Source organism: Cryptomeria japonica, chromosome 9 (genome assembly GCF_030272615.1).
Source record: "Cryptomeria japonica chromosome 9, Sugi_1.0, whole genome shotgun sequence".
Classification (NCBI taxonomy): domain Eukaryota; kingdom Viridiplantae; phylum Streptophyta; class Pinopsida; order Cupressales; family Cupressaceae; genus Cryptomeria; species Cryptomeria japonica.
The window spans coordinates 387,671,347-387,815,525 of NC_081413.1; the positions used below are offsets into that span (position 1 = coordinate 387,671,347).

At 37.9% G+C, this 144,179-nt stretch overlaps 1 protein-coding gene across 4 annotated transcripts; it reads right to left on the bottom strand.

Moving 5' to 3' along the window:
* Window positions 1-1,579: 1,579 nt before the first annotated feature.
* On the bottom strand, window positions 1,580-118,647 carry LOC131072834 (pentatricopeptide repeat-containing protein At3g59040). 4 transcript variants are annotated; one of them, XM_058009127.2, is made up of 7 exons: window positions 118,450-118,647; window positions 118,080-118,374; window positions 110,189-110,488; window positions 91,648-91,896; window positions 44,322-44,446; window positions 2,153-2,251; window positions 1,580-2,050 (listed from the first exon to the last, which is right to left on the bottom strand). In XM_058009127.2, exons 1-7 carry the CDS (start codon window positions 118,494-118,496, stop codon window positions 1,633-1,635), a joined length of 1,533 nt encoding a protein of 510 aa, XP_057865110.1. In that variant the 5' UTR covers window positions 118,497-118,647; the 3' UTR covers window positions 1,580-1,632. The 4 variants fall into 4 exon arrangements, with proteins under 4 accessions (XP_057865110.1, XP_057865102.1, XP_057865119.1 ...); XM_058009119.2 differs by having other exon boundaries at window positions 118,080-118,377; window positions 118,450-118,643; XM_058009136.2 differs by having other exon boundaries at window positions 110,189-110,479; window positions 118,450-118,639.
* Between the last annotated feature and the right edge of the window lie 25,532 nt (window positions 118,648-144,179).

Genomic DNA, 144,179 nt, shown 5'->3' on the forward strand with positions numbered 1-144,179 from the left:
GATTAAGATTATACTAAAGAAACAATAAAATTGGTAGATTGTACATTTCTGTCAAAGCTACTGCCCTTACTACAATTTGGCAAGGTTATAAAACTAACTTTTCTAAATTGGAAATAAGTTGCTTGGTTGATTGAGATGGTACTATAAGCATAATGAAATTAGTGGAAAGAAAGAGTTTGGTCAAAGGAAAAGGGACTCTGAATGAACTATTTTTATAGACATTCCTCCTCTAGAAGAGATGTTTCATGAAAGAAATGCTTCCAAGTATTGTTGTTCTCGCATCTAAAGAAGCCATGGGAACAACAAATATGAGTATAGCTTGACATAATGCTCTTCTCATAGTCTTTGGCATCTCAAGGCTATCATTTGATCCCTACATTTTCCTTGAGATCCAAGGATAATTGAGTGGTACAAAAATCTCTACCAAACTTCAACTTTCACTATCAAACATAATGCTCAACTTATGTTGGATTTAATGACAAATAGATCTTGGGAGGATTGGCAAAGAATACAGAGTGCAAACATAAAACATAAGTTTGCAAGTATTGTTTGTTGGAAGTAGTCTTTGAACCTTCAATTTCCTCTTGCATTTGGGATCTTTTATCTTAAGCACTCCTCCATTGGAATGACTAAAAAACATTCCTTTCACCCTCAATATATCCACTAGTACATAGAGCCTGAAAATTGCAAAACCAGCCCTCATCCCATACATACACTAGACACAATCCCTAGATGCAATTAAGATGAAACTATTGATGGTGGGCCACCTATCCTACAACTCCTTTAGATCTTAGATCCACAAGGAAATACTTCTCAACATAGTCATCAACCGAGGGTACTCGGAGATGTTAGAGGCTAGTACCCTTTTTTTTAAATAATTTAATGATTTCCAAAAAATATCATGACATAGAACTTTGAAAACAAGTACAATAAATCAGTCATATAACTATTTATGTCCCTCTCAAAAAGTTTACATTATCAGTAGATCCGATCACTATAACTTTGCATGGATTTTTGTATCATCCAAAACATCAACATGAAACATTATGTAGGCTTATTTTATTTATTTGCCTTCCTTTTTTTTCTTTTAATGCATTTTGCCAATTTCTGGTGGGGAGACTTTGGAGATGTGGGAGATGGCGGCCAAATGAACCCTATGCACTGAGACGTTTTTAGGGACGTCTTCGATATTGGACACATGTCTTAGTCTCTGAGATGCATCTCATGGTTACCATGGTTCTCAAGCACGAATATTCCCTTTGGGATCTTTATCTTGGATCATGTCTATAATATGTAGTTATCGGCAGATTCAGTATTCACCTTAGAAAATGGTATATACATGTGTACAAAGTTTCTCTTTTGCATTTTCAAGGCTTGTGATTATGGTTACTTCTCACCACAATAGTCCAGTTTAGTGCTTTTCCCTCACTATAGTTCCCTAGAATATCTGAGCTTTCTTTGTTGATATTTAATTCTGCTCTTAGGAAAGAATTTCTTCAATATAATTATGTCCTTTTATTTATTAGAAAACATGGAAAATCTTAAAAGAACACCTTACTTTGTATTACATGGAACATGATGAAAGAAAATGAGCAGTTTTTAATAAATGATGCACAAAAGAAGAAGATAATGTCATTCCTGAGAGCTTCCAACAAGATCCAGAGCTTCTTGTTTTTCTTCAAGGTTTTTAGCGAGTGAAAGAAGAATGTTTTTTGCTTTCCTATCAGGTTTATTTCCTGAAGCTACCATTTCTTTGAACCATACTACAGCACTCCCAAAGTCAATATTCTTACCATAAGCATCCATCAACGTAGTGAATATAGTTTGATTTGCTTTGATACCCTGTAATCGCATTTCATCATACTTCTTTGTCATTTCATCTAAATTATTGATTTTCGCATATCCTTTTATCAATATTCCATATGTAACAATATTTGGTACAATCCCGTCCCTTTTCAATCTAAGGAAGAACTTCTCTGCTCCCTCCATGTCAGAGGCATTGACATATGCAGATAAAAGAGTTGAATATGAACACAAGTCAGGATGGCATCTGTCAATCATTGTATCATTAATCAAGCTTAGACAGTTGATGGAAGAATTGAAAACAATTTAGTATGTTATTGATTGTACCACTTATTAAGAACATACGTACCTGTCTCGCATCATTCTTTTAAATACAGATTTAGCTCCATCGACTAATGCACACTTGGCATATGCATCCAACAAGACATTATAAGCTTTTCGTGTCGGTCTGCAAATTGAAAAGAAAATAATAAAATGCCCATTCATATGTACATGCATATTTGAAAACAATAAAGTGTAGATCCACGGTCCACCATGGCTAATGTCTTCATATATCTAAAATCCATGATTCTACTCATTTAAAAAAAATCAATGAAATATTTATTAGCATCCACTGCTAAACATTGAATTCTCGACACAGTTTACAAAATTTCTGTACACTGCCCCATCTTGCACCTGAGAAAATATTTGAAGTATAATAGCTTTCCTTCAATAATGATTCAAATGTTAAAATGTTTATTTAACCTAATTGAGGGTGGCTATTAAAGAAAATAAAAATAATAAATCAGAATAATAAGTGAAACCTTCACTGTTAGAAAACCACATACCCAATCTTGAGTTCTGATCCATATAGGATTAGAAACAATCATACTCTGCAAAAAATAAACTAGCAAACAACACATCCAACTCAAACAGAGAAACTGCAGGTACAGAGACAGGACCACCCCTTGCGATCCTGCTCCAATAGATGGTGGTTGCATATTTAACACTTATGGCCCTGCAGCTAACAAATTGCATATAGGTTCTGCCCTGTATGCCTGCACAGAGTTTCATGTCTATTCAATTCCATCATAGCTGGGGATCCTTTAGTGCATGAAAGAACAGAATTGGGTAATGTACCCTATTGTCTTGTAGCAAAGGAAGTATATGGGGTGCATATTCTATTGTTACTTGCATACTCCATTTAAGATTTTTGTAATCCACTCGATTGTTGATGTAACAAAGCTGGTGATTAGTTGACACTGCTAAAATGGTTTTACCCACACCAAGGTTTCCAAGATATAAAGATGTCTTTTTTTTGGATAAAAGGAAAAGAGTCTAAATATATTAATAATTATAGAAAATACATATAAACATAGTATCATGAAAGTTTGAGAAGCAAGCTACAGAACGAATACAAAATGTATGTAAAAAAACTACACCCGCCACCGGCAAGTAGAGCAAGTTATCCCTGCTAGACAACCTAAATACCCATGGATATTACCTGTTGGATATTGCTGCTGCTAGGATATGTTGTTGTCAATGATGTCAACATATTCCTATGTTTTGGTGTTGCAGAGAGTTGTTTGGGTTCACGTGATTGCATTGAGTTGATATGGTTGATTTATCTGTTTAATATGCTGGAATACTCCATTCCTTATTGGTTTCAATGATCCGGAAGTTTACTTGATCATATTATTTGATCCGGTTTGTAGTTCAGTTTTTATGTTCTGTGGTTGGCAGAGTTTGGTAATTGATCCGGTGAGCTCCGGTATAATCATATCTTTGGTTGCGGATTTGGGAAAATGTTTTGGATGTTTATGTGTATCTTCAGTTCAGATGGTTCATGATTTGGTGCTCTGCAAGCTATCTTTCTAGTCCAAATTGCTGTTGTTGAGTGTTCCTGTGAGTTAGCATATTGATCGATGAAGATTTGAATAAGTGGTGTTGGTGCAGCTTTAGCAGATGGTTCTAATGTGCTTGTTGATGTTTCCTGATCGTGTCCTATTTGTTTGTTGGTCCGCATTGATCCTTGTGCGCGTTCTTGGTGATTTTGTTGATCCGGTAATATTCTTCGTGTTATGCGGTATTCTTGGTGGTGTAGCATGTTGCGGTTGATCTTGGCGAGATTTCTGGTGGTGATGCATGTTTGGAGATTTGATTTAGGTCCATGCTATGTCATATATGTCATTGTATTGGTTCGGTGGTTGATTTATGTATCGTGAGATGTAATTTTGTAATTGAGGGTTGAGGGTTTTGGCCGACTTTGTAGTCAAGGTTGATGATTTGTATAAATAGGTGATATAGTCATGTAATTTAGGTGTCGATGTGGTGTTTGCACTATCAGAGAGTGGTGTATGTGCTTAGCAAAGATTGTTGCAGGGCAGACAAATGTGCTTAACTGGTACTTTCATCAGGCATAAGGAGATGCTCTATTTGCAGTTCATGTAATCCGGATTGTAGTCCAAATCTTATTGTAAGGTAGTGAACCTTCCCTAAGGGTTGGAGCCTTCTAGGTCATCTTATTTTCAGCAATGAGCTCTAGGCAGTCTACCTGAATGCATGTGCATTCCCCATTGTAATATTTACACATACCACTGCAAAGTATCATCTTATTGTGGGTAGGTTCCCACTGTGGTTTTTCCCTTAATCAAATTTTCCACGTCAAAATCTTAGTGTTGTGTGTCGGTGCTATTGTGTTTATCTTTATTCTTGCTGCAGTTGTTTAGATTTGAGATTGTGCTTAATTCCGCTAATCCGGTGGAAACTGATTCACCACCATCGGGAATAGAAACAAGCTGGAACGTGTTGGTATTTGTTTCATCATCTACCAACCATTAGGATAGGATACCCGAAGGCATTCTATCCTCTCCTGAAAAATCACTACTGATTCCAAGGTCTATATGTGCGAACAAGCGACTTTAGTGAAATAGCTTCTTGGGTAGTGCATGCTGAAAATCTCAAGGGGGACTTACGTTTAACAACTGTCTTGAACTGCTGGACTTAGATAGCAATTTTAAGCTCTCTTTTTTTGGGGGGGGTTTTCTGGGGTTTTGACTTTTAAAAGAAAGGAGAAAAGAGATAAGGTTCAAGAAGGCTAATCTAATCCTACGAACTCCAGAGACGGTATCAATTGGGTGCTCTCAAGAAACCAAACCTTGCTTCGCCACACTAGGGACAACTACACAAAGCCGGTGCAATCTTCGATGGATTGTGCTTATGATTAAGATGTTGGGATGCACAGAGGATGGGCTCAAACTAACTTTGCACGGTAAAATGGAAATCATCTATTCACCAAAAGTATGAGCAGAGATGCACCATCAATTGACACTTATCAAATCCTTCATTCAAATTAACAATGATGAAAGCAGATCTAAATTAATTTTAACTAAGTGTTGAGGAAATTGAAACCATACAAATCATTCAAACAATAGGGATTACAAAGCAGCGCACATGCAATATATTATCTGGAAATGACCTTACGCAACAATACATCAAAAACCTCACACTCTCCAAATGAGAGGAGGCAACCTTATATAGTTTTTCAAAATAAATGAATGGACGAGATTAAACAATGATCAAGGGCCAAGATTGAAAGTCATAAACACTAATTAGGGTTTCCCAAAACACCATCAATTCGAGTGAATAAGAAAGTGACACATGGCACAGCCGCTAATCTCACTGGGGTGAGCGCCTACTTTCCTCCTTCGTAGATTTGATGTACCTGGACGCAATGAGCTTGACCTCCTCCATGGTGACATTTGGCAAACTGCCAATCTGGAAGTTGATGATGTCCACATCATCGGTACAGGTAGCGAGGATGCTCTCCCACTCAACCGCTTGGGCAAGAAAATTTTCATCGATGAAGAGAAAATTTGCAATTTTCGAGAAATCGCCTTTGTCAATCATCCCTGAATCTTTGAAGAAGCTATAGACTGGATCCTGGCTCTCAGGTTTTCTACCTACAAATGTTTCTCCGTTATGCTTTCCTTCTTCCAGATCTCTGACGCCACATGGAATACCTTGCCCAGGATCTCTCTAACACTTTCCTCTATCTCAAAGCACTTGGTCTCGGATTTCTTCAGAACTTCAATCCGAGTGACCAGGGCATAGTACCATGTGTTGAGGTTGTACCTGTCTCCGGCCTGTATGATACCTGCATCCACTAGGCTTCTCTTCGACAAGCCTCGGATAACCTTCAGATGTGGGAGTATTTCATTCTGAATTTCATCCACATCCTCCCAATTGGTGGCTAGATCCTAGATACGATTGATCAGTGAAGAGGCTGACTCATGTGCCGATACTAAATTCTCTACCAATATGTCAGCACGCGCCGAAGCATTTGAAATCCACTCCTTTGCTTGAGTGTACGAGCCCTTCATATCTTCATAATCCTTCATCGATCCCTGCTGAAGAGGCTGTGGTAGAGTAATCGAGATCTCCTGGTTGAGTGGTCTGGTAAGATGGAGAATGTACTTTCTCCACTGCTGGTTCTCTTCTTCAACCTTCTTCCTCTTTTCTTTTTCATGGGCCAGACTTGCCTTCCGAGCATTGCAAGAGTCGTCAAAATAATGGACCTATTGGTCCTGGGTGTGCTTACCCAGCTCTATGGTGGTAATCTTGTAATCATCCGCGGCGACATTGTCCCTAGTCTTTCCTTCTTTGGGCACCGCATACTAGACTGTCCAGAACCCTGCACTGTCTCTCTGAATTAGAGAAAACTTTCTAGCGGGCTTGGGTGGTTTAGTTATAGTGGGCTCACTCACCCTCTCCAGAAATGCTGCAGTGACCTCTTCGGAACAGGCCTCCTTGGGGACCTTAGCCTTTATTCTTTCCCTCAGCCAATCCGGAATGGTTGATTGCTCTTATTCCAGTCAAACTCGTCATCTGCCTCTCCTGGGTTTGCTGGTATGCCATCCAGGAAGACTGTAGGCGCTTCAGCTTGCTCTCTGTCTAGACTTTGGATGGCCTCTTCCACTGCTTCCTTAACTGGATGAGAAGGCACTCTCACTTCATCGTCAATCATGCAGATGTTCATCTCTTGCTCCCCAATTGCATTCTGATCGGGCACAATGGAAGCGGCACTCAAGATGGAGTGGCCTTCGTTGGACTCCCTTCTTTCACCTACAACCCTTTTCCTTGTGACCTTTGTGGAGCTTCCAACCAACTCCTTCCTCTTTCGAGACCCAACACTTTCTGGATTTCGGGGACCACCGGCAAAGGTACAAGGATTGATGGACAGAGTATCATCTACTCCCATCAATTCGTAGGTCAAGGTCACACCTTTGGCCTTTAATTGCCTTGTCTTTTCAGGCATCCACCACCTCTAATACTCAACCACCAATTTCATGAGGTCTGCTAGATCTGACTTCTCCCCCTCTGTCCAATCTATTAAAACTAGGGGTTCATTTTTCATCTTTTCAAAGCCTGGCTGCTGAAGCTCTAGGCTTTCCTCCACTTGATCAGCAACTCTGAATACCTCTGTTGCTCTCACCATGATCAAAGGAATTCTCGACCAGAATCTCTTCCTGATCTCGAAGCTATCGGCTGCGTTAGCCCAATAATCTTCTAAATCGGCTCTGTGTTCATACATTGTCCCTTCGACCTTCTTTATCCTGTGGAATGGATCAAAATTCCTTCTCGCCTTGTACTGATAAAAGGGATACCAGGCTAGCTCCTTCTTAGCTATCGCAGTAGCTTGTGCCGATGGACATGTTTCCAGCCCATTACCAATTGTAAGAGAGGAAGTCCCTGCCTTCTTCTGTTTTTCCCTCTGAATTACCATATACTCTTCTAATTGCCTTACAACTTCGAGCAACACAACTCAATTGTTAGGGTAAGCTAGAAGCTTGTAGGGAGGCCCTGAGAATCCCTGAATTCGGAGGTAAGTGAACTTTGGATATTGGATATACCAATATCCGAACCGACTGATGAAGTCCATATACTCTTGAGAGAGTCTCTGGTGCAGCCCACATTGCAATGTCTGAGTGATGTGCATAAGGAAAGTATCATTCACTCTTTTGAAATGGAATTTCTCTTCCATGTGAGTTGGGGATAGCAATCATACACTGGAAACTGGTTCTCCTTGTTCCCTACTTCTCCTCTACACGTAAGACCTTTGTATCTGTAGGTCCTGGCCAAGGAATAAAACAGGTAGGAACTCATGAAGAAAGTCTTATTTGTCTCTAGGTTCCTCAACTGGCTATCTAGGTTGTCGCTGATCATCCCGGCCCAGTTTATCATTTTTACTCCATTGATTATTTCATTAATGAAATAATACATCCAGGGTTCGAATGGAGCTCCCTGAGGGTTTCCCATTATTCTATTGAGTAGGACAATCATGTCTCCAATGTCTTCCTTGAAGTATGCTCACACTAGGCTCTTCCTCTAAAGTTTGGAGGTGCCCTTCCTTGGCTTGTCTAGCCAGGAATGGTTAACTATGGCATCATATTCTTCCAGGTGGTCTTGATACAGACCGTTAGCTTCGTCCTTTGTCATATACATTGTGTTGTGATACTCTGGGATCCTGAAGGCTTCTCTGATGGCCTCATCACTGATGTTCGCCAATACCCTTCCATCAGGTGCAACAATGTCTTTACTGATGGGGTTGTAATGTTTGGCACATTTGACTACTAGTTCATTGCATTGCATGGTGGGGAGGAAGCCAGCAGCATGCACGATGCCACTCTTCATCATCTTTCGCACAATGGTGGTAGGCACAAGGTTGTCCAGACCAAACATTCACTTCTTAAATTCCCTCACATTGATGTGTCCGAGGTTGTTGTCGCTGACGTTCTTCCATTTTGAAGTCATCCTCAACTCTCGAGGACTCCCGAGGAGCATCTTTATCCACTTGAAATTTCATAATGTTTAGGACCTTCATCTTCTTCAAACTTTGGCGGACTTTTGGAGGTCTTCCTTGATGTTCTTCACTTGCATGGTGGAGAGTTAGAGGTCTCTATGTAGGGCTCTAGGCTCATATACCTCTAACATGGCGGAGTTTTAAGACTTCTCCTTCAAGCATAGCGGACCTTGGACAGTCCTCTAGCTTAGTCATGGTTAAAGTCAAGGTGGAGTTTTAGGTGGCATCTTCCCAAGACATGGTGGACTTTGGTGACTTCTCTACCTTGGGCGGACTTTGGTGACTCCTCTATCATCTCCTTGGATAGGGCGGAGTTTTAGTGTTACTTCCATCATGGCGGACTTCTTTGGAGGCCTCCCTAGGGCAGCGTTTTCATGAGGCTCTTCCTTCATGACTTAGCATCTTGGATGGAGTTTTAAGACTTCTCCGAGATCATCATCATTTTGCTAGGGTAGGGCGGACTTTAGAGGTGGCACCAAGGAGGGCGGAGTTTTGGGCTCCCTCTCTTTAGTCTTCTTGACCTATGGCGGACTTTGGAGACTCCTCTACATGGCGGGCTTTAGGCTATACCCCTTCATGGCGGACTTCTAGACCTCTCCTCATGGGCTCTTCCTTGGCTATCCTCCTTCCTTGGGCGGACTTCTAGAGGGTCTCATGGATAGGGCGGAGTTTAGACAAGGCTCCCACATGGTGGACTTTGGAGGGTTGACCTTCATGGCAGACTTTGGAGTGTTGGCCTTCAACATGGTAGGATGGGGCGGAGTTTCAAGACCTTTCCCAAGGCTTCTCCAAGGTATGGCGGACTTTGAGAACCCCTCTTCATGACTTATCCAAGACATGGCGGACTTCCTTGATGTGACCCCAAGGCATAGGGCGGAGTTTTATTGATGACTCTTTCACCTTCACACACCTTCCTTCTAAGGCGAATTTTTACTGAGGCTTCCATATGGCGGACTTTCCACACCTACCATGACATTCAACCTTATCCATTAGCCATACTTAGACAAAATGTTGGAAAATTTCAAAATTTCACATCTTAACCAAAATTAACCAAATTAACTTGAAATTTGAAATCTATATTTAGGCAAACCATTTGAAGCTATACAACCCCTAAAATATAGGGAACTAGCTTTTTAGGTCAAAACTTGGAATTTTTGGGTCCCGGTCGAAGCTGGTCAATGGTGCTAGTGCAAACCCTAGATTCCCATCCTGAAAAGGCAAAAAGCAAGTATCCCTAAAAAATAGGGAAAACTTTCTAAAAATAGCCATATCGGGGATTGGGCTGAAAATGCCAAAAATGAAACTTCCTAAAAAATAGGAAAAAGCAAAAAAGCGGACTTTCTAAAAATAGAAAGTTGTCCAAATTTGTCCAAATCAATTGCGATCTTCATACTCTGGCTTGTCTAAGCACTCTGGTGGTGTTTGTACTCTGGAATCACATGATTTGCAAAAACTAACTTTCAATCGTCAGGCCCTGAGCTGCTCAAAACTAGGCAAGGCTTGGTAGAATTGAAGCGGAAGGTCATAGGATACTAACAAAAATCCTAGGAAGCAAGAAAAGAGAGGGTCCCCATTTGCAATGGGGCGATGTGTGAAAAAGGTCACAACATTTGGCGACTCCACGAGAGGAATGTTCCTGAATATTCCTAGGATAAAACCCATTCTGAACTTTTTGAATCAAGAATTAATTACAACTAACTTACCGGCCGGCTCAGAAGGGCATTCAAAAAGGAAAGAAGAATCCTAAATTGTATCAAGATCTTTCATCCTTCAATTATAAGTGTGTGCGAAATGCATTCATTCCCGTCTCTTAAGATCATCATGACTCTTTGGTTCCATCATGGCAAGTCGCATAATTTTAAGTGCTTTGTCTTTACTCCAAAAGCATCCTTGGATAGAGCCTCGCTGTCAGCGAGCGTCCATAGCCCCGACGAGGTTATCTCTATAATCTCACGGAGATTGCTCTACTTCCGGCGATTTATACTTTGATTTGAGGGATACACCTATAGAGATTTCCACACACCCAACAGCCAAGTATTTTGATTTTCTTTCCTTTTCTTTCTTTTATTCTTTCTTGATATTCCTTTTCTTTTCTTTTCACATATTTCCACACTTTGGCTTGTAAGCAATTGAGCTTACCATGGGCTTGAGCATTATAGTGGCACTGAAGTAAGACTTTCAATGAATTTCCTTATGTTTTCTTGCCATAACTTCACTGTGGGAGATCAAAATGACTCGGAGGATTCTTTAAGTGTACAAGGTATAATGACTAAAAGACTCAGTGTCGAGAAACAATTGATGATTCCCTTTCTAGTCAAATGCTCATCCTAACTTTGAGATACTTTAGAAACAATTAATCTAAAATTCAGAAGCTCTTCACAAATATTTATCAAAGGAATATCCCAGATACAGCTTAGTGGGGTTGAACCAGTGTGTGCGTGTTAAGCAACACCACCTTCTTGCCAATGGGAATCCTCTTTTATTACTAAACTAAAGCACGCGGAAGCAAGCGAAAGCAAAACAACTAAGCTAACAAAAGCAAACTAGACTAAGGAGACGAAAACGAAAGCAAACTACCCTAAGAAAATAAAACCACGCCTAAACTAAAACACACAACCTAAGCAAAACTACTCTAACTATGTACAAACGAATTCCACCATGGAACTCAAGGCATGAAGTAATGTTTCATGAATTGCCCGTTAACGGGCAAAGGAATGTCATCACCTATAAAGGTCTTTAACCTGAAAGCGTTCTCTCCTAGTATCTTGGCAATTTGGTATGGTCCCTTCCATAAACAATCGAACTTGTCGTGATCTCCTTTCCGTTCATGGGGTTTATCCCAATACAGGACCAAATCTGAGATTCTGAAAGATTTCATGGTGGCTCGTCTATCAAACCATCTTTTGACTGTCCCTTGGTACTTGGCAAACTTCTCCAGGGCTTGATCTCTTTGTTCCTCCAGAAAAAGCAATTGGGAGAGACGAATTTGGACTCTCTCTTCTGGATCCAAAAATTCTTGCATGAACTCCAGAGTTGGGATTCTCAGTTGGATAGGGAAGACTAGATCCTGCCCGTAGACCAGATGGTATGGGGAAGTGCCCAAGGATTTCTTAGCTCTTGTTTTGTCTGCCCATAGAGCAAACCTCAACTGTGTATGCCAATCTTTCGGGTTCTTATCAAGCAGCTTCTTGATCACACCAAGCAGATTTTTGTTGGTTGATTCTGCCAACCCATTGCCCTGGGGGTAATAGTTTGAAGAGAATTTCAAAGTGATGCCATAATCAAATGCCCAGTTAGAAAACTTTAGAGAAGTGAAGGCGGAGCCATTATCGCACACTAGAGCATGAGGACATCCAAATATGGTGATAATGTTCTCTTCAAGGAACTTGATTACTGTATCCGTTGTACAATTCTTTAATGCCTAGGCTTCAAACCACCAGGTGCAATAATCGGTTGCTGTCAGAATGTATTTGTGTTGTGCTGATGACAGCGGATTTATTGCTCTAATAAAATCTAGCCCCCACATGGCGAATGGTTTTACCTCTGTGATTGGTTGCAACAACATTGCGGGGTTCTTCTCTCTGATGGCAGCAACTTGACAAATGTGGCATGTTTTTACATGTTCATAGGCATCCTTAAAAACAGTAGGCCAATAATATCCTGCCCTTAGGATCTGAAAAGCAGTTGCTTGACTCCCTTCATGGCCTGTTCCAAACTTAGAGTGGAAATGTTCTATTATTCTCTTGGCTTCATCATATCCAACACATCGAAGGTATATACCTTCATGATTCTTTCGGTAAAGTACTGATCCTTGGAGCATATAGCACTGGTACTTGAGTCTAAAGGCTCGTTTCTGTGCCGAATTCATGGAGGTGGGGTATCTGTGATCTATCAAATACGACATGATACCATAGTACCATTCCTTCTGAGAAACATCCGTCAAGACATATGTTTGTTGTATTAGCCCAGGTCCTTCAACTGCCATAGTTTATGTTAGGGCTTACCCTCGGACTAATTTCATTGGTTGTAATTCCACATCATACTCTTGGATGGTGGTGACCCACTGTCCTCGCCTTTCTCCTAGCTCGTTCTGCATCAACAGTGTCTTCACAGCAACATCAGGCACGATGGCGAAGATCTTACTCTTTAAAATATAGTGCCTAAACTTCTTAATAGCCTTTACTAGAGCATAGGCCTGCTTTTCAACACTTGAGTATCTTAACTCTGCATCTTTGAGGGGTGAGCTCATAAAGGCTATAGGACGTTCTTCCTTTTCTTCTATCCGCTGCGTGAGTATTGAGGCACACGAATGTTCAGATGCAAAGGAATACACGTAGAATGGCTTAGTGTAGTCTGGACTGACCAAAACCGGCGCATCAGCTATAGCCAGCTTGATTTCTTCAAATACTTTCTTTGATGACAGTGTCCATTCCATCTTTGCACCCTTTTTCAACATTTCATTTAAAGGCTTTACTATCTCGGCAAAACCGGTGATAAATTTTCTAACAAAATTAATCTTTCCGAAGAAAGACCTTAGCTCCTTTTGGCTAGATGGCAAATTGATCCTTGAAATAGCATCAATACACTCAGGATCAATTAATATACCCTTCTCTGTAATCAAGTGTCCTAACAGCTTGCCTTCGATGACCCCAAATATGCATTTCTTTGGATTTAAGGAAATCCCATACCTTCGGCATCTCTGGAATATCTTCCTCAGGTCTTTAACGTGACTCTCTCTTTCTTTTGAGAACACAGTAAGATCATCCATGTAGATGATTATACTCCTTCCAATCAGTTCTCTGAAGGCGATATCCATAGCCCTCTGGAATGTGGCTCCAGCGTTGATCAACCCAAAAGGCATCCTTTTGTAGGCAAATGTTCCCCATTTTGTGGTGAATGCAGTTTTCAATCTGTCTTCATACTCCACAAGTACTTGATTGTAACCTGAGTATCCGTCCAGAAAGGACATCATCTATGAACCATTCACAATTTGTAACACTTCATCGAGGGACAACAGGGGGTAATTATCTTTCTCAGAGGCTTTGTTCAAATTTTGGAAATCAACACAAAGTCTGATTTCCCCACTCTTCTTCCTGACTGGGACCAAGTTGGCGACCCACATTGAATGGCGTACTGGGAATATGATTCCCGTTGTTAACAACTTTTTAACTTCTTGGTGTATAAGAGGTTCCAGTAATGGGTTGACTGGCCTCTGGCGTTGCCGGAAAGGCCTACTATCCTGTTTGAGAGGGATTGTGTGGGTAATGATAGAAGTATCATAGGTCCTTAGGTCCTCATAACTCCATGCTATGATATCAGAAAATTCTTCTAAAGCTTGAATTATTCCCGCCCTTTCTTCTGGTGTACAGATTTTACCTATGTACACGTTTTTAGTATTGTCTTCAGTCCCCATATTGACTTTCTCGAATTGGTCACCATTAGTCTTTTGACCTTTTATTTCATTGATTTGGTCTTGATCATACATTCTTTCTAACTATATCATCCCTCTGGGGATAAAATTTGTTTTCAAGTTCAAAATGCCATCATCATCTAATTCTGCTTCTTCTTCCGTTTCCTCATCATCAATCATTTGTGCTGTAAATATGTCTGAGCTTGTTAAAAACTCTTGGATTTGACCATCATCTTCAAACACCTAAGAATTTGTAGTGTTCAACGAGCGTTGGGGACAGGGGGACGGGGGGATGCGGGGACGCGTTTTCGGGACGGCAGGGGGACGGCGGCGGGGGGGGTGGCGGGGTGGTGGTGCTGATATAGTTACACACATATATATATATATATATATATAGTACTTGAAAAACTAGTTTTGAAAAGATGTATGACAGTGTTACAGTATAAGAATTACATTTCAAATGAGACTATAGGAAATTTGAAATACTAAATCTAAATACCAAGATTTCTTCAATGCTAATTGTGTTGTTATATGGAGCCTAATCAGACTCCGAGGTTAAATTTTCCCTACTTCTATCGGTGCGGTTTCCCCCTATATTTTTCAATGACGGTTTGGGGGCAGCGCCCCCAAGTTGGGGTCAAGGGGCAGCGCCCCTTGCGCGTTCTCTGTCGCGATATACGGCGGGGTCGAGGGGCAACGCCCCGCGAGGCAAAAAATACTTTTATTATTTTCTAAAGGCGTCAGGTGTTATTTTTCTATTGGCCCACGTCCAATTAGGGTTACCCCTTAACCCCCCCAAAAGTCACATGTTTTTTAAAAACTGCTTTTTTTGGTTAGCTTTGACGTGGGAACGCGGGAGACGCCTGGGCATCTCCCCGTCCCTCGAGAGACGTCTGGGCGTCTCTCGAGAGACGGGGAGACACCCAGACGTCTCCCGTGGAGACGCCTAGACGTCTCCGCGTCCCGGCAGCGCTTGGGTGGCGGTGGTGGGACGGCGGGGGACGTCGCGTCCCCATCCCCCCGTCCCCGAGACGTTTCTGACGAGGGGACGTGTCCCCGTGGAACACTGAAAATTTGTGATGTTATCCGAGATTGAGGGGTTCAGTGACAATTCTATGGACAGATGATCCATGTTTCCTATGGTAAGGGGCTCCAGTGAACTGGCTGCTTGAGCTAACGTGTTCGCAATCTGGTTATCTGCTCGCCCTACTGACTAGATGTTGAAGGCATCAAAGCTTTCTAGGAGATCCCAAACCCTGTTACGATAATGGGATAACTTCTTATCATGGCAAGCATATTGCTTTCTCACTTGCTTGACCACTATCTCCGAATCACCGAAGGCTTGTACAATTTGAGCCCCCTTACTTATGGCGAACAATAATCCTTGAACTCGTGACTCATATTCAGCTACATTGTTTGTGCAAGGAAACTGGAGTCGACGAGCTATGAGAAACATCTCCCCATCAGAACTGGTTAACTTGAAACCGGCTCCTACCCCTTTCTTGGAATGGGATCCGTCAAATCTTAGGATCCATGCCAGTTCTTCATGTTGAGACCATACTAAAACTTGTTCTTCTCTTTCTTCCGGTGGAGGCGGTAGAGCTTGTATCTCCATGATATTTTCGTTAAGCTCTTCTAATATTTGGTTAACCTCACCTTCAACTTCTTGTCTGATTGTACAATAGGATGGTGAAACTTGTATTTCAAAGGTGTGCCTACGGCAGTCTTGCAGTTGATCCTCTTCCATATGTACCTCTATATTATGCTGAGGTTCATGCCTTTGACGGACTTGTCTACTCTCGGTATCACTTCCAGGGTCTGCAAACTGCTGGAGCATCTGATGCACTTCCTTGATTGCTTTGTGGCATTCTTTACAAGTGAATTCTGAATGAGATGTATCGTGAACCCGACACCAATTGGTCAGCAGTAGCTCATGAATCTTGCTTCTCATTTCTGCCCTTTGACATACATTTGTCCATATGAATTCCTTGAAACTCTCGAACAATTTTTTCTCTTTATCTTGATCGTCAATCAATGTGAAGTTGGATCTGTTTCCATCTGCTTCTCTTATGGAGGAGGCCTGTAGTGTCAAAACTTCGTTTAACCTAGGTGTATAGGACCCTAGGTCTGTTTCAAGAAACAATATTTTGTTATTTTCTCCATATTTCGTGATCATCAACCTAAGCCTTGGAGTACTATCAATTTTGATATGATTAGGAACCTCTTTCCATGGTAACCACATGTGGGATAAGTCAGTGGAAATGTATCCATTCAATCTTCTAGACCAATCCCTACTTAGCAACATGCCATATCCATCTGGGATGTCTACAACAAAGATATCAATACAACTTTGCACTCTTGGATCTGCTGCCAACTGCATGTGAATATTGTTGAGTTCTTCCATCACGGGTACCTCAATCTTATCCAGCTGTGTGACTTTCTTATTAGTCTTTGCCGGAACAAGTCCCAATTTCTGACAAACGGCAAGTGGCATTACATTGCTGGAGGCACCAGAGTCTACTAGGCAATTATGCAACATTTTGCCAAATATTCTTACTAACAACAAGAATGGAGCAGGTTCATCTTTGCCTTGGTAGAAAACTACTTGGTTCTTTTCTTGTTTCTCTTCCTGCTCTTTAAAGGGAAAATCTCCACTGTGTGAGTTCTGTGATGATTCCTTTGCCAGAATCTCTTCTTGGAATATGTTCGTGTCCATGAGTCCAGACCTCTTCTGGTGTGATGTTTTCTTGGTTTTCAATTGATGTATGTATCATGCCTACAAAATTTGGAGGTTGTTGTGGGACATCAGATGATACGACATTGGTATTAGCAGGAGTATTGACCATTCCTTTGTTTACTGCATTTGGCGGAGGGGTTCTTGGGGCTACAACTTCGGTAATATTGCCAAAGATTGTTTCCCTAATTTCATGAATTTTCGTCAATTCGATAAGAGGCAGGCTAACTTTTATTCTCTTAAATTCCTCTAATACAAATGCACTTAGCCTTTTCAAATCATCTTTGGGACCATCTCTTGCTTGAGTTTGAACTGGCTCTAGCTGGGGGACCGTTGGTCGCCTTTGGTTAACTTGAAGGGAATTGACAGGTTTTGATCCACTGGGTTGGACGTTCTGCTGGCAATATTCAGGAGAATCCCTAGGAGGTGTTGGTGCATTGGTGGCATTGGGATTTGGTGGGGTTTGAAAGTTGTTAGGAGGAATAGATGTAGTTAAGGGCTCATTGTATCAAGTATTCCTCTGGTATACATGGGGTTGGTTTCCAGACGTTTGTTGGAATGCTTGCACTTCCCTAGTGCCTTCTACCAAAACACTATCATGTAATGGGGGGAAGCTATAGCCATTGATTGTGGTTGGTTGATTTGATACCAATTGGACTTCAGGCTTGACTTGACCTTGTGGTGCTTCCATGGGGCTATTAGCAGATGCAGGTGGAAACCTTTGACTAGGCTGGTATGATGGGTTGTTCTGGAATGCGGTTGTGACATTTTCTATGACCAAAGCTTGGTCATATCTTGTTACAGTAACAATCTCTATCCAGTCGTTGATGCCTCTTCTGCTCCTGAATTCCTTCTCTGGAAAATGTCTGCCGCCACCTGGTATTCATGGCACTGTAACTCGAAATGTTGATCAGTATTATGCAACCTACACCATCCTGACAGTACAGCTTCTGCTAGGAATATTTTGTCTGCGGGACGATTGTCGGCAACAGGTTGGCTATCCAAGGGGTATGGCACAATACCATTGTTAGGCCCAGTATTCCAGGTTCTCTTTTGGGGAACCTAATTGTTATTCCGGAAATTCTGATTATTCATTCTCTTTGGAAATTTTGACCATCTCTTGGATATCCAAAGGAACCTTGTCCTTGATGATTCCCTTGATAATTCCTCTGCACTTGGTTGTTCTGTCCTTTCAAATAGGTTACCTCTGCTGACAGTTTCTTTACTTGATTGATTAGTTCCCTCATTTCTTCTTTCTCCTCTGAGGTTCGGCTTGAAGTTGTCGCATTTTGGAGATATATTGGCTGCAAAGGAGGTACTTGTGAGACGGGATTTCCGGGATGGAGGACCAAATGATTACTGGCTACGGGAATTGGGTTCATCATCGACGTATTCTGAGACAATGCTCTGTTGATATTCTGAATCTGTCCTTGTGCAGCGGGATTTCCTAGATAGTTCAAGGGTCCTGTAGCAGTACCTACTTCCAAATCATTGCTAACTAAAATAGCTAAAGCATATGCTTCCTTTAAATTGGTTGGGGGGGTGCCTTTTGTTTTTACAAACATGGAAGTGAGGTGATCCAATGCCGCATAGTAAACAGGCAGTGCGGCGGCATTATTCAAATTGTAGGGATCTCTTAACCTTGTATAAGCCTTGTGAAATCTATTATTGAAAGTGCTGATAGGCTCATGTTCTTGTCTTCTTATTTCCACAAACTGTCGATATAATTCAGATGGAGAAATCAGCGATCTGAATTTTTCTAAGAAGATATCTTTCATCTCTTGCCAATTATGGATGGAGTCAGCTAGCAGGTGAATATACCAATGAGAGGCTTCTTCATCAAAGGTGTAAGGAAACAACCTACAGGCCACATCTTCATGTTGGATATCTCTATTATGTAGGAGATCTTCAAAAATCTTGATATGCTCATCAGCTGAGCAACTTAAGTCACAACTATGAAACCTAGAACAGAAGTGCTCAGGACTCTTTGGCATTGCATTATAAGCTGTAAAAACCATAGGGGACGCATTGGTTGGATGCCACGCCATTGGGACGTTTGTTTGGGAAACTACTGGTTGAACTTGTTGAATAATTGGTGGATGGGATACTGGAGGCAGAGTGCTTGGGACTTGAGAGGAGGGGGTTTGGAATAATTTGGAAATGTCTTCCTACTCTGGCCTACCTTCTTCTGCTTGACTCTCTCCTTTCTCTGGTGAAACTTCTCTCTTTTGTCTAGATCTTGTGGGTCGTTCTAACTCCATGAATTCCTTTGATGAACTCTGTGCTGATTTGAGGATTCTCTGAAATTTATCCGGGGAGAAAGAACTTATGCGATCCAGCGTAGCGTCTATTCTTGCTGAGGCAGTGCAGGAGCAGATTCAGGAGCTGGATTAACTTCCTCCTGTTCTCTCTGATTTTGTGCGTCGATGTGTTTAGCAATCTCTTCTTCTTCTTCGAGGATGAAGCACATTCGACACCAGTCAGGATAATTTCTTTTCACAGACCAGGCCAAGCTATATAACTCAGTGATGATGTTTTCTTGTTCGTCGTTGAAACCCAAGTCTGGCTGTATAACTGGTTCAGGATCTCTTCCTGGTTCAGGAGGAATGATGGGCAGGCCCATTTCTTCTCATATTGGTGGAAGAAAATTGTCGGATTTCTTTAAGAACTTGCTTGTGAAGAGCAGAAATCCTTTGTTTTTCTAGATTCTCTTTGATCTCAGTCTCTATTAACTGACCCTTTTCTTCTTCCCTGGTAATAATGTGACTCACTTGTCTAAACTGAGAATGATTTACTTTTGATTTCCAAGCGAGTGTCCGTAACTGATTTGCAATGTACGATTGATTTAGTCCTTATTCAGGTTGTTCAAGAGGCAAATCGAATGGGAATTCATGCACCAATACCATGCTGCATCATATCTACTATCCAGAATAGGTAACTTTAGCCGTTCGGGGTTTGATAGTGATCAAGACCTCCTAATGCTTTTGTATGTTGCGTGTGGGAGGAGGGTTAAAAAGCTGCGAGCAACTTTTCGCAAATATGAATTCGAGTTTAGCTGGTCAAGACATGACGATGATCATGCCCTCCTTCTAGCACCATTTTATGTTGCGCTTGGGAGGAGGGTTAAAAAAGAGTCCTTAAAATTACTCCCCTAAGCATAAATTGATAAAATCTGGATATCAATTGTTCAACCCTCCTTCTAGCGCCATTTTATGTTGCGCTTGGGAGGAGGGTTAAAAAAAGTCCATAAAATTACTCCCCCAAGCATAAATTGATAGAATCTGGATATCAATTGTTCAGCCCTCCTTCTAGCGCCATTTTATGTTGGTGTCTGTTTTATCATCTACCAAACATTAGGATAGGATACCCGAAGGCATTCTATCCTCTCCTGAAAAATCACTACTGATTCCAAGTCTATATGTGCGAACAAGCGACTTTAGTGAAATAGCTTCTTGGGTAGTGTATGCTGAAAATCTCAAGGGGGACTTACGTTTAACAACTGTCTTGAACTGCTGGACTTAGATGGATTTATCAATTTTAAGCTCTCTTTTTTTGGGGGGGGTTTTCTGGGGTTTTGACTATTAAAAGAAAGGAGAAAAGAGATAAAGTACAAGAAGGCTAATCTAATGCTACGAACTCCAGAGGCGGTATCAATTGGGTGCTCTCAGGAAACCAAACATTGCTTCGCCACATTAGGGACAACTACACAAAGTCGGTACAATCTTCGATGGATTGTGCTTATGATTAAGATGTTGGGATGCACAGAGGATGAGCTCAGACTAACTTTGCACAGTAAAATGGAAATCATCCATTCACCAAAAGTATGAGCGGACATACACCATCAATTGACACTTATCAAATCCTTCATTCAAATTAACAACGATGAAAGCAAATCTAAATTAATTTTAACTAAGTGTTGAGGAAATTGAAACCATGCAAATCATTCAAACAATAGGGATTACAAAGCAGCGCACATGCAATATATTATCTGGAAATGACCTTATGCAACAATACATCAAAAACCTCACACTCTCCAAATGAGAGGAGGCAACCTTATATAGTTTTTCAAAATAAATGAATGGACAAGATTAAACAATGATCAAGGACCAAGATTGAAAGTCATAAACCCTATTTAGGGTTTCCCAAAACACCATCAGTTCGAGTGAATAAGAAAGTGACACATGGCACAGCTGCTAATCTCACTGGGGTGAGCGCCTACTTTCCTCCTTCGTAGATTCGATGTACCTGGATGCAATGAGCTTGACCTCCTCCATGGTGACATTTGGCAAACTGCCAATCTGGAAGTCGATGATGTCCACATCATCGGTACAGGTAGCGAGGATGCTCTCCCACTCAACCGCTTGGGCAAGAAAATTTTCATCGATGAAAAGAAAATTTGCAATTTTCAAGAGATCGCCTTTGTCAATCATCCCTGAATCCTTGAAGAAGCTAGACTGGATCCTGGCTCTCAGGTTTTTTGCCTGCAAATGTTTCTCCCTTATACTTTCCTTCTTCCAGATCTATGACGCCATATGGAATACCTTGCCCAGGATCTCTCTAACACTTTCCTCTGTCTCAAAGCACTTGGTCTCAGATTTCTTCAGAACTTCAATCCGAGTGACCAAGGCATAGTACCATGTGCTGAAGTAGTACCTGTCTCCGGCCTGTATGATACCTGCATCCACTAGGCTTCTCTTCGACAAGCCTCGGATAACCTTCAGATGTGGGAGTATTTCATTCTGAATTTCATCCACATCCTCCCAATTGGTGGCTAGATCCTAGATACGATTGATCAGTGAAGAGGCTAACTCATGTGCCGATACTAAATTCTCTACCAATATGTCAGCAGGCGCCGAAGCGTCTGAAATCCACTCCTTTGCTTGAGTGTACGAGCCCTTCATATCATCATAATCCTTCATCGATCCCTGCTGAAGAGGCTGTGGCGGAGTAACCGAGATCTCACGGTTTAGTGGTCTAGTAAGATGGAGAACGTACTTTCTCCACTGCTGGTTCTCTTCTTCAACCTTCTTCCTCTTTTCTTTTTCATGGGCTAGACTTGCCTTAAAATCGTTGCAAGAGTCGTCAAAATACTGGACCTCTTGGTCCTGGGTGCGCTTACCTGGCTCTATGGTGGTAATCTTGTAACCATCCGCGGCGACATTGTCCCTAGTCTTTCCTTCTTTGGGCACTGCTATCTAGACTGTCCTGAACCCTGCATTGTCTCTCTGAATTAGAGAAAAAAATTTGGCGGGCTTGGGTGGTTTAGTTATAGTGGGCTCATTCACCCTATCCAGAAATGTTGCAGTGACCTCTTCGAAACAAGCCTCCTTGGGGACCTTGGCCTTTATTCTTTCCCTCGGCCAATCCGGAATGGTTGATTGCTCTACAGTATTCCAGTCAAACTCTTCATCTGCCTCTCCTGGGTTTGCTGGTATGCCATCCAAGAATACTGTAGGCACTTCAGCTTGCTCTCTGTCTGGACTTTGGACGACCTCTTCCACTGCTTCCTTAACCGGATGAGAAGGCACTTTCACTTCATCGTCAATCATGCAGATGTTCATCTCTTGCTCCCCAATTGCATTCTGATCGGGCACAATGGAAGCGACACTCAGGATGGAGTGGCCCTCACTGGACTCCCTTCTTTCACCTACAACCCTTTTCCCTGTGACCTTTGTGGAGCTTCCAACCAACTCCTTCCTCTTTCAAGACCCCAACACTTTCTGAATTTCGGGCATCACCGGCAGAGGTACAAGGATTGATGGACACAGTATCATCTACTCCCATCAATTCATAGGTCAAGGTCACACCTTTGGCCTTTAATTGCCTTGACTTTTCAGATGTCCACCACCTCTAATACTCAACCACCAATCTCATGAGGTCTGCTAGATCTGACTTCTCCCGCTCTGTCCAATCTATTAAAACTAGGGGTTCATTTTTCATCTTTTCAAAGCCTGGCTGTTGAAGCTTTCCTCCACTTGATCGGCAACTTTGAATACCTCTGTTGCTCGCACTATGCTCAAAGGAATTCTCGACCAGAATCTCTTCTTGATCTCGAAGCTATCGGCTGCATTAGCCCCATAATCTTCTAGATTGGCTCTGTGTTCATGTGTTGTCCCGTCGACCTTCTTTATCCTGTGGAATGGATCAAAATTCCTTCTCGCCTTGTACTGATAAAAGGGATACCATGCTAGCTCCTTCTCAGCTGTCGCAGCAGCTTGTGCTGGTGGACATGTTTCCAACCCATTACCAATTGTAAGAGAAGAAGTCCCTGCCTTCTTTTGTTTTTCCCTCTAAATTACCATATACTCTTCTAATTGCCTTACAACTTCGAGGAACACAACTCGGTTGGTAGGGTAAGCTGGAAGCTTGTAGGGAGGCCTTGAGAATCCCTGAATTCGGAGGTAAGTGAACTTTGGATATTGGATGTACCAATATCCAAACCGACAGATGAAGTCCATAGACTCTTGAGAGAGTCTCAGGTGCAGCCCACCTTGCAATGTCCGAGTGATGTGCATAAGGAAAGTATCATTCACTCTTTTGAAATGGAATTTCTCTTCCATGTGGAGCTGGGGATAGCAATCATACACTAGAAACTGGTTCTCCTTGTTCCCTACTTCTCCACTACAAGTGAGACCTTTGGATCTGTAGGTCCTGGCCAAGGAATAAAACAGGTAGGAACTCATGAAGAAAGTCCTATTCGTCTCTAGGTTCCTCAGCTAGCTGTCTAGGTTGTCGCTGATCATCCTGGCCCAGTTTATCATTTTTACTCCATTGATTATTTCATTAATGAAATAATACAACATCCAAGGTTCGAACGGAGCTCCCTGAGGGTTTCGCATTATTCTATCGAGCAGGACGATCATGTCTCTAATGTCTTCCTTGAAGTATACTCGCACTAGGCTCTTCCTCTAAAGTTTGGAGGCGCTCTTCCTTGGCTTGTCTAGCCAAGAATGGTTAACTATGGCATCATAGTCCTCGAGGTGGTCCTGATACAGACCGTCAGCTTCGTCCTTTGTCATATACACTATGTTGTGATACTCTGGGATCCTGAAGGCTTCTTTGATGGCCTCATCAATGATGTTCGCCAGTACCCTTCCATCAGGTGCAACAATGTCTTTACTGATGGGGTTGTAATGTTTGGCACATTCGACTACTAGTTCATTGCATTGCATGGTGGGGAGGAAGCCAGCAGCATGCACGATGCCACTCTTCATCATCTTTCGCACAATGGTGGTAGGCACAAGGTTGTCCAGACCAAACATTCGCTTCTTAAATTCCCTCACATTGATGTGTCCGAGGTTGGTGTCCCTGACAGTCTTCCATTTTGAAGTCATCCTCGACTACGAAGGAGCATCTTTATCCACTTGAAATTTCATAATGTTTAGGATCTTCATCTTCTTCAAACTTTGGCGGACTTTTGGAGGTCTTCCTTGATGTTCTTCACTTGCATGGTGGAGATTTAGAGGTCTCTATGTAGGGCTCTAGGCTCATATACCTCTAACAAAGGCGGAGTTTTAAGACTTCTCCTTCAAGCATAGCAGACCTTGGACAGTCCTCTACCTTAGTCATGGTTAAGTCAAGGCGGAGTTTTAGGTGGCATCTTTCCAAGACATGGTGGACTTTGGTGACTCCTGTACCTTGGGCGGACTTTGGTGACTCCTGTATCATCTCCTTGCATAGGGCGGAGTTTTAGTGTTACTTCCATCATGTCAGACTTCTTTGGAGGCCTCCCTAGGGCGGCGTTTTCATGAGGCTCTTCCTTCATGACTTAGCATCTTGGGCGAAGTTTTAAGACTTCTCCGAGATCATCATCATTTTGCTAGGGTAGGGCGGACTTTAGAGGTGGCACCAAGGAGGGCGGAGTTTTGGGCTCCCTCTCCTTAGTCTTCTTGACCTATGGCGGACTTTGGAGACTCCTCTACATGGCAGGCTTGAGGCTATACCCCTTCATGACGGACTTCTAGACCTCTCCTCATGGGCTCTTCCTTGGCTATCCTCCTTCCTTGGGCGGACTTCTAGAGGGTCTCATGGATAGGGCAGAGTTTAGACAAGGCTCCCACATGGCGGACTTTGGAGGGTTGACCTTCATGGCGGACTTTGGAGTGTTGGCCTTCAACATGGTAGGATAGGGCGGAGTTTCAAGACCTTTCCCAAGGCTTCTCCAAGGTATGGCGGACTTTGAGAACCCCTCTTCATGACTTATCCAAGACATGGCGGACTTCCTTGATGTGACCCCAAGGCATAGGGCGAAGTTTTATTGATGACTCTTTCACCTTCACACACCTTCCTTCTAAGGCGAATTTTTGTTGAGGCTTCCGTATGGCGGACTTTCCACACCTGCCATGACATTCAACCTTATCCATTAGCCATACTTAGACAAAATTTTGGAAAATTTCAAAATTTCACATCTTAACCAGAATTAACCAGACTAACTTGAAATTTGAAATCAATATTTAGGCAAACCATTTGAAGCGATACAACCCCTAAAATGTAGGGAACTAGCTTTTTAGGTCAAAACTTGGAATTTTTGGGTCCCGGTCGAAGCTGGTCAATGGTGCTAGTGCAAACCCTAGATTCCCATCCTATAAAGGCAAAAAGAAGGTATCCCTAAAAAATAGGGAAAACTTTCTAAAAATAGCCATACTAGGGATCGGGCTGAAAATGCCAAAAATGAAACTTCCTAAAAAATAGGAAAAAGCAAAAAAGCAGACTTTCTAAAAATAGAAAGTTGTCCAAATTTGTCCAAATCAATTGCGATCTTCGTCCTCCGGTTTGTCTAAGCACTCTGGTGGTGTTTGTACTCTGGAATCACATGATTTGCAAAAACTAACTTTCAATCGTCAAGGCCTGAGATGCTCAAAACTAGGCAAGGCTTGGTAGAATTGAAGCGGAAGGTCATAGTATACTAACAAAAATCCTAGGAAGCAGGAAAAGAGAGGGTCCCCATTTGCAATGGGGCGATATGTGAAAAAGGTCACAATAGAACGAAAAGACCATATTTACGAAGACCTTTGAACAAACCCTAAATAGATTCGCCATTAATTGAAATCAATGACCTGAATCTCCTTATCGTCCTCCATTCCAATCCTTGAAGCCACTGAGGAAGCATCTAGAGCAAAAGGAAATCCTCCCAAATCTTCAACCTGACACAAACACTTGTGAGCCTTTTGACAATGAGCAGGATAATTACCCCCCCTATTCTTCAATATGAAGTGAACGAACAGCTGGAGGGTTAGGCACAGTTGGGGGGTGGGACATGTAGAATATGATTTATCAAGAAGAATATTGCATAAAACACTTTTTTTTGTAAGTGTTCAACAACCGGAAGGCCCAAAGTGTTTGCTGCATTTGAAATTTCCCTTTCAAATAACCTAAAATTTTGGACTGCATAACTGCATTTCATTGCATCATATAACGAAATAAAAGACCTCCTACTTTTGCGGTATCTGTGAGGAAATAATCCCCCAGTCAAGGCCTTGCCATTGTGAAGATCATAATTTTTAATGGCCTCGTCTAAAATCTGACCACTAATCTATTTATCTTTTACAAATTCCAGTGCAATATGAACAATGAAACCATAGGTTTGCAGAAGATCAAAGTACTTTGACTGAAAGATTGACAGAACTTGAGAAGGATATTAGAGATGTAGAGAAGAGTCTTGAAGTTGTTCCCCAACCAACACTAAAATAGCTTCCTCCACTGTATTGCAGTCCAACACAAAAATCTTTCCTAACTGCTCAGAATTAAAGATCCTACACACTGGGAACTCCCACTTTCGAATAGGAAATAGAGATGGGTGTTGCGGGGGTGGTACACCATTGGAAAAATCAAGGGCTTTCAAGATGGGAAAGGATAAAACATTCGAATGAATACCAAATGATTCTCACTGATCCCTTTAATAAAGGAGCCGCTAACAAGGACATGAAATGCAGCAATGGAATGTTGACCTCGAGGAAACTGATACTCACACAATGCAAATATAATTGAAAGTAAGGCAATAAATATGAAGTATGATTTTCATTTTTTTGCCAATGAGTTGATTTTGTTCTTGTTTGATTTAAGCAACAAAATTATAGTCATTTACACAACATTCTTATTCACTGCAATTCGAAATAAAATTCAGATCATGGTAGCAGATTAGTTTTAAATTTTTATCCAATTTTCACAAGGAAATCAAGAAATTGTACATCATACTGGTATCAGAGCAGTTTAAAGTTTTGCAGTGTATAAGTATGTCATGTCCCCTCTTTAGCTCTGTCTAGCAGAGACATGTGAGCCAGCTTATTTTGGGGTCTTGTAGGCTGACAGTGGTGGATAGAGACTCAGAGAAGATATTCAGCATTTGGGATTTGGTATTCTGGCAGTAGTGGACCAGTTTGGAGCAGTTCCTTAATTTTAGGAGGCATTTCCTTCTTTTGTGGAGGCTATTCCTACTATTTAGGAGGATTTGACAGTACCCAGGGTTGGGTTACCATGAGACTATTCCTTGGGTTCAGTTTTAGGAGATTTGGGTATGTTTCCTAGCTTCTAGGAGCATCCCTAGATTTTAGGGACAAGATTGCTCGAGGATCCATGATTTCCGACAACAGTCACAGACAGGTGGCAGGCTCCGTTTCAGACTTGTGGAGTCAGATGAGCATTATACGGCTCTTTGGGATATATTTTTAATATTTCCTAAGTTAGCGTCTTATTAATTAAATAAAGCTATTTATATAGCTATGTGGAGTAATAAGGGGATTTTGGCTTCTTCTGGTCAGGCAGGCATATGTGTTATAGCTCGTTGGAAAGGTCTTGAATTATTATAACTTATTTTCATCACCCGGAGACCTTCTGGCACCTTGAGTTTTGTTATTTGACAAAAGGGGTGTTTTTCCTATACATAAAGGCCTTTTAATTAAGAATATGCCATTATTTAATAAAGGTAAAAGCATATTCTCCCTTTAGGGTTCGAGTAGCTTTGAGAGGGAGATAAAAGGAGATGTTGGCTCATTATTTTATTATCTTTTTACATCTTCAAACTTGGCATTTGTGAATTTGCTCTGAGGAGCGATTTTTTGAGAACTGGGACGCAAACCCCAGGGCTTGGATATTGGGATGCAAACCCCAATAGAAGGTTTCAGCAGCTTCATTTGGTTTCAGACTTTGATTGGAGTGCAAGTTCAGCATTGGAAGAGCTTTGGCTTTGGACGTTGGGTATATTGCTTGGCACATGGGAGTTCCTTGGCTGCCTGGACATGACTGCAGCAGCCGTACGGCCTCCTTCCAGCTGGCACGTGGGTTGCTGATTGGTATTCATCAGCTATCTCTTTTCATTGTGCATGGATGGTCTTTCTTGCAGCCGGCAACATTGTTTTGGTTGGTAGATACTTTGCTGGCATATCATTTATGTATTTTGCCTGGTACGATTTGCAGCTATTCTGGATTGGCTGAATATTATATTATTGCACATTATTTTCCAGCCTATTTCATATTTGCTGCTGTTGTTATTCATTGTTTACCTATATCTGGAAAAATACAAACAAAAACAAAAGACACAACCTTTCTGCAACTTCTGTCTCTCTCTGAAAGATCATTTAATAAGCAGGAAGAATTTATTTTAAAACAAATAATTAAAAATTACAGCTTGTCAGCTTAAAAGATCCATCAGGGATCTTTCAGTGGTATCAGAGCCTTGATCTTGCCAGCCTGTTGGGTGAAGATCAGTAGTTTGATTTTATATTGAAGCTTGGTTGTAGACCAAATTGATCATCATGACAGGGTTGTCTAAGAATAAACAAACAGGGAAAAAATTTGAACAAACACCTTCAGGGAGTTCCAGACACTCAAGGGTACGACTTCATCAACTAGTACAAAGAGGAGGTCTCTTGCAAAGACATTGAATGATACAGTTATGAACAACTACGACAAGTATTGTTCCCTTCCGAAAAAGATACGTGACTGTTTTTCCTTCACACAATTCATGGGAATACCCGATGAAGATGACTTGATGCTTTCGAGTCCACGTCATCAACCAAGGAGGCAACATGAGTCATTTGAGAACCAGGGAAGCGGTGGAGGAGCAAAGGAAATGATGTCTGCAAATGAGATTGGCAGAAAATTAGTTGATGACTTTGATAGCCAAGCAGATTTGATTGGTGGAAAAAAAATCTCAGCATTAGGGAATAATTCATATGAGACTTCTACATCCTTGCAAGGTGTCTTACAGGTCGATTCCGTTGGAGAGTATAACAGTAGAAACAGCTCTGAAGGAATGAATGTTGGGTTACATGAAACAGATGCATTCTCTAGTGAATTAGTTGACTCTATTGTTGAGACCAATTCCATACATGAAGAAAAATCAGAGGTTAGCATGAATGAAACAACCCATCATAAATCAGATTTTGTGTACTTTGGGGCAGCAGATATAGAGCATTGCCAAAGGTTGAATGGAAATTGGTTAGATAGAGCTATGCAAGCAAAGATGCTTGCTACCCAAGCAAGACAGCACTTGCAAGAGTTCAAGGAAAGATGCAATCAACTTGATAATGCAAGAAGACAAAGAGAGTCATACATTAGATCGTTATTTCTTCCAAGGGAAGAATGTGTAGATGAAGAACTTACAAGGGAAAAGCTTCTTGAGGTAAGCCCACAAGAAGAGCATGTTACATTGTGTGAAGAAGAAAGGAGGTATGATTCAAGAAATTCAGTTTGGTCTAGTTTGCCTTATGAAGTCTATGACTTCCCTCTTTTAGAGAGCCCCTTGAAGACTCAAGACATTAATGCTGATATTTACACACTTGATGGACTAGCCACAAGTGACATATCCATTTGTGTGGAATGGAACATATTTCATTTCAAATTGGCTAATCATGCATCATCTACAATGAAAGGATAGTTGTTAAGGTCACATGAGGCATTTTATCTTAAAGAGCTTATTATGGAGTCCAAGAGATTGTCTACTAAGAAGATCTTGCATTTTGATAATGTTTGGTTTGTTTTGCATACTACACCTTGAGACAATTGGTAAGGAAAAGCATAGCAATCATGGAGGTGAAGGTATGGATTAGATTAAAGGCAGCTATGGAAGCTATAAATCCATGTTATTTGCAGCAGGGTACACTTCATTGGTCAACATTCATGAAAGGAGACCCTACCCTCAAGAACAATACAAGGAATGGCAATGAAGACACCTTGGGAAGGTTTGAACATAATTCTGATTTCCTAAATTGGGACATAAATATTTTGATTTCATATGGGCACAAATCCAAGAAGGATAGTGAAGACAACTATAGCATGGTTGACATTTATGAAAGGATAAATAAGCATGAGATTGTGGTGGGAACTTCTATTTGCCCACAATCTGATTTTATAATAGCAGTTAGAGAAGAACACAAATCAGTTTGTATGTTGATGTCTCACCTTTATGATGTTGACACTTTGCTTGAGTGTAAGGATGTCCTAGTCTCAAGTCTTGATATGTTACTTGATTGGGCTGCCAAGTGTATGCAAGTGTACTCTTGCATTGAAGTTTTCCAAGGTAATGGAAGAAAGGCTACAATCATTCCTAAGTCTATGATTAAGGACAGCAGCATCATCCTCTTTCAATTACATGAATTTGCAGCTCCTATTCATCGAGCAAGTAGTGAAATTGAATTTGCAAATGATGGTATACATGACACATTGGTTAAGCATGGTTATTTTGATGATGTCTCTCCCAAGAGGACTGGATTTGTTTATATCAAAACAACAGTATTAAATCAGTCTGAAGAAGTTTGTGACGTACACTACTCCATACATAATGAGGAGCAAGACTTATATTATGCTGAGTTTGTAGTTGATGTTGACAGCAGTACTTCAGTTGAGACAAGAAAAATCAATAACACACCGACAATAGGCATATCAGCAGTGAACAAAGAGCCAAGGAAGCTAATGGTTATTGTTGAAGATGTGGCAGCCAAGAGTGTGCAGGTACAATTCAGTGTTGAAGACTTCAAAGGAAACACAAGGAAAGGTAATAACAGTGAGCTAGCAGCCCATACTCATGTAGAAGACAATGTTATCGAGTCATCTAATGTTGGCATTCAATTTTGGGAAGATAGACATGGGACAAGTCAAGAGTTGGTGATGTTTGATGATTCAAAAGAAAGTATAAAGGAGGAGCCCAAAATTCTGATTAGAGACAACAGTTGTGTACATTCTCATTCTCGAGAGTTTGCCACCGTGATACATGGAATAACAGATGAAGGATATTCTATAAGTGAAAGCACTCAAAATGCTTGTGTTATTTTCAATAAAGAGGTACTTGTAAGAGTTGATGACATGACACAAATGCATGACAGTCATTCTGATTTTTATAACAGCAGTAAAATACCTTTTCTTTTTCAAGTTAATGCAAATTCTAAGCATGAAGAGATGAGTGCTAGAGATTCTACCATGGGTGTTACACAAGGTGCAATCATGTTGTGCGGTAAGCTTGATGATGCATCTCACCATGGGACTGATTTTATGCGCTTTGGAGCAGCTCAGATAGAACAGTCTGGAAGGTTGAATGAAGGGGGTCTAGAAAGAGCATGGCAGGTTAAGTTGTTTTTTGTCCAAACAAGGCAGCACTTACAACAAATCAAGGAGCGCCACAAACGTTTAAATCAGGCAAGACAACAAAGAGTTGCATATCTTCGATCACACTTTCTTTCAAGAAAAGAAGACTTAGAGATTGAGCATAAGCAAAGTAAGTATGTTGATTGCAAACCAATTTTAGAGGAGTCACATATTGCATCATTGGATTTTCATGATGATCACAAATTTGAAGGATATGCAATCATGGATGAGCACAGTGACTTTATGGATATCATTCGTAGTGGAACAGCCACCCAAGAAACAATTTTGTTTGGTGATAAGGGCATCTACAATTCTTCTTTGGATGTGTCACAAATTTCATGTGATATGGCAGCTATGTGTTTGTTGGTTGGTGATTCAATCTTCCTTGACTCTCCGGTAGTTAATGGCTGTCCTACTGCGATTTCCCATGCACTTGCAGATTTATCATGGTCTACATCAGCTCTTGAGTTGCATGGGAGTGTGAAGAGATATGACTACTTGATGGACATTGAGATCAGGATCGATATCTTCGGTTGGCATTGGTATAATAACATTTACAACCTCATTCATGATGCTGCTCTAAGTTATAACAATAGCTTATGGGGAGCTAAGAAGCTCAAACCTCGTTTTTACAGACCATATAGAGTATTCAGGCGAGTTGGAGAGGTTGCTTATGAGGTTGAGTTACCACCTGGCAGTAAAATTCATAATGTATTTCACGTGTCATGCCTGAAGAAGGCCCTGGGACAACATAGTACAGCATCACCTGATTTGCCTCCCATGGATGAGGAAGGTAAATTGACTCTGGTTCCTGAGGAGATTCTTGAGGTGAGGGAACGACGGCTGAGAAACCGGGTGATTCGGGAGTATTTGGTACGCTGGAGAGGTCTTCCCATAGAGGATGCCACTTGGGAGGATGAGTCTACTTTGCAGCATCCAGCTTTGCAGTTGCTTGTGGGCAAGTATCTCCGAGAGGGGAGGACTGTCATGTCCCCTCTTTAGCTCTGTTTAGCAGAGACATGTGAGTCAGCTTATTTTGGGGTCTTGTAGGCTGACAGTGGTGGATAGAGACTCAGAGAGGATACTCAGCGTTTGGGATTTGGTATTCTGGCAATAGTGGACCAGTTTGGAGCAGTTCCTTAATTTTAGGAGGCATTTCCTTCTTTTGTGGAGGCTATTCCTACTATTTAGGAGGATTTGACAGTACCCAAGGTTGGTTTACCATGAGACTATTCCTTGGGTTCAGTTTTAGGAGATTTGGGTATGTTTCCTAGCTTCTAGGAGCATCCCTAGATTTTAGTGACAAGATTGCTCGAGGATCCATGATTTCCGACAACAGTCACAGACAGGTGGTAGGCTCCGTTTCAGACTTGTGGAGTCAGATGAGCATTATACGGCTATTTGGGATATATTTTTAATATTTCCTAAGTTAGCGTCTTATTAATTAAATAAAGCTATTTATATAGCTAATTGGAGTAATAAGGGGATTTTGGCTTCTTCTGGTCAGGCAGGCATGTGTTATAGCTCGTTGGAAAGGTCTTGAATTATTATAACTTATTTTCATCATCCGGAGACCTTCTGGCACCTTGAGTTTTGTTATTTGATGAAAGGGGTGTTTTTCCTATACATAAAGGCCTTTTAATTAAGAATATGCCATTATTTAATAAAGGTAAAAGCATATTCTCCCTTTAGGGTTCGAGTAGCTTTGAGAGGGAGATAAAAGGAGATGTTGGCTCATTATTTTATTATCTTTTTACATCTTCAAACTTGGCATTTGTGAATTTGCTCTGAGGAGCGATTTTTTGAGAACTGGGACGCAAACCCCAGGGCTTGGATATTGGGACGCAAACCCCAATAGAAGGTTTCAGCAGCTTCATTTGGTTTCAGACTTTGATTGGAGTGCAAGTTTAGCATTGGAAGAGCTTTGGCTTTGGACATTGGGTATATTGCTTGGCACGTGGGAGTTCCTTGGCTACTTGGACGTGACTGCAGCAACTGTATGGCCTCCTTCCAGCTGGCACATGGGTTGCTGATTGGTATTCATCAGCCATCTCTTTTCATTGTGCGTGGATGGTCTTTCTTGCAGCCGGCAACATTGTTTTGGTTGGTAGATACTTTGCTGGCATATCATTTATGTATTTTGCCTGGTACGATTTGTAGCAATTCTGGATTGGCTGAATATTATATTATTGCACATTATTTTCCAGCCTATTTCATATTTGCTGCTGTTGTTATTCATTGTTTACCTATATCTGGAAAAATACAAACAAAAACAAAAGAGACAACCTTTCTGAACTTTTGTCTCTCTCTGAAGGATCATTTAATAAATAGGAAGAATTTATTTTAAAACAAATAATTAAAAATTACAGCCTGTCAACTTAAAAGATCCATCAGGGATCTTTCAAAGTAGTCAAACCATTTATTTACAACAAGGTCAAACAATGAATACAACAGATATTTACAAGGAAGTTGAATCATGAAGTGAGAAAGATGGCTGCAAAAGGCAAAACCGAACATGAAAACCTGAAAGAAAGAGACACTCATACATGATCCAGCAATAAGAAAACAAAGCCAAGCAACAATCAACAATCAATATGGTGATTTGTGCCGATGAAAAAGAATCTTGGAGTACAATAAGAGCATTTCCATCACCATTAATGGGAGAAAGAAAAAAGAAAATAATTGATGGACGAATAATAGAAGCCCAAACCTAATTAAGATAAAGCTAAGGTGAAAGACTTGGCCATTTTATTTCAGTGTTGGTTTTTTATGGACAAATAGATGCTAAAATGGTCAATGGTTAAAACAAATGACATGTACTTATGTGCACAAAGTTGTGAGGCACAAAAGATTTCTTCTGTATGCATCAAAATGGAGGGCCATGCTTTAGTTTAGTGGGAAGGTTCTGTAAGCTCTTTGAAATAGAAAAAGAGACCTTTGGTTGATTAAAAGCTTATGGAGAAACTGTGAGTTTTATTTTTATCAAACTTTTGGATCACACTCCATGATCTATCATCAGGATAAACAAATAATGATAAGCAGATAGCAGGAATAGCTCATTCAAAAGAGATGCCAGATAGAGAAGACGCAAAAACCAAAGATTAAAGAAAAGATGGGAAAAAAATCCAAATAGTAATCATGTAAATATTTGATACATTAATGAGCTTTTATAGATAATATAAGTTGTATGTGATTCAAGGATTAAAGAAAAGATGATGAAACAACCAGAAAAGTTAGGGGGACAACAGTTAAAGATTAAAAATGCCTAGGTAAAAAGTTATGCTGAGTGAGATATAGGTCAAGTACAAAAGTTAATGTGGCATAAAATATCAGAATGAAAGTGTAGAGAAGTTTACGATGGGATAGTGAAATGAAAATAAAAGAAATCAGATAAAGTCGGTGTGTTAAAATCATTGTGTAAGTCATAAAAAATGAAAAAGGAAAACAGGTAATGTAAGTAGGTCAAAAGGGATAAAAAGGGGTTAAGGAGGGGGATGTTCTAGGAAGATGGTAGGTATCAAAAGGAAGGAGAAGAGCCATCATATAAAGATAAAAGTGGGAACTAAACCTATGGTTGCTAATTGGGATCATTTCAAAGAACTGTTAAAAAAACATTTATCCCATTAGGCATATGACTGATCAACAAATTAAGTGGTAATATTTTAGAAAGGGTTATTGTTATGCAAATGGACTTGGAATTGACTGATTGGACATATTGAACAAATAACTTGGAGGTTTCCATTAAAACAGAAGAAGACAAGTCATGCTTCGCAATTGGCATGACCTTGATGAAGCATGTGTCAAAACAAACTACATTTAAAAACAAAGATGCGAGATGTTGGATATTCTTCAAAATAAAATCAGCCACCCAAACTCTACACAAAGTGTTAGTGTAAAGGAAAGAAAACTTTCATAGCTTTACATTTTCAGAAACGCCAAAATAACATTGTGTTGCTAGAGTTAAAAAAAGACATGATGCAAAATGTTGGAATGTGCATCTGGAATTGCATCCCAAGAACTACACCAATGGAGACTCCAAGAAGTCCATGGCAACTTTCATAAAAAGGAAAAATTTGGAGGTAAAAGGTAACTTGGGTGTAAATGAGTTGGAATGCACTACTATTGATGTGGCCAATAAGGGGCAAGAAAGATGAGCTTGTTGAATGACTCAGTTTAGATACTTGTGAATGGGTGAAAATGGGGTGGGGGTAGAAATCGAAGTAACCAACAATGTAATTTCAGATTTTGCATTGATTTAGATTATGTTGATGAGACGGAAGCAGATGGGATTCCACTTGACGCATCTTATATTTTAAAGTCCTAACTTGTTCTAGAAGGTGCAAGAGGGTAAACGAATACTGATAGCTCAAGGATGAAATTGGCCTAGTTAAAAGGTTTGGCCAGACCTAGACAAGGTTCAGTCCAAACTATATATTTTGGCCTGACCAGTTCAGGCCTATTTGTTTTTTCAGAAAAAATTCCAAAAATAGGAATATTGAGTTTCTAACCATCGAAGCTGTGATCTTATTTGGTATTTCAATTGCCTGCACCATGCATAGCAAAACAATTTCAGGAAATCAAATTTTCTTTCGAAGTATGCCATATAGTGTCAATAACATCATACATTTTTCACTACTGATATATTTTCTTGCATGGATTGAAGATTTCCCTGGAGATTTGTTTTACATCAGTTTGTGTAATGTCCCCTCCTTAGGCAGTTCTATTTTTAATACAATTAGCCTATCAGCAGGGTTACCATAGGCTAATACAGCGGATAGGGAGCCCTATCAGGGGTCATGTGGCGTTTTTGGAGGTTTGCGTGGCATTTCAAGAGCTCGGAGCTAGATCCTATTTTTTAGGAGGGGGTTCCTATTTTTTAGGAGAATACTAGTAGTTCGCCTATCGACTACTTGGAGCTTGTGGATGCTTGCAGGGGGCTTGATGAACCATTTTAGGTGTCTGGAGACAATTTCATATATTTTAGGAAACTGGGAGTTGGCTTGCTATTTTTAGACATCACCAAGAGACCAGGTGCACCATCAGTTTTCAATTGAAGAGGTCAAGTGGATGGTTTTAGAATAAAAATTAAAATATTGAAGTATTGACTTTAGTGTTTTAATTAAATAAAGTACTTTATTATAAAGTTACTTTATAACAATTTACTAAAGTAACTTAATAATAAGCGTTATCAAGTGATTTTATAACACTCAAATAAAGTGACTTTATAAAGTCAAAAATATTTGCCTAAATGGGACGCCTAAATGGAGAACGAATAAAGAAAATAAAAAGCAACTTATTAAAGTATTAAAGTTGCCAAATAAAACCCTAATTTGAGCACCCCAGTTGAGAAGGAAATAAAAAGAGAAAGGTGAATTCATTTTGCGACATGAGAAATTATTTTGGAGAATTCATCTTTGGTACTCCAAAGCTCTCAAAGCTAGGGTTCGGCAGGAATTGTTTGTAGGTGTGGAAGATCCTTCATAGATTTGGATGTTTGCAGGTGTGGAAGATCACCCAAGAGCATAATATACAGGCAATTTCACACAAAGGTTGCATTGGGCTTCATTTCAATCGATTATTTTTGTATGTTATTTTACAGGCTACAGGAGAGAACAAGATAATCATTTTCAGATTGCTTGGAGGGTAGATTTTGATAGGGTTTATATGTTGATATATACTTTTGGGGCCATTCTTTCTAGCCATACCATTTAGAACATAATGGGGCATTCTTTGATCATATTTCAACTAATCATCACATTGCAAGTAAGATGTTGGCTCTCTTGGAATGCTTCATTTCTAAGTTCTTTAGTGCAGTAGGCCGTACCAGTTAGTGTATGATTTTGGTAGACATTAATATCAGCAAACAAGTTTTATTAGAGGGCATTTTGATGTGGGCAGTGTTCCACGGGCATTGGGGACGGGGGGACGCAGGGACACGTTTTCGGGACGAGGGGACCAAGGGCCTAAGTTTGGGGACGGCGGGGGGATGGCAGCAAGGGGGTGGCAGGGTGGTGGTGCTGATATAGTTATACATATACATATAGTACTTGAAAAACTAGTTTTGAAAAGATGTATGACAGTATTACAGTATAAGAATTACATTTCAAATGAGACTATAGGAAATTTGAAATACTAAATCTAAATACCAAGATTTCTTCAATGCTAATTGTGTTGTTATATGGAGCCTAATCAGACTCGGAGGTTAAATTTTCCCTACTTCTATCGGCATGGTTTCCCCCTATATTTTTCAACGAGGGTTTGGGGGCAGCGCCCCCAAGTTGGGGTCAAGGGGCGGCGTCCCTTGCACCCCGCGAGGCCAAAAATACTTTTATTATTTTCTAAAGGCGTCGGGTGTTATTTTTCTATTGGCCCACGTCCAATTAGGGTGACAGGAGACATTTGGGCGTGACAAGAGACGTTTGGGCGTCTCCCGTCCCTCGAGCACGTCTCTCGAAGGATGGGGAGACGCCCAAACATCTCCCAACGAGACGTGGAGGCGTCTCCATGTCTCCTTGGGAGACGCAAAGACGTCTCCAGCGGCACTTGGGTGGTAGGGGACGTCCCGTCCCCATCCCCTCGTCCCGGAGACGTCCCCGTCTCCGAGACGCGACCAAAAAGGGGGGGACGCATCCCCGTGGAACACTGGCTGTGGGTGTTGCTCACCAAACCCTAGGTGTGCAATCAAAGGATTTGATTTGCTAGATTCTTTCCAAAGTACAACTGTAATTGCTGCTATTTGAAGACAGTCTTGTTGGTTGAAAATTTTGTACACCTAGGGGATGTGCAAAATTGTGGTTTCAGCCACAGTGTGTGAGTATGATACTCTCCTAATTTAGGGAAGGCTCCCCCTATCTACAAACTAAACTAATCTAATATGGGTGAGACAACAATCTTTCTTCTTTCAAGAAAAACTATATTTTTTTCTCTTCACAAAAAAGTAATAGCAATTGGAAATAAATAACAGCAGCAACTTATAAAGTAAAATGAGAGAGAGGAAATGAAGTTTTCTGAAAGAACAAAGACTTTCGTCACCCCCTTCGAGACGGGAAAACAATATCAAGTGCAAAGTCTTGAATATCTGAAATCCTATCTACCCTTTTAAAACAATCATTTTCAAGAACAAGTGCAAGGTACAGCAGCACAAAGTCTACAAATATAATGTGCTTCTAAGACTAAAATGAATATTATCACAAGCAAAAAGTCTCGTAATACTTCACAACTTCAAATTGCGAACTAAAACTAATTTCACCTTTGATATCTACAACACAAAGTCTGCAATTATTTGAGGTGAAGCTCTTTCCAGTAGCCTTCTACAATCTTAAGTAAGCACAAAGATATATCCAATCTTACACTTCTTCATATTACTCAGAAAATGACAATTTACAACTATAAAGCTCAAAGTCTTTATGAGCATAAAATCCTACAGAATTTACTTGCTTGCAAAAAGATAAGAAATACAATAGACTCCCTCAAGTATATATAAGAGAGGGAGTTTGAGAAAAAGGTGGGAGGATCCTAACCAACTTGAGAAATCCTCTCAACCACCATGACTTATTCCAACTACAGTCCTAATCTAACTCAACTTGTAGTTGTTTTAGATGTAATTACATTTTTACAAAAATGCAAGTGAAAGCAACACTTGCAATTACAAAATTTGTATTTACATGTAATTTATCAAAACAAAATGACAAATGCATAATTGAAACTATTATGTGTCCAAAGACACGGCTCTAACTACATCATCCTTTGTCTGTGATGATCTTCATGCTTCTTGAGGATGCTAGAACTTGAAGTATTTGGGATTAGTGAAGACATGTCGAACCAGAACGGGAATTTGCATCCTTAATGATCTTCATTTCCTTGGCCAACGAACTTCAATCTTATCTTCTTGCTTGGGGTAGTATTGGCTTTTTAGGAGGGAAGCTCTTTGCAAGGCTGAGGTAAGAAGCCTATCTCTATCTTGAAAGTATCCTATGCTCTCAATCATTCATATCACTTATCCATCTCCTTCTATGGCTCCGTCATGTTGTTGTTCTTTCTTTGTATCATCCTCCAATCTTGGAATTTGCTTGCAAAATAAGGCCCATGCCTTAATTTGTTGATTTGGTAGGTCGTGTGTACAAACAGGACTAACTTGGATGAGACAAAGGGGCTACAAAAGTGAGGTCAAAGCTCAATTTTCGATCTTGGGAGGCTGATTGCAAGTGTGAAAAAACAAGAGCGTTGACTTGCAATTTTGGAGAACAAACGTGCAACTTCATATGTGTTGACTTGCAATTTTGGAGAACAAACGTGCAACTTCATATGTGTAATGGGAAAATACAAGTTTGCACTTGTAATTGGATCCTAGAGACTCATTTTCAAGTGTTTTTTAGTGCATTTTGGACCAATTTCGGGTTTTGAAAGGCTAACTGCAAGTGCAATGTAGGGAAAAACCTTGGCACTTACACTTGTAATCAGTTCTTGAAAACCCGACTGCAAGTAAGCATTTTGATTGAGTATAAGCTTGCAATCTTGAGTATAAGACTTCATAATCTGTCTATGGGAATTTTGTGGAGGCAAGCAATGTTTTAAAACTTTTGAAATCACTTGCAATTGGGTCTTAGAGACCCGACTGCAAGTAATGAAAGTCATGGATAATGAACTTGCAATCACTCTTTCGAGACCCGAAATGAAACATGCGGGCATAATAAAGAAGAAACAACAACAATAGGCATTATTGGTAATTGCTTGTAATAGAGGCAATGTTCTTTTATGTAAAAAGTACTTGCAGCAGCAACATAAAAATCCGACCAAGGAGGGAAGGGCATCATCAAACTCAAATTTGCAAAAGCGTGGCAATGGTAGAGCAAAAATGGGGGATTCAATAAAGTTGCAGACCTTGCCAAGTGTTCTTCATGCCAAAAATCTCTCTAATAGGGGTTTGAATGAGCAAGAGCAAGTAAAAATCAGTTGCAAAACTGATTTTGGGTTTGGAAAGACTCTTTACAAGTTTAAAACAACTTGTAATTCCTCATTGCAAGCATTTCAGGTTTTTTTTTGGTTCATTACAAGTTGTTTTTTGAAAATAACTTGTAATGAAAGCTTTTAAAATCACTTTACAAGCTTGAAATATGACTTCAAGGCACATTCGGGTCTTAAAAGTCACTTTACAAGTTTGAAAAAAATGACTTAAAGGCCAATTTCGGGTTTTCAAGGACACATAACAAGTTAAAATAACTGGTAATTTCAATTACTTACAATCACCTCAAAAAGACCCCCACTTACACTTAAAGTGAAAAAAGAAACATGAAGTGAAATTTAAAACTTGTAATTGCATCTAAGAGTTCCTACTTGTAGTGACTTAACTTGTAATGACATCTAAAAGACCCCCACTTGCAGTGACTTTACTTGCAATGACATCAAAAAGACCCCCACTTGCAGTGATTGCTCTGAAACCCGAAATTGCATAGAAAATGGCCAAAAGTAACCAAAATTTTCACAAAGATGAAAGATAGACTCATGATTGATTTACCATCAAGAAATGTAGACTTTTCACCTTGAAAAGCGTGCCTTAGAGCCTTAAAATCACAAATTTCAAGCAAAAAGTCCTACATGCAGTGACTGCTTTGAAACCCAAAATTGCATAGAAAGCTAGGAAAATGAAGGCCAAAACTCACCAATTCTTGGACAACAATGGCAAACACACCCCCTAATGATTTGATACTAACAAATGTGAATTTTGCACCTCGCAAAACGTACCTTAGAGACAAAATTGACACATTTTGAGCAAAAATTTGTAGGGGTTGTCACATCTTTGAAAATTCAAAAATTAGGACAACAAGTCTAATTGGAAATAAAAATCAGAATTTTGAAAATATTGATCAGATGTTGGACACCTGAAAATGGTATGTTAGTTCTTGATTAATGCATGAAGTTTGCAGTTTATTGAGCAATTTGAATTCATTCTTGTTAGCAAATAATTCCCTTTCATTCAAGCATATATTTCAATCAAAGAATTCAGAAAACAAACAAAAAAAATGAGAACATTGTGAAAACTCAAAAACCTTGGAAAACTCAGTCAAATATTCCGCAAATGAATTTGAAAATTACAAAAAGGGGGTGGAATATTACAGCTTGACCTATTTATTGAGGTTAATAGTACTTAAGAAGCTCCTTCTACACTATCAGTCGTTGGTTCTTCTCCTTCAGGCATAGGTTCTTCTCTAAGCAAGAATGATGGCATGGTGGGTCTAAGAGAGGAAACTTGAGTTGAATGTTCATTTTCAGAGTGATTGAAATGTGTATCTCGTCCTTGATTCTGATTAGTTCTTGCATTGTTGCTGTTCATGCTTTGGATAGCTTGAAGGATCAGTTGATTTGTCCTTTCAAATTTTTCATTAGTTTGCTCCATGAATGTTCTTAGTTCATTTGCCACTTGTTCTGCCATAGCGGATTGGTCCCTTCTACGTTGATAAGTTTGCATTAACTGAATTTCCACAAGATGGCAGGATTATTGCTCTGATGCCACTGTGATGTCCCCTATAGAAACCCTCTTCCTTGGCTGATTGATGAAAAATTGAAGAAGATAGTTCCAGCATAAGCCGGCTAAGAAGACTGATATAATTTAGTTATATGAAGTCTGAAAATAAATCTCTTATATGCAAAATAAGTACACACATATATATATGATGATCCTCCAATATATTACTGTTCCGAATTTTATTCTTGACTATAGATAATATACCCAAACTGGATAGGTTGTGACCACACTATCATCTCGATCAGTCCTTATGTTATTGCTGTTCCTGCACATGCTTCTGTCCTTCTACGCTACTTGGATATGGGCTGGGCTTCGATCCTTATAATCTTGATAGCGAAGTCTGATTTCTGAATTTCTTCAGTGTTCAATCCGATAGCATTTCTGATTCTTTTCCTCCCCTTTGGAACAATGTCACTCAACCTAAGTACCTTGGGAATTCGAATGGATGCATCCCTCCATTACATCCTTAGATCGCATCTTTTGGTTAAGGATTAGTTAATCTTGTTTAGTTGGTATCTTTTCATGAACACGTGCTCCTTAGACAAATTGTGCCTTTTTATCCTTAATCGTATTCATTTATTAATCATTGCTAACCCGTCCTCCTTGGTTCTAATCGCATCTTATGAACATGAATCAAGTCTTAATCAATATCTCCGAACCATCTGTGATCAGTCTTCCATAGTGACAGTGTATTAGACAGCAAGACTTGTGTGATCGGATCTTCCTTGGGTCAATTACTGTTCAATTTTGTCTCTTACAGATTTCACAAAATTGGTTTTCTGATTGCAAGAATGGGAATATCACAGATAACTCAAACTTGAATCCAACTAGTTTGATAAGAAATAATCCTAGGTAAACCACAAGTTGATGCCTCAAAGTAATAAATGAACCCTAACCCTTAGCATCTCAAGTTACACCCACAACTAATGACCCAAGTGGCCTAACAAGGCAGGTTTAAAATGTAAATCAAATGAGCATATATGCACTAGCATTGCTCCTTAAACCTTCAATATAGAACACAAGGATGATTGCATAATGCAAAGACAAACCCCACCTCCTCTCCCCCACCTGCCCCACCTTATAAGCAGCTTCTTGAGTAAAATAAGGACACAATCTACTCCATGCTCCATAGCCACAGATCACTCAGATAAGCCAATATGGCATATATGTCCCAAAATTCAACTCAATCAACATTCAACCACTTAAAGCCAATGATAAGATCATATTGCAAGAGAAAAATCCAAAAGTAATGAATCCACCTTAAAATTCTAGACTCTAGACAACAGTTCATGAACAAATATGAGATCAACATAATATGATCCATGAAATCCATCTCAAACTCAACATAACCCTGTAGACCCTAGGTCCTCGACCTCAATTAAACCTCACTAAGGAGCCAATCTAGTCCTCCACAGAACATGGGAGCACACCCAAGAGCTATTAAGATCTGGCCTAAACCAAAAAGGGCTCAACAAGAGTAGAACCAATAATGTATCGATCAAAATCAATAAAAGTCACAACATCATTTCACCAGGTCTGAACCTAGCTGGGTTAAGAAGAATTCAAGCTCTGAAACCAAACATCATAAACTACACAAAGCAATTCCATGATAAGGCCATATAATCAGCAAGAAGCAACTCCATAAACATGTAGTCCATGTTATAAGAAGCATCCACAATCATATGTCAAAGCATCAATCTTATCACCTTGAACTTCTGTAATCTAAGAGTGTAATGCAAAAAATCCAACCAAATATAGGGGCACATAGACAAGCCCCATCTACCTAGAAGCAAGAATAAAAGTGCACCATCAGAAAACATAGTAGTAATGTGACATGTCCATAAGCCTAGAGTGTGATCTGCATTTAAAATTCTGTCATTTGTATAGGCCAGCTAATATTTTAATGTTCTTAAAAAGTGTACAGGATCTGATCGATAATAATCTGGCTTGCCCATGTTTTCAGGCTGCTGCTGTACATACTTTTTCAAATATGTGTGTGTTTGTATGTGTACATGTGTGTGTATGATGTGTTTACTGCCTGTAAAAACAAGCATCTTTATAGAAAGAACCCACTATATATAAACCTTTTTGGAAGTAGACAAATCAAAATAAAATGATAGAGCTCAACTAATAGCACTAACACCAAACTTGTGCAAAAATACAACAATCAATTTCACTATAGCCACTTATACATTGCACCGAGCTTCTTGATATTTAAAAGAGATAAACAGGAGAATGCTAGATTCTGCCAAGATGAAAGAAAGACTTCTAGGAAGGATAAAACATCCAGAAATTCAGGATTGATGCAAGGTTGCACCAACTATAATGGCTTACTGTTTTTACTTATTATAGTTTGGCATTGAAATCAAACACAGTTTAAATGGTTTGCATCATAATCTAATGTAGACAAGACATGGCTCAACATCATCCTCACCTGACACCAGCATCAACCATTTCATCAAAAACTGCTTGTGCTGACTCTTCTCTCCTTGCCTTTCCATATGCACTGATCAACTGTGTATAACTGACTACATCAGGTCGAAATCCAGCGTGTTGTAACTGCAAAACATTATTAATTCCTTGGACATCAATTATGTTCTATGTATTGAAAGAAAAAGAGAAAAGCATCATGGAAAAACGCTTAGGACCCACACTCATAAATCAGCTGTGTACTAAAATGTAGGCAACATAACTTACAGACTTTGTATGTAAGCATCTAAAAAAGAGAAAATAGCAGTCTCCCCAGTTTTAGAATCATAAACAACACTCACCAATTAACCCTATCCTCCAAATCCTGAAGAAGTTCTCATTCTAACTCACTTTTCTTAAATGGAAATAAACTTAGTGTATTAGTCTATAACTGAGAACTAAGGACTTAAGGACCCATTGCCCTGGAAATTGTTAGTTCAGGTAAACCTGTTAAGATGTCTCATGTATGCAGTCTTTTCTCTTCTGGAGTTTTAGTGTAGACTGCCAGATTAGTTAATATCCCTAGTTTTATTTTGATGTCAATTTTTACTAGTCCCAGTCTGTTGTATGCTTTTTCAATTATATTTTGAGGTAAAAAGCATTGTCATAGTAAGGTAAGCTTATGTAAATGCAATGTTAGTGAGAAGTTGATCCAATATTTGTGTATATAAAGGAATCTACAGCAACAAAAGACAGCCCCAACTTCAAATTTCAAGGCCAACATCAAGGTGTTCAAATTGGCATACATTACAGGCAATTACCCTAACTATATGTACTTTCAGTACATACATCAAAAGTGTGCCCTCATGCCCCCAAATCAGTGTATTTCTGTGCTTTCTTAAATATTCAAAAAATTATTTATACTGGTTTATACAAACAGAACACGTCCAAGCTTGTAATGTCCCCTTTCAGAATTTATCTTAATTTAGTCCTGAGAATTCTAACCTAAAGTGAGAGTTTTAATATATTAATGAACATAATTTTATCAAAACTGAATACATTTCATCATAATATTTAACTTAAAATTCTAAGAATAGTTTGGAACTTTGGAGGATAGAACTTATCTTGATAACTTTCTCTGATTTGTATATTTGCAAATTGAAATATATGCCTCAACGTTATACATTGCTGCTGCTCAACTGAGCCTTCAGATTAGAGTCATTATAAAATAGCTTCTTCACAACTTATGCTATAGTTCTCCCTTTCAACTTGATCTTCAAATGCTATGAAGTGACTATAAGTCTGCCATACGATTCTCTTCACAATGAAGTTCTTTATATCACCTTTGAAACTGTTATAAATCTGGTCACAAGTCTGATACAAAGAGATCCCCATTTTTTCCTAATAATCTGCTCATCCAAAATCATATATCCTTCTCCCCTTTTTCTTCTTTTAAAATTCACATACAATGATTGTTATATACCTTCATATTGCTTCTTAGAGACATCTCCTTTCAATAAGTAGTCACAACCTTTTTAAACAAGCACAACTCTTCATAGTGGATCACACCCTTTAATTCTGATTTGGTTTTTGGTCAACATAGACTAATCACTTTCTTTGCAAATCAAATCGCACCTTAAACACAACTTTAATTGCTGTATCATTAATAATTGCTTAACTTTCTTTTATGTCTGATTTCTCTTTCCTTAATAAGGTCGCTGTCTTGTATCATCGACCATCTTCAAAACCGAAACAATTAATACAACATTGATTGCTAAACCTCGTATCTTCTAATGAAGTTGCTGCATATGTTTACTTTGAAGTCACCATCTTAGAGATGAGTTTGCTACTGGCTTATGTGGGAGTCGTTCATAATAAAATAGTTGGAGATCGATTTTATTAGATGCTTTGTCGCTGTCTAATATAAACTCATTAATTCAGATCTTTTATTTGAAGATGTTTCCCTTAAAAGTCGCTGACTTTGGAATAACATAGTCATTGCCTTCTATATTGTTACTGACGTTAGTAGTTTATCTTCCAAATACTTCCTTGAAGTTCGTCTTAATTTATTATTAATAAACAAAAGTAAGCACTGCTTTGCTACACTTAGTGACTGCTTTCTTCGAAGTTACTTCCTTATTTGAAGCTTCTTTGCTTTCACGTAGATGTCTAAATAATATCTTTGTGTGGCTTTTCTTGGGCTGCTCTTAATGGGCTATATGGTTGCTGCTTGTGTCAACCATTATCTCTATTGTTTATGAATTGATCTTATTGCTACATCATACTGTATCACTGCTCTACCAATCACTGTTAGTGAATGCTTATACATAATCAATCTCTTAGTAATCACTATGCATTAACATGACCTCAATGCTTGTCTTGTAATATCAATATCGACCATTAATGATTCCATCAACTAATCTTCTGATCATTGCACGGGTTGTTTGTTTAATATAAACAAATCTTTTTAATTTGTCTTTGATATATTTGGTTTATCAATATGAGACAGCTTGAGGAAGATTCATGGCTTCCATAACACTTCACCATCAATACAAATCTTTCATTGGCTCCTTTACTTGAATCCACCCAAATAATAATACCAGCAATTGCTATCATAGATGCAGATCCAATAATAAAGTCATAACACTAACTCAATCATGGCTTCTTATTATAATGACGATTTGCCAATCTTACAATGAGCTTTGAACCACAATAATTAAACCACGACTTAAACAAATGTGAAGCCAAAATTGTAGAACACAGATTACTACTGAGAGGGAGGGGTGAATCAGTAGTAAATGAATCTGAAAACTTTAATCCAATTAAACACTTTTGTTAAATTACTTTTAATCTGAAAATTGAAATAAAAACACCAACTTAAGATCTGAAAGGAAACACCACATCAAGAAGACAATGCACAAGCGAATGCGTGGAAACCAAAGATGGGAAAACCATGGTGAGAAATGCTGCTAGGATCAACTGTCCTAATCCAGCCTCCCAGTTGAAATGTTTACAATGATTTCAAGGGCACCAACCCTATGGAGTCACCCGGCCTCTTTCTTAAGAGCACCAACTCTTACAAATGAGCACCAACTCAACAACTTAAAGGCACCAATCTTAATGAAAAATTACATATAGATGAGTTTCAGATTTCAACACAGTTCAGGAAGCATATAATCAACTAATCACAAAATGAACATCGTAAACTTCTGTTCTATGAACCAGTTCTACAATCAATCTACCAGTAAGTGCAGGTATTCTGTCTTCAAACTTCTAGAGGGACCCTGTTTACACTTTCTTCACACAACTTTAGCAACAAATTGTCATAAGCACCTCTGTATCAATAACTGAATCAATAAACAAACTGTTTAGATACTATATACCTCAGTTTATTAAACTTTCTTGGTAGCTTCACAATGATATCAATCAACCCAGCATCATTAGAGAAAAAGCTTTATTTGCTGAAAATGTTTCTTACCACCAATCACACGTACTACTGTGTATAATGCATATTTATAAACATTTTTTTTTTTGAGCAGTATGTCATCAAAAATAGTATCTCAACACCCAACTCCAGCGACTTATCACATCCTTTTAAAGATAACTTGTCAATGTCCATCGCTTGGGTAGTTTGGACAGTTTACAACTATCTTGGAGGTAGTTTTAACTACCTAGAGCTAAGTTGCCAGTTCGGGTTCGAGAACCCGATTTGCCGGGAGCTAAGTTGCCAGTTCGGGTTCGAGAACCCGATTTGCCGGTTTGGCAAAATTTTGGAAAGGGGTTTGGGTTTGTTTTGAGTTTGTTAGTAAAAAACAATGTAAAAATTATATATATATATGCAGCCTAGAAGCATGAATTAAGAATAGAATGCCACATAGCATCATATGAACAACAAAACCGCCATAACTTGTTAGATCTTGTATGTGATTTAAAGCTGAAGAAGTGTTGAATGTATACAAATCATATCAGACTACTGATGATCATGAAAGTGGAGTGGGAATAAGAAGCTAATCGCAATTTAGCTTATAGGAGAGGATTGGGACTCTAAATCTGTGTGGAGATCAGCTATTCTATTAAAATTATTGTGTATATCTCAGATTGTAAGGTCTGATACAAGTTCACAGGTTTCTGTATTCAGTGAGTCCAATTGCTCAAGTGTGTAACTGTAAATCATAAGTGAGCTCAAGAAACTAAATATTTCTATTGCTGTTCGTAAGCCGAGAATTGTAAATCAGAATTGTATTCTGCTGTAGTGATTGAGCACTGTGTTGACGTGGGAAAAGTACATGCTAATCTCTTGGTCAACACAGAATAGAACACTGAGATGATCCCATTCTCTCTTGAATAAGGAAGTTCCTAATGCTGCTAAGGACGATCATAAGGAGACAACCTCAAGATTTCTACGAGGGTAACTCAGCAGTGATGTGTTTGCTTGGTAAACACAAAGGGGACTTACGCTTGCCGTTAAGATAAGCTTCAGGAAAGGTTCTACAGGCTACTTCTAAGACTCTACAAGTCTCATATCCATCAAATTTTCGTTAACTATGATGCTGTTTTGAATACCCAGTTATAGATTTTTAAAATAAACAGAAAAAGATAAAGGGAGAGAAATTAAACTATTCTAACTAGAACAGAATCCTGAATAAATAGACGGAATTTTCAAATAACCAATTCCTGCTTTGCCAGTTTTAAACACAACTTTGTAGAGGCCGGTGCAATCTTCAAAGGATAACGTAAATTTTCAAACTACTAAATGCATATATTGAACTTCAAAACATTCATTCAACCTAACATTAAGTAATCGAACTAACTTTTGTAAATGTTCAGACTAACCATGCACAAAAATTAACAATCAGCTAATTTCTTATGGTATGAACTGAAAGTTCTATCAAATATCAACTCAAGGAAACCATTCATTAATAAAATGCATAACTGAAATAAAATATGGGAAGAACTAGAACCATGCACTCACATGAAAATCATACATAGGCCATTCTGCAAATGGTTTCTATATTAATTTTGACGAAGTTTATGCAACAATTCAAAGTCTTCTTACAAAAATAAGAGAAAATAGGTCCCCTTTTATAGACTTTCAAATATTAGATGAATGGCCAAGATTTAATCCAACAAATGGTCCAGATTCATCTACAAAATGTCCCCCCATACCTAGTAAAGATGCACCTTACTTCCCAACTAACTTATCAACTACCAACCATAAAGTTGTCCCAAAAAGTGAACTGCACGGAGCTCAAAAACAAGTACTTTTAGCAGTTGAGGAAATATCTAACTTTGGGGACTGCACTTTATCTTTTATGTTAACCCAAAATAGATATTTCCTTTTACAATATAAATTCTTTTTCATCATTAAGGAACTTTTCCCAGATATCTCTACCTACGGACCACTCTGCACAAACATACTCCTAGAACTTTATGCAGATGGCCCTTATCTCTGAAGCAGGAGGTGTAGGTGTGTTATCCATTTGAAAGCTAGTATCCGTACAATAATTTCCTACCCTTTGTACATGCAACTCCCAATCAGCTCTGTTGTCCTCATATCCTTGCATTGCTGAGTGCAACTTGCTAGCAAATACCATGTCATTCATGTTATATGGAGCCCCATCCTTTTTCAGCTGGCTTTTCCAGTGTATTTTCAATTCGTCAAACTTCATCTTCGGTCTCCAATCACCAACTAAACTTTGCAAAATCTGTGTGCAATTAGTTCTGATACGGGCCATGGTACTTTCACATTCCTCCCATTCATCATCGATGAGGCCCAAGATATCACTCTTCAATCCAAGAGACCGATACCAGCCTTTGAAGTATGGAATTCATGGGCTTAATGATCTGCTGGCCTGTAGAGATCTTGGGGAAAGTCCAAAATAAGGCCCTCATGACGAGAAGTGGCTTATTAACCACATCCTTTAATTTCCCGAGTTCTTTCTTAATGGAATGCATTGTTTGGATGGTATGATCTATGTCTTGCTTCAAGTAAATCACGTCCTAGAGTATCTAATTACCCATCTTTGTTACTTTTTCGAACCATTCCTGCATTACCTTGTCTAAGGTCCTCTCCTTTCATATCTGGTCATTGCTTTCTATGCTAGTGCCGCAAGAGGGACATAAGCTTCATCAACATGTTGCAACGGTTTAAGTAGGTGATCTATATATCCTTCGGCCTACTCTGCCTGAGCCTTGTGCATCTCCCTCTCCTCAGTTACGTTCTCTAACCATGTTAGCATTGTCTCAACAGAGTCTCCGAATTCTTCAAAATCCTGTTGCTTGGTTGCCTTTCCCATTGGGACTGATAGGATATTATAATCAACAAGTGTGATGTCTTCAACTGATTTGTTCTCTGGTGGGACAGCAAGATGCATTGTTCGATTCTGTTGAGCATCTTTGGTTATTTTTGAATAGGTCCTCAGTTTCTTTTTCTCCTTAACTTGAGGTTGTCCTACTCAGGAGAATAAATTCTCAAGGCTCATAGGTGACCTCACTGCCACTTTCTTTTCTGCCTAGGCCCGCAACCATACAGGAGGTACAGACTGTCCAGAAGTAACCACTACCCCTTTGCCTTACTCACCAAAAGTCGCAACTGAGATAAGAGTTGGTTCATAGCAACATCTCGTTCCTCCCCTCCAGTCGAGCTTTCTCCGACCTCAATAAATGCTGAGGTACCTCTGTTCCTAGTTGCTCTTCATCTCTAGTTGGGTCCTCCCCCTTGTCTTCCTCTTTATCTTCCTCCTTATTTTCTCCTTTATCCTTTAATTTAGTGGGCTGGATTTCTCCTTAATCTGATTTTCAGGATCTTCTAGATCGATTATTTGTATTTCTTGTTGCTGCAAATTGGACCCTTCTTGGTCTTCTCTCTCAATGATAGCTGAATCGGTTTGCAGCATAGGAAGGGTAGGCTGACGTTCCACATTGGTGGCATCTTCTGTTGCAGTAGAATCTTCTTGTGAAGTAGTGGCAGCAAATGGCCTCCTTATTGTTAGCTTCTCGCGAGCAAGGGCCTCAGGTGATTGGCTTTTCTTCTTTCGGGACATCTTGGACACCTTTGGCTCCTTGCTTGCCTTTTCCTTTTTCCTTTTCTTTTTAGGATCCTTTTCGCCTTCTTCTCCTTGTGTTGCGCTAGATGCCTCTTCTTCGTCCGATGATTGAGACTCGAGGTCGCCCATCAGATTATAAGTGAACTGTGCCCCATCACAAGTAAACTCCTCAAAGCATTGATGAATCCAGGCACTAGTGAATCTCCTAGGTCCTTCCATTATCACCTCCAAGTCAGTGACAAGATTCTATGACCAATTGGTTAAGGCAAGAGGGCAATCCTTACCGGCATCATAGACGATACTGTACACAATCTCAATGGTCATCTATTTGGTCTGGGACCCAGGCATATCAAAGCATCTGATCTGATACAAGCTAAGCTTGGAGCATTCTCTCCTACGGACCTCAAAATCGTCACTACAGCTGGCCCAATAATCTTCCACATTCATTTTGTGTCTGTAGTGCTAGCCATAAGCCCTTCGTCCCAATCCCATAGGATTGAAGCTTGTCCTACAGGGATGCTCTTGTAAGCAATATGTGGCCAATTCTTCAGCCAACTGCTCATCATGTGCAGGGGTTTTAAAATATACGTCATCGTCCCCAATTTTCATAGGGAATGAAACTCCTATGACTTTCTTATCTCTGAGGATCTTCCTTGTCGCATTTGCTTGCCTAGCGACTTCCACGAGAACTAGCTTGTCAATGGGTACTTGGGAAGTTGGTATGAGGAGCCCTTAAATCCTGAGATCCTCAAATAAGAGAACCTAGGAAACTAGATAAACCATGTTCTATAACGCCTCACCAATGTGATTGCCTACTTGGACAGCCTTTGTTGTAGTACCTCTAGCATAGTTTTAACCATCCGCATGGTGAAGGCGTAATTTACTTGCTCATATTGACCCACCACGTATGCCACATTATTCCTTTCCCTCTGGCTTATGTTGTAAAAATGGAGTTGAGGGTAGGAATCATACACTTCTTCTGATTGGGCCCATTCCCGATCTCGTCTAAGCGGATCAGTCCCAATAACCTGGAATGTCATGCAAACGTACACCACGTAGGAGGGCATGGTGAAATACCTCTTTTCTGCAAGCTTCACCAACTGCTCATGTATATTGTCACTGACTATCTGGGCCCAATCCAACCTGACTTGACCCCCAAACACCTCTTCAGCATAATAGAACATCCACTCCTCAAACTTACTGGAGTGGGGCAGCCCCATGACGCGGCTAAGAAGGGTCACCATATCCTCGTATTCTTCATTAAATTTGCTCTGGTAAGTCTTTTTGAGGATTTTGGAGTTGTGGGGTCTCTTTTCTCTGAACCAATTGTCATTCATCTTATTCTTGCACTTGATGGGATTTTGGTTATACATTGCATGTGCCTCTTCTATCTACACATCCTCATGAACGGGGATGCCAAAGACTTCTATGATGGCCTCAAGGGTGAAATCTGCTATTATCATATAGTTTACAAACACCGACCTATCTTTTGGCTTGTAGTGCTTGGCGCACTTCACGATTAACTCATAACTTTGGATGGCCTACAAAAACCCAGTAGCCCACGCTATCCCGCTTTCTACCATTTTCTTGGCCCTCCAGTTGGGATTGGGACAATACATCCTGTCCCTAAACTATCGGATGTTGATATGTCTGAAGTCTGTGTCTCCTACATTCTCCCACTTGCTTAGAACCTTGGAGTCCCACAACATTCCCTGATACTCATGTTTCATCTTGCCTAGCTTGCGGGGGTTCTCAACCTTAGACGTATGAGAGGTGCCTGATGCTTCGGGCCCTGGAACAATCAATTACTATGATATTGCTATCAGGGTTCAACTGTGTAGTTTTTGAGTCAAACTCATTGACTCAACTGTGTAGAATCAATTACTATGGGAGGCATCTACCCTGCACACTGGGACACGAATTACGACGAGACTTTAAATGAGCATATGGGGGTTAGCGGTGCCCAAAAATGACATTAGCAGTAAAATCATCAGCAATATGACATTATAACAGCACCATGGCAGATTTAAAATGGCAATGGAAAAAAGGTGTTGTTTGTTGTTTTGCATTCACAGAGTTTGTTGCAGAGTTTTAAGAAACTATGCCTGGTGCGTTTTTGCAAGTTAAAAAATGTTACAGCAAAGCCTGGGGAATTTTCGGTGTTTTGGCCCATTGAAACAAAATTTCACTTTACTTGTTGGTGTTGCTAATCCCGAAAATGTTGCCGGTTGGGTGTTTGCAAAGGTTGCTGTTTTAAATCTGATTGTGTTTGCCTGACTAGGGTCTAGCTTTGTTTTTTGGATGGATCCCTAAGAACATGCAAACCATATGTAATTTACCTGGCTAACCCTAGTTTTAAATATAAGATTCAATAATAGACATTAGACAAACTACTTATTAGCATTGCAACATAATCATAAGGACATACCCAGGGAGATTAACATATCTTATTTGCTGATTTAATCCTCTTCTGAATACTACATTCTTCTTTTGCTACTAAACTTCTCCTCTATTCTTACTGAGGTTTTGTGAAAGAGATTTATTCGGACGTTGCATGTTTTGAGCTTTTGTAGTGAGCCTAACCAAATCTGACTCAAAACCATTCACTTGCTGCCCTTGTAAATTTGTCAAACAGTTGACAAACCAAATCTGAACTTGCTGATTGAAACTTGTTTTGAGTTTTTCGAAGTTTTGAAAATACTTGAATTGTTGATTTGATCTTTTGGAATAGTATACTAAGTCTGAAATGATGTGCAACAACTAATAATGCAAGAATATTAATGAATTGGTGATGAATATGCATCTATATCATAATTGGCATTTTAACAAACACTTAGCATGCAAACTAGAAATTATATGGCAGCAGCAAAATGAAGTCTTTTATTCATGCCAAATAGTTACATAGATATAGCATGTAATTCCCAGAACTTATGACAGCAAAATTAGAGAACCTGGTATGTAAAATGCTTGCTGCAAATGATGGCCTTCACTCTACAATGTATGTCGACAAACTTAATCAAGCTAAGCGCCAGGTTTGTTGGTTGAAAATTTTGTACACTTGGGGGATGTTCAAAATTGTGGTTTCAACCACAGTGTGTGAGTATGATACTCTCCTAATTTAAGGAAGGCTCCCCCTATCTACAAACTAAACTAATCTAATATGGGTGAGACAGCAGTCTTTCTTCTTCTTTTAAAAAAAACTATACTCTTTTCTCTTCACAGAAAAGTAATAGCAATTGGAAATAAATAACAAAAAATACAGAAATGAGACTTTTTTGTAGGATTTTTGGAAAATATAGGGAAGCAAAGTTTCCATGAAAGCACAAAGACCTCAATCACTTCCCCGGGACGGGAAAATAGAAATGAAAGCACAAAGTCTTCAACACTTCTACTGTCCTATCAACCTTCTCAAAATGATAACAATGTACAACTCACAACAGCTCAAAGTCTGTCTATATGATGCACTTCACCTTTCATGCACAAGTCTTAAAAATAGAAGAAGCACAAAATCTACAAGCTATCTTCCCACTTGAGCTTTCTACACTAGCTTCAAATGTGATAAACAGCTCAAAGTCTGCAAGACCAAGTTTGAAAACCAAATATATAACTCTAAATACAATTAGCAACTCAAAGTCTGCAAGATTGAATTTAAATCCCTCTTGAACAATAGAACAAAAATCACAATCAACTCCAAAAAATGTCGTCACATAACAACTTGAATTGGCACAAAGTCTCAACACAACTTGCCTCTTTTATTGAAAGCAATTTCATTTACATCTAAGCTCAAAGTCTTAGAGTGCACATACAAACTGGCAGAATTTTATTGCATTGCCAAAAGATAAAAATACAATAGATCCCCTCAAGTATTTATAGGAGAGAGGCCTTGAGAAAAAGGTGGGAGGATCCCAACTAACTTGAGAAATTCTCTCAACCACCATGACTTATTCCAACTACTAACTAAGACTTATTCAAAATTACAAGTCCTATTCTAAATTGACTTGTAATCAGCTTACTTGTAGTTACAAGAGTGCAAGTGATAAACTTGCAATTACAAAATTGTTTTTTACAAGTAAACTTGTCAAAACAAAATTACAAATACACAATTGAAACTATTCTATGTGCCCGAAGACATGACTCTAGCTACATCATCCTTTGTTTTGAAAATCTTCATGCTGCTACAAGATACTCTGTGATCGAGGTTAATGACATATTGAACTGGAACAAGAACTTGCACCCTTGATAGTCTTTATGTCTTTAACCAACGGACTCCAACCTTTCACATGCTTGGGGTAGTACTGACTTTTCAAGAGAGAAGTTCTTTGCAAGGTTGAAGTAAGAAGCCTATCTCTGTCTTGAAAGCATTATATGCTCTCAACCATTCATGTCACTTATCCATCTCCTAGTGTGGTTACGTCATATTGTTTTTCTTTCTTTGTATCATATCCTCCAATCTTGAAATCTGCTCGCAAAATACGGCCCTTGCCTTAATCCATTGATTCAATAGACAAGGGAAGGGATAAATTCATGCAAAAATGGGCTCACAAGTGGTTCTGAAAACTGCATTACATGTGTGGACACAAGAGCATTAACTTGCAATTATGGAGGACTAATATGCAACTTCATATGTGTAATGGGAAAACACAAGTTTGCACTTGTAATTGGACCTTTAAGACTCATTTTCAAGTGTTTTTGAGTGCATTTTGGACCAATTTCGGGTTTTGGAAGGCTGACTGCAAGTGAAGACACAACTGCAATCGGGTTTTTAAATTCCGACTGCAAGTAGACTTTAAATGGGAAAAATGAATAAAGGTGTGAAATGAATGGATGAAATGGGGTTTTGACATGAGGGGAAAATGGAAAGAATGATTTTGACCGGTAATGGCAAACTTTATGTGACAAGAAAAGACACATTTTCAGCTTGACAACTTTGGAAGAGGGAAAAAACTTTAATTTGTAATCAGATTTATAACACCCAAAATCTTGCTTGGTCAAAACAAATGAGCTTGGGAGAAACCGTAATGCTCTTATAAATAGGTGAAGAAGCCAACACGTTGGTATCCCATGCAACAAACAAATCGGTTTTGCATTTAACCCATTCCACAAAAAACGGCTTGGAAGGAGAGTTACATTTGGTGCCAAACACTCTTCAATGAATGAAAGATGCAAAACGTGTTGCAAATGTGGCAACAATGGCAGAATATAGGTGCCCCAAACGTGGAACACACTCAGCAAAAACATAGCTGAAAACTTCACATTAATGTGCAAAACGTGTTTGCCAAAACCATTGAATCTCAAAAACGTGGCACTAATGAAAAATGCCAACTGAGATATTGGCACAATCTGATTTGTTTGTTTCAATCGAATCCTTTGACCAGCGAAAAATGGTTTGGTTTTCAACAATTAAAGCCAATAATGGCCTACCAGGCTCCAGCGCTAAGATTGAAGGAGAATTATTGGCCTGAATAGGTAGAAAGAATGATAGAAGCCCTTCCAACTGCAACTAATAACTCCAATGAGCTTTATTCACCTCCAAGATAATTACCAAAAACAAATCTATGAAGAACTCTCAGGTTCAGTGCAATTTCTAGAATCTCGCTAGGCAGGATCTCTAGGAATGACCAATTTTCTTCACTGTTTTGTTGACATGGCTCTAGAATGATGTAATATCACCAAACAAACCTTTGATATCTTCTTATTAACTGCTGACAATAATTTTTGAACAAAAAGCCAGCTGCAAACCCCTCTATTTTTTTTATTGAAACCCCAAGCAATCTGAAATGGTACAGCTAGCTGGGAACTGTACGGCTAGCTCCAAAATGGCACAATTTTCAATGAAATGTTTCTTGTTCCTGCTCAAATCTGAAAATCAGACCCTAATGATGTTGTATTACTCCAATTAGCTCTTTGAATTTGGTTCTAATAACCTAATAAGAGCTTCCTTTGCTGAACAAATTGCTGATTGGTGCAAGGGATTTCGTCCTAACACACTAGAATGGAGGTTTTCATCCCCAAACCTACTCCAGAACTCTGTCAAACTCGTTGCAGACCTGTAGAAGATAATATTCTCACAAAAAATAAACAACTCAATGCCAAAATGATTGTCAAATTCACTTTTTATTTCCGCTCTAACCCTAATTCCGAATTAGGGTTTCATCTCCCCTTTTATTAAAAAAATAACTTTATTTTATTTATGCCTCCTTATGAAAATCGAACCAAGGGCCTCCGTCATTATTTTAATTTGGTCCCATCAAGGATGAAAAACTCTGCGCTTTTTTAACAGACTCGCGAGTAATCGCGAGCCCTAGTTGGCTGCGAGTCACTCGCAGATAAACTTGCCAACGATTTTTGTATAAATTCGCTGCGAGATAAACCCTAAAAAATGGCCAAAAATCACAGACTCGCAAGAAAAATCGGCACCAAAAACACGATATTTGAAATTTTGAAGGGTTTAATAATCTCCTTGAACATTCGCCTCAGGACTTGTCGGAAATCTGTCTCAAAAGGAAGAAATTGGACTTTCCAGTCCGTTACAGGAGTTCCGATTGATAGAAGTGAAGCGACTTCCCATGAACTGGGCAACACCCAATTTTTTTTTTAATTCTATCGCACGTAATCAATATCGAAAAATGTTAGCCGTCTAAATTAAATTAACTTTTTTCGATATGAACTTTTTGCAAATTAAATTAAAAAAATTCGATATGAACTTTGAAATAATAACATTAGCCGTCTAAATTAAATTACTTTTAATTTACTCAAATTGTCTTTTATCTTTTAATAGGGATTATTAATTACTTGACCTTAGATTATTTAAAAACGTGATTATTAATTTTTTTAAAAACGTATATTTAGTTTGAACTTTGATATGTATGTATTTATGATTTATAGTTTTCATTTATATAAAACTTGAAATAATATTATTGGTTTTTTTGTGTATAAATGTGTTTTTTAAAAATTTATATATTTTCAAATGTTCGATAAAGTTGCCGAGTTTTTCCCCGAGTTTTGGCGAGTCCCAAGTTTTTAAAAAATTTTGGCCTTGCCGAGTTTTTCAACCTTGATTATTATAATAATATTTGCTAAAACGCCTAGGTAAGAGGGCCAATGAATTATTATATCTTATTTCCCCATAAAGTGATTATAGTATCCCTTTATTATTATTTTATTAAATCCAAACTTTTTAATATTTTCTTATTTATTAATAAAATGATATCCGGGGCTCCAGGATTGGAATTTCGTCTGAAGTGCTATGATCACTGCTGACGACTAAACCCCTACAGGCTGACTAACAGTTCCTCTTAAAAAATAGGAACCTTGCTCAAAGTACCAAAAAGTGTCTGAGAGGCTCCGTGGTCCCCCGAGTGGTCATCTAGTCAACTGCCAGTTCTCCCTAAAAAATAGGAGACCTCCCTAAAAAGTAGGAACTATCGTCTGAAGGTCCAAAACGGCTCACAAAACCCCTACAAAGCTCCATGACCCTCAGAATGAGTCCCCTAACCATACCGTTGACCTACAGGAACTCGAATGCTAGGTCAAACCCTGCTCATCTCATGTCGCCTAGAAAAGGGGACATTACAACCAACCATCGATCTCCAGCAGCATGGCAAGAAAGTGGGATGGATTCAAGGGAATAATGCCACAAAAATCAAATTTGTGAGAGCAAGAATTCAGATCGGGTTCTTCCTCTCCAACTACAAGCAAATGTACCCTCCAAAGATGCAATCGAGTTTTTAAAACCCCTTTACAAGTTTTAAATTGCATTACTTTTCCTTCACTTGAGCAATTTCGGGTTTCTAGGGAGGAAGAGCACAAAAATAAAGAGCAAATCGACTTGCAATGGGAAAATAAAATCCATGCAACAACTAAAAGGAATAAAAACATAAAAACTTGTAAATAGGGAAATAAAATCCCCATTACAACTAAAGACATAAGACATAAAAAAGACTTTAAAAACTTTAAAAGACTTATAATAGGGAAATAAAATCCCTATTACAACTTAAAAGCACAAAGTAGGAACTTTTATGAGAACTTACAAGTTCTCATTAAACTTGTAATTTTAAATTCACTTGCAATTTGTCTAAAAAGTTTCTACAAACAACTTAAAAGACAAAAAGGGGAAAGGGGAAATAAAAAGCAAGTTACAAGTTACAAGTCTTTTAAAAAGTTCACTTGTAATTGCTAGAAAAAACCCCTACAACACTAAAACATAAAGGAAACTCTAAATTTGCAAAAGAAAGAAAATTTTCCACTTGTAGCCCAAAGAATAAAACCCAATTTTGAAGGAAAAACATAGCAAACGAACTCGAAACGCGATGAAATTTGAAACGTGAATTGAGGATGGGCCGAAAATCAGTCCAGTTCAACAAGGAGCGAAAATTTTGCCTTGGGAAGCGTGTCTTAAGAGTAAAATCTTCAACCTATAGTGCCTGCTCTAAAACCCGAAATTGCACACAAACCTAGGAAAATGAAGGCCAAAACTCACCAAAACTTGGACAATGATGGCAAAGACACCCCCCAATGATTTGACACTAACAAATGTGAGTTTTGTACCTCATAAAAACGTGCCTTGGAGACAAAAACAACACATTTAAACCAAAGTTTTGTAAGGGTTGTCACATTTGTGAATTTTTGAAAATTCAAAAATGAGAACAAGGTACTGGACAAATTTATGCACAAAAGAGAATCGATCTACCTCTTCTCCATTACACTCAGCAGCTGGAAATGCTTGTTTCAGACATATGAAAATTCATAATGATTACTAAGATGAAGGCATCCATACTAGCAAGGCTATTTGCACACATAACAAGGCGTTTAGACTTTGAAGAAACACGTCCCTGCTATAGCTGTATATAATCTACCAATTAAATGCTTGATTTCCTAATGTATAATGGCAGCCAATATAAATCTCCAGGTCTGCTATAGATATACCTCCCAATCCTTCAAACCCTAGATGAAATCTTCCACCTGTTAGCACAAATTGGACTCTTGGATGCAGCCCACAATCAGGCAATAACCTCAACTTGTATCTCGCAACCTCAAAATTGCACAAACACTGAAGAGTTTTCGTTCTCCAATACTAAAATACCGAAACCCTTGGTCTCAAGCTCACAAACAAACTTCAATGAAATGCTCAAGTGTTCAATCAACAAATAATTCATTAAGGCCCTTTTATAACTTCTCCAATATGGCTCGATTTTCCCAAAAAGCATTTAATATTTCATTAATTCATTAAATGCCTCACCTCGGCCATTTTTTATAAGTGCAAAGTGGGCATCCAACTTAATGTATTAATATTTGATTTTATTTCATTAAATGTCCCTTATAATATAAAGTCCAAATATTAATCATTATTTTTCACTTATAATTAATTATTATTAAAGTATAACTTCAATAATAATTAAAATATCATAACTCCAATAATAACCATTATTTCTCAATTCTACAAACACCAGAGGGTAGCCCACTACGTCCACCGTTCATCCATCTACCTTACTAAAAATAGTAAGGGTCCCTCAATCATCCACTGACTTACTATAAATAGTAAGTGTGTGAAACTGAGTTTAAACGAAGACCAATTCTGAACCAAACTGAGTTCTGGAGAAGAGAACGCTCTGCCAACTACCCACCAGGACCCTCTAACCATCAGTTTTAGCCTATGAAGGCCAAAATAGTAGGCTAAACCATCAAAAACAGGAATGAGCTAAAAGGGGACATTACAGCTTTGTTCCCCACATTTTCGTCCCCTTTTGCGCACTTATTTTGGCACTCCTTACGGGCTTGGAAGGAGGTGTGAACAAGATGAATTTGTTCTTCTGAAGAAAGCAATGATCAATCTTAACATCTAAACTCCACCTTTACACCCTCTTTACCTCTAAATGCGTAGCTACACACCAAGCAATTTGAACTTTCAACCCTAAGTTCAAGGTTAGTCTAGGCAATAAAAGGCATGATAACCAATAATCTCATCCTCAAGCAAGGTGTTCTGAGAGTGTATTCCAATTTTGCCCCTTTTGAACCGACTTTAAACACCTTTCTTTCACGCCTTTTGGTGTTTGGCTCAGCAATAGTTGACTTTTGACAGAGACATGAATTCACCCTATGCATATCCTCTTCACCAAGAAGCCCGAATTCTATCACTTGCTTTGACCTTTAAACATAGCATGGGTATGCTTCGGTAATTACTTCGGTGTTTTTCCTTTAGGCAATATGAGAGGCTTTTTGTTAAAGAAAATGTTCAATGTTTTAATTATTTTCTTTTCAACTTTAGACCTTCGGTTATGAATGCACTTTGACCCTTTTCAGTATAATCCTCGACAAATATAAGACTCCCTTTTCACTTTAGCGTCCTTGATTTATTTTATGTATTTTGTTATTGGTCCTCATATTCTCGGTATTTCTTTCAGTCTTTATACGGCGAAAAATAACAAAAGCATTTGAGCCTTTTTTTTTTTTAAAACACAAACTACATTTTATGCGACCTTTTTAACTTTGACCTTTTCGATATAAACATCAGTGTAATCTTTGGCAATTACGACACCTCCTTTTCATTTTAATGCCCAAGTTTATTCCATCTTTTGCTTCATTTTGGCACTTCAGCAATTTGGACATTTTTAGGTGTTTTTATCGGTATATTTCTAGGCGGCAATAGGACTTAAAACGTCCAAACCTAATGTTGCTTCGACTTTAACTTTGCCTTATGAATTCATTTTGACCTATGCATATGTTTGACTTTTGAACGTTTATCACTTCACTCGGGATTTATTTCAAGCTTTTCTAGGCATTATCTAGACTCTCCTAGGACATATAAACGTCCAAACTTGTTTTATTTTGCCTTGATAAGTTTGGTGTTTTTTCACGGCCTGGGCAAAGCGATGAACATACTTCACATTTTCATTTTTGCATTGAAGAAAGCCCAATATAACTTTGTCTCGCCATTTAACACTAAACATTTTGACTTGAAAGGGTCTGAATTTGTTTCATTTAACCTCTTGTTTATCTACAAGCATTCTAGGGCAGTTGTCTAGTGGTTTCTTTGATTTTCTGAAGGTTTCGCCCTCTGTGGCAACATTCAAACTTTTGGATTGATACTACAAGCAAGCTCAAGCCTAACTCTCACTACATTCTAGGAATCAACTCTCTCTCTCTTTGTCAAACCAAAGACAACAAAATCCTACTCAGGGCCTCGACAAGGCAAACCAAGGAAGGGGGTTCTTGTCAGCGACGAGGAGTGTGTGCAAGGCACAACACACTACTCCAGTACATTGTATAAGGTTAACAAGTAAGAGGTCAAAACTCAATTGTTTGCTGCTTTGTTTCATCTTGCTTCAAACATAAACAAAATTTGAATAAATCTATCAATTGTCTTCCGTTGTTCTTAATGATTTTAAGTCTTAAACTTAAATGATAACTTGCAAAACAATCATACAAATCTGCAAGTCTAAAACACATATCTCTACAAACAAGAAACCCTCACTACTATATATTTTATTAAATTTTGTAAAAAAAATAGTAAATTGGAGCGCCCAGGTGTTTAGTCCTTAATGTAAGGTTGGTAAAACACACAGATAACACAGTGTTTTCCACACGTACCAATTATTCATGTACCAGTACATTCATATATCACAGCATAAGTAATAATGATAAACAACTAGACCAGAAGAGTTATATCTTTATTGATTTATCCAACATATATCCATACATAATCTCCCTTGCCAAGGTTCCATCCAAACAATATATAGACCCGATGGTTGGCCAAGTTGCCAACCGTCACCAACTCCCAACTACCCGACGGGAACCTCTCGGCGACGCAACATAACCATAAACACAATTATAATTATTATTCTTACTAACATAAGTTATTTAGCCCTAACACTAGCCCCCCAAAAACGTAGTTGTCTTCCAGACGACTAAGACAATAAGAGCTGAAATATAAAACATAAACTAGGACCGAGAAGAGGGAGGAGGCGTCCCTATAGTGGCCGGAGAAGAAGGTTGTTGTCCGGTGTGAAGTCTTAGGTTCTTTTCTACCAGCGGCTACCGTTCCCGTGCCTTCTTTACCATGTGGGCAGCTTCCAACAGTTTCTTATTTTTTTGCTCCATCTGTGAGGTACCGTACTAGCACCTCACATCCCCTGCCTCATCTTTCTCCGCTGGTACCGTACTGGCACCTGGCGTACTAGCACCTGTTGGTACCATACCAGTACCTGTTGGTATCGTACCAGTTCCTATTGGTATCGTACCAATACCTGTTGGTATTGTACTAGTTCTTGTTGGTACTGTACCAATACCTGTTCCTGTTGGTACCGTAGCAATACATGTTCTTGCTGGTACCATTCCTGCTAGTACCGTACCAACCTACTGGTACCATACCAGTTCCTGCTAACACTATACTCGTACCTGTTGGTACCATACCAGTAGTTGGAATCGTACCAGTACTTGTTGATGTTGTACCAGTACCTATTGGTACCGTACCAATGTATGTCGTACCAGAACCTGAGTCTGCTATACCAATTCCCTACTCCGCCATTATGTCTTTTCCTGGCACGGCCTCTCCTACCACTGCCTGGTCTACCGTACCGATACCCTCTGTGGCTTCTGCTGCAAGTACAGCCAAGCAGATATGTGGTAATGATACCCGCCATTGTGCTGGTGGTTCCCCTTCGTTGATTTTTTGGAACAACACCCCTACTGGTCGTATGTCTCCCACAGGGCTGGCCACTGTAAGCGCTTCTTGCGGTACCAAGTGTGCCGAGGATAATTTCGGAGGTGTGAACTTTACCCTCGTACTCTTCCATTGTGCCCGTAACCCTCCATGTTGATCCTCCTCTTCCTGCTGCTGCAACTCTGCTTCCCCTTCATCCTCTACAGCTGTGTGTCCTACCATATGGAACCCCTCATCACCACTTTCCTGTTCCTCAGGCTCTTCCACTTCTTCGTCCAAATCCTCTACGCTGCTAACATCTTCGACCTCTATGGATGCGTCCAGTTTTCTTATCTTTTTGGTCGGTTGCGCGGTGTCACCTAGTGTGTCTAGGTGGGTATAGTAGTACATGGTAGGTTTATTTGGTTCCCCCCGTCCGCACGGTTCGAAGGTTCCCCACATTTACGGCGATACTTGCAGGCGTACGACATCCAAGAATAGGCTGATGGCATGGTGGCACATGTAGAATGTCTTGTGTTCCATCTTGAGAAAATCACGAATTCTTTCCGCCAGCAGTTGCCCCCAATTGTACACTTTACCACACTTAATCCCATTCATTAACCCTATCATCCAGACGGCTATGTCAGATGCACGGTTGGCTCCTGTGAGGCGACTTTTTACCAAGTCCATAAGAATTCTCCATTCTCCCAGTGCGATAAATGCACGCTTCAACCCCCTACTGTCCAACCAAGCACTCTTCCATTGTTCCTCTGTGAGGTCATCCCTGCATACCAAATCCATCAGCCATTTCTTTTTTTCCTTGGTGAGCTTCTTGGTTGGTTTCGCTGCAGATGCCCCCTTCTCCGGTATGCCAATTACCCTCCTGAAGTCCTCTGGTTTGAATGAAACTCGTACCGTGCATCCCTAGAACTGAATAATGGAAGCCCTTTCCTGCGGGTTGTATCCGGATACCATAGTCCGCAGCACTAGCTCAAAATCCTTGATGTTAAATGTGGGCATCTAGATGGCATGGTCCACCTAAGCTTTTCTAAGGGAATCCTTTATCACATGGTCGGGGAAAGTTTCCTCCCAACCAGGTACGACATTCACTACCAGTCACACTCTCAAAGGCTACATTCTCCGTCGTGATTCCTTCTAGATCCTTATGCACTTTTGGCCTAATTTTGGCCTTCATCCTGTTGCTGGCTAGATCTATAGCTATCATGGTTGCGCTGCAACTATTTTGCCATGTTTCCCTGTCTTTCTCCCATCCTTGGCCATTATTATAACGGTCTGCCAGTGTGACTCGCCAATTGGTACGGACCATTATACTAGCTGCTGCCTCTCCACCTTACGGATTGGTCCGTACACTTCCCTCTCCTGACCGTACAACCTCTTCAACTTTCACAAACTCTGTAGATAACTCTGTACGGATGGCACAAAGTTTCCAACAAATGCTTTCAATTTTTATGTGTCTGTTCCCTGCGTGTACGGACTTCCCTGTGTCGACCTCCGTACGGTCTTCTTCTTCCTGTTCGTACAGTCTTCTCCTCCTCTGTGTCGGCAGCCATACGTTGTTGTACAGACTTCTCAACTCGTACGATCTGCAATGTACCCTGTACGAACTATTCTGTTGTGATTGTCGTACGCTGTGCTGTAAAATTTGTACGTCGTACGAACTGGTTCACTGTGATCGGCACAAACCGTACGGGTTAGGTGTGATCATCGTACACCGTACGGTGCATTGTTTTGTTGTCATTGTACATTGTACACCGTATGAGATGTTTTGTTGTACCTTGCTCGCCTCGACTTCTGCTACGTTTGTACGCACAATCCGTACACCGTACGGATTCGATGCTTGGTCTTCACGCGCCTCTATTCGAGCAATCCGTACGTCGTACGGATCAACCACTGGTTCCTTCCACGCCTCCCCGCACTCGTCTGTACATTGTATGAATTTAATCTCTCCTCTGTGCCTGGTCCTGTGGATCCTTGTCTTCTTCTTCTCAATTTCGTCCTGCTGCCAAGTCTGCTTCGATTTCTTCTCTTTAATTTACTAAGGTGCCCCCTTAACTTACTCTTTGCAATAGGTTTATCTCGTTCAAACCGGTGTGCTGGTGTAACATCCACCTGTGCCATCCCTTCCTGGTACCTACCGTACTCCGAGGGAAATGACTGCTCTTCTGTACCACCGCTTGATTCCCCAATCTTGCATATTTGCAGCATGTGGCACTCCGGGTGGATGACCTCATAGTCCTCCATCTGCCAATGGAAGAGTCCGGCCAATGAACTAGAGCCATCTTCAGAGCATCCATCCAATTCCAGCACTCCTTCCTCGTTGGGTTCCCTCCCTCCTCTGTCTCCTTCGGAACCCCACTCCCATCTGTTTGAGTCCTCCGAGTCGGAGTCAAACGACACAAGCTCTTCATTGACGGACTGATTCCTCAAGTCAATCACATACTTATGGCCTTCACTTTCGATTGAGAGTGTATTCTTCTTCCAGTTATGATTGGCTCTAGCCATGATCAGCCACCCCCTTCCCAGGAGGGCGTCGTACGCTTTTCTTTCCAGTGGAATGACTACGAAATCCAGAATGAATTGTTGTGTCCCGATCACTACCTTTTGTGCCATGAGAGTACCGAGAGGTTTGATACCGTGTTGGTCTGCACCGACGAGATGGAATGTTGGTGGCCAGAGAGTAGGCTTACCAAGGCTTCTCGATGTTTCCTCTGGTAGTACGTTGACTCCGGACCCACCATCCACAATGGTGTTTGTGAGCTTTTGTCCCATTGTGTCCATCTCCACCACGGCAGGTTTCCGTCCAATGCTTACTGTGAGTAGCATAGGGTCCATGGCATCTATACCAAGGTCCTTCACCGGAGCCGTACTATGTGGTTCTGTCATCGCTCGGTGTTCCTGGCCGACGGTGGTGTCACTGGCTACATTCGTCAGGGCCATCCTCAACTATGGCATGGTCTGTAGGAGGTCGGATACCCGTACGGGTATTGTGGTCTGTAACATCTGCTTAATGATAGTTTTCTCCGGTCCTGACCGGAGTGGTGTACTGGCAGCCAAGTGCAAGGCCCTCCACTCTTTTGCCATCGCACGCTCGATATCCGCCCTGGCTTCCTGGAGTCTTTCCTTCTCTGTGTGAGGGTCAAGATACATGGCTTTTTTGTTTTGCAATCTTGTGATTGCCAATACGCCTTCCCTCGATCCTTCCACCTCCAGCATATTCACCCCTTTTTGCCTTGGACAGTTTATGTCCTCATGATTCCCTGGACCGCACCATTTGCACAACAAACTTCTTGGGTCACCCCCGTTTTGACATTCCCGCACAAAGTGACCCCATTCGTTACACTTTCTACATTGAATCATGGGTCTTCCCTTCGCGTCGTATTGAATTCTACTCCTTGGCACGTTATTATTGGACCTGTTGTTACCCCGCCGATTGTTTCTCTACCCTCCAGGAGAGGCGTCAGAGTTTGTTGCCGGCTTTGGAGGTGTCGCTGGCAGTGTGACTTGGTCGGGTTGGGCATAGAGCACTTGTGTGCACCATGTTTTCAAGTTCTACGGGCATTCCTTAATGGAATGTCCCATTACTTGGCAGATGTCACAGAAGGCCTTGCAAGGACAACTCCCCTTAGTGTGTCCTTTCGTCTTGCAGTCGGTGCACCATAGCTCCTTTCCTTCCTTGCCACCTTCTTTGTCAGCCTTTAGTTCTTTCATCATTCTCATCATATCCCTTCGGAGTGCTTGCACGGTTTTGGACTCCCCATCACTGTCTTCATCCGTACTATCACCATCGCTCACCCGGCGCTTCCCTCGGGATGTCTTATTTTCGCTTTCAATATCCATCACACGGTTGTATGCTTCATCATACGAGGGCGGGGGGACCACCTTCATCTTTCGTCTGAGGGATGGTACCAATCCTTCAACAAACCATCTCTTCTTGAGGCCATCAGCCAGTTGGTTCTCCATTTTATTGAGCAGTTCCCTCAGCCTTCTACTATATGCCCGCACGCTTTCACTTTTTCCCTACTTCATATTGTAAATCTCCGCCACAATTTCATTGTCGTCCCGTAGGAGTTTGAACTCCTCTTCGAAAGCCTTCTTCAGACTGTTCCAAGACGTTTTATACTGGGCATCTAGGTCTATATACCAGTCAATGGCTATTCCTCGCAGAGTGGCTGGAAATGCCTTCAACCAATAATCTCGATCGTCCTGGCCATTTGCCTCCCAAATGGTCACACACGTCTTACAATGTCGTACGGGGTCCTCCGACCCATCGCCCATGAATTTTGGAAGCTTTTGTTTCTCTGGGGTGTGTGCCATTGTTCTTGCTTGGAAGTGACTATATGCCGGAAAGGTATTATGGGTCCAGGAGGTACCGTACGCTCTTGGTCTGGTTGGGCCCCTGTCCGCAGGGCTTTGGTCACCCTCGCTCCTATAGTCCCTCCTTCCCGGGGTTTCTGGATCTGACCCTCCTATTTTGATGCCCTCTGACAAGGACAAATTCCTGATGCCAGATAATGTTGCTTCAAAAATAGTGGCGATCTCTTCGTGCAGGTCTCGTGCCGCCTCCTCTCCTTGTTCTGAATATTCTGACGGGTTGCTCTGCGACTCGGCTCCGGAGTCCTCTTCACTTGACGTCGAGTGTGGGGCCTAGTCGGCGAGATCTTCCTCCGCTATGTCTGGAAGTGGCAAGTTCCTGGTGACCTCGGCCAACTCCTTCCACGTACACGGCCTTTGTCTCTCCCGACTACGACTCCGACTCACACTCTGACTTCTACTGTGTCTCTTCGGGCTCTTCAAGTCAACAACCTCCCTTAGCCGTCATCTCCTTTCGGCCTGTTCTTTTATGCGGAGAGATCTCCGTACAATTCCCTCGTCTACTCCTTCGGTGGCAGTGGTACATTTGTCCTTGTTTGGCCGTAGGGGCATCAAGTGTCAGAGGTACGGCATCGACTAGCCACCCTCTCCTCTTCCTCCCTACGGCTCCGCTCCTCGTACCTTCGGAGTACTTGTTGCCGACAGAGTTCTTGTGCAATTTCCTCCCTTCGGTCTTGAAGTGTAATCAGATTTCTGGCGAGTAACCTTGGAATACTTCCGAGCAGGTCAAAGACGGGAGTGTTGACGGTGAGTTCACCACGTACCGTGCCTTCCGAGATGGCTCTCTCCCGAGCCTCTCTCTGCATGTACTGCGTGACCGACACGTCCCACAACTCTACCAAGTCTGTCGTCAACTGATCCTCTCGTGCCTCTTCCGCGATACTCTCTTCGTGCGTGTCGCTGTCCACGACAATTAATTGTTGGTTGAATGGCCGGCCCAATAATTCCTTCCGCCTGCTGCCATAGTTATCTCCAGGTTTGTTCAGGCAACGGCGCCAAAATGTTTAGTCCTTAATGTAAGGTTGGTAAAACTCACAGATAACACAGTGTTTTCCACACGTACCAATTATTCATGTACCAGTACATTCATATATCACAGCATAAGTAATAATGATAAACAAGTAGACCAGAAGAGTTATATCTTTATTGATTTATCCAGAATATATCCATACATAATCTCCCTTGCCGAGGTTCCATCCAAACAATATATAGACCCGACGGTTGGCCAAGTTGCCAACTGTCACCAACTCCTAACTACCCGACGGGAACCTCTCGGCAACGCAACATAACCATAAACACAATTATAATTCTTATTCTTACTAACATAAGTTATTTACCCCTAACACCAGGCATCTACATTTTTGCCCTAGGCTCCCCCCAAACAAACCAGCCTGCCCAGGCACGAACCCTAGCCAAACCCAAAGGTGAACCAGACCAAGACCCAAACCTGAACCAAACTGGACCAAGACCCGAACCCAAACCGAACCGGACTAAGACCCAAACCTGAACCGGACAAAGACCTGAACCTGAACCGAACCGGACCAATACCAAGCCCTGAACTCAGCAAACCCTACAACTTAGACCTACAGTTATGACAAACCTGTTTCCAATTGTTATAGCCGATACATTTCAGAAAGACATAACTCTTCATTTTAAGTGCTTAAGTTTATACGCCAAACAATATGGATGTTGTAGTTATAACTGTGTACAGGTGGCAACAATAGTTTTAACTGAACAAAGCAAAACTGAATTAAGAAGTTATTTATACAGATCGACAACAAACCGTTGTTTATATTCACGATATGTTACTCAGCAGTATGTGTGAACATTGTTCTATCTTTTATAACAAAGAACCACTGTTATCATATTCAAACTAATGCATTTGTAATTAAATACAAACAATGATTGAATGTTTCAAATATCATTGCGTCTTAATCATGAGCCTGATTAAAGCATATCCATTTCTTTGTTTGATAATCATGGATGCTCCAAGCAAAACCCAATAGAAGATATTAAATCATTTGCTCAAAACTCAGATAAAGAATCAAACAAAGTAACGACTGCCTCTGTTCAACAGATGTCATCCAGCAAGGTATTCATTTCCTGATCATTATATTATTAAAACAAGAACATTCTGCCTTTGGTCATACTATTGTAACGTTTCATTTTGTCTTTGTTCATACTGTTGTAACTTTTCATATGTACAGAACCAAGACACAGAAACCTAAACGAAGACGAGAAAAACGTGATGCTGAAAGTAGATAAATTGGCAGACTCGGACTCCAAAACTGGTGTAACCTCCATTATTATCCAACAAGAATTTGGAAAAAGCCACAGAAATACATTGACATCAATGACAAACAAAAAAGGGCTAACAAATATATTATAGAGCGGTCATTACTTACCATTTACAGGTAGAATTTCTTCAGACATATAGTCAGTTTTCCCATCAGTATGATTGAGGTCGGCTTTTATTCAATCATAATAACCATAACTTGGTTGGCTTGCATATTTTCTTCACAGTTGGCAACCTTAATTACTGTTGTCTTCATTGGATAAAATTACTACCTTTGTTATTGATAAGCTTCTTAATAATGTTGCTATTCTTCATGAAATAGCTTGCCTATAGCTTCATTGTTATTTAATGAATTGTAAGCTATCCTTAAAGATAATACAAGGCACTTTCTCAATATTAATAATACTTGACGGAAGCTTGTTTGGGGACATCACAAAGCCCTCTGAGGTTTCATAATAAGGATAACTACATAGAAATACTGTTCAACGCTAAGATAAAACAAAAGCTGACAAGACTTACTCTTCTGATCAATAAATTCCATGGACATGCCATTCCAAGCATTACCAATACTTAGTTGAACATAAAAGACTATAGATTATGATGTTATACAGTCCTATGGCTGTTTTCCCAGAATGTTATATACCCATTAATTAAGATAGAACATACCTACATCTCTACTCTAACAAATGCTAAAATTTAGCAAGCTAAAGCTAGTGAATGTGAACAACATAAGCAATGGTAATACATGAGATTTATTGTGGAGAAACCCAAACAGGGTAAAAATTCCAGCAAGAATCCACCATCTTACAAACTGCTCTCTTCATAAGGAACACCAAGAATGACAATTACTATCATCTAATTCATAGACTGAAAACTCCCATATCTCCCAAGTACTCGCGTGCTGCAAGTTAGGCAGAGTTTCTCATCCATGTGGTCAAAGGGAGTCTTGATGAGTTGCAGGCTTGAACTTGCCATGAGTACTCAGTGAGTCTGAGTTCACAACTCAGCCCTGCTACAGCAATCTTGCCTGCATAAGAAACACAACAAAATTGCACCGAAAATGCAGGTTTTTCTCTAATTAAAGCCTTTTCTTCTTTTTTCGTTTTTCAATGTTAGGGTTTGCAGCAGTTAACTTTGGCTTCTTAATTTTCAGTGCCAAGCTTTCCAATTTGTATCCCATGGCATCAAGAAGTGGAGCTGAATGTTGGAAACAAGGTTAGTGCTTGGAAGTATGGCATAGCAGGGCCAAACTTAACATATGTCATTTGCAACTATTGTGGATAAAAAAATGAATGGAGGCATCAATTGTCTCAATAGTACATTGTATGGATTGGTGGCCATGATGTCAATCTGTATCCAAATGTTGAGCCATAGGTTATATGGGAGAGAGATGTAGCCCTTGCTTTGACAAAGCAGAAAAAATGGATATGGGCAGATGCAGCCTTAGCAGCAGTGATGAATCCCACCATGATGCATGAATAAGAGGCAGAAACAGATACAAAGAATGTGGGCTCATCTTGCAGTCCAAAAATTTGTGGCACATCCCCACCATCAAGCTTGAACCAAATGCAATCACAGGCACCTTTTATTCCATGGAACATGCCAGGTTTGTAGCCTTTGCTTGAAGGTGCAAGTTATAACAGGGAGAAGTATGATGAAGAAAGACTGGCTTGTGAGAATTTTTGGTACCATAACCACCTTCCATTCAATGTGGAGAGAAGCCCATATTGAGAGAATTTTGGTCTCAGCCTTGACCATTCCAAGAAAAGGGTTCGAGGCACATTGTCCACATGACTTAAGTAGAAGGTTACTCTGGAAAATAGTCAAAAAATACAGAGACAATTGTGGAAAAGCAAAAGAAATATTGGTACAAGAATGGATTACCAATAGTATTAGGTGGGTGGCCAAAAATAAGGAATTGCACACATCAAATTGTTAGTAGCTTCCAATGGCCACATTGTGTTTCTTAAGGTCCATCAGCACCTCTAAAAAAGTAAAGAATGTTCAGCATTTGAGTTGAATATTGGAGTAGGTTTTCTTAGAGGTTGGTATAGAAAATGTGCTTCAAGTTATCATGGATATTGCAACAGTGTATCTGGCAGCAAGGAGATTAATAGAGAGACACCTACCATTTTTTTTAAGTCCTTGCACTACACATTACCTTGAACTTCTATTGAAGCACATAAACAAACTTGATTAGGTAAAATTTGTGGAATAATATACTAGGAACATCACCAACTACATCCACAATCATCCTTGGGTGTTTATCTTGATGAAAGAACACGCCAAGGGGAAGGAGCTTGTGCAAACAAATGCCACACAGTTTGCAACTAACTTCATCATCTCACAGAGCATTTATGGTTGCTAACACCTTAAAATAAAATGTTTGTGAGCAACAATGGGTGGATTCTTCTTATTCAAAGACAGATGGAAAGAGTGTCGTAAGACAATTTTTTATGACATTTTCACAAAAAGCACTAATGATATCAAGGTAATTTCAAACTTCCGTTCAAATTTTTCATTAAAGCCTTTGAGTTCATTTTTTCTAAATTATAATTAAAAGGTATTGTTCAATTTTCTTCAATTTTCATTTTTAATTGAAACTTTAATTAGATTGTAACTGCCAAAGCTTTTAGTTCAAGATTTTGCACTTTGTAGGTGTCAAAGAGTTTACTTCAAGTGTTTGCACTTGGTGGATGGGGAGCAAAACTAAATGAGGAAGTTGTATGAGGCCATATAAAAGTATTACAAATGAGATAGAAGAAAATTCCTACCCATTTGAAACACCATTGATCAAAGGTTGAGTGGTCAACAATGCCAACCCATTCATGTAGCAACGTTTTCTAAAAGAAATCATGATCACGTCTTGTCCAATTTCTTTGTCTTGTCATCATTGTGGCTTTTCTAAATGTTCACAAGATCATGGAAGCATCTCTTAAAGTCATTCAACTTGGCAAAGAAAGGAGGTTGTTCAAGAGTTTTGCAAAGTCTGAAGACCGATCATGCACTTGATATAAGAGTCATGCACTTGATGTGTTGTCCTCATTTTTGTTTTCAAAAATGATAGACCATTACATAAAAAATTTGTCAAAAAATGAAAATTTTACTCTATGGCATGCTTCCCGAGGCAAAATTTCGTCTTACCCTTGGACTAGACTAATCCTCAATCCATCCGCAAACCACGTTTCAAATTTCATCGCACTCCGGTTTCGTTTGCTATGTTTTTCTTTCAATTTCGGGTTTTTTCTCCTTGACTGCAGGTGGGAAATTTTCCTTAAGTTGCAAGTTTTATTTTCCCTTTGTTTTAGTGTTGTAGGGAAATTTTTAGTTAATTACAAATGCACTTTATGAAAAATAGAACTTGTAACTTACTTTTTATTTTCCCCCTTGTTGCTTTTTGGTTTTTTAAGTCATTGTAGGAACTTTTTAGACATATTACAAGTGAACTTAAAATATTAAAGTTTAAATAAACTTGTAATATATTTAAAAAGTTCCACTTAAGTGATTTTAAATTATGGTAGGGGTTTTTCTCCTCCATTACAAGTTTTATAAAGTCACTTTAAGTTGTAATAGGGATTTTATTTCCCTATTACAAGTTTTATTTTTAAGTTATTTTTGTGACTTGTAAAGGGAATTTTATTTTCCCTTTACTAGTCTTTTGTTGAGTTGTTTAAAACTTGTAAAGGGAGTTTTATTTCCCTTTTACATGCATTTTAAACTTGTTGTTTGCTCTCACAAACCCGATTTTGCCTTATGCATGAAAAAGTGAACATTTTTAACTTGCAAATAGGTGAAAGAAACCCGATTTCTTTTGTTCTATGCATTTTAAACTTGTCATTCCTCCTCAAGAACCCGACCAGCAATATTGGAGGATTTTGTTGAAGATTTCTACCGATTTTTGTGGAGAGATTCAAGGAGGGAGAAGGCGTTTTGGATTTCTTGCTATTTTCATGCATTTTCCAGCTCCTTTCATGCCATTTGGAGGACGTTATTGCTGGTTTTGTGGCCTTCAAACAGCAAACACGTGTTTGTAGAATGCCACGATTTTCTTCATGCAAATGCCATGAATCTTCCTTCTTCCAAATCGTTTTTGCTTGTCTTGCCTAGGCATGGAGGTTGGATGTCTTTCTTGACCAATTCTTCATGCTTTTGATAAGCATTGTGATACACATGGCATTTTGGCAAAAACGTGGCTAGGGTTTGGAGTGTGGTTTGATGTCTATTTAAGAGTTTCAATCTTCTCTTTCAAGGATTGCTTCTTGCTTCTTGGAGGACGTTTTGATTGATCAAGGTATTTTATTTTCCTTTCTTGTTTTCTTTTCTTGTTTTGGTTTGTTTTGGTTTCCTTGATCAATTTGTATATATGTTAGTTTTGTTAGTTCTTGCCTAAAATCGGTTTTATGAGAGATTTTCCCCTCTGTTCCAAGTTTGCAAAGCAATTTGTGAATTGCATTGTCTTTCTCCATTTTCCCTCTTTACTTGCATTCGGGATTTTAAAACCCGATTGCAAGTAAGATGAAAATAGTTGATCTATGCCTTTGGTTGAAAATCTTAACCATCTTTTGTTGAAATTCCAAGTTTCAAAATTGGAAAAATGTTGAAACATCTTCCCATTTTCATAAAGATGATCTTCCCAAAATCTTTCCATTTTTACTCATATTCATTGCCATCATCCGTACATACCATTCCCACCATTTCCTACATGTCAAAATCTCATTTTTTACTCACTACTTCATTTTCATTTTTACAAGTATACTTGCATTCGGATTTCAAAAGCCCGATTGCACATTTGTTCTTCCCCACTTGTATACTTGTAAAACGTTCCCCAAGATCCGAAATTGGTCCAAAATGCACTCAAAAAACACTTGAAAATGAGTCTTAAAGGTCCAATTACAAGTGCAAACTTGTGTTTACCCATTACACATATGAAGTTGCATGTTTGTTCTCCACAATTGCAAGTTAATGCTCTTGTTTTTCCCACACATGTAATGCAGCTTCCAAAACCCAAAATTCACTTGTGAGCCCATTTTTGCATCAATTTATCCCTTCCCTTGTCAGTTCGGTTTGCACACATGATCTATCAAATCAATGGATTAAGGCATGGGCCTTATTTTGCAAGCAGATTTCAAGACTGGAGGATGATACAAAGAAGAGATACAACAACAATTCATGGTTGAAAGCATATAATACTTTCAAGATAGAGATGGTCATGACATGAAAAGAGGAAGGCAGCCCTTTCCCTCCTGAAAAGCCAGTACTACCCCAAGCAAGAAGATAAGGTTGAAGTTCGTTGGCCAAGGACACAAAGATCGTTAAGGATGCAAGTTCCCGTTTCGGTTCAAGATGTCTTCACTGATCTAGAATACATCAAGTTCTAGCATCCTGAAGCAGCATGAAGATCATCACAGACAAAGGATGAAGCAGTTAGAGTCGTGTATTTGGACACATAGAATAGCTTTAATTATGCATTTGGAATTTTGTTTTGACAAGTTACATGTAAAAAAAATAACTTTGTAATTGCAAGTTAACTCATCACTTGCACTTTTGTAATTACATGTAAAGCAACTACAAGTTGAGTTCAATTAGGACTGTAGTTGGAATAAGTCATGGTGGTTGAGAGAATTTTTCAAGTTGATTGGGATCCTCCCATTCTCAAGGCTCCTCTCCTATAAATACTTGAGGGGATCTATTGTAATTTTTATCTTTTCGCAATGCAACAAAATTCTACCAGTTTGTATGTGCACTCTAAGACTTTGAGCTTAGATGTAAATCAGATTGCTTTCACTAAAAGAGGCAAGTTCTGTTGAGACTTTGTGCCAATTCAAGTTGTTATGTGACGACATTTTTTAGAGTTGATTGTGAGTTTTGTTCTATTGTGAAAGAGGGATGTAAATTCAATCTTGCAGACTTTGAGCTGCTAATTATATTTAGAGTTATATTTTTGGTTTTCAGATTTGGTCTTGCAGACTTTGAGCTGTTTATCATATCTGAAACTAGTGTGGAAAGTTCAAGTGGTAAGATAGCTTGTAGACTTCGTGTTGTTTCTATTTTTAAGACTTGTGCATGTAAGGTGAAGTGCATCATGTAGTTAGACTTTGAGCTGCTATATATTGTGCTTGGTTAGCAAAAAAATCATCTAAAAAGGTTGATAGGAGAATAGATAGTTGAAGACTTTGAGCTTTCTTTTTGTTTTCCCGTCCCGAGGAAGTGACGGAGGTCTTTGTGCTTTCATGGAAACTTTGCTTCCCTTTGTGTTCCAAAAATTCTACAAAAAGTCTCATTTTTGTATTTGCTGTTATTTATTTCCAATTGCTATTACTTTTCTGTGAAGAGAAAAGAGTATAGTTTTTCTTGGAAGAAAAAGAAAGACTGTTGTCCCAACCATATTAGATTAGTTTAGTTTGTAGATAGGGGGAGCATTCCCTAAATTAGGAGAGTATCATACTCACACACTGTGGCTGAAACCACAATTTTGCACATCCCCCAGGTGTACAAAATTTTCAACCAACATGATGTAAGAGTAAGGTACTATTTTTTCAAAACCAAAGAAGATAATTCCTTATCAAGAACAAATCTATGTAAAGCAAACTAAATAGATGGTAAAGAGGTGCACACTTTTTAGAAGAGATCAAAAAAAGTTGTATGATATCTAGGTTACCAGTTTGAGTTTGGGCTCCTAGGTTTTATCAAAAAAAAAATTGGAGGTGGGTTCATTTTGTGTTCATCCATACAAAGAATTGTAAAAAGATATATATATATTTGCAACCTAAAAGCAAGAGTTTTACAAACAATATATAGATTTCTCAATATTTATTATATATAGAAATGTTTCTTAATCTTATAATATTATTAAAATTAATTTAATGAATATTTATATAATAATATATAAATATTATAGTTAATATATAAATATTAATTATCATAATATTATTATACTATATGTTAAGAACATAAATATTATATTATAATATTATAAATATTAACAATATATAAATATTTATAATTAGCAACTCTTTGCAACACCAAATCAGATATTATCCAGAAATTTGAGAAAACATCATTAGAAAGTAAGTCATTATTGCTAACAGACACATTTCATCATGTACCTTTGATACACCTACCACCAACAAAAAGGAAAAAAAATCTAGGAACATTATTGCTAGCAAACAAAGGATAAACCCTAAAGAAAACTAGGTTCGATAAAGTTTACTACAAGGAAAAGAAAAAAAGACAACATTTTACGTTTCCTCCAAAGTCTGGTAAATTTTTGTTAGGTTTGTTGTGAATTTTTAAAAACTTGGTTGAGTTTGACATGTCTTCATGAAATTTTGTCAAAGAAAAACCCACAAACGGAAACCAAAAACCTAGCCAACTCCATAGCTAGACAACACTCATATCCAAACGAAGAGTGGATCGTACTCGGATCCAAGGGATTTTTGTTAAGAAGCAATAACATAGTATTTGATTATGGATATGAAAGACATGTAGATTGAAATCAATGTTATATAGTGAATGGCACACCTAATATTACCAAAATGAAAATGTAGAATCAATTATAAAGTGTACAATTTAAGGAAAACTCATTTTTTAGAATGCACTCATAAGTGTGACCTAGAAGGGAAGACTCATCCAAATTCAAGTAAAGAATTTTCATTTTGAAATATGCACCTCTATGAGGATAAATTGAAGTCATGTTCAAAACTCAAAGAAAATGGCTGAGGCATTGACATTAGCGATGCACCTTTGACAAGGATGTATTCAAATTGAAAATTGGTTGTGCATGGAAGCATAAGGTGCACATGGAAGCGTGTGGTATGCACAAATATGAGACGTTTAAGTCAAATCTAAGTTACGTTCAAAATTGCACACATAAGTGAAGGGAGCCTAATTTCAAATTATAATGTGTAAGGTGCACTTCATAATAGAAATAAAACGCAAAGGTTGAAAGAAAAATTTTTAAGTGCATGTGTGGAGTTGACGGGTGCACCTTATCAAAGAAAAATCAAATGTTTAAGAATGACACTATACAAGTGCATGTGAGAGAGTCAAATGCACACTTAATAGTGGAGATCAAAAGTCTTCAAGTTTTATATTGATAGGGAGAGAAGTTTGCATAATAAAGGAGTGCATCCAAAATACAAACATCAAAAAAAGTCTTTGTCAAATGCACATCTAGGGTGCAAGTATGCACCTCACTAAAGGATATTTCAAAAATTGTTTTAACTTATGTTCGCAAGTGTGCACTTCATGATGAAGTGTAGACGTATATAAAACAAATCAAAATTGCAAATTCAAACTCTACTTTTAGTGTATTAGAGTGTAAGGCAAAAGTGCATGCCTATCAAAGGGATCAAAATGCAGAAATGGATTTTCAAAGTTTTTTAGATATCTTTAGACGGTTAGCCATGATCAAAAGAAAAGTAACAAAATCATCAAAGTCATCTAGAGCTACCTATCTGAAAGTCTGTTTTTACTCTGCTATTTTTAGTTGTCACTATTTTCAAGCATAAAAGCTTATTCTGAAATGTGTTAATTTCAGCCAGCAATATTTATAGCCCATGCTATTTTTATCTACTTAATATTTTTGGCCTACACTTTAGCTTCATGATATTTTTAGTTCAAGTTTTAGATCATCTATATTTTGATCTCTTGTTATAGTAAAGAAGTGACTTCTAAGTATTTGTTTGCAAAGTTTTTATTATTAGTCTAATTGATTATTGCAGGATTTTAGATTTAATTTCAATGGATAAGATTTTTTGCAACAAGTTGTTCCTAGAGTAGAAATCGTAGTTAGCTTTTTATTATTTTCTCATGCAAAAGTTTTGTAAGCTTTATAAATGTCATTTGTGTTTCTTTTGGTAATTCTCACAACTGCTTATTGTTGAAATTAATCTCTTAATTTGATTTACCAAAGTGTTTGTGTCTAGTTTTAACAAATCCAATAGTGTTGTGTACTTGCATTGTTTAGTTTCTACTTTTAATTGAACAGCACAAGTATGCAGTTATAGGATTTATCTTCAATCAAAAACCATAAAAATATTTTGCTTTGTGTTGAAATGCATGTCAACCTTGTGTACTAGGTGAACCCAAAAATTAGACCTTAGTTTCATTTAGTATGAGCATGATACATCACAAAAATATTATACAAATTGCAAATATCAAGAATATATTGTGCAGATTAAGTTAATCTTAATTTATAGAGAGCTTTCTCTTTTAATTCAAAGAGTGGTTATCTCCTCCTGAACTTTAAAATTAAAAGAGAAAGCTCTCCATAAATTAAAATTGACATGTGCAATAGTACCAGTCTTTGAATTAAAAGAGAAAGTTCTCTATAAATTAAAATTAACCTAATCTGCACAATATATCCTTGCTATTTGCAATTTGTATAATATTTTTGGATGTATCATGCTCATACTAAATAAAACTAAGGTCTACCTTTTGGGTTCACCAAGCACAAAAGGTTGACAGGTATTTCAACACAAAGAAAAAGATTTTTATGCTTTTTATTGAAGATAAATCCTATAATTGCATACTTGTGATGTTCGATTAAAAGTAGAAACTAAATAATGTAAGTACACAAAAATATTGGATTTGTTAAAACTAGACACAAACAATTTGGTAAATTAAATTAAGAGATTAATACAAAGCCACAATTGACAACTCAGCGAACAATAATTTCAAAAATAAACAGGTGTGAGAATTACCATTAGAAGTGCAAATGACATTTATAAAGCTTATAAAACTATTGCATGAGAAAATAATAAAAAGCTAATTGTGTGCAAAAAATAATTAAATAGTTAAATGTTAAGTTGTTGAAAAGTAAAATTAAAAGACAACATATATTTAATTAATTTTATCAGATTTCCACAATCCATAAGTTAACTTATATTCAATTATTTAAAAAGGAGACATTAAGTGACTTAAGGGTTCAAATTGTAAATTGTAAAATAGAAGTCACTTTATGAGAAATTCTAGAAAGATTTAAAGGGACTATAAAAGGAGATTATGAGGAGACATTTCCTCATTCTTGGATTTTATTTACAAACCCCAGATTGGAGAGGTTGAACTTGGTTCATTCCTCAACCAAAGGATGAAAACCCTATGAGCAATCAGTTTTGTGCACAAAAACCCACCTGGCTGATCAAGTGATTTTACACAGAGAACACATTGAGCTTAACTATTTGTGCCTTATGTTGTTTGTGTAAAGTTTCATTGAATGTTAAAAGATTTGTAGAGATATTTGTGCTAGACTGCAATACTTTTTAGAGGTTCAAGTTGTAGGTAACAAATTTATTGAAGTTTGCCGGAAATAATTAATTTGTAGGAAGAGTTATTCTACTAAGCGGGTCATTACATTTTATTGCTTGCAAATATTAAAGATTGAGATCAAGACACAAAGGAAAAATAGTATTAATTTGTTTCAACCCTGGTCGTTCATTTTCTAGTATCATACAAGTCACATTAAGGGAATTGTTGATATTGCATATTGGGTGAGCCACACCTATAAGGAGATGGCGTTGGAGTTTATGATAGTTTGGTGTACAACAGCTGGTTGGGAAAATATAAAGGCCTGATATACAAGAACAGCATTGGATACAACCATGTATGAGGCCAAAAGGAAGTGATATATCAGATTTATTATGTATATGAGAGTTTTCAAGGGTTGAAGGTTAGCAAAATGTACCTTTCAATTGTGTATTTGCATTATAAACTTTTATCAGCAAAAAAAAAGTTGAATTAAGTGTCTGTAAAAATATTAGTCACTATCTCCATGTATGGCAACTATTTGTGATTATTCCCAGTCTTACCTGAGAACGCATTTCGGAAAAGGAAACGGCTTGAGGATGGGGGGACGGCAAGGGGCATTCTCTTGTTGTCCCCAAAACTCATGTTTTTTTTGCGGAAACATTTCTACAGACCGAAATCAAAGGAAACGGCTAGAGGGGACTGACGGTCCTCGCCAGAATGGCTGAAGATGTCTCAAATGTCTCCCGACTGTCTCGGGGACGATCATCCGTCCCCCCTTAATTCCAATGTTTTTAAAATAAAAAAAACTCAGTCTTAGAAAAAGCCTCTTATTCTATTGTTTGGTGGCCCCCACACTTCCAGCTTGTCCTAAATAGGTAAAACAATCTAGTTTTTTCATTGCTATCTAGGTAAAACTTCAGAGAGAAAAAAGAAGGAAACAACAGGATCTGAAGGAGCATTCGGAGCACTTCGAGCACTTCGAGCATTGAGAGCACTTTGAGCGAGTCCTTTGTTTCATTTTTGGTATTTTTTTCCAATTTTTTCCAAAGAGTAAAGAGGAAATGTCCGTCAAATGTCTGATTTTGGTACTTTAAACTTGCATTACACTCATAAAACATGAGCAGCAGTAGTAGCAATGATACTAGTGACCAAAAACGGGAAGAGGTTGGAAATGAAATAAATATAACTGGAGGTGGGAGTGAGGGTGTTGGGGGTGAAGCACAACATCCACAAACTGATTTGAGTGCCCTTCAGTTACCTTACAACCCTATGCACAAGGCCCCTTTAACCCCAAAAAACCTCTTCTTTGCCTTGTTCATTCCATAGATGTCAAAAAGAAAAATTCAAGAGGGAGTAGGGCTTCGTTATGTCACATGTGCAAAACTGATTTTAGAGGGAGCTACACAAGGGTGTGGTCTCATTTCTTGTGCGTTTCTAGGAAAGGAGTTAAATTTAGTAAAGATAGAGCATGAGAAAACAAGTGTAAAGGTGTGCCCATGCCGATGCAATTTCCTTCACATCCATCTACGTTTCAGCCTATGTCATCCAATGTTGGTAGTGATAGTGTTATTCATAATGTGGATGCCAAAAAAGGAAAGAGGAAGGCTAGTGATCGTGTGGGTAGCCAAGGTCAGTTTCAAATATGTTCAATGTGCAAGCACGGGAATGACAAAGGCTTCCATTGCTGACTTTTTATGCCAATGCCATCCCATTTCATGTGGCCCGTTCTTCTTACTTCAAAAAAATGGTCAATAATAGGTACTATTGATCCCTCTTTTGTACCCTTTGGAGATCATAAACTATGCACTACCCTCCTTGACAAATCATATTCTAAGATGAGTTTGGTGATGGAGGACATAAGGTGAACTTAAATGAGGACAGGTTGTTCTATTGTGTATTTAAAGTTTATTTATTGAAAGGTGCAGGATAAAGTTTTTAAATCCTTAGAAATCTCTATACTTACAGATTCTTCAATTCGCCAAGTCTTGGCTGAGTTTGAGCACCAAGTTCTAGTTCAAGTCAAAAACCAGCTTGCTAAGTCCAGGCCAAGTCCAAGTCTTCTAACACTTCTATTTAGCACTCTGCAATTTGCATATAAGGAAACATCTAGATAGAAAATCGGATAACTTGAAATGTCATTTCTTAACCATGTATGCTCTGAAATCTGTTTTGGATTCATTGTGAATCAACGACGAAACATGAAGAAAAATAAAGAGATGTGCTTCTATAAAAAATAATTATGTCTGACCATTAACTTATTGCCTTTTAGACCATTAATATATTACCTTTTAGACAAACATCAGATGTCAGAATTTTTTTGTTAGATATAACCCAAATGAAATATCCCAAATTGCTCTAAGCAATTATGATATCTCATTGTTGAAGACAAACCCAGGTGCAAAAATTAAGTGCTTGCAAGATCAGCTTCTAGAAGAGACCATTACAAATCAGCATGAATAGGGCGCAATAATTTTAATGCAAGCTTCAACAAAAATTTAAAATAGACTATATAAATGTCTTACAAGGGCTGCTTTATACAGGAACCCCTTGCCCAAAAAACCATGTCTGTTCATAACAAATCTTTAACACACTTTAATCTACCCACCTTACCATTATACTCAACCATTGACTTATTGCCTTTTAGACAAGTATCAGATTTCAAAAAAAAAAATTGGATATGACCCAAATCATATGCCCCAAAATGCTCCAAAAAAATATGATATCTCACCATGTTCATAGCAAATCCACATTTCCGAGCAATAAAAACCACAAAAAAAGAACTACTTGCAAGATCTGCTTCTAGGGGAGACCATTACTAATCAGCATGAGTAGGCCACAAAAAATTGAATAAGATAGACTATAAGGTGTCTTGTAAGGACCGTTTATAGAGAAAGCCCCTACCCGAAAAACCATTTTTGTTCAAAACAAGTCTTTAAAACACTTTAATCTACCTACCTTCCCATTATACTCAAAATGTTTCCTACACCTCAGTTTCGAATTTGTACACACTCTAGCTGTATAAATGAATATGCTATTGATTGTTCTTGTGTTTACAAAGTTACGGTTTTCTCAATTCATAATATATAGTTGAGCACTAGTAAAAATATATAAACATAACCACAGCAAAACATGATGTGAAACAGCCAAAAGGACTGATGGGTTTAGGCATGCTTTAGCCATAATTAATCAATTTCAATATACTTATGACTCAAACTAAATATATTAGGAGACAATTCCACCTTAACATGCATCAAATCAGTGATATTCCGCAGCTCAATCAATTAACTATTAATAAATAAATTGTTCATCTATCACACATCCATAGTTCTTAATGCAAGTATCGAACCACTTGTAATGTCCCCTATTAGGAACATCACCTTTCCCAACTTCTTAAACAAGACAGTCGTAACAGAAAAACATATTCTTCTTCCTGATATTAACTTAAGAATTCTTCTGATTTATATTTTAATATTTATTTGTCTGATCAAACCATTATTTTTTATATATATAATTATATATTTATATACTATTATTATTATTATATTCAACTGCAAAGCATTTCTCAGTCAATATTATTATTATTATTATTATACTATTATCAGTATTTATTTATTTATTATAATTATTATATTATTACCAGTATTTATTTATTTGTATATTATAATTTATTAGTGTTTTATTTATTAAATTCTGCATAAGAACATTATCAGGCTTCTTATATTAAGCATACTGCTAAAATTATAGCATTGACAGATAAAGAATCAACAATGAAATATATCAGTTTACCACCTCACTATTAATTATCATGATCGAATAAAGAATGCTTTCGATCTGCATGAATTAATATCATATTGATTTCATTATCGATCGAGTAATGATTGATCAACATTGCTTACATTGTATATACGTTGAATGCCTTTCTTATCAGCATATTAAACATATGTTAGTGACTACTTAACTAATAGTAAGTGACCGTTCATAAAACGGTACTCATAATACTGTTTAAGTGCCATCGATGAGGAGGCACGTCTTGAGCGGACATGCCTCCACTTTGTGGAGACATGTCCACTCAAGACATGCCCCCCCGATACAAGTATATATGCAGACCCGATAAGGCAATATTGAGCAATTAAAATCGAACATTCTCAGCCTTGTTTGGACCTACGAAACACAGTCTTCATTAGAATCATAAATCACATATATTCAGAAATATTAATTACAATCTATCAACTATCAAATCTGAGAGGAGTACGATCTGCATTTACATGGTATCAGAGCCAAGTTAAGGAGGATCCAAGCAGCGATCGAACTTGAGATATTCAGATTTAAATCTAAGTACATCACATTCCTCTATGGCAAGTGTAATCAGATTCGAAGATAGGCTAGGAGGAGGAAATAACTTCTCATCATGGAAGTTCAGGATAATGATGATATTAAAAGAGAATAAAGTTGAGTCATTTGTGAAAGAAAATAAAGCAGAACCGGAGAATGATCCCGAGAAGACGACATGGATTGAAGGAAATGAAAAGGCCATGAAAATCATAGTTGATGGAGTTAGAGATCATATTGTGCCAATCTTGACAAAAAATGAGACCGCATATCATATGTTTAAGTCACTTGAAAGCACATACGAAATAAATAATTCCAGTAGGACCTTGGCTCTAAAGAGAGAAATCAATCATATAAGTATGAACAAAGGAGAATCTATCAACGCATGCTTTATGAGAATATCTGCACTAAGGGATCAGCTATCAACTCTTGGATACCAGATTGAAAGTAAGGAGCTAACACTTATTGCCTTAGATGGTCTACCAAATTCCTGGGAGACATTTGTTCAAGGCATTAGTGCAAGGTCTAAATTTCCAAAGTTTGACCGGCTAAGATCAGATTGCCTTCAAGAGGAATCGAGACAAACAAAGAAAGGATTCAATCAAGAGAACGTAGATGAAGATCTCCATGTCTTGAATGCTAATTCTCACAAGAAAGGAAAGAAGAAGCACTTCAAGAAGAGGAAAAGCCACCATGGGAAGGGTTCATCCAAGAAAGATGTTTCACAAATCCAATGTTTCAAATGCGATTAGTATGGACACTATGCAGTCAGATGTCCTGATAGAACAAAGCAACAAGCATCATTTGCCAAAGTAGGAAAGTCTAAGACAGAGCATGAATCCGAGAAATATGTATTCTACTCTGCACTTTCAAACCAAGTATCAAATAAATCAGACACTTGGGTTATAGATAGTGGATCATCAAGACACATCACTGGGTTCAGGGAACTCTTAGACTCTATGGTATAAGAAACTGATGAGGAAGTGACAATTGGAGATGACTCTGCACATCCAGTCAGAGGTGTTGGAACATGTATCATCAAATTGAAGTCTGGTATCTCTATTCAACTCACCGGAGTATTGTTTGTACCAGGTATCAAGAGGAACTTGGTTTCCATATCTGCACTTAAAGACAATGGATATAGGGTTACCTTCATGGATAGTAAAGTGTTGGCATGGCCAAAGAACTCTACTATTAAGAAGGCTCAAACCACAGGTTATAGACAAGGATATCTATATAAATTATGTACTGAGCCAAATCTTGCCCTAATTCATGAAATTGCAGACTCTAATGAAATATGGCATAGGAGATTAGGACACCTCCATTTTCGTGCCCTATCTTCTATGGAAAAACTAGTCACGGGTTTACCCAAACTCAAACAATATCATTCAGGGGCATGCAAGGGGTGTGCCTTAGGGAAAAACACAAAAGGATCTTTCCAAAATAGTTCTAGTAAAACAAATGATGTATTGGAATTAGTCCACTCAGATTTATGTGGACCCATGTCTGTACCTTCTTTAGGGGGTTTCCTATATTATGTAATTTTTGTTGATGACTTCTCTAGAAAGACCTGGATCTATTTCCTCAAATGTAAAGAATCTAAGGAGATCCTTAGAAGGTTTAAGGAATTCAAATCCCTTACAGAAAACTCTTCTGGGAGGAAAGTTATAACATTAAGGACAGACAATGGGAGAGAATACACATCAGATATTTTTAAAGAATTTTGTAAAAATATTGGGATTAAGAGAGAGTTCACTGTACCCTACAACCCTCAACAAAACAAGGTTGATGAAAGGAAAAATAGAACCATTGTAGAAGCTGCTAGGGCAATGTTACTTGATCAAAACATAGAAACATCATTTTGGGCAGAAGCCTCTAGTACTGTTGTTTACATACAGAACAAATGTCCTCACTCCCATATTGATGACAAAACTCCTGAAGAAGCTTTCACTGGTGTAAAACCAAACATCAGTCACTTGAGGATATTTGGTTGTCCTATCTACATTCATGTGCCCAAAGAGAAAAGAACTAAGCTAGAACCTTCTGGGAGAAAAGGTATTTTTGTAGGCTATAGTGAAACCTCCAAAGCTTATAGAATATATGTGCCTGGTCAGAGACAAATTGAACTAAGCAGAGATGTAATTTTTGAGGAAGACATAGCTTTTAAAAGAGCTAGAAATTCTATTGAGTCAAAAATTCAAACTTCCCCCACAGACCTAGAAGAGGATCCTGCCCCTGAGATTCAGAGGGAGTACCCTAAGGAAGATAGAAATGAAAAACAAATCACATCATTGGAAAATCCTAAGAAGAGACCACTCTGGGCTACTAAGACAATGAAAGAAGCAAAGACTTACGCAGCTCCGTTAGGGACTTTTAGAGAGAGTAAAAGACCTACGAGATTCTCTAGTTATGTAGCTTTGATGAGTGAATTCATCAAATCAGAACCTGCTAATGTTACAAAAGCTCTCCAGCACCAAGTATGGAAGGATGCCATGACAGAGGAGTATCAATCCATCTTGAAAAATGATGTGTGGGAGATAGTACCTAGGCCAAAAGAGAAATTTGTTGTTTCTTCCAAGTGGCTATTCAAAATCAAGCATGTTGCAGATGGCAGTATAGAAAAACACAAAGCAAGATTTGTAGCCAGAGGTTTTTCACAAAAGGAGGGAATTGATTATGAAGAAACTTTTGCACCAGTTGCTCGCTATACCTCAGTCAGAGCAGTTCTAGCCATTGCAGCAGCCAAAGGATGGAAAATCCATCAAATGGATGTAAAAACTGCATTCTTAAATGGGACTATTGAAGAAGAGGTCTACTTAGAGCAACCTAAAGGATTCGAGTTCCACAATGCAGAGTCACATGTGTGTAAATTGAAGAAAGCCCTGTATGGACTTAAGCAGGCTCCCAGAGCCTGGTATGAAAGAATTGACAGTTACCTCATGGGATTCGGTTTCTTGAAAAATGATGCAGACCCAAATCTCTACTTCAAGAAAATCAAAGGTGATATGTTAATATTAATATTATATGTTGATGATTTATAGATTACAGGAGTGGATCACCTTATTGATCAGTGTAAGAAGGATCTAGCCTCAGAGTTTGACATGAAGGACTTAGGTCTATTGCACTACTTCCTTGGATTAGAAGTCTGGCAGAAATCAGATGGCATTATTTTGAATCAAGGGAAGTACACCCTTGATATATTGAAGAGATTTGGAATGATGAATTGTAGATCTATGTCATCTCCCATGGAAACAAATCTTCATAAATTGAAGGAAGCAGCAACAGATTCTCAGTTAGCAAATCCAACTCTCTACAGGCAGATGATTGGATCTTTGATGTACTTGGTCAACACCAGACCAAATATCTCTTATGTTGTGAATGCTTTGAGTCAGTTTATGTGTGAGCCCAAGGAGATACATCTTGTTGTCGTGAAGCATATAATGAGGTATCTTCAAGGTGCCCTTAATTATGGTCTCAAATATGGAAAGGTTGATTTAGATCTTCATGGATTCACAGATTCAGATTGGGCTGGAAGCGTGACTGATCGGAAAAGCACCTCAGGATGTTGCTTCAGTTTAGGATCGGCTATGATATCGTGGATAAGCAGAAAACAATCTTCAGTGGCTCAGAGTTCTACATAAGCCGAATACATTGCAGCTTCTATGGCTACAAGGGAAGCAGTATGGCTCAGAAAACTGCTTGTGGGATTATTTGATGAGCCTCTGAAACCTACTATTATCCACTATGATAATCAGAGTTGTATTAAGCTTTCAGTGAATCCAGTATTTCATGATAGATCTAAGCATATCAAGATTCCTTATCACTATGTGAGAGACATGGTAGAAAGGAATGTAATCCAGTTGGAGTATATCAGTACAAGAGATCAGACAGCATACATACTTACCAAACCTCTCTCCCGAGTGAAAGTTGAACGCTTCAGAAAGAGTCTTGGTATGATTGAAATGTAAGTATTATATCTATCTGTACTAATATATAAGATGTTTAATGTGTAAACTTCTTTTGTCATATGTGTGACTCTATGACTTTATGGGCCCCACCCCCTATGTACATTTTTAAATAGTGACGATCTTTTAGATAATGAGCACTTGTATTTGACACTATAAGGTGACAATCTTATAATGTTCAGTAGATTGATATCATGTGACTTGATATCATTATTCATGGATTTGTCATGATTTGTTATGGTAGACATTATGTGACTTAATGTCAGTGCACATACCATAACTAGGATATATGAGGAGAATGTAATGTTCTTGAGTATATTCTATCCTTTAGTATCACGAGACAGTTGATACTTCATATCACGAGATTAGGTGATATACCTTATCACGAGATTAGGTGATATACCTTATCACAAGTTATGTGATAGCTATTAGTATGGTAATGTACTCTCAGAGTTCATTATAATATTCTTACTCTATCTTCCCTAGCTAAGAGGGAGTGTTAAAATTATAGCATCGACAGATAAAGAATCAACAATGAAATATATCAGTTTACCACCTCACTATTAATTATCATGATCGAATAAAGAATGCTTTCGATCTGCATGAATTAATATCATATTGATTTCATTATCAATCGAGTAATGATCGATCAACATTGCTTACATTGTATATACGTTGAATACCTTTCTTATTGGCATATTAAACATATGTTAGTGACTACTTAACTAATAGTAAGTGACCGTTCATAAAACGGTATTCATAATACTGTTTAAGTGCCATCGATGAGGAGGCACGTCTTGAGCGGACATGCCTCCACTTTGTGGAGACATGTCCACTCAAGACATGCCCCCCCCTCCCCCCCCCCCCCGATACAAGTATATATGCAGACCCGATAAGGCGATATTGAGCAATTAAAATCGAACATTCTCAGCCTTGTTTGGACCTGCAAAACACCGTCTTCATTAGAATCATAAATCACATATATTCACTCAAGACATGCCCCCCCCTCCCCCCCCCCCGATACAAGTATATATGCAGACCCGATAAGGCGATATTGAGCAATTAAAATCGAACATTCTCAGCCTTGTTTGGACCTGCAAAACACCGTCTTCATTAGAATCATAAATCACATATATTCAGAAATATTAATTACAATCTATCAACTATCAAATCTGAGAGGAGTATGATCTGCATTTACACATATATATTAAACACGTCCCTATGCATACCACTAAGGACCAGGATGTTGTTGTCTGTAAACTCCATAACAGTTCTGAAATATCTCTATCCTTTTTATCCGATCCTTTTTATTTTTATGCCCCCGTTGGAGTGGCCAATCTGCTGTATATATATATCTCTCAACCAGTAGTGGAGAGTCATGTCCTTTCCAAGGTCAAGACCCTCTTACAAGAAGCGTCCCTTCATAACTTGTCCTTTGCCTTTTCATAAATAAACCACTGTAGTTTAGGAGTAATCGCACCTCATTAATGATTAATACTACTTGTATTAGACTAAGCACAAGGTGGAATACAATTCGTTGACATATTCCTTAGTCTTTAGCATTGCATTGTTATTTTGTGTAGGGATCACTGTGTATAAATAAGTTTATGCATCGCTGATGACTTAGAATGCTTTCCTTTGATGTGATATAACCATTGTCCTCTCATCTCTTCTGTTATGAATACGATTGCCACCTCTATGGATCCACTATTGAAGAAATCGATCACCTTGTAAATGAATCGCTACATTAAGATATACTTTCAGTCATGATCGCTGATATTTGTTTGTCGAATTTTCTAATCAATTGATCAGTTGGCTAAGATAATCTCTGCTTTCCAATGCTGTAGTATATTCATCTACCATGGTATTCGAGTACTTGGTTGATGCTAATTGTTATTAGATTTAATGATTCTTTTAGTCATTGTCTACTCTTTTGTATTTTAATTGTATTATTATTATTTATTATTGAATTTATATAAATTATGTTTATAATATAATATTAATATATTTTTTATTTGAATATTTCATGAATATTATTAGTAATAAATATTAATTAAATAATAATATTTAATAATTATATAAGTTGCAAATAATCATTCTTTGGTAATTATTATATTAATTAATAATAATTATTATTTCATCTAGGATATATATATAACGACCAAGGAGGGGACATGACAAAAAGACCCCTCTATAACTCAAATATACTAAACATCCTTTCATCTTAGACCAGTCTGTTATATATAGATTGTTACATCAATTATGATTTGTTATCAATCAGTCAATGGTTAATAATTGCTAGATATACTTGATGAAATAATCTTCCTTGATGCCTAATTACTTTGAACAGAATTATCATTTAAAATTATACATGCATTTTATCATCACAAAGTCCTGTTTCAAATAATCTGTTGCACAAATTTAGACAGATGAATTACCTGGTTAAATACCCTGGATGTCTTCTTGAAATCCATTTGGCCACTCATTAGAATGTTAAATGTGACAGTTGATAAAGGAATTCCCCTAGCAACCATTTGTTCATAAATTTGGAGAGCTTGATCAGATTTTCCAGCTTTCTTATACATGTGTATCATCAACTGGAACATCCTCTGGTCTGGCTTCACTTTAGATTTTTCATCATCCAAAATATCATTGAAAACTGATTCAGCTGTTTCAAATTTTCCACCCTGCAAATTTCAATTCAACAATTGCCCTTTACTAAATCAAGAAAAAGAAGATTAAAAAGATATCATTGTGTTCATCATTTAGGAAGCTAATCAGAACACTCATTATCTAACTTGAAAAAGTAGAATATGACATATTTTTCACAAATATCACAGGTCCAAGAGAAATACAATTGAAGAATTAAATGCCACAAAGATAGCCCAAACTCCAAACCCTGACTTAAAACAATGGGCTTTCTAGACGATAGAACAAACACAATGAGAATGAAGAAGCCTTAGAGAAAATGGTTAAGTTTGAATCATTCAAAGCAGATGAGTTTTATTTCAACGAATGCCAAAGAACATTGTTGGAAGAGTTGATAAACATATTAAGAGAGAACTGTGTTGTGCACACACCAATGTGTGCATCGCATTTATTACTGTATAAAGAAACTAGATTGGTAGTTGTAACTTCCAATTCAGCCTTATAGGTAGTCTTCTTTGAAGAAGAGTGATGCAGAGAAGTTGATGCCTCACTTCTATGGCCCTTAAAGGATTGCACAGAGGGTTGATGAAATAGCTTATGAATTGGAGCTACCAGAAAATAGTAGAATTCATAATGTTTTCCATGTTTCTTACCTCATCAAGGCACTTGAGCAACATATCACTTCAACACCAAAGCTTCCACCGTTGGATGAGGAGGGCAGACTAGTATTGGTCCCTGATGCTATTCTAGATGTCAAAGAGAGAAGGTTGAGGAGCAAAGTAATTAAGAAGTATCTCTTCAAATGGAGGGACTTGCTCATTGAGGATGCTTGGATATGCTCTTTTGGTAGCTCATTTGGATATGCTTGGTTTTATTTTCTCTTTTGTAGATTTTGGAGCTTCTTGTTGAGCAAAACCCTAAGTCGGAAACCCTAAAGGAAATCAGTTCGAATAGTGGAAGATCTACCCTAGCTGGTTGCAGGTGGAGCCAATTAGATTTCATACATGGATTAATTGACTGTAGATGCATAAATTGTGAAGTCTTGTAGGCAAAACAATTTATTTGAGTTTTTGAGGTGATTGCACATATGCAGTTGTTATTATTGTTTGATGGAATGATACATTCTTGGACGCCATATTTCTTTATTGGCTGGATGATAACATGGAGTTAAGAGACTGGAGTTTTTTATATATTTGGAGCGATTGGGTCATATCATTCTAGTCGCCTTCATACTCATAGCTGGGCATTGAAATATTTTTCAGCTGAGGAATATCATATTGAAGGTTTTTAGCGAATTTCATTCATTGTGCAAGCCATCTCCTTTAGAACTTGCTGGGTGATCAAATATTCTATTCATTGTTGTTTGAACCTATTGCTAGGCATTGAGATTGGGATGGCATGAGCATTCAACAGCTGTGCAATAGTTAATAATAAATATGGTTGTTTGTGGAGTAAACTAAACTAGTCGACTTCACATGCAGATGAATTGAGTGTGCTAAGCTCATATTGGATAGACAAAATAAAAGTGTTGGCAGGATGTGAGGCACCAACACCCTGGCTTGAGGTTTGTTAGCAGCTTTAGCAGAGTGTAAGGAGTGGCGTGAGGCATAATTGAAGCGATTTGCGCTGGGCAACATCAAAGAAGGTACAATAATGGTCTAAATCTGCCAGTAAATAAGGTCACAAAATATATCTGCTCATATTGTAATCTGCTTATTCTAACAGCAGACTGTCACATTGATAATTGTTTATCTCAGTCCTTGTATGCAGTGCACTGTTGCTAATTATTTCATTACATTTAATATAACAACTGAGTTTAAGAGTTTCCTTGTAAATACAATGTTTCATATATTCTTTCACACAAACTGCATATAAACTTGCAAAAATCATAAAAACCATTTCTATTGTGCATGCATGCAAACCGTTTGATAAAATGTTCATTGGGAAGAGTGCAAAAATTTGGAGAAAACTGGCAAGTGGTCTTACATAATAATAATAAATTAAGTGTCCCTTTCTAACGTTATAAATTAGGCATTTTTTTTTGGACAACCTAATAAATTATTATTAGCTTATTCTCCTGTAAATCTTCCCATCAGTCTTTTGAGCACAGAGATTGACTTCGGGTTCTACTCTTTGACTCTGTTTGAAAAATGGAGACATTACAAAGCAACAGTAGAATACCAGAAGTGTGAAATTGAAATCAATTTATATAACAAAATTTTGACACCTCAGTAGAAAAATATCAAAATAGAACTGACTGCAGATTTTGACAGCAACATTTTTAAAGCGAAAATTGGCTGCAGGATTTTAAGGCAAATGAATGATGACCTGAAAAGCTGAAATCTGCATCCAGAAATTTGAACTCAAATAATAGCCATGTTGATGGGTATACTGTTGAGCAGGAAATTTAAATTTAGAAAGAAACAGAAAAATAGAAAATGTAATGGGTACTCATGGAGTTGAGCTTAATTGGTTAAGACATTGAGTTCCCATTGTTGAGGCCCAAGTTCAAATCCCAAGACGAGGATCTAATATGGAATTCTAAGTTGTGACTGGTCTTCCATATTTGGATTCTAGTGTGGAGGTTGTTGGCATTCTTATTTGTCATTGATGTCTTTCACGTTGTCATCCTAGTATGTCAGATAATCTGCCCAGATTGTGCATATATCAGTATAGCATATTGAAATATGTGACAGGACAGAATATGATTTTATTACATTGAAGGCTAGATTCTAAATCTGCATCAGTGCATAAACTTAAGTATATACAGCGAACCATATATAAGATAACAATGCAGCGACTAGATTATTAAGAAAGCAACCTTCAGACTGCTACTTTCGATCTGCACAGAACTTGTTAATTTTTTCTGGAAATAATTATTCGAACTGGAACATATTTTAGTTGCACATGGTCCATCTCTTTTGGTATATATATAAGTTGTTGATAATATATGTAGCGTCGAGAGGACTCACTCCTCTGCATATGCAATGAAAACGGATCCTTATAATTATAATTTATGGTCATGAATCGGTCATGAAATAAATGCATTAAAATTAAGATAAAGTCTTAACTAATCAAACAATTATTGCATTTGCTTATCTATGATCAATTAGTATTCAAACTAATTAACATTAAGTTCGCCCTTCTTAAAGATCAATAATCATCATAAACATTGCGTCCGCACATGGAGAGACATTGATTGGGTGAATTGTCACAGCCCTTGAGGAACTTCAATCTCTACTTAAGAGATCGATCGGGCTTTGGAAGAAGATAAGAAATACCTTACATTCATTATCATATATTAAGCGATACATATTCATTAGATCTGATCGATTATAATACTATATTCAATCTATATACTCAGATCATTATCGATCTAGATAGACTTCAAGTTAAAACGCAGATTCTGCAATAATACCAACATCACAAGTGATATTTATTCAGACATATATTCTGAGTTATAAGATCGATGCTGAATAAAGTATCAAGATAAAATCGAAACAATATATATTCAGTATTGATATCAGAATTAAGAACATCTGCAGATCGTTAATATTAAGAAGAAAAATCTAAAACATTAAACTAAAGAGATCGATCTTCAGATTTAAATTGATATCATCTATTGATATCAGATTGTGATCAAAGTACAAATAAAATTTTAAAATTACCTGCTTATTCAAATCTGATCGAAATTTAACATATGTTACTAGTTATCTGTTTTGGTAAACCACAGTCAGTTGTCATACGTGGCAGATTAGTTTGGTTAGTTTATTGGAAGACAGCAAATATCATTATATCCATCCGATAGAAAGAAGTTATTACAAGTAGTTGGTATCGGTTGTATCTAACTTTTTAACCGATTCCTTCTAACTTCTTTCATTGTGTATATGATACTATAAAGATATGGGTAATCTTGAAAATGTTTTTGAGTGTAAAAAAAAACAAAAGGATGATATAGAAAGCTTCAATATATGTTTAGGAAGAAGTTCTAGTGTTGTGGATATCAAAAATACAAAAGATATTTCAATATTCATTGTGTCTTGAAAAGATTGATATGTGAAAAGAAATATTGAAAGTTAGACTTTCTAGATATATTGACAATAATATCATGAACAGTGCATATGCTGAGATGTGTGACAATTTCCAGAAAAGGTGAAGGTAACTTTAGAGAAATAGTTTTGTTTTAGACTTTAATTGAGATATCAATATTTTAATTATATCACTCCAAGAACATTCTAAGATTGCTGATAATATTCAAGGCTGCTGATAAGGTTTGGTGCAGAATTTCATACAGAGATATTTTCCAGATTTGTGTGGGTAACTTTTGGTGCAGAACTTTATACAGAGATATTTTTCAGATTTGTGTGAGTTGGACTTACAGTATAAAGAGATTCTGACTTGGTCATTGCTGTGATAGTCTATTGAAGGATAAGAACTTTGATATATATTTTTCAGATTAAACTCAGAGTTGATTTTTGAAGAGTTTCACAGAAATATGGATCAGATTATTTGTATTCTTTCAATATTCTGTACAAGTGCACAGTATTGTATGATCATATTTGTTTCAGTCCTAATGATTCTGTATTGAGAGTTGACAGTATTATGTGGTTGTGATTATTTTGAAGTTGGTATCTGAGATTTCTGAGTTGGTACTCATTTGTATAAGAGTTGGTGCTCATTGTAAAAGAGTTGGTGCTCTTAAGATAGGGGTTTGGTGACTCCTTAGGGTTGGTGCCCTTAAAGATTGTATTTGATTTTAACTGTGAGGCTGGATTAGGACAGTAGATCCTAGCAGCGTTACTCACCGTGGTTTTTCTCATCTTGGGTTTCCATGTCAAATCTTGTGCAATTGTTCCTTGTGTGATTGCTTTGCTTTATTGTTTCAGTTTCAGTTTAAAAGCAATTTTATAGAAAGATTTAATTGGATAAAAAAGTTTTAAGATTCATTTACTACTGAATCATCCCCCCAGCCCACCCCACCCTCCCCTCCACCCTTCTCAGTAGTAAACCTGTGTTCTACAGAGGAGGTTTCTGAAGAATTCCTAAGTTGTGACTCTTGGTCTTCCATAGATGGTTTGTAGTGTGGTTGCTTGTCATGCCCCCGCCATGATACAAAATACTCGCATATCCTTAGTAAAAGAAAATTGTCTTATTTTTAAGACTTCAGAATTTTCTGTCATCTAAATCGGACCAAGACAAACAGCAGAGAAGGTGATGGTTCTATCCCATTGAATATTAGCAATCTGACAGCATTGACGCATAGATTGATTCATAGACAGAAGTCTCTATAAGGTGCATATACATATGTTAATAATTATGGTATAGGAACAAGTTCATTGAGGCAGTGATCTCCTATGATTACCACAGCAATTTGTTATGTAATTAACCTAAGTTACCGGTTCCGGTTCGGATTCGGGTTCGGATTCGGGTACGGATTCGCAGATTCGGCCCAAAAAAAAAAAATTTGGGTACGGGTACGGGTTCGTCCGTACACATATATATATATTTTAATTTTTTTTAATATATATATATATATGTTCAAACTTCAAACATCAAAATTATATATGTAAAAATAAGATTAAAAAAATTGTTTTTTTATTGTTTTTAATTGCTTTCTAACCCGTGGGCCCCGTTTTTGGGAACCCACGGGCTTGGGTTCACCCGGGTCCTCTTGGGTTCACCCGGGTCCTCCTGGTTCGCCCTGGGTCCCACCCGGGTCCTGCCCAGGCAGCTGGGTTCCCTGTGGGTCCTGCATTCACCCGGGTCCTCTTGGGTTCACCCGGGTCCTCCTGGGTTCGCCCTGGGTCCCACCCGGGTCCTGCCCAGGCGGCTCACAGGGAACCCAGCCGCCTGGGCAGGACCCGGGTGGGACCCAGAGCGAACCAGGCTGGGACCAGGACCGGACACGGACCAGGACCCAGCCAAAATAGGCAAGAACCGGTATCAGAGTAATTAACTATAGTTGAGGAGCGATTTCATTAAGGCAACAATCTCACGTTTACAACAGCAATTTGTTAAGAAGCAAAAGTCAGTGTGAAAGGACACCACTCTTTAGAAGGCTCTAATTGTATGAAGGGACATAACCATCCCTTACCGATTAAAGGCTATATAAAGGAGAACTCCATTTGAAGGAAGGGCATCAAGGAAATCGGATCAGATCAGTATTGAATACAAGCAATCTGCATTTTCAGTATAGAGCCATCTTGTGTCTAGCAAGTATTGTGGTATGCATTATGAGGATGTTGTCTAACATATAATCTCTAATATATTTGGTTTAGTTAATGATGTGAAATGCTAACCAATCAAGATTCTTTATTTATATCCTAAATTTACTTATTCTCCTACAAACAATCATGTAGAGGTTAGTAAGGGAATACAAGCAGGAAGGGCAGAGATGGGTTCCCCTTCTAAGTAGACCGCACCATGTTTGATGGACATGTACCTGCCACTTGTGGGACAAGGGGTGTTGTATCACGCCCCTGGGCTTAGTTGTGGTGAATGTTCCAGGGCACCCTATTGTGCTTTACTCTCCAGTCTCTACAATGGTTGGTTGTAGAAGTGAACTAAAGAATGGAAGCAATCATATATGGGTTAAGGAGACATGAATAGGGAGGGTAGAGACAAGTTCCCCTTCTAAGTAGATCATTGTAATATCCCCAACAATTTTTTTCAATTTGTTTCCAGTTACAATCACAACAACATTACAATGCACCCGTTAAAGTTAGGAAATATAATTCCAATGCCACTGAAAGGTAACCCTTCCACTTTCCGATCACCAAGAGCCCAATGTGGGAAGGTGAGAGCATACGGTGACAAGGGGTTCGTTAGCTTTCTAATCAGCTGGAAATTATAATGCAATTACAAAACTGGGCGGCAAGCCAGCCCTTTCCACTTTTTAGCGGGATGAAGAACACAAACTTGGCGGTAAACCAGCCAAGGCAACAAAGCATAATAGAACCAAATCACTCTACCGCTTATACAGCGGGAGGACTTTTAAATGAAACTATCACTCAACCGCATATCTCAGCGGGAGGACAATATCACTCAACCACTTGCTCAGTGGGAGGACAAAACTGAATTAAAAACATACAGGCGGCTGAGCCATCCTCTTCCACTTGTTCAGCGGGAAATACAACATAGAATGAATTGGTCAGTACTACTGAAGCAATTCTTACAATAATAGAAATGTGAAAGGAGGTAGAGTGAAGTACATATCTTATGAATTCGCTAACACGTTCTAACCAATAATACTACTTGCTGTTTTGAAATCAAATACAAGGAAAACGCAGAACCAGCCATCCCGAAACCCACTAAATTGCTTGTAACTCACTCAAAACCCCATAGAATCATGCCAAATCAGAAGCAAATGAAGCGTATGACATAAGAAAACAAAACAATACCTCGAAACTGCAACTGAAGAGCACCAACAATAATGCATGCATCCCAATGCAATTCTAGAAATGGCGTTTTTGCTGAACAGTTCGATTTGCAACTAAAAATTGGAGAGTTCTCCAAATGCCACGCCAATATAGGAGACTTATCATCTCTCCGGTACGCTTCCAACGAGCCCTCACCCAGAATGATGCATTCAACACACAGGTAGCTACGAGCAAAATACACTTTCAGCCGGCACACACCAGCAACACCAAAAAACCAGCAGCACACAAATCTTCACCAACACACCCAAAAATCACCAAAAATCTCACAACTACGCACCACAGCTAGGAGTGATGTCTCACACTCGAAACCAGAAGGAAGGATCTAGGAGGTATTCACCCTCGAAGAATGTCTGGCGTCATTCCAACAACATAACAATATATTTTCTCTGGATACCAAAATGAGAGCCCAAGTCACTTATTTATAACTTTTTGCCAACCAAATTCAAATTCAAATGCACTCCAAATATGCCCAAACCAAATGCCATTCCATTTCATCCACATTTAGCATTGCATTTCATTTCATTTCATTTCCTTGCACAAGTTCACCCAATTCACATTCACCCAAAATCGCCCTTTTTAATAAATATGAGTGTCATAAAATGAAGTGTAAAGTGGGCGCCCAACTATGACTTCAAAATAAAAAATATTACTAAGGCAATATACTTAGAAAATTGCCCCATTCGCCTTGAGTTATAATTTACTTATTAACACCATGACGACCCCCTTGAAGTCATATGCAAATTTCGCCCAAATAGACTTAGGATAAAATTAATATTTTCTCCCTTCCTAAGTCATCCATCCATAAAATAATCAAATATTAATACCTCATGCCCAAGGTATTAATATATTAAAATACCTTCTCCTCAAATATTGATTATTGCCAAATTGAGTCGGAGACTGAAGTGCTGGAAATCACCAAAACTAAACTGAGTTGGGGCTCTGAACTGAACTGCCAAAAATAGTCATCTGAGCTAAGCTGCAGAATCCTTGCCAAGAATAGCACCAAAAAACGCTGGAAGACCAACTGCTCAAACTGACCTGCCGGAAATAGCCATCTGAATAGGCCAGCTGACATCCTGCTAAAAATAGCATACTGCTAAAAATAGTAAGTGTTTCCAAAGTGATTTTAACCACATTCTGAGCAGCCGTCGCACTTACTAAAAATAGTAAGTCAGGAAAAAGTCACCTGATGCAGATGCATGTCAAACCATCCTGAAGCTCTCTGAAAACCTAGAAGGAATCTAGAATCCAAACTGTCAAACTCCCACATATACCCCCTGAAAACACCAAAGAAACTTCCTAGAAAATAGGAAACCCTAATTCTCCTTTCCAAATAGCCTTAGGGTCTCCAGAATAGGCCAATGGACCACTGAATGCACATCACTGAGAAGGGGACATTACAATCACCCCATGTTGGATGGACGTATTCCTACCCCTTGTGGGCCAAGGGGTGTTGTATCAAGCCCTTGGGCTTAGTTGCAGCAAATGTTCCGAGGCACCCTATCGTGCTCTCCACTTCAACCCCTACTCTATGATATGCCTTGCACACACTCCCCATCTCCAACAGGGACCCCCCCCTTTTGTCCTTGGTCTCCATCGTCGAGGTCCTGAATAAACCCTGTTAGTCTGGCACGGAGAGAGAGCGAGAGAGAGAGAGATGGATTCTGAAGCATAACAAGAATCAGACCAAAACGTGCCCATAGATTTGGTCCAAGAGTTTGGGTGTCACCATAGGGAACCAAGTCTTCAGAGAGCCAAGGAAACAACTCAGTCATCCCCTTGGGGCGTTTGAGAAACAACATTTGAAACATGACTCCAAAGTTGTTTCAAAACAGCAAGAACTTAAGGTAATCCAAAATCGGTATTATTTTCAAAGGTTAGTCGAAGTTTTAACATGAAAAACAAAGTTCGGCGAAGTGGATTGAACATGTGTCTTCACCCTTTCTAAACTCGTGGAAAGCACCGAAAAGGGGGTTTGCGCCTAAAGCAATCAAAGGGTGTTTACAAAGTTCCTTTTTTTTTTAAAAAAAGGGGCGAGATTGCAAGTCATTTTAGTTTTCACCTTGTCAAAGTTGAGAAAAAATACCAAGAAAGCAACAACTTTTGAATTATGAAGTTCGTCGTTTGCGTGTATTAACTTGTTATATCTTTTATTATCGCCAAAAAATACCTCAAAATTTTAAAAGAGCAAGCACTTAAAAGATCAAAACAAAAAAACACAAAGTTCGGTCTTTTTTTAAAGAAGGGTGAAATTGTAATGTGCTTTCTTTTATTTTCATCTTGAGAACACCGAAAATAATACCGAATTCACATTTGCAAGTGAAAGGTCAAAATTTTAAAGCAATGCAAAAATCGCCAAAGGTCATGTTTTAAGTTGTCGCCCTTGTCAAACCCAAAAAAAAACCCGAAAAAATGACTTCATCTTAAAATCATCAAAAACACTTAAAATGAAATCATAGGTTGTTTTGTTGGTGAATGCCTTTGGTAACACTGAAAAAGTCACCCCAACTTTGCTATAAAATAAGGAAGGTTGAAGTTTAAAAACCAAAACAAGGGCAAAGGAAATAAGTCATGCTCTTTCTTTCAGAACTAAAGAAACGCAGAAAGGAATCACAAACACAAGGCAAGGAGGAAAGAGACTTTCACAGAAAAAGCATTACGAATCACAAAGAAGCACTTCAAAGGGGAAATCGATCTCAAGAAAAAAACGTAGAAACAAAGGGAATTCAAAACGTGTGGGAGAAAATCACACCCAAAGAAGGGCATCCAAAAATGCATTCTCCATTCAAGCAAATTGTAAGCAAGAAGGCATTCAGAAACACTTCAAAGGGAGGCATTTCACAACGCACAAGGAGATAAACATAAACCTGAACAAGCAAAACATCAAAGCTATCCAAAGGCATTCAAAACACATCAACCAGAGAAACATCGAAAATGCATAAAGGAGAGGAGCCCCATTCAAATCATTGCCTAGGCAAAGGAGAATCAAGTTCTTTGGGGAGGTAACAAAATCAGCGGACAAACAAACACAATACCACTTCCAAGGTAGATGCATCCTAAGGTGGTCGATTCTTTGAAGGCACCCGAAGTATCAAGCACATCTCAAACGTCCAAAGCTAAGAACCCCCGTAAGTTGGACAAGATGAAGTATGAGTATCAAGAAGTGTTACAGGACTCGAAGGTTATGAGCAGGCGAGAGAATGTAGGGGATATTGATTTCGGGCACATCAACATCCAACAATTAAAAGATAGGATGTATGGCCCGAATCCAACCGGGAGAGCCCAAAGGATGGTGCAGAGTGGGATAGTATAGGCCACTGGTTTTTCACAAACTATCCAAAACTATGAACTGATTGTAGAATGCACCAAGCACTATAGGCCAACTAAAAGGGTGGTGTTCGTTAATGAAATGGTGATAGAAGATTTCACTCTTGAAGCCCTTACATAAGTCTTTGGCATTCTTGTCCATGAGGATGCAATTGTCATGCAAATGGATGAAGCACAAACCATATATGACCAAAACCCTTTTAAATGCAAAAATAAAATGAACAACAATTGGTTTAGGGAGAAAAGGCCCCACAACTCCAAAATCCTTAAGAAAACCTATAGGAGCAAGTTCAACAAAGAATATGGGGATATGGTCACCCTCCTCAGCCATATCGTGAGATTGCCTCGTCATGTTTGAGGAGTGGATGTTTTATTATGACAAGGAGGTTTTGGGGGGTAAGATTCGATTAGACTAGGCCTAGATGATCAGCGACAACATCCATGAGCAATTGGTGTAACTGTTAGAAAAGAGGATGTTTACCATGTCCTCGTATGTTGTATATGATGCAGAGGCCTACCCAAACTCCTAATAACAAGCCCAAATAAGGTTAGGCTAGTGACCCTTCAACTACTCACAAGGGTCCTGCAAGGAAGGACTCTACACCTTGGATGAAACTACTCACACACTCACTAGTCATGGGCCTACTCAAGATGAGTAAAAGGCTTCAACTCTTCAAAAGTACCTTACCGGTGACCCCTACTCCTTGGAGTTTTGTATTTGGTCCACACATAACATCTAAGACCTCTTTCAAGCACTGGTTTTGATCTTGGGCATCAAACCCTAATACCTCCTTTGTAAATCTACCCCTTCGGCTAGTAGCCCTCCTATACCGGTGTTTTGGCCTTAACTCAAAAATATCCTACACCCATACAAACAACTTAGCATTTCAAACACCCTTTTGGGAGTTATACTAATCCCCAAAATGGTTTGATCAGGTCTGCAAATATAAGGTCTGCTCCCTTTAGAGGCGAAGAGACCTAATAGGGGCAATTAGCCCTATTTTCCAAAGCAACTACCTCTACCGGTAGACCAAATGAAGAATCAACTTAATAGGCATGTGGGGGGTAATGAGAAACTTCTAATTTCAGGGTTACACGCCTGGAATCCATCGCTAAGACAAATTATGATGACTGTCCTAAAACTTGTCCTAGGTAGTCACATAGAGATGCCTACCTAAATCTGTTCTTTTCTCTACACAACAAGGCCTCCCCTGCAACAAAACACAAAAACACTAAAATACAAAGGCTTATCCTACATCCCTCCAAAGGAAGAGTCTTCTAATGGACCGGAGTGCAAGATAAAGCCATTTTGGCTCAAAACCCTCTCCAAACCCTCACTTTCCAAGTCACAGTCAATAAAATGGAGGGTTCTCTCTACTCCTGAATGATTAAGACCTCAGACCACCACCAAAAGAAAGCTAATTCATCTCCCTCTCTACTCCATGGATTGTGGGGTTCAAACCAATCCGTACAGTCATGTACAACACCTACAAACTCAGAATTTCTGGGAAAACTTAAGTATTTTGAGTATTATTGCTTCATAAACTCCAACTCCAACAACAACCACCTTGGGAATCGAGCCCACAAGGCTTATACAACTCTCCAACGGTTGCCCACCGAATTTGGAGTAGGTTGGAGCCGTTGAAAGGCTTTCCCCAACCGAATTACAAAAAGTTGCACTTTTGCACTCAAAGTTGCATTTTTGCAATTTTGCACAAAAAGTTGTCATACTTCCTAAGGTTGGGATCCACACACATGGACCAACCAAACACACACAAAACATGTCTTAAACCTATCAAACACAAATTTAAACCATCTACTACCCCTCTTTACCACATTGTCCCAATTGGCTTCTCAAATTGCCTAATTGTTGACATGGGCTTACATGGTGGGGTTTATTTGCACACATGAAACACAAGACACTCTAACACATCCTAATGGTCCTAGTCTTCATCCTCAGGGTCATGAATAGCTTGTTGATGAGGTGCTCCTGCACCAGTATATATGTTGGCCCGACATTCCAAGCTATTGGGACTGATCCGCCTTGGTGAGATTGGAAATGGGGAGAAACAGATGAAAGTGCACAAGTGCTATCCCCAGCTTCATTTCCATAGCATAGGCCAAAGGGAGAGAAACAATGTAGCGTATGCAATAGGCCAATATGAGCGAGTGAACAAGGCTTTCACCAATTAAATGGTAAGAATCATGCAAGAAGGATTGCAACAAAGGTTGTCCTAGCAAGAAATTGAGTTGGTGAAGCATTATGGGGTATGGTTCATTCAGTTTCCCAGGTTCACTTACTTGAGAATTTTAGGATTTGAAGGCTCACCATACCGACTCCATAAATAGTAAAATACCCCACAAGATAAACTGGTACTCCTAGAGGTAGCCAAACAAGCAAATGCAACAAGAAGAATCCTCAAGGAGAAGGTCACAGGAGTATCATTTCCAATGACAATTGGGGACAGCAATGTATATCTGAAAACTCCTGCTCAGGCAGAACAGTCAAGTTGAGGAATTGGCATCATATGGCTTACAGGCACATCCCAGTAGGACAAACTTCAATCCTACAAGGCTAAGACGAAAGGCTTACGGTAGACCCTACAAGCATAAGATAAATATACAAGATTATTGGGCCAACTGTAGTGATGATTTCGAGGTCCAAAGAAGAGAGTGCTCCAAACTAAGTCTTTACCAAATCAGGACCTTTGAATATGCCCAAGTTCCAAACCAGATAGATTGGTACTCCTGGAGGTCCAAAGAAGAGAATGCTCCAAACTAAGTCTATACCAAATCAGGACCTTTGAATATGCCCGAGTTCCAAACCAAATAGACTGGTACTCCTGGAGGTAGCCAGACAAGCAAATGCAACAGGGAGAATCCTCAGGGAGAAGGTCACAGGAGTAACATTTCCAATGACAATTGGGGACAGCAATGTATATCTGAAAACTCCTACTTAGGCAGAACAGTCGGCTGAGGAATTAGCATCATATGGCTTATAGGCGCATCCCAGTAGGACAAACTTCGATCCTGCAAGGCTGAGATGAAAGGCTTACGACAGGTACTATAGGCATAAGATAAATATAGAGGATTACTAGGCCACTTGTAGTGATGATTTCGAGGTCCAAAGAAGAGAGTGCTCCAGACTAAGTTTGTACCAAATCAAGACCTTTGAATATGCCCGAGTTCCAGACCAGATAGATGATGATGGGGATTGGTTACAGTACCATGCCCATAACTCCATCCAGGATCGCCCTTCGGCCTTGACTAACAGGTCTCAGGATCCTATCACCATCTTGGAGGTGATAATGAGGGCCTAAGAGATTCACTTGCGCTTGGATATAGCAATGTACTGAAGAGCTAACTCGTCAAGGTGTGAAATTCACCTATAACCTGATGGGAGGCCTCGAGCCTCAATCCTCAAACAGTGAAGAAGAGGCACCTGTTGCATTACAAGAAGAAAAAGAAAAAGAAAAAAAAAGTGAAAGAGAGCCTCAAAAGAAAAGAAAAGAAAAAAGAAAAAGGCTAGTAAGGAGCCAAAGGTATCCAAGAAATCCTGAAGGAAGAAAAGTTTATCACCTAAGGCCCCTACCCACAAGAAATTGAAGATAACAAGGACATCTACTTCTGCCACCTCACAGGAAGACTCTACTGTTGCGGAAGATACAATTGACATAGAACGCCAACCCACTCCTATGCTGCAAACAGATTTAGCTTTCATCGAATCAACCAACCTAGAAGAGTCTAATTTGTAGCAGCAAGAAATACAGATCATTGATCTAGAGGATCTTGCAAATTAGATTGAGGAAGGAGAAATCCCACCTGCAAGATCAAATGACAAAGAGGAGGATACATGCAGAGGTAGTGTACAACAAGAAACCGAGATACATCAGCAGATACTGAGTGAAGTCGAGGAAAGCTTGACCAGAGGAAAAGAGTAGGATATTGATGAGAACCAACCTTTGTCTCTAGGTGGGCAAGAGAGGGCGAATATTGGGTCAATTGCGGCTTCTGGGGAGCAAGGAAAGGAAATTGTGGTTACTTCTAGCCAGTTTGCACCTCCTGTATGGTTGCAAACCCAAATAGAAAAGAAAACAGCAATGAGGCTGCCTTAAGTCTTGAAGACTTATTTTCTCAAGTAGGACAGCCTCCAATCAAGGAGAAGAAGCCGAGGACCTACTCAAAGATAACCAGGGATGCTCAGCAAAATCGGGTCGTGCATGTTGCTGCTCCACCATCAAACAAATTAGTCGAGGATGTAATCCTTGCTGATTACAACATTTTATCAATAGGGATGGGAAGGGCAACTAAAGAATAGGAAGTTGAGGAATTCCAGGACTCCTTCAAGGTAATACTAAGGCGATTGTAGAAAGATACAGAGGAAAAGGAAATGTATAAAGCTCGGGCAGAACAGGCTGAAGAGTACGTTGATCACCTGCTCAAACCACTGCAGCAAGCCAAAGAGTCTTTTGTCCCCCTTGCAGCATTGGCACAAAAAACAACAACTGAGTTCGTAAAGATAAGGACCACAACAAGAGTAACACAAGAATGGTTTGAAGACAACCAAGAAAGGAAATCAGGTGCTCAAGGAAGTGATTATCCTGGAGCATGAGATGGACTGAGATATTCAAACAATGAAGTCCATCAAAAACGGCTTGGAAGGATTGAAAAAAGCAGTTAATAATTCACTTCCCCTCATAGGTGCCTTATTGTGGACTTTCCCCGAGATCCACATGGGCCAATGGTTAAATCAATTCGGCACCATCTAGGATTGGTATCAGGCCCTAAGATTGGAACATCATTGATGCAGGATGGGAGACTTGTGAAGGTGCTCTAGCATTCGTCAGAGATAGTTGTTCACTACTTCTAAAGAGTTTGATTGGCGAAAAAGACCCAAGATGGAATTTGACACGCTAAAGCATCTCTGGAAAAGCCAGCTGAAGAATGACGAGACCCCGTATACCAAGGATGACATGATGACTGCTAGCAAGTTGTGTGCAGCAATACGTGAGTACGAGGCCAACAAAGCTGATCGGAAGTGGCAATTGAAATGGGTGGAGAATCATTGTGTGGATACCAATTATCGAATGGACAACACACCCATGCCTTCCAGACAGGAGATAAGGTCTGTCATGATGACGTCCAAGAATATGTTCGTGCAAAGCGAGCAGCAAGTAGGGATATCTGGAAAGAGTAGATGGTGAAAAAGATTTCTTTATGTAGAAGGGAAATATCTATTTTGGGCTAAAATAAAAGATAAAACACAGTGCCCCAAGTTAAACAAGAGAAAGTACCTTTTTTGTCTTAAGCTCCATGCAGTTTGCCTTTTTAAAGGACTTAATGGCTAGTAGTTGCAAAGTTAGTTGGGATGTGAAATACATCCTTCACTAGGCATGGGGTGGGGAATGTTTTATGTATGAATTTGGGCCATTTGCTGGATTAAATCCTGGCCATTCATCCAAATTTGAAAAATCTATAAAAGGGAGCCTTCTCTCTCCCATTTTTTTGGTAAGAAGATTATGAATTGTTATTGAAACTCTACCAAATTTAATATAAAATTGTTGAAGACTAATCTGTGTATGAATTTCTTGTCAGTGCATGGCTCTACTTCTTTCCATTATTTATTTTTGTTTATGCATTTTTAGTATGAAATGGTTTCCTTGGGTTAGTATTTAATAGAGTTTTCTGTTCATACCATTGGAAGTTGACTGAGTGTTAATTTTTGTGTATGGTTAGTTTGAACACATATAGCTCTTAGTTTGATTGCTAAATGCTATGTTGAAGTGCTATGAATATTTAGAGTTCAATGTATACAATTAGCAGTTTGAAAATCTTCGTTAACCCTTTAAAGATTGCACCGGCCTTTGCTTAGTTGTGTCAAAAACTGGCAAAGCAAGGCTTGGTTTTTTTTGAAAACTCCATCTATTAACTCGAAAAGTTGTTCTAGTTAGGATAGATTAATCTCTCTACCCCTCCCCTTTTGCTATTTATTTTAAAATCAGTTACCAACATCTAGAACAGCATCATGAATAATGAATATCTGATGAATGTAAGGCTTGTAAAGTCTTAACATTGCCTGTAGAACCCGTTTTAGAAGTTTATCCTCACAGCAAGCGTAAGTCCCCTTGTGTTTACCAACGAAACACATCAATGCTAACTTATCCATAGCCAATCAAGACCTGACAAAATGAGCCTTGAGGTTATCTCTCGTGATTAGCACCAATAGCACTAGGGATTTCTTTATCCAAGAAAGAATAGGATATACTCACCATTCTATTTTGTGTTGACCGAAAGCAGCAGCGCATTTTTCGAACCATCAACACTATGGTTGATTATTGAAAATAAAACTATAAATTAGATCTTAATATGAAATGTTATTTAATTTAATTGCTTCTCTACTTTAAGTTTCAATAGCTATCATATGTTTTAATTATAGAAAACTATTTGTAAACAAATTTTGTTGTGGAATTGTTACTTTGGGCAAAAATCAGGTATACCCCAATTACGGGACATTACATTGCTCAAAAGGAGTTTGTATTAGTCTCATGGTTGTGCTCAAAAGAGCTTGGATTGGTCTCATGTTGATGCTCATTTGGCAGAATCATTGAAAACAATTAGCAATAAAAAAAAATGGGGAGTGCTTGATTGTTAGGGTGTGTATTAGTTATACACAAGGAGTATATCAAAGGGTAGGCCATTGAAATTTTGAAAACATCAGAAATTTTGAGACAAGGGAACTTCTACTTTGTTAGACAGTATGTTGGATATACAAAGGAGTATATCAAAGGTTGAGTAATCTGATTTAAAACAAGTACAAAATTCCAGTTATTGAAGGCCTGATCAAGTTCCAATACCAATTGATGGAACTAATTCTGAATGTATATTTAAATTGAAAATTTTATGCATAAAGGCTAAATATTTCTTAAAATGACATCTAATGTTCCTAACTGTCTACTTTAATTTATTTCTATCTACCCTTTCCACTTGTTCCAGTTGTGAATTTACTTTTAATTCATTTCTATCTACCCTTCACAGTTGTGCCAGCAGTCCATGTACTTTTAATCCATTGCTACCTATCCTTTACAGTTATTTCCTACTTTATATCTAGATATGTATATATTTGCCTTACTTTATTTTTGTCAGTCCATTTGCATGTGTAAAAAATATTTCCTACTTTACATATAGATGTATGTATATACAGTTGTCATACCTTTTTTCAGTCCATTTGAATGTGTTAAATAAATTCTAACTACAAGGTATGTCCTCATCAACACAGCAAATGCCTAAACTAAAACTTTAAATTACTAGATTGGTCTTAGAAAGTTTTAAATTACTAGAATGGTCTTAGAAATTGGCAGAAACCATGCAGCAAAAATGGAACAGAATTTCAGGCTCCTTTGCTCCCATGCAAGAATTGTTATACATTGTATGTGTAAATTCAATACAAGTGACTATTAAAAAACATTTTCTATATTTCCATAAGGGACTGACAACTAATTGTATTAAGTATGTAATATTCAGCTAATCATATATCATGATGATTTTAAGAATAGAAAAGCAATACCTCCACAAACAGTTTTATGATTGTATGGTATGTTAACACTGATGGCTCTGGGCCAGATGATTTCATTTGTCTGAATATGGATTCTGCCCTGTTGTAGTGTCCTGCCCTTCCATATGCCTCCATAAGGGCTGTATAACTTACAACATCCAAATCCAAACCAGATTTTTTCATTGATCTCAATGTACCCTCTGCCTTCTCAGAGTCGCCCTGCTTTCCATAGGCTGAAACAAGCATTTTGAAATCCATCTCACTGAAATTCCACCAGTACTGCCATCGAAGCCATTCAAGTATCTGTGGATCCTGAGTATGGTTAGAATGACAGTAAGAAAAAAACAAAAACAATACACAAGGAAAGAAAAAGACAAAGATCTCTAAGGAAAATTTTCTCATATGGAACGAACATTGGGCCTAACAACAACACATTTCAATAAAATAATAAATCATGGTATCATATCTCATATGCACAAAAGGAACAAATCCAATCGATTAAATTAAATGATAATGAGTCAAAAGGAGAGAGATGGAAATGTATATAATTAAAACCTTCAGGCTTTTTGTAATTACACAAAAAGTAATCTGAAGATGAAATATTGCCACAAATGGCAGCTGAGCAGTTCTAGTGATGTTAAGTAGTTTGATTAGTTATGATTGAACTTCTAGTTAGGAGTGTCACGTAAGTTCCAAATAGTCGATGACCAGCTACTGTAATTTACTAACTAATTCTGGATGCACTTATGATGACTAATAGATCTGAACCAAGAACAAGTAGTGAAAAGCAACGTTATAAGTGGAATTGTAGATCAAATAATGAGTAATAGGATACAAAGATGGAGATTTTTTGCATTGCTTTGTTTATTGCAGTTTTTTTCTTAATATATTGCTCCTTCAAGCAAATTAAAGAAAGTTGCTTCCGTACATACACATTTTTGCTGGAAATATTGAGTTGTATTGATCTATAACATAATTACAATGTACAGTTGCATGAATGGTTGGTTTGCTTCTGGTGTGTAACATGAGAAGATGCATAAAGTGAACCATTGCTGGAGACAAGTTTTTCCCAAGAAATCTCAGTGCCCCTGAACATGCTGTACAGATTTAGATCAAAATAAATAACTGGGCTGGAAAAGCATTTAAAAATAAAGAGCATTTAACAGCTGAAAAAATGAAGTGTTGATTCCAAAATTTGTTCTTGCATCAGGTCTAAAGAGAGTATGTAGAATCCCAATGATACCCTTGCATTTAATCTAGGAAAAGTTCAAGCATGCAAATGAGAAACTTACAATTAGATACGGTCCAAAACATTGGATGACAGAAGCTGATCAGAACTAAGGAACAAGGAAGCAATTTATGAATAACTCAAATGTGTATAGGTGAATGGACAATTTCTATAATTATGTGTTTTACTTTGGGTTGTACATGTTATTTTGCATTCACATTTTAAAAAATAGGATTATCTCTTGTTTGAGATTGCTTGCACTGTTGTTCAATAGAATCAAAATGATTTCAGAAACGAGTATTTTGCTAGAGCCAACTGTAATCACATAAATCTGTCCACTTAATTAAATGAATATTTAATATTTATTTGATTATTTAACCATCAATTAATAATTAATTAAATTAATATTTAATTGATTCATCTTAACCCTCTTCTCCTATTAATTAAATAAATTATTCAATTTATTTGATTTAATTCAGTTAACCAAATTCAGACCATTAATTAAATAAATAAATTATATTTATTTAATTAAATCTTCTCTCACATTTAAATAAATTAATATTTATTTAAATTCCCCCAAAATCCCATCTCTCACATTTAAATAAATAAATTATTTATTTAAATCACCTTTATCCTCCACCCACTTGTATTTTCCTACAAATACAAGTTGCACAACTATTTTAAATAAATAATTTATTTAAATCACCTTTATCCTCCACCCACTTGTATTTTCCTACAAATGCAAGTTGCACAACTATTTTAAATAAATTAACATTTATTTAAATCACCTTTATCCTCCACCCACTTGCATTTTCCTACAAATGCAAGTTGCACAACTATTTTAAATAAATTACTATTTATCCTCACCCACTTGAAACCTTTAATGGTTTCCCTTAAAGTCTTCAAACTTAATGGCTTCCTTCGAGAGTCTTCTCAAACCTTTAATGGTTTCCCTTAGAGTCTTCAAAACTTAATGGCTTTAAAGTCTTCAAACTTGATGGCTTCCTTCTATAGTCTTCTTAAGCCTTTAATGGGTTCCCTTAAAGTCTTAAGACTTTAATTGCTTCCTTTAAAGTCTTCAAGCCTTTAATGGTTTCCCTCAAAGTCTTCAAGCATTTTAATGTTTTATCTTCCTTTTTCTCATTTGAATAAATTAATATTTATTTGAATATTTATCCAAATGCAAATTACACCATTTAATTGAAATAAATGATTTTATTTTAATTGAAAATACCAAAATTCCTCCCACTTGCATTTTCCTACAAAATCCACTTGCATGCCTAAATCCCTTCTAGATTCTTCTAAACCTTTCCTAATTAACCTAATCCATCCCCCAAATATTGTCACATTCCTAAGCAAATTGGAGTCACTTCTCAAAGACTCCAAAGTCTTTGAAAAGCAATTAATGATTTGTGTGTTCAACAAATTAACCTCTAAAATCTTCCAAACCACTTATGGCTCTTACATGACCATTAATGGTTAATTCCACTTGCACCCATGGTTAAGGACTTTGACCCCTAACTTAACCCTCATGTAACCCATGTGTCTCTTCAACGCATTTATTTCTTTGACTAGGGTAACCATCATGTCCCCTCAAGCATTTAATGCTCCTTATCTCTCCTCTCAAGCCTCCTCATGGTGACACTTGTCAACATGGGATTGGGTTGAAAGTCTCACATGGATTGAATATCTTTCAATCCTAACCCTTGTTAAGATTACTCAATCTTAACCCTTCATTTCCCCATTTCTTCTATAAATAGAACCTTTCTCCTCAAGCAAAGGAGAAAGCATTAGAGTGTTGTTGTTATACTGGCATTAGCATAGAGCTTTTTCATAGCATCACTATCTACACTTGCATAGCATTTGCTTATCATATTCAACCATCTTGAATCTCCATATGGCATCCATGGCTAGTGCTAAAAGCTGAGAGCTACACTCATTTGGGACTTGGAGAGAGGAGAAACAAAGGAGAAGCATCAAAAGGCATCATGGAAGCATCTTAAGGAGGCTTTTCTCCTTTCTTTTATTTTGTTAAACTTCTTTCATGCTTTTTGAAATCTCTTTTGATATGTTTGGAATGGTTTTTAGTTCTTTGTTTTGTTTTTATGGTTGAAACTAACTTATTAACATTGAACTTTGTTGTTGCCTTGTCCCCATTTCCATGACATCACCAACTTATATGTGAACAAGAGTAGAGCCAAAACATATTGGTAATAGTTGTAAAGTCCAAATGGATATAACTTAATGAAGACATTTGCTTTATTCTCTTGACTAAGATTGGTAATGAATATAGCTGCAACTTTAAGTTTATGTCAAAAAACATACAAGAATGTATGAGATTTCAAAGTATAGAGTTGGCAGGCAGGCATGGACTGATGAACCTATGGCATTGCACGACAGAAGAAGATGAAGATGGTTTGTCCATAATTTCATCTAACAGAGCATCAGCAACAAAATATTGAAAAGAAGAGAGAAGCCCACTACATTTGATAACAATTTTGGAACTTAAAATGAATTGGGTTTCAATAGATGGTTTTACTTGTTTAATTGAAAACCAAAGGAAAAGATGATATCTAAAGTGGTGAAAGATATTTCTTTAAGACTAGGAAAGATTACTATAATGTTAGAAAAAAGGTGTCTCAACCTTGCAATTATAAAAGGTTACAGTTGATAAATGGGGTTGCTAGGGGGAATACTGTTGATGTGGAAAAAGTATGAACTAATCCTTTACCAACATAGAATAGAATGCTAAGTATACTATCCTCTCTTGTGTAAGGATCCTCTCTTGTGTAAGGAAGTCCCTAATGCTGTTATGAATGATCAAAGGGAACAACCTCAAGGTTACAACTGTCAAGTCTTAATGGCTTAGGATAACTCAGCGGTAATGTGTTTTGCTAGTAAACACAAGGAAACTTATAGATGCAACAAGCTGGCCTAAAGGCAATGAATAGGGTTTAGAAAACCTAAAGGCAATGATAGTAACGATTAATGCTGCGGGTAGACAAATTTCCATAAACTAATCCCTGCTTCGCCAAAGATATACTCACAACTCCATAGGAATAGTGCAAGCTCCAAGGGAATAAAGGATTCCAGAGTGTATAAATTCATTTAGACACCCAATTCTGGTGTACCCTGAGACAAACACCTACAATTGAAGTTGTTGAACTAAGCACAATAAAAGGGTTCAGACTAACCATGCACGAGGACCTACAATCAACAAGCCTCCAATGGTATGAACTTGAAATCACATCAAATACCCTAACACTTCAACCATTAAAATCACTGAACTCTAACTGTTGTCATTTTATGACACCCTTGGTCCATCAGTGAGAACCGATCAGAGATATGTTCTATGGACCAGCGCTGCCTCAGTTGATCAAAGAGAAAACAACGGAATCATGAAGTATGAAGAGGAGACTAAGGCCGGAACTCCGGAACCTCGAGGTTCCGGAGTTCCGGCCTTAGTCTCCTCTTCTCTTCCCCGGAACTCCGGAACCTCGGAGTCTCCTCTTCTCTTCCCCGGAACCCCAAGGTTCTGAAGTTCCTTCCTTAGTCTCCTCTTCTCTTCCGCGGAACTCCGGAACCCCGAGGTTCTGAAGTTCCTTCCTTAGTCTCCTCTTCTCTTCTTTAGAACCCTAAGGTTCTGAAGTTCCTTTCCTTAGTCTCCTCTTCTCTTCCCCGAAACTCCGAAACCCCGAGATTCGAAAGTTCCAAGCCTAAGTCTTCTCAACTTCGGTAACTTGTGTTTCCGAAGTCTTCCCAACTTCCTTCCGGCTTGCAACACTTCTAGATGGCATGATCAACACTCAAGGTTTTTAATGCTCCAACAACTCTTGCGACCAATTTTCTATATAAGGCTGTTATGCCTCATTGTAAAGGGTTCTCTCTCTGTTGGCTTGAGCTACTCTATGCTCTTTCACTTCTCTTAAAGACTTGTATTTATCTTGCATTTCTGCAACTGTAAGTTTGGCCATTGGCCTTATAATGAATTGAAATCATCATTCTTGCCTTACTTCAACTTATGTATGTTGTGTATGTGTTCTTATCTTCATCGTAAGTGTATGTTTGTGGCTTTCTTTCACATATATGTTGTGTTAGCCTGTTTCTGTGTGTGACTTGTGTGAAACCTTCTCCCCTCTTGACATTCATCAAGTGCTAACCTCTATACATGCGTTGAGGTCCTTCATGCAACTGAAGTTTGTGCATCTCTTGGGTATTTCAGTTGATTCTTTGTGCCATTTCGGGTGGGGGGAGAAACATCTCTTATCTTGGTGCATCACCTCCTTTCATTTTAGCATTTCTCTCTTCCCTTTTCCTCTCTACCAGCTGTTAGGATAGGTTTAGAAGTAAGATTTGAAGTGTTGAGTCGGTTCAACAGCTGCACTTGAATCGAGAAGGAAGTCGGCCTTCTCCGGAGATTCAACCCCCTTGCGCAAGGCCCCACACTTTGGGGTTGTTTCCATGTTTCACGAGGTTGCTGAGTTGATAGCTCAGCAAGGGTGCAAGCTTTTGTGATAACACTAACTAACCAGCTGAAGAGAAACCATGCAAACAAATTAAGACAAACAACAAAACACCATGCTTCAATGTTCCATTTATTTGTTTTAACTGTCATTACAACAATTTATTTCCAGCAGTCCTACTCTACTTCTACTCCTAATCTGCAAACTGCCTAACTATTCTAACCTCTAATGATCTAACCCTTTACAAAAGAGAGGCACTGGCCTTTTATAGCTTTTACAGTTTTAAATCAAAGGCCAAGATTTAAATCATCTGATGGCTGTAATTTGTCTTCTAGAAGCCTGACAGCTTTAGCCCGTGCCTTCCTCAACTACCTACAACTGTTTTGCATCAATTTTGGCCAGAAGACAAGACAATTCTAGGCTCAAGGCAAGTCAGGTAGCTGAGAAATAACTAACCTGTGTTCACTAATGAATACCTCACTGAAATAGACAGAGTAGCAGCAATGGTGGAGGCAATGGAGGAGAACATGTTTTGAGGAATTAGTCAATCCTTGTGAAAATTCCAAATTCCCTTCCAACTCAAGGCTCAATAATACTAGTACTAGGAGGGGGAAGAAGATGTAAATTATATCTAGCTGGTTTTTGACATATGTTAACAGTTATACAATTATATTTATAATTTTATACAAATGCAATGTATTGTTTGACTTTGAAATTTCAAATTTTCAAAATTGAGTATTTGAGTCTCATATGAGATTGTAAGTTTTGAATTAAGATAAATTGATAATCAATATAGTTTTGTGTGTTCTCTAAATGCATTAAATTTCTGGTTTTTGTGTGTAATTATGTTTTTATTTTTTGGCTGAATTTTTATGATTTTTAGCCAAATCCTGAATCCGAGCCAAAAAAAAATTGGCCAAGTCCAAGTGTTCTAACTACGGTTCTTGTAATATGACCATTTGTTTTCATGGCTCAAGTCAAGTATGTTATGAATCTTTCGAACAATTTCTTATGGACTATAATTCTTCCACTAAGCCTATATGTAGTTCAGGCTAAAGTTATCAGCCCATGATGATTCTACACGATCAATAAGTCATTCTACAAACAATTAATAGGCAATTTGATATGTCTTTCATCCACATAACCAGATCTGTGTTTTGCTGTCGGTTAACTCTCTCCGTTTTTAGCGCCAACCGAAGCTTGTTCATTGGTAGGCAGGAACATGCAGGTTGCGATGAGTCAAACATGCTCTTGACTTTGGTATTTTCTATCAAAGGGCAAATGATTTCATGTTGACAGGATATATGGCCTCTACTTAGATCATTTTAGTTGAAATCATAACTTTTGTGTGGCACAGTGAGCTTCACTCTGTAGCTTTATCTGCCACTGAAGCAGAGTACAAAGCAACTGCTAGTGACAATTGCGAAGCAATAAACGGATTCCCAGCATCCAAAGGCTCGTTTCCCCATTTTGGATATTTTGGAAAGGTTACTAAACCCCCAGTGCACCTGTCTAGTAGAGTCCATGCCTTAGTCACCCCCAGGACATTCTGCCTCTCCAATTGTTTCTTCCAATTCGTCTAAGTTACTAGCTGATATCTAAAATACGGCTGAGGGACATCCCTCGAGGCTTTGAAGCCATTAGTTTGCCACTTTATCTGATCTTTTAGCTCTGTTGGATAAGATTTGGGCTGCCGGGGGACCATCTAAGCATCTCAAAGTTTCTAAATACTCTCCCATACTATATCCAATTTATTGTGCAGCTTGCCTGAATGTGAACATATAGCAGTTTAAAGGCATAGAATGTGAACATATAGCAGTTTAAAGGCATATGTCTTTTATTGGTATTGAACATATTCTGGAGTTTGGGACTTCAGTCATGGTATCTCCAACATTAACCTTAACTTCTTTCTGCTGAAATTCTCTTGGCTACTGGCTTTTCTAATTAATCCAAAATGTCAATAACTCTAATTTGTTCATTAATCTGCAATAAACTGTTGCATATCTTCATCCTAAAAGGGCAATTGACTTGCATCTTCTTCAATGATGAATCTAGGGTGTTGCTGCCCTGCACTTGAATCATCTTATTGCCCAGCTTGAATGCCAGAACAAACCACACTCGAGCCGGTAGTTTAGTGTTAGTTAAGTCCCAACTAAACCAAAGGAAAAACAACACATCTCTTAGGAGGAAGATGTAGATCAATCTAGCTTACCTCAGTAACGGTATTCCATTGTTTGAGTTGAGTGAATCTGACGAGAGTGCCCACAAGAAGCTCTCTGGGAAGGTGACGACGCCGCGTGAGCAGACTCCTCAGGACTGGGACTGCGGAACCACAACTCTCTATGTCCATCATCATCTCTCTCCATTCTCTCTCTGATGACGGTGACGATGATGATGATATTGAGAATGCCTTCTTATTTGAGGAGGACACAGCTAGGTTTGCGCTTGCTCTGGCAAAGCATGGTAAAGCCCCTACTTTAAGAGGCTGCTGAGGATGAAGCTTGTGACTACTGCAAACAACAAGCTTGGTGTCGGAATAACAACAACAACGCCAGAGCTCTGAAAATCAGACAAATACATACCTGAAGTTTAATGGAGACGAGTTGAAGGCCACGCAGAGACAATCCATAGCTCTTTCCGCTCAATTAATCCTGTATCCGTGTACATGCTTTCACTTCCATCCGTTATGAGCTTTTTCTCTCCAAAGAACAAATGAATTCAAGGTTTCAAAAGTTTTATGAGCTAATAAGGATAATTGAGATAGTTAAAGATCAAGAGGGGGAAGAAAAATTGTTTTCTCCCAAACGTTTGTTTGATGAGAATTATGCACTTAGTAAAGAGTGCTTACAAAGAGAAAGTGGGATGCTAATATGTAAGAAAATGTGAAGAAATGAAAAAAAAAAATTAAAAAAATTAGGAATGTTAAAAAATTATTATATCAAAGAATTTAATTTTATATGAGATCATGAAAAAAATTTACAAAGAGTAAAATTATTGATAGATTAATTAAAATCTTGTTCACATAATCTTAGATGTGAGACTAGAACATGGATGATATCTAAAGAGGAGTTGGATAAGAGAATATGTTGATTTTGTAGTGCTTAATGTATAATGACATATGCACCAGTTATGGAGATGTCTTGAAAATTATCAATCTAAGCATCTTATTTGAGGAAACAAGGTTGAGCAAAACTGATAACTTCCTTATCAAATTTCACTACAGAAAGTTTGATTTAGAGAGAAGTCCTCAAACTTTATAAATCTTTTATTCTAGGGGTCATGATGTTATTAGGTTCTAGATAGTTTCTTTGACCTCATAGACGTTATTAAAATGCTTTTATTCATTCATTCAAGGTCTCAAGTAAAGAGGAAGCAAATAAAAATTTGTACAAATAGATTGTAAAAACAAAAGGAAGAGTTTATGAGTATAAAACTTGAGAAGAGCTAAAATATCCAAGGAAGTGTAACTCAAAATTATTCTAGATATAATTCAATAAAATAAAATAAAAGCAATTTGAAAATAACATCACATCCACTTAAATATTTGAATATGTAAAACAACTATATGAGTAGGAATCAAAGGTTGAGCTTCCTGTGACAACCAACATAGTAACAAAATTATTCTTTTTATAGAGGGATAATATATTAAGAAGATGGATTCATGATAGGTTTGTGACATGGTAAAGTTATAGAAAAATATCTAAAATGGTGAGATCAAAATCCTTACCCCTTACATCAAGAATTCTTTCGACTACATCATTCAACATAGGTTCCCAAGAGATTGGACTACTAGACTGGCAATAACTCTTTTTATGAGTGGATGTTAACAATCCTTCCAAGTTCAAGACTGTCATGATCAGCCTTTATTTTGAAACCTATTTGGTTATATGGTTGAATGCAAGATTATTAAGTGAGAAAGAAAAAGCTAAGTGAGAAAAAGACAAGCAAGTTTCAAACCAAAATGCTCAATAATATATCATAGAATTACCTTGAGAAATATCATTGAAAAAATTTGAGATGAAATAAAGGAAGCTTAGTCTTATTTTTCTACTCCAAGAAGGCTTTCAACACAATCCTCAAATATAAATAATGGCATAGAATGAAGGATCTTGGTATCCAAGAACAATATGGAATGATTGTCCATAATCTTTATAATGAAGTCCAATTAAAAGTTATAGAACTCAAGCAAGTCTTCCAAAAAAAAATAGGAGTGACATTGAAGTCAAGGACGATCATTAGTATCCCTTGCTCTTTTTGGCATGTATGTCAACAAAGTTGAATGATGGATAAATTTGCAAGGTGGGGATGGTGCTCTCTTGGCAGAGTATATTGTGAGGCTTCTTTTGTATGTTGGCAATCTCATTTTCATTGCTAGATACAATCAAGAATTACAAAAGCACTTATATGCCCTTGAGTGCTTTTACAAATGGGTACGCAAGTTTAAAATATCAACATCACGGTCTTCTCCAACCAAAAGTAAAAAAATAACTCAAATTTTTTTTTAAGGAATTATTCTAGAAGTTATAAAGTACAATTACATTGAGATTGACTTCAACAACAAACTTAGCTAACTAACCTGTAGAAGGAAGATAATTTTGGGTGGTTAGACAGCACTTTATCTTTACAAAATAGAAGTACAGAATTAGAGCTATGGGATTATAAAATATCTAAATTATATTCAAACTATTAGTAATGATAAGATGCTTTTATGGTTATAAATTATGGGCTAGCAACACCTCAAACTTAAAATAAAATAAAACAAAGAGAAGCCAAAACTACATGATCATAAGAAAATTTAGATTGAAATCCTCAATCCCCTCTAAGATTATTCTAGCTAAAATGAGTACATTTTATATTGAAGCCATTATTATGGTATTTCTCTTATGATATCTTTAAAAAGTCAAATATGTGAAGGCAAATAGATTGCCTAATGTTGTTGCTATGATGCTAAAATTTAAAAAAACTAATCTATAAACCTACAATTCAACATCATAGCAATAAAGTATACATTCTCAAATACAAACATAAAATCAAATATGAAGTAAAAACGCTTGCAATCAAGAACTTTTCACTCTATTGCCCTCCTATCAACCAAGATTCTTGCATTCAACATTTTTCTCTCAGATTTAGAAGCACAAATGCACAAGAAAGCTACGGTGAATGGAGAAAATCAATCAATGCAAAATAATCCCATATGGAGACAATCAAAATGTGTGAGGGAGAGAGCTCAATGTGAGAGGGAAAATTGGCTTTTATAGGCATGTTCATGGGTGAATCAAGGTCCAAGAAGGATGTGGGATAAAGGAGGCAAGTGGAGAGAGAAGTTATTTATCCCACATTGGTTGGGTGAATGAGATTGATGGGTGTGGAAGGAGATAAATAAGATAGCTTGTGAAATGGAGATTGGGGATAAATAAGAATGAATTCATGAAATGGTAGGGACTAATAGATTAAAATGGATTTATGAAAAAGAGATGAATGAATTAATAAATTGAAATGATTAAATGAATTAAATAGAGAAAAATATTAATGATCCATTTAATCACTAGAAGAATTATGATCGTGTATGAAGACATGTTAATGAAAAAATTTATGTGTCTACATTTTGCCCCTCTTTGAGACAATGCAGCCTATCGTGGTGTTTCAAAGAAAGTTTGATTAACTAATATATGCCCCAGGGATATCCTAGTTAGGATGATGATAAATATTATATTCCCCCTTGAAATATTGATCGAATGGATTATGATGAGATTGATCTCTTGATAGATCACAAGAAAAGCGTTGATATTACGCAAGTGATTAAGTTGAGATGCACATTTGATGAAAATGCACAATGAACAAGTGTAACTAAATCCTATTTATCTCCTTTCAGACCCCATAAATCTCATTTACCCAGCCATTGTGGGATAAATAACTTATCTCTCCACACCTCGTTTATCACATATCCTTCCTGAAGCTTGACTCACCCATGGACATGCTTATAAAAGTCATTTGCCCCTCTTTGAGACAATGCAACTTGTCACGTTGTTTCAAAGAAAAATTGATTAACTGATATTTTCTCTAGGGATATCCTAGTAAGGATGATGATAAATATGATATGCCCCCTCAAGAGTTTGATTAGACAAATTGTGATAAGATTGATCTCTCAATAGATTATGGGGAAGGGATTTGATGATTGATATTGCACGAGTGATTAAGAAAAGATGTACATTTGATGAAAATGCTCAACTGATAGGCATATTTAAACAATTGATGGAAATTATCAGTATAGCTAGGTTGATAAGTTGATTAAGTTGATTGAGTTGATGGAGCTGATTAAGATTGATGCTAGCACAAGATAAGTTGATACAATAATTTATTGATTGATCAAGGAGCGATAGGGTCCCATGCTAAAAAGCAAGTTGATTGATTTGATATTGAAATTAAGAGACGTATCTGTGGGAAAAAAGTGATTGATCAATCTTTGAGATAAGACAATTGATAAAGAATGATGAAGATGATGGGATGAGGAAAGAAATGATAGATGAAGAAAAGGACATGAAAGTGATAAAAGAAAAACTGAAATTGATGAAAGATATGAAGGTGAAAGAAATGAAACAAGGATGAAGAAATGAATTGATGATGAAAGATGAAGATGATGTTAAAGATGAAATAAAAGATATAAAGTGATGAAAATTCTTGTGATTTTATAGTGTGTATATCATCATTGAGATTATTATGGCAAAAGGATGAACTCATCTGGATATGGATTTAGATCCAAATGAATCATACCAATTGCATATAGGAAGACACATCAGACAATTAAGGAATACCCCAATTCAAATGAGACCCATGTGTCTTTGATGATCTTAGACAATCATGTCCTAAGATGAGCCATCATATTACTAAGGAACAATCCTCGGGCAACAAACAAGTGAACATGCCCCATCCTCGCCTTTCTAGTCAAAGACATTCTGGAGATAAAATCTCTAGTCAAAGGCATTCCAAAAAAGCTAAAAGACATGTCACCAAATATAAAAGCAGAAACAATCAAAGACCTACAAACAAGTAGACATCATGCCTTGTGCCAAAATAATTCTTGTTACAATTAGGTGTGGAAATATTGATAAGATTATTGTTAGGCCTATTCGATTGTGATCTCGTCATGTCGTGATTTTACCAAAACCCAAAGCTACATTGATTGTCCATCTAAAAATGTACCGCCATCTACGAACTGAATGCTTTATTATGGAGGAAAAGTGAAGTGATACGATTAATGGTGCAAGTGAAACTTTATTGCCATATGTGAGCTAAAAGACAAACGAAGATAATTATTCCTCCAACTGTGAGATGCCAAGTATCCCAACCCATTGCTAAGGTCAAGGAGATGCCCTGGCAATAGGACAAACTATTATGCAAGGCGAATCATGCATGTGAGGTATGCAAAATAATCCACAAGCCATGGTGGGGGTGGAAAGGTTATTATGATGTCAAAGGAGAATGGATGTGATGTGAAAGATCAAGTAGAATCCTAAATGAGGAAAGAGAAAAGTCACTACACATAGCGTCATTTTCTCAGTTTTCACCATGGTACTTGCCCAAAGCGCCTATTTGCCAGGTTTTCACTATAGGGCAAATGATTTCTATTTACATTTTATTGCTTTATATTTTTTCTTTTTTCATGACTTTTTTTTCATTTTTTTAGGACCTTTGTTCTAATTTGTTTTTTTTCAGGACTATTTATAATGTTTTTGAATTTTTTTAGGACCTTTTAAAGAACTTTCTTGAAATGCTTAGGTATAAAACCTACAAAAGTGAATATTGTTGATTGGATCTTCAAGTGGTTCACCTTCTAGTGTAGCCAATTGATATGCTCCTAATCCATACGCACCAATAATAATGTCTAGACTTGGCCGATTAAATTCAAACTTGCCTTTTTTCTTTTCTCTATCTTGCTGAGAAACTCAATATTTGACTAGATGATGTGTATCTTTATGTTTTTCCTTCCTTGCTAAAGAAACTAAGGTAGAATTGCTAATGTTTACACCACATAGGCCCATATGCATATCAACTAAAGGGGTTTGGGTAACTCTGATAGCAAAGCCCTTCGAGGAAGTTTTGCATAAGGTTCATTGATGTGACATATCACCAAAAGGGGATAGATGTATGGAACAATGAATGTGGAATGAAATATTATGAGTGTGAAAAGAAGTCAAAGTAGCATGGCATGATGGAGACTTAGGATCAACAAGTATGCCTTTTGACTTGTAATTTTAGAACTTTTGCCCCCATATTACTTAAGCATTAAGGGAGATCAATTCATGGTCTTCTTTCTTCATAGGATTTTTATCCTTGACTTCGATGTTTGCAAAGTCCAATTGCTTTTGATTTTTATTTGGACTAGAGGACTTTTTCTTATTTTTGACTTTTGAATTTTTCTTATCACAACTTGACTTTTTTATCTCCGATGAGTAAGGGATTTTGTAATTCTTGTTGATCCAAATCTAGGAGTGGATGAGATGGTAAGGTTGTATGAATTCTAAAAAATATTGGTGATATATTCAATGGATTCTTTGTTGGAACGACTCTCAAGACTATTGATATCAAAAGTTGCTTGCACCTCTAGATGATATTTGCATTTAGGACTAGTAACCACAACATTAGGTGACTGGTACTCAATTTCTTAACATTCTAAATTATCTTGTTCTTCCATTTTATCATATAAAACTCCCCATTTTGTTAAATTTGTTTGCTTGCAGACCATAGCAATGGTATTCAATGTGGTTTTAGTCATTTATGGTTTTCCATAAGTTTGGAGAGACAAAGGTATCTTTCTGATACAAAGAGTACGACTAATTGTATATTCTCATACTCCTTGTTCTTTAACTTGTATCTTGAGCTTAGCCTCATTATATTTAGATGTGGATGCTTTCAAAGACTCAAGATCAACATATGCTTGAGAAGGAGGTGCTTCAGATTGCTAGGAATGGTGGATTCAGCCTTAGGATTTAGATTGTTGCAATACATAAAGAGATTTGGATCTCCTGGTATAGTTATTTCAGCGCCATTGTGCAAGAACTTTATATATTGATGGTATGTAGAAGGAACAACTTGCATTTCATGAATCCGTGATCTTCCAAGAAGAATATTGTAAGTAAAAGGGAGATCGAGGACTTGGCAAACCACATCCTTCACCATAAGACCAACCTTTTGGCAATGTAACAGATTGTTTAGATGAATGTTCTTTCCCATTATAATAGTTAATAGTGATTTTCTTTTTCTAGTCCACTGCATTCTCAGAGAACCCTAATTTTGTGATTACTTTCAAAGTGCAAATATTGAGACTTTCTCCTCCATTTGTCAGAACTCACTTGATCTTAAATTTATTTATGAAGGCCTCAATATGTGAAGGTGCATTATGAGGTTTTTGCATGGAGTGATCATCATCTTCTGTGAAAGTGAGGGTATGAGGTGAGGCCATATGTCCCACCATGGCTTGGAATTGATCTACATGCAAGTTAGTAGGCACGGTGGTATTGGTAAGCGTTTTGTCAAGAATGGCTTTATGCTCAGGGGATAAGTGGAGAAGCTCAAGTATAGATATTTGTGTGGGGGGTTTTCTTAAATGATCTAGAAGGTTATATATTGTAAAGTTGGCATAGTGGGTTTAGAACTAGAACTAGGAACTCGAAGGGTACATGTGCCTCTATAGGTAACAACATCACATTTAGGTTATTTACCTTTGATTATAAAGGTATTCACATGATTATCAACTTCACTGATGTGGCTTATGCAATAGTTGTATCGAGCATTAGTATAATTAACACCATCACCAAATTCAGGGTCTTATCCTTTATCTTTATCATATTTTGGAAAGGGATTGTTAAAAATCTCACGATCAAAGTTACTAGGAGTATGTCCATCAACTTTAATTTTACCCTCATCAAGAAGCTCTTGTAGCACATGTCAAAGCTTATTGCAATAGTTTGCCTTATGTCCTTTTTCTGTAATGTTCACAAAAATGATCTTCATTCCAACATGGAGGTTTGACATGTGGATTATATTCTCTTATCTCTTGTAATGTTATAACATTATTTTCAAGAAGCTCTTTTAATGCAAACTCAAGTGACTGTCGCAATGCTGTGAAAATTCACTTAGGAAATTTTTTTTGCTTCTCTTTCCCCTTATCTAAAGAAGAACCTTTTAGATTATAAATTAGTTTGGCATCTTTAGCATCAACGACTCCGTCATTAACCATATTCTTGTTCTTAGCCCAAAAAGGTGTCTTATTATTGTTATTTGAACTAGAACTTCCCTTATAATCTTTTTTAAATGTATATCTTAATAACTTCATTGTCTATAAGAGCTTGTTCATTCCGAACTCCAATTTCTATCACTTCCTCAAAGGAGTCTAAATATTTGAGACAAAGTTCATTTCCAATCTCTCTATTCAAATTATGATAGAAAGGATCAACAAGTTTCTTATCGGAGATATTATAAGGTTCCCTTTTAGTCAAATGCCTCCATCTCTATAAAAATGAAACAAAAGATTCTCCTTGTCTTTGCTTTGTATTGAAAATATCTGACATGGTCACTTCATGTTCACAATTGTATGCATAGTGTGAGATAAATTTGTTTGACAATTCTTGAAATGACTTGATAGTAGGAGGTAACCTTGAAAACCATTCCATAGCACCCCCCCCCCCCCCCCCCCATCAATGGAAAATTCCAAAGTAGCAGCACAAAATTCTTTCAAATATTCTTTAGGATCACCTTTGCCTCTATATTTATCAAGATTTGATATCTCCCAATTGTTAAGAAACGGTGGCATTAGAATGCTTGGATGAAAAGGATAAGGACAAATATCTTCAATAGAAAACTTGTGAGAGGAATTTTTAACATTCTTAATAGTATCCAATTCATGTCATAATGCCCTAAGCTCATCCAAAATAGGATCATTTGTGGGAGTTGGTTTTGAAATATTTGTAGAACACTTATAATATGATATTAAATAAAAAGGTCCATGATCCTTTACTGTATCCTCATTGTGAGATTTTGAGCTTTTAGACTTATTAGATCCATCTTTTCCCTTTGTAAGTAAGGATGCACCAAAATTAGGTTGCATCTTTATTCCGTCATCAACAATGGCTTTGAAATAAGGTTTTGGATTAATTTTTGCCACCTTCTTTGAAACAATTTGAGAAACCTTTTATCAATAAGTGTTCATTCCACAACTTCTTGGTCTACTTCCTCACCACTCTTGCTGCTACTAATGCTTCCATATTATTGGTACTCCAAAAATTCAATATGTTCTTCTTCTTCATCAAGTGGCTCATGGTGTTTCTATTCTTCTATTACCATTCTTGATTTACTCCTAGTCTTAGGTGGCATAATTGATAATTCTGATCTTTTGACCTATATGAAAATATATGAGACCCAAAGGTTTAGATGGAATGCAATTTCTAAAGTGCAAGGATAATCCTAAAGAATGCAAATGCAACAAGACTTCAAATAGATCATGTAGACAAATACAAGGTTTATAGACCGATTGCAATGATGAAAACTCTAAGGTAAGTTCATATTGGCAACATCAAGGAAGGAAAACTGAGAGGGGGTTTGGGGGGGGTGAATCAGTTTTCACTAGATTAAACAAACTAAGCACTATCTTAGATCTGATCAACTGCAACAGAAATAAAGATAACAACAATAATAGCAACACACATAACACCAATATTTTGATGTGGAAAACCCAGTCAAGGGAAAAACCACGGTGGGAACCTACCCACAATGAGATAATTTACACTGCAGTAGTATGTGTAAATATTGCAATAGGGAATGCACATGCATTCAGGCACACTGCCTAGAGCTCACTACTCAAAATACAATGAACCAGAAGGCTACAACCCTCAAGGATAGATTTTAATTGGAATCTAAGAAAATTGATAAACCCACCTTTTGCAAATCATAACAAACCAAACAATTTTACTGCAGATCAAACATGGTTAATTCACACCTCCTATCCTCAATCTCGGGTTGTACGATTTGGCTAAACTACAGAGTAGAATGTCTTTTTGTTCTTGTTGTCAACAAACTCAACCAAGTATGCAGCCAATCATCATTTCAAATCGCTGACAAGGGAAGGGGAAGAAGGCGATTTTGCTTGCAAATATAAGTCAGCCAAATTCCAAAAAAAAGAATTACTATCGCCTAGTTAAATTTTAAATTTGGTATAGGCCCAAGTGAGGAATGGTAGGTTGAAGAAGGCGTGGAAGAAAAGTGAAGGGAGAAGAGCTTACCAGACCCAACCCCTATCGCCTTTTTCAACCATTCCTTTTGTGCAGACCAAGGGAGTAAGGCGTGGAGGAGGTAAGTAGGCAGGAGAGACATGGAAAAGGAGAGTTCTCTACTTGAACCAACAACGCCCCCTCCCTTTCCCACCAAATATGCCATTCACCATATTGGAAATCTGTAGGGATAAATAAGAAGATGGGGAAGTCGATTTGGAGAAAAGGTGATGTTTGGGCAATTTCATTATCAACAAAACAAGAAAGAGTACCTATTGTCTTCTCCAAAATTCTTCTTCTACAAAACCAAAGGGAGGCATGGGAGGTGGGTGAAAGGCGTGGTGAAGGGGGAGAGGAGAGTCATTCATTTAGCAATAAATCAACATCATTGCAAGTCGAGATTTATTACAAACAAAACGACAACTCATATTGCCTCCTCAAATAGTAGAGAAATACGATGAGGAGCAAGGGATGGGATAACCAAATTTGCAAACCAAGGATAAATTAAGACAACCCCAAATCTTCCATAATAAATCGACTTCTCTGCAGAGATAACCCAAACAACTGCAAGAAGAAGAAAAAAAAATTAGCTCACAAAATTTCTAATTCTATCAATTTGACCTAGCAGAGTAAAGAAAGAAATAGAATTACAAGATGACCTGGCTGTGAAGAAGAGAAACAAGCCTCTCCCAAGTTTCATTTGCAGATGATTCCCTTCAGGCTACTTGCAGACTAAGAGCAATTGCCGAAGAATGAAGAAACAAGGAAAAATTGGATGATAAAAAAATTAGGATAATGGCCCTATATTTATAAATGATAAGGCTAAGATTGGTTTTATGCATGTAAGATGCATGAAGTTAATTTAATTAAAAATTAGAGGATAATGAGTTAAATAAAGAAAAACTTAACTGATTGTAATAATTATTTTCGAATGCATGACTTGTGCATTCAGGCTCCAATTTTAGTTTTCGAAAATCAATTAATATTTGGTCTTTTAGTAATTTACTTATTTAATGTTAAAACTATGCATGATAATATTTCCTTCAATTTTGACAATACCCCCTTCATATTGTTTCCTATTTTAATTTTATAATTTTCTTATAGATTTTAATAATTTATCTTTTAATCATTTAAATCCACACATGCTAATTTTATATTTATAATTTATGAACTATCATCTTAAATTGATTTTATAATTTAATAATTAAATTTTTGAATTATTTACTCAATATATTTTATTTATTTAATTTAATTCTTTTAATCAATTTATTTATTTTAATTTCTTAAGTTTAATTTATTTAATTATTTAATTTATAATTGCATAGGGCCCCATTATGTAAGTTACTGCTAGCAAGCTAGAAGACTCCTCCTCGGTCATATTAACAAAAGATTGTCATATTACAATAAAAATGCATTATATTCATTATCACATTTAAATAACTAAAAATGTCATTAATAACATTAAATATCATAAATATCATCTAACATCATTAATCACATCAAAAAATCAAAACAATGTCATTACGCCTATTCATTAACATAATAATGTCAACAATATCAGTATTTGGCAAGTAAAAATAATCTAAAACTCAGTAGTCTAAATCAGGTCGTGACATCCTTCCCCACTAGGAAGAGACATCGTCCCGATGTCTTATTACAACACAAAACATGCATAAAAATAATAATAACTAAGTCCATCAAAGTAAATGTGGGAAAGAACGCTTAATATCCTCAACATTTTCCCATGTGGCACTATCCTCTAAATATTGGTCTCACTGGGCCTTATACTGCAAGATCTCTCTCTTTCACAACTTAATAGTGTGCCTATCAATGATTCGAGTGGGCTCCACTAGCACCACCCCTGGGTCTTGTACCTGTAGTGTACGCCAATCAAGAATATGAGAAATATTAGGATGATAAGACTTAAGCAATGAAACATGAAAAATATTGTGGATCCAGGCAAGAGCAAGTTGGTAAGCAACTAGATTAACCACTTCTAAGATGTTAAAGGGTCCAACATATCTAGGTGCCAATTTCGAGGACTTCCCGAAAGAAATGGAGCTCTTATGAGGTTTCACTCTCAAAAAGACCTTATCCCCTGATGAAAACTGTCAGAAGGTCCTATTCTTATCTGCATAGCTCTTCTGTCTATCAACTGCTTCCTTAAGTCTAGCTTTTATCAACACCATGTGTTCTTCCATCTCCCTAAGTAGTTCCAGTCCAACTAAAACTTTGTCTTCTACTCGGTCCCAACTGACATGTGTCCTACACTTACGCCCATAAAGAGCCTCAAACGGTTCCATGCCTATAGAGGAGTGGTAGGAGTTGTTGTATGCAAACTCAACTAAGGCAAGAAAATCCTCCCATTTGTACTATTGATCCATATAGTACATCCTCAATAAGTCCTCCACTACTTGATTTACCCTCTCAGTTTTCCCGTTTGTCTAAGGATGATAGGTTGTGCTAAAGTTCAGCTTTGTCCCCAAAGTTACATTCAAAGTGGTCAAAATCATGAAGTCATCCTTACATCCCTGTTTGAAATTATTGTCTTGGGTACCCTATGTAACTGGAAAATTTTCTTCACAAACTTCTGTGCCAAAGCTACTGATCCATCCTTAATATTATGGGTATGAAGTGAGCTACCTTGGTGAATTTATCTACTACAACCAATATCATGTCATGCTTATTCCTGAACATAGGTAGTCCCTGAATAAAATCCATACTAATTACTTGCCATTTGTAATTCGGCACATGGTGCGAAAGCAACAACCCTGTCGGATGCATATGCTTAGCCTTGACTCGCTGGCATTCAAAATATTGCCTTACATATGCTATCACATCCTTCTTAAGTCTCGACCAAAAGTATAAGGGTTTTATATCCGCAACCATCTTATTCACACTAGGGTGTCCAAAATAAGGAACATCATGCATTTCCTTCGAGATCAAATCCCTGTCCATCTAGTTTTAAGGTGTATTCATCAAAATGGTGGTCAGAAGGATTAGTCTCTAAGGCACTTTTGACTAAGTCATAGTGCTCATCTCCTTGAATATTATCCAACACCCTCTCTCTCAAGGTAGTCCTCATGGTTGCTATCACTACTAGGTGTCTTCTTCCGCTTAAAGCATCAATCACTTTGTTTTTTCTCCCTTTGATATAGTCTATCCCAAAATCATACTCACTTAAGAATTCTAACCATCTTCTCTGCCTTGCACGTAGATTTGGTTGGGTAGAGTGTTGGAAATTGACACTCATCCGGTGCATTTTGATTATTGTTTATTGGTTTACGATTGTCATTGATGGAAACTCTTCTTGAGATTCCTATCCGGTAATCATGGATCTTGATATCCAGAAGTGAATGTCAACCGGTAGCCAATTAACCGGTATTTTAGGTTGAACAGAGCGGTTTGGTCTGGAAGCTTTCCGGTAATTGTGGTGTTATGAATCGTGCATGGGATGATTGGGCCGACATAGAGATCATTTTATCATCAATTTGGTGATCCGGTCAAGTTGACATATGACTACACGTTACATTAGCAGGTCGACTTGATAAATGATTATTTTGTGATTGTAGATATATAAGACCGGTGCAGAAGATCTTTTTGGTGTGTGGTATGATTGGTATGCGAGTGAGTGGTGATCGAGAATCCTTTGTAGCACAATTTCACGTACACATTCTTGATTTGGTAGCTGACTGAAATAGGAAACAAAGCAGAGTTGCAGAGCGGATACAACCAGAGATTTGGCACTTAACCGAAACTCATCCAAGCATTGCTAGATGTTATTTTAGAGTTCTTTCATTGTATTTCATTACTGTAGTTGATCAGTAAGGCAGTGAACCTTACAAGGTTGTAGCCCTTATTATAATTGAGCAGTAAGCTCTAGGCAATGTGCTTGAATGCTAGTGTATTCCCCCTCATGTAATATTGTTTTGCTACTGGCCATAGTGGAATAATATTGTGGGTTCAAATCCCACTGTGGTTTTTCCCATTTGGGTTTCCACATAAAAATCTTGGTGTTATGATTTTGTGGTTGGTTGTTTTGAGTTTCTGCATTTCACTTTCATGCTTATGCTTCAAGTGGTTTAAAGTTAAGTCAAAAAATCTATTAACCAGTAGAACATTGATTCACCCCCCCCTCTCTCAGTGTTTCTTGATACCAAAAATTGGTATCAGAGCCTAGTTCCTCTGAGCAATCCTAACCGCTTGAGGAAGGTCTGGGAGATTGAATCAATGGATTCAGGCCTTCAAAGACAACTTAGTGTGGCACTTGAGGATCTTGATTCATCAAGGAATGAGATCAGTGCCTTAAAGAGAAACCTAAATGCAATTGAAGACTTTATTAATGATTTGAAGGATCAAGTGAACTCTACAAGAGTTGAGGGGAAAGAGTTGATGGACAAGCTAAAGGAGAAAAGAGATCAATGCATGGAGAATCAAGACAAAGTTGACAAGCTTGAGAGAGAGAATGTTGCATTGAAGAATGAGATGCAATCTATACACCTAAAAATGGTCTGAAGATAATTAATTAAATAAGCAATTATTTAATTAATCCCTCTCCCTAATTTAATTGAATTCACTAAGCAATTTGATTAAAATCTCCCTTTCAACTACTTATTAATAAATCTAAGGATTTATTTAATAGGTTCATTTTAATAATCCCCTTTGATTAATTAATTCAAATTAATTAATTCCCCTCATCAAATTCATTTCTTCTAAATCCCCTAATTAATTAAACAAATCAATTTATGAGTTGTTGAGATTAATTAGCCTTTTCCTATTATTTGAATTTTTAAATTCAAATTCTCCTAACTTCTAACCACCTAACCTAACCCCTTCTAAACCTAACTCATTTTGTTTAACCCCGGGTTTAATTAACCCCATCTTAGCTTGCACATCCTAACCACAATGTCCCCTTTCCTTGGATACTTTTCCCTCTCATGAGCAAAGCTTCTTGACACTTGTCACCATGGAGATGACAATGTTCCATTTCATCCAACCCTTTCTCCTACCAACCTCCAAATGTTCCCTTTCATCCAACCTCTTCTAGAAGTCTCTTGACACTTGTCACCATAGAGATGGCAAATGTTCCCTTTCATCCAACCTCTTTTCCAACCTCCTCCAATTTCACTATTGATATCTTCAGACTCAATCTTGATCGTTGATTCCTGCCACCTCACCCCTAGCCTTGGAAATCCTATAAATAGACCCTATTTTGGAGTAATAATTATCCCATCTCATTTGCATTCAAGCATTGTTACTATAGTCATATATCTCTTAGCAATATCATTTTAGCATTGTCATCATGTTCGATTTTAGCTTAAATCTAGCTTATTTTCTAGCATAATCATAGAATCATGTAGCTTAATCATTATCATTGCTAGCTTAAATGCATCATTTATCATTTAAATCCTCCATTTAGATGTATTCAAGTCACTGGAATTTTCTTAACCAGATCTGAGAGCAAAATTCATACACGCATTTACTAGGAGGTGATAGATCGCTTAGCTATGGTTTTATCTTTCTTTGCTTTAAATTCATTAACCATGCTTGTAATGATCTATTGAGTGTTTTGTGTTGCAGGAACATGTATACACTTCATAGGCACGACATTTTGGCACCCACCGTGGGGCAAGAATCATCATTTTTGGCCTCTTGAACATCATCAACTCTTCATCTCTACCGGGTCTGAATCATAATGTTGTACGAACTCATTTCTGGCCTAGTACGACATACTTTGTGAGCTAGAGTGACAAGAGATCCTGTATCATATGAGCCTTTAGGAAAATTTTAATGTTGTACTATCTCTCATCTTGACTCGTACGAGCTCTCATCCTGACTCATATGGTCTCAGAAAGATACTCGCATGAGTGAGTAAGGTGTGTCATACGACACTCTACTTCTGTGGTTTTTTTAAATTGACTGCATGTTAAGGGTTTTGATGCTTTAATTGATTACCACTAATGCTAACTCTGTTCTGTTTATAATATTTTTGGCAGCCTAACTAGTTTTTGCAGGACGTTGTCAAGGATACGCTAGTCAAAGACCAAATTTAAAATGAATCAATGACTACTAACGGATTTATTTTGCAGGTTGCCTAAAAGAATTCAACAAAACTTTGTGTATTCCTTAAAGTTTTTTAGGCACACTTATCTTTTGCTAAAGGAATGAACAATCATGTATTTTGTGTCTTTGATGATAGGCGAGTATGCTCTCACCTTTCTTAGGTGATCAAAAAGCTAGACTCATCTTTTACTTTCATTAGTGCATTTCTTTAGCAGGCCTGCCCTCTTGAGGAGTTAATAACTCTTAAAGCCATTACGACCGGTGAGAGGGGAATGACCTAAGTGGGAACGGCTAACGCCAAGTAATCCAACCCACTATAAAATAAATGTGATTTGATGAAAATCAAGTCAACAACAGTGCTCAGGAATAACTCTCCTCCGTACCTTCGAGTATATCAAACCTTGGTTTTCAAGGTTGGGAGACCTCTTAATTGAGTATTATACCCCGACGCATCGAACGGATCCCTTACTAGTTTCAGTTAAAATAGAAGCTACCTGATTCACCTTCGAAAGGGTGATAATCTTTGTGCAAGAGAGATAGTAACTCTCCCAAAATAATTACCATATCATGCCCCCATTAGCGTTTGGAGTCGGATAATACGACGTTGAGAATCCATTGCGTGAGACTCAACGACCGTATTCTGATTAGCTATTGGGTGTGTACCTAAGCTTGCAAGAAAAGGTTTTCTCTCCTTAGCCAATTTCCTTAGGGTTTAGCATGCTTGGAGTCACTTATCACATCATGTGTTTGTTGTGTATTCATCCCAAAATAAAAAAATCAGACATCTAAAACTGGAAAACATAAGCAAAACATTAAAATTCACTAATCCAAATTCGACAAAACAAACATTTTTTTTAATCTCTGCTCTGTTATCTGTCATATGAGTCATGTTCTTTGTCATACTGTCTGGTGATTTGTCGTATGAGGTTAATCTTTTGTCGTATGGTTCAGAAAGAAATGTCGTACGAAACTGAGCAGCTTTTTACATGAAATTTCTGATTTGTCGTTTGGTCTTATATCTCTTGTCGTTCGGGGCTCTATAATCTGTCATACAAGTCTCTGTTTCTGCCAGTCTAGAGCTGTGTCCTGCATGCCTTTTTCAGGTCTGTCATTTTGCTTGATCAGTTTGCAGTAATCATAAACATCTGTTATCTGTTGCTTTGTACTTGGACTGTCTCCTTTGTTTGCTTGGTCAAGTTATCATCCGTCAAAATCAGACTTTAAAATATAAACACCTTAAGATTTTCAAGTGCTCACCCCCAACAAGCTCAAGATCTAAACATCTCAAAGTGCATTATCAACCTCTTTCGTAAACTGATCACTCAAACATAGTTTCTCATCGGGATCTATCATCCTTTATCACGAAACTGAAACGCTTGGTCAGGATAATCTTGTCCCACATCATAGGATATATCGTTCCTACTAGACTTGGTTCTTATCAAATCATCATCATCGCACTCCAAAATTGAAGATCGAAAAACTTGCAAACTTTTAAACACTTGAACCATCTTTTCGTGTTATATCGCACTATCACATTTACCTTGACAATTGATCACTTATCAAAACAACTTTTAGACAATCGAATTCTAGCACAATATCTAACACACATGTGTGCCCATTATAACTAGAGCTCAGAGATGAAGAATCGCAAAGATGGAAATCAAAACATTTGAAATAGCTGAAAATCATACCAACATGACACACCAAAACAAAACACAAGAAGAAGACATAACAAGCCAACATATCAGAGAAATCAAACAAATTCAAAATCAAAATCCAACTATGTCAAAACCTCACAAGGATTCAAATACATCTCCAAACAAAGGCGACTCTTTTATGCAACTCTTAAAGATATCCCTAAAGGATTTGGCTGAGAAAGATCAAAATCATGCACCTATGTCTAGCAAAGGTTCATCCACCCATGAGAAATTGACTCTCCAAAGGCATCTATTCCTACACCTCCTAAAAGCTTGCAAGAATCTTCCATAACATCATCACCAAAGAATACATCCAAAGATGAAGTTCCCCAAGGGATATCGATAATTGCCATCAAACCTATTTCAGAGGATCCTATTCAAAGCTCATCTCCTTCATATCCAAGCATTAATTCATTGCAGCATCCCAATAATGCTCCCTTGCAAATTGAAGTCCTCATTCATAGAACGCTCGTTAAACGTGTCCTAATAGATGGGGAGCTAGCTTGAACATTTGCTCTTTAAGTCTTGTCCGTGCTTTGGGTTATTTAGAAGATGCAGTTGACCTCCTGAAAAAGATCACCATCAAAGCCTATGGTGAAGAACATTACTCTAAAGGAATTGTGGTATTACCCCTCAAAGTGGGACCTTTGCAAAAAGACACAGCATGCCAAGTTCTAGACTTGGAATTACCATACAATATACTCTTAGGAAGACCATGGATACATGATATACAGGCTATTCCATCAAAATGTCATCAGTACTTGAAATTTCCATATAATGGGCAAGAAATCACAATATCAATAGTTTCAAATCCAGTGCAGTGTTGTAATAATCTGAAATCAGTTCAAGAGGTCATTGTTTCACATAACAGAGAGGCAACATATTCAAGCACACAATCCAAAGAACAATCATTTGCATCAATTTTGTCAAACATGGAAAAACAAATGCAGCTAAGAGATCGAGGGAACGAAGAATATTTGCTATCATGGAAAGACAAACAAGAGCAACTTCAAATTGAAAGGGAAGAAGCAGATGTAGGAGTCGATGTAGTTCACATGTATGCAGGGCAAACATTAAGAACTAGCCCACTTGAATCAAGATCACTTTCAGCTAACTAGGACTTAATCGAGGACAATCAGGAGCTCCTTGCGAAAGGTCATTCTGACGAGAGTATCGTTCTAGACATGGAAATACCTAATGAAAATTCTGACATCTTTATCATGACCCCTAATATCTTTGGCATAATCCAACATGAGGATCCTTTATCCTTAATTCATCCTGAACCTATGGACTAGGAAAATGAAGGACATGTTGTCATTGATACCTTTCCTAATGACCATGCCATATCTGTATATCTTAATGCAATTGAACCCACAACAACTCTCACCGGGAATTTCAGCAACGTATCTTCCAATCAAGTGGGTGTTAAATCTCCTAGTCGCAAAAGTGAAAATCAAGAAAACAATATCAGGTCTAATGTTGAAAACCATTTATTGGCAACATTAGATCAGGAAAAAGTAAAAATAAAGGACGCATCTAACAGTGAAAACCTCCTCGAGACGCCGAAGGATGGGAGATTTGATACCTTACCCAAATTCTATCAAAAGAGGTCATTCATCCGGATAGAACTAGCAAAGGCAGCTATCATTGGCACAATTGATCTATATCCAACAACTTCTCTATCAAAATTAGCAAGGCAACAGTATTTGGAACCCTTTAAAAGATGACAAATCAATTTTACCTGGTCATATACAGACATTCCAGGGTTTGATCCATATCTTACAATACATCACCCAAATATCAGTCCAGGAGCAAGCATCAATAATAGAACACAACATGGATTGGGAGCAGGTATTCTATTCATCACACCACAAGGTCATACAATCCCAAAATCATACAAATTAAGTTTTCTATGCACCAATAACACAACAGAGTATGAAGATTTGGTTACAAGTATCAAAATGGCTATAGAATGGAATATTACACAACTTCAAGTCTTTGGAGACTCTCAGCTTGTCATCAATCAAATTAATGATGACTATCAAATAAAGGACAAAAATTTAATGCCTTATAAAAAATGGTTGATGATATCAAGAAATACTTTGTAGAAATAACTTTCCAGCATATTCCAAGAAATGACAACAAAGCAACAAATGCCATGGCTACACTTGCTTCTCTACTTCAGACACAGGAAAATCAACAATGTTATGAATTCCTGGTGGAAGAGTTGTTTTACCCTGCTTATAATTGTCCTGATTCCCAAACTATCTGTCAACTTGTAAGGCATGATTCCTCCCGCTATGGTCAAAATTACATATACCTGAAAGATAACACCCTACCTCTCGACTTATCGAAGAACCAAAAGAGAAACTTTATTCGCCAATCCTCCCATTTTACTCTCATCGCGGATACCCTGTTTAAACGAGGTCTAGACAATACTCTTTTAAGATGTCTCGAACAAGAAGAATCTGAGAAGGCCTTACATGAAGTCCATAACGACATTTGTGGCACTCATTCAAGTGGTCTTACCCTTTCAAAAAACTCATATGCTTGGGCTATTATTGGCCGACTATGGAATGAGATTCTTTTTAGATAGCTACAACATGCAAACAATGTCAGATCCATGGGAATTTGATTCATGCACCAGCACAAGAACTTCATGTTGTGGCAACATCTTGGCTTTTCTGCCAATGGGGTCTTGATCTAGTAGGAAAAATAAATCCTTCTTCATCTAATGGTCACAAATTCATCCTTGTAGCTACAAAATATTTCACAAAATGAATTGAGACAGTACCTCTCATAAATATCACAGGAAAACAAATTGTTGTATTTATCTTGAACTATATCATTGATAATGGGCGACCATTCAAGAATCAAGATGTACAAGAGCTATGTGATAGATTCAAGATTCAACACAGATTATCCACACCATACTATCCACAAGGGAATGGGCAAGCAGAAGCATCAAACAAAACTATTCTGAAAATCGTCAAAAAGATAGTGAATGATACTGATAAAGATTGGCATATTCAATTAAACCCTGCTCTATGGGCCTACCGTACACCAAGAGGTGCCACACCTTTCTCTCTTATTTATAGATCAAAAGCAATATTGCCAATAGAAGTAGAGATACCTTCTCTACGAGTCTCATTAAAAAGTCTCATCCCAGATGAAGAACAACGAATATCAAGACTACAACAGTTAGAACTGATCCGTGAATGAAGAAAAAATGCCTTTGATCATCTAAAGGTATATCAACAAAGAATGTGCTGGAGCTATAATCACAGGATCAAACCACGAATCTTTCAAGTAGGGGAATTAGTACTAAAAGAAAATACACGCAACCAGGCATATCAAGAAAAGAAAGGAAAGTTTGAACCAAATTGGTTAGGTCCATTTGTGATAACAACAGTATTTGGATCAGGAGCATATCAGCTATCAACATAGGACAAAGATTAGCTCGAGGAACCTATCAATAGCATGCATCTAAAGAAGTTTTACGTCTGGAAAAACAAAAAAATCAAAAACAGTGAAAAAGCAAAAAAATTCCAAAAAAGTGAAAAAGCAGAAAAAATAAAAAACATTGAAAAAGCAAAGAAAATCCAAAAAAAATCAAATATGAGAAAAAGTGTAATAAAAATAGATGGTGAAAACCTGGCAAACAGACGTTATTTATCGGCTAGCTCTTCCATCTATTAGTTCATGCATCTTTCTGCTTGCATTCATTCATTTTCGATCAGTGTTGTTCATATCCATCATAAAGCCTTTGTACATACGCAGGCATCATAGCTACTCTCTCACCATGGTTTGGATCATTGGGTATATCATATTGAATTTGTTTCTAGGATTGGGGCAAAATCCTGCACTTAGCTGGGGGCAAAACTTTGGATCAATTCTGAGCTTAATCAAATAGGTAGAACAAACGGTTAGACAACTCTTAACAAGCGAAAACTGAGACATATCCAACATGGAACACGAGATCAAATTATCAACCATCAAACTATCACAAAGTCAGTCTAAACACATGGATAATATCTTTTGGATAATAATTTTAATATGATTGTTCAACTTTTATGTGCTATATTGATTTTCGTTATCATGATTTCTGAGTGAATCCAGGATGTCTTTGACTAGAGGAACAAGGAAGGAACATGATATTTTTCTTGTCTACTATCTATAAATTAATCATTAATATGTGCAAATTTGTCTCAGGACATAATCATCAAAGTATCATTGAAGACATTTCCGATTTGCGTATTGAAATTATTAATACTGCCTGTTTTACACAAGCAACACTCAAGTCATCTCGGTTCAATTATACCTCAATGCTTGTGCTAACTTGCCATATCAAAAATCAGGAAAATAACGCTCAGGTCATCATGGTTTAATTATACCATCAATGTTTGCACTCACTTCCCACATTTTAAAAAGCCCAATGATGACAAAAACACAATAATCCAGTGACTGGTCCGCTTGTAGCTTTGCATTTCATTTGCATTTGCATTTGCATTTAGCTTGCATTTCATTCTTGCATGGGATCCCGCATGCTCCTTTTACCCAAGGTTAAATCTATCGCAGGAATCATCAAGGTATCATCACAAATGTATATGCAATCAAAATGATGACTCATATCTCTCCAGATATTGTCGACCCAACAAAAATCTTATGCTACCCTCTCATCAGAACCAACATCAGCATATCCAAATCTTTCTACAAATTGATATCAACAAATTGTTAGTTCTTTATCCAATCAATCTTATCAATTTTATCAATCAATCACATCTAAATCGATTTTCTCATGTCTTATACAGGATGTATCTTTCCTGAAACTAGACATTCTGATCATATCTTATACAGGATATATCGTTCCTAAAACCAGACGCTTTGATCATCTTTGTCTTATATAGGAGGTGTCATTCCTGAAACTAGACTAAATCTCGATCTTATCAATCTAATCAATCAAGCTTTATCAATAATCAAGAACCACATTACCGTGATCATAGAACTCTCATTTTCATCAACCACAGTTGCAGACATCAAATCATTTCTAATCGAGACATCAATTTCGCAATCATCCAAACCACTCCAACAGATCAATTATCTCAATTGATCTCCCGAGGGGGCATCATCGTATCGCAATTTATCAATCAATAGCTAGGGCATCCTATCGAACCAATATCATCATCATCAAAATGAGATTATTCTTTGAATCAACGCGTCATCACACCTCGCTTCAAAGAGGGGCAAAATGTATACACCTAAAAATGGTCTGAAGATAATTAATTTAATAAGCAATTATTTAATTAATCCCCCTCCCTAATTTAATTGAATTCACTAAGAAATTTGATTAAAATCCCCCTTTCAGCTACTTATTAACAAATCTAAGGATTTATTTAATAGGTTCATTTCAATAATCCCCTTTGATTAATTAATTCAAATTAATTAATTCCCCTCATCAAATTCATTTCTTCTAAATCCCCTAATTAATTAAACAAATCAATTTATGAGTTGTTGAGATTAATTAGCCTTTTCCTATTATTTGAATTTTTAAATTCAAATTCTCCTAACTTCTAACCACCTAACCTAACCCCTTCTAAACCTAACTCATTCCATTTAACCCTAGGTTTAATTAACCCCATCTTAGCTTGTACATCCTAACCACCATGTCCCCTTTCCTTGGACACTTTGCCCTCTCATGAGCAAAGCTTCTTGACACTTGTCACCATGGAGATGACAATGTTCCCTTTCATCCAACCCCTTCTCCTACCAACCTCCAAATGTTCCCTTTCATCCAACCTCTTCTAGAAGTCTCTTGACACTTGTCACCATAGAGATGGCAAATGTTCCCTTTCATCCAACCTCTTTTCCAGCCTCCTCCAATTTCACCATTGATATCTTCATACTCAATCTTGATCGTTGATTCCTGCCACCTCACCCCTAGCCTTGGAAATCCTATAAATAGACCCCATTTTGGAGCAATAATTATCCCATCTCATTTGCATTCAAGCATTGTTACTATAGTCATATTGCTCTTAGCAATATCATTTTAGCATTGTCATCATGTTCAATTTTAGCTTAAATCTAACTTATTTTCTAACATAATCATAGAATCATCTAGCTTAATCATTATAATTTCTAGCTTAAATGCATCATTTATCATTTAAATCCTCCATTTAGATGTAGTCAAGTCATTGGAATTTGCCTAACCAGATCTGAGAGCAAAATTCATACTCGCATTTACGAGGAGGCAATAGATCGCTTAGCTATGGTTTTATCTTTCTTTGCTTTAAATTCATTAACCATGCTTGTAATGATCTATTGAGTGTTTTGTGTTGCAGGAATGGGTATACACTTCACAGGCATGACATAATCCATTGGGATGAGGCTGACTAAGGAGATTGAGGACCAGAAGAAGAATGAAGAGAATTTGACTCAATCATTGAAGGAAAGAGTAGATGAATGCTTTAGGCTTACCTATGAGAATGATCAGTTGAAGCTGGAGTTGACACAATCAAGGAATAATGTTCAAGAAATTGAAAGACAAATTATTTCCCCAAGAGATGAACTTGCTACTGCAAATGAATACAAAAACAAATTCAATGCTAGCTCAACAAGGCTTAATGAAATGTTGGAAAGTCAGAGACATGGAAAGGACATGCGAGGACTTGGATTTGAGAAAGGAGAATCCTCCAAATCTGGACAGAGCAATGCAAAGCCTAAGAACAAGAATCCTCTAGTAAGACAACCTAATGCTCATAAATTCAGTGGTAGATGCTTTACTTGCAATAAATTTGGCTATATGATGAATCAATGCAAAAGTAGGGTGAATAATGTGAACAATGGTCCTACCTTTACCGATCAGTGTTTCATATGCAATAATTTTGGTCACAAGTTAAACATGTGCAGAGCATTAATGAATAATTTTCAAAATGAGATATGATTTATTTACGGTTCTCTTGAGTGAGTTATTGAACAATTTGAAGAAAATTAAACAAGACAAGAAGGACACCTTTAAGTTTGGCACTCTTATTATCTGTTTGGTTCTATATTTCATGAATGAAATCCCCGGTGTTGAAAGAAAGGTCCAATAGGCCTATGACAAGCCGATTGATATGCAAATCAAGGAAGGGATTATGGGTATTGGTGATGGCACAATGAGGATATCTACTCTATGGGGTTATATCAAAAAAATTCAAGCTACAATGACGAGTAGAGAAAGGATCCCAAAAGAGATAGTGGAGAAATATGAGAGAACAATTTGCTTCATGGTTGATAAAGACCAATGCCTAATGGAAGCCATCGAGCCAAGGACTGTGTGGATTCTTTCAACGAGTTATGAAGTTGATGTTGTTACCCTTGATGCCTATGCTCAACATATGTTGAGTTAGCCGGTTGATAAGAAAGAAGGAAGATTCGACACCTTCAAGGAAAAAGACTGAGTTGCACACGCAGTTCACAACACTTGCAAGGAAGAGGAAAGTATCTAAGATGGCTGAGGAAGTGGCAGTGTAGATGGGATTTAGCTAGGAAGAGGTGAAGCAAGCAAGGGCAAAACATGCTCAGATGGAGGCTAAGAAGGAACTCAAGAAGCCTAAGGCCAAACCAGTTCCCTCTAAAGCCAAGCCAAAAGAGACCAAGTTTGCCCCTGCTCCGGTAGTACCATATCTGGACAAAGCTCATCGGGAAAGGGAATTTTGAAGCAAAAGGAGAAGCCTAAATGAACCTATGTTGATGTATCTCTGGTGGTCTCTGAGACCAAATCATATGAAGAAGTAGATAAGGCCAAGAAGAAAGGAGAGTTTGTCAGAGTTGTGAGGAAACCACAATCTGGTTGTGCGAAGCAAAGCAAGAAAGCTAAATTTGAACCTACCCTTATTGGAAGACCCAAGAGAGGAAGGAAGACTAGAATTCAACTGGATAAAGATCTTGAATCCAGTGATCAGAAAGGTAAATATATATTTGTTCCTCCATTGATAACAAATCAATTGATTAATGAGATAATTGTTGATGGAAATCTGAAAAATATTGGAGCATATTGTGAAAATCTAGATGAGGTAGATCAGAGAAAAGTTGAAGAAGTTGTTGTTCTGTATTTTCATAACTTTAGCAAAAATTTGATTGAATTGGAGCACAGTATCCCTAAGTAATTATATAATATTATTGATGTAAGGAGGCTGATTGCTAGTAAAATTGATAAGGAAATAAAAGAGAGAATTGATTAATGTTTGCACCTGTGTCTCCCAAGATGAAGCTAAAAGGCTTATTGAGGAAGTAAATAAGAAAGAATTC

Coding starts and splice junctions, on each gene's coding strand:
- LOC131072834 (XM_058009119.2), bottom strand. CDS start 118,496: ATGGATTGTCTCTGCGTGGCCTTCAACTCGTCTCCATTAAACTTCAG. Junction 118,378..118,449: donor TCGTCTCCATTAAACTTCAG/GTATGTATTTGT, acceptor TGTTGTTTGCAG/TAGTCACAAGCTTCATCCTC. Junction 2,051..2,152: donor AAAAGAATGATGCGAGACAG/GTACGTATGTTC, acceptor AATGATTGACAG/ATGCCATCCTGACTTGTGTT.